At 59.9% G+C, this 137,765-nt stretch overlaps 4 protein-coding genes and 1 long non-coding RNA gene across 5 annotated transcripts in view; 2 read left to right on the forward strand and 3 right to left on the reverse strand.

The window, feature by feature from the left end:
- Positions 1-3,628: 3,628 nt before the first annotated feature.
- On the forward strand, positions 3,629-10,436 carry LDLRAD2 (low density lipoprotein receptor class A domain containing 2). Its single transcript, XM_079126404.1, has 4 exons — positions 3,629-3,813; positions 5,923-6,324; positions 7,215-7,346; positions 9,513-10,436. Exons 1-4 carry the CDS (start codon positions 3,732-3,734, stop codon positions 10,079-10,081), a joined length of 1,185 nt encoding a protein of 394 aa, XP_078982530.1. The 5' UTR covers positions 3,629-3,731; the 3' UTR covers positions 10,082-10,436.
- A 729-nt stretch (positions 10,437-11,165) lies between these two features.
- Positions 11,166-98,311, reverse strand: HSPG2 (heparan sulfate proteoglycan 2). The gene is given in 103 exon segments (XM_079128484.1): positions 11,166-11,331; positions 11,333-11,377; positions 11,380-11,474; positions 11,599-11,702; positions 12,043-12,126; positions 12,244-12,259; positions 12,262-12,294; positions 12,297-12,312; positions 12,438-12,516; positions 12,599-12,674; positions 13,970-14,026; positions 14,127-14,249; positions 14,335-14,506; positions 14,714-14,958; positions 15,206-15,435; positions 15,791-15,881; positions 16,346-16,454; positions 16,560-16,669; positions 16,758-16,857; positions 16,937-17,081; positions 17,420-17,531; positions 18,098-18,214; positions 18,293-18,440; positions 18,592-18,701; positions 19,340-19,376; positions 19,379-19,608; positions 19,884-19,981; positions 20,413-20,617; positions 22,020-22,280; positions 22,501-22,680; positions 22,838-23,033; positions 23,344-23,525; positions 23,708-23,842; positions 24,109-24,249; positions 24,343-24,484; positions 24,797-24,948; positions 25,455-25,596; positions 26,002-26,147; positions 27,232-27,379; positions 27,526-27,677; positions 28,472-28,610; positions 28,816-28,967; positions 29,093-29,228; positions 29,959-30,110; positions 30,210-30,348; positions 30,868-31,019; positions 31,175-31,310; positions 31,906-32,057; positions 32,148-32,283; positions 32,436-32,587; positions 32,984-33,119; positions 33,204-33,349; positions 34,025-34,175; positions 34,354-34,508; positions 34,580-34,715; positions 35,001-35,143; positions 35,221-35,373; positions 35,496-35,621; positions 36,527-36,707; positions 36,793-36,893; positions 38,433-38,543; positions 39,217-39,384; positions 39,537-39,595; positions 40,494-40,580; positions 40,692-40,819; positions 42,179-42,292; positions 42,787-43,017; positions 43,163-43,243; positions 43,451-43,543; positions 48,730-48,921; positions 49,233-49,373; positions 49,483-49,577; positions 49,804-49,853; positions 50,301-50,387; positions 50,690-50,817; positions 50,899-51,012; positions 51,121-51,232; positions 51,845-51,963; positions 52,073-52,252; positions 52,373-52,549; positions 52,645-52,785; positions 53,519-53,586; positions 53,697-53,755; positions 53,829-53,915; positions 54,072-54,199; positions 54,770-54,917; positions 55,010-55,206; positions 55,282-55,461; positions 55,916-56,079; positions 58,293-58,439; positions 58,515-58,666; positions 58,757-58,901; positions 58,991-59,122; positions 61,456-61,575; positions 61,650-61,904; positions 62,029-62,157; positions 62,507-62,557; positions 63,558-63,718; positions 63,966-64,024; positions 64,114-64,223; positions 68,172-68,216; positions 68,770-68,905; positions 98,177-98,311. Coding segments are annotated over 103 exon segments (13,215 nt in total). The 5' UTR covers positions 98,240-98,311; the 3' UTR covers positions 11,166-11,298.
- A 1,002-nt stretch (positions 98,312-99,313) lies between these two features.
- LOC306664553 (uncharacterized protein) lies at positions 99,314-113,292 on the reverse strand (the record flags this gene model as incomplete). Its single annotated transcript, XM_079145495.1, has 4 exons — positions 112,570-113,292; positions 110,137-111,061; positions 100,490-100,671; positions 99,314-99,360 (listed from the first exon to the last, which is right to left on the reverse strand). The coding sequence occupies exons 2-4, from the start codon at positions 110,991-110,993 to the stop codon at positions 99,314-99,316; spliced, it is 1,086 nt and encodes a 361-aa protein (XP_079001621.1). The 5' UTR covers positions 110,994-111,061; positions 112,570-113,292.
- An 18,154-nt stretch (positions 113,293-131,446) lies between these two features.
- Positions 131,447-137,765, reverse strand: part of LOC306648258 — a 9,070-nt gene continuing 2,751 nt past the window's right edge. The window contains exons 2-3 of the long non-coding RNA XR_013760339.1: positions 137,131-137,199; positions 131,447-131,582 (exon numbers count right to left, since the gene is read on the reverse strand). This is a non-coding gene — a long non-coding RNA (uncharacterized lncRNA). The remainder of the gene's footprint in view (positions 131,583-137,130; positions 137,200-137,765) is intronic.
- Positions 132,688-136,749, forward strand: LOC306653762 (proproteinase E-like; the record flags this gene model as incomplete). Its single annotated transcript, XM_079126714.1, has 7 exons — positions 132,688-132,730; positions 132,827-132,956; positions 133,090-133,224; positions 134,204-134,340; positions 134,623-134,765; positions 135,732-135,946; positions 136,743-136,749. The coding sequence occupies 7 exons, from the start codon at positions 132,688-132,690 to the stop codon at positions 136,747-136,749; spliced, it is 810 nt and encodes a 269-aa protein (XP_078982840.1).

The raw sequence follows: 137,765 nt of genomic DNA on the forward strand, positions 1-137,765 counted from the left end.
AGTGTCCTGATCTATCATCAACCATCACTGGCTATTAAGTACTAATGTAATTATTTGTTTCGTTAGCACGTGTTCAGTTGATTATTCCTTGACTTCTCTGCCCAGATGAGGGGGAGGCCCACCCTCCCTGGTCCCATAGCCCTGGTTCTTACAGTGCCAAACCGTACAGTTTTTTTTTTTTTTTTTCTTCTTCTTCTTTCTGTTTTGCAGTACAGGGGATTGAACCCGGGGCTTCCTGCATGCGAGGCAAGTGCTCTACCACTGAGCCACGTGCACAGCTGTGTGCTTCACAGAAGAACTGGGCAGAGGACACAGTATCCTCAATGCCCCAGCCATGCCCAAGACTTGCCGCCCTGTTTTACAGATACTAGGGGCACGGGGTGAGCGAGGGCAGCTGTTCTCTACAGTGACCTGGGATGCAGGGAAGGCAGAACCTGGGCTGCGGAGCCTGGAACCTGCAGGGTGCCCCACTCACCCTGCGATCTTCCACTGCCCCCTAGAGGGCATTTTTCTCTAGCACCAAGGATGCCAAAGTCCACAGAGACCGCCCGCCTCCTCTCCTGGGCTCAGTCTCCATTCCTCGCTTGGCTTTACACCCCCTCAATGTGCAGACCACCCCAAAACAGTATCCCCAGTCGACTCCTCCCTCCCCTGCAGCCCCAGACTCAGGACCCAATCCTGGCTCGCCCCTCTTCGACACTCCATTCCTGCCTGTCTGTTCCTCACTGGACTGTCTCGTAGGCACTCAGTCCCCAACTCACCCAAACCAAGACCATCCTGCCTCAGCCCTGCTGCCCGCACCCCGTCCCAGTTGTGCAGCTCCATCCCCCCGCTGCCTGGCGGGACCGGCGTGGTGTGCACACCTGTAACCCCAGCTACGTGGGAGGATGAGGCAGGAGGATTACAAGTTTGAGGCCAGCCTGGGGAACTTAGAGAGACCTTGTCCCAAAATGAAAAATGAGTAGGGCTGGGATGTGGCTCGGAGGTAGAGCACCCTGGGTTCCACCACCACAGTGCCTGAGTCTGACCACTTGTCACTGCCCAGTCCACACAGGGCCCTTCCAGGCTTCTTCTGTCCTGTGGCATCTGCCTTGCCTGGTTCACATTCGCTTTGCAGAAAAAGCCACGATTCTTACGGTGACCTCTGGGGCTCGGCGTAGGCTACCTGGTTCAGCTCTCCCCGTCCCCGCCTCGGCTCCACACTGCTGCCCTCGTGCCAGGTGAGCTCCTCCGCAGGGCCTCTGCACCTAGCTGTTCCCTCTGCCTGGAACGTTCTTCCTCCACGTAACTGCGGGGCTGGCTCCCTCGCGCTGTCCAGGCACTTGCTCACCCGCCTCTCTCCGCGAGGCTTTCTTTGGACACCCCATCAGGATGTCCACACCCCTCTGACATGTCAAGTCTGCCTACCTCACTTTGTCTTTCTCTGTTTAGTATTTATCACTATTTAACATATAATACATTTTGCTTATTTATTCCTCACTGGAATGGTAAGTTTTATAAGGTTAGAGATTTTCGTTTATTTTATTCCCTCAAGTTACTCCAAGGCCTAAAACAGAGGTTAGCAATATTTGAAAAATGAACTTACATGTTTTTTAAAAAATTTAATCTTCCCGACAACTCATTAAAATACTATAGTATTGTCCCCATTTTGTAGGTGAGAAAACTGATGCACAGAGATGTTGAGTCATTGGCCCCAAGATCATCTAGCTACTTTACAAACCTAGTTCATTATTATCACCTGTTCTCCCCCTCTCCCCCCCCCCCTCCCTCTCCCTCTCTCTCTCTCTCTCCCTCTACCTCCCCCCCTCCCCTCCCCCTCCCACCCTCCCTCCCCCCCCCTTCCTCTCTCTCTTTCTCTCTCTCTCTCTTTCTCTCCCCCTCCCTCCCTCTCTCTCTTTCCCCAGCACTAGAGATTGAACCCAAGGGTACTCTGTCACTGAGTCACATCCCCAACCCTTTTTATCTTTTATTTTGAGACTGGGTCTAGCTAAACTGCCGAGGCTGATCTTGATTTTGCAATCCTCCTGCCTCAGCCTCCAGAGTCACTGAGATTTCAGGCGTGCACCACCAGCCCAGCAGCTCTCTCATTATTTAAATAAGTCTCATAGGAGTACTGTTTTTCCAGATCATTGTGATAATTATGTATGATAAAGCATGTTCCAAACTTGTAGCCAATGCCTGGCATATCGTATCATTCAAGAAGTCAGTGAGACAAACATTATTACCCTATTTACATGTATGAAAATAATTAAAAAATAATTTAGGACTGGGAATATAGCTCAGTTGGTAGAGAGCATGCCTTGCATGCACAACGCCCTGGGTTCAATCCCCAGCACCAGAAAAACAAAACAAAAGAACATTTATCACTGTCAAAAAAAAAGTTAATGAAAAAAATAAAATAAATAAAAGTTAAAAAAAAAAAAAAGTCATGGGCCAGATGCAGGGGTGCATACCTGTAATTCTAGAGGCTCCAGAGGCTGAGGCAGGAGGATCATAAGATGGAGACCAGCCTCAGCAACTTAGTGAGACCCTGTCTCAAAATAAACAGGACTGGGCTGGGGCTATAACTTAGTGGCAGAGCGCTTGCCTAGCATGTGAGAGGCACTGGGTTCGATCCTCAGCACCACATAAAAATAAAGACATTCTGTTCATCTACAACTACAAAAATAAAAATAAACAGGGCTGGTGTTATGGTTCAGATATAAGGTGTCCCCTGAAAACTCACGTGTAGACAATGCAAGAAAGTTTAGAGGCGAAATAACTGAGTTAGGAGAGCCTTAACCTGATCAGTACATTAATCCACTCAAACGGATCCACTGGGCGGCAGCTGTGGCTGGAGGAGAGGTCCCTGGGGGCCTGCCCTGGGGTTTGTATTCTGACCCTGGTGAGCAGAGCCTCTGCCTCCTGTGGAGGCCCGGGCGGCCCCTCCGCCACCCCTTCCGCCATGATGCTCTGCTCCTCAGGCAGAGCAGGGGGCTGGTCCCCTGTGGACTGAGACCTCTGAAACCCTGAGGGCCAAGTACCCTCCTCCTCCAAAATCGCTCCGTCGGGGCTTTTGGTCACAGTGGCGAGAAGGCTGACTAAGACAACTGGGCTGTGGCCCGCGGTGGAGGCCCTCAGAACAGTCAGGACAACAGTGAGGATGGCAATGCTCCAGAGGAGCCGGGGACACTGCGGGAGGTGAGACGGCGCGACAGGGAGAACCGAACTGGGAAGTGGTCAGGGCAGGTGGTCTGAGGAGGTGACGGAGCGACCTGCAGACCAGCCGTGGACGAGGGAGGCCCGAGGCAGGAGCCCTGGTGAGCGACGGGGCGGCTCGGGCCAGGCTGTTCTGCACTTGCTGCTTCTCTGGACCTGAGAGGTGACACAGGCTTATCTAGCAAGGCCACAGCCCTCTCAGCCTGGGGTCCCCTTTCCGGAAGCCCCGTGACTAGGCCGGATCTGAGTTTCCTGGTTCCTGTCTGGCAAGGGGCGAGGGACATCCTCCCAGCCTCCTCTCCCCGGCTCCAGCTCTGGCCCCCAATCCCCATGGCAACCCCTAGACACAATCCTGCCCCACAGGAGTGGGGTCTGAAGGGGAGCAGAGATTGCAGTGCAGAGACCAGAGTCGCAGGGGGATGTGCTCCCTGTCCGGAGTCCTGCCAGCTTCCCACTAGCTGGCCAGGGCCACCCCTCATCTCCCCAAGGATCCCCAACGGAAGGGTCTTAGGGTCGCCCTCTGCTGGGCACAGATGGGGCCTTGTCGGCTGCAGCTGCCGGGAAGGCTGCTCCTGCTGGGGGCGGCCGCCCTGGCTGCGTCTGCTCTGGAGACAGGTGAGTGTAGGGCCCCGGCCAGGGCTCCCAGGAGACCGGTCACCACGGCCGGCAGTCAGCCCGATGGACGGGCCCCCCGAGTGGAAGGGGCTGGGAAACCCTGTGCCTGGTCTTGCTTGGTATCCCCAAGTGCACCCCAAATCCTTGCAGAAGGCTGGAGCTCCAAGTCACCTGGGGCAGGAGGGACAGTCCCAGGTCTGGAGAAGGAAAATGCGGTGGGCTTGGGCATCCGATGCCCTGTTGGCTCGCGGTTCTGCCCGGCTCCACTTCTGCCTCGGCCGCTCACTCGAGGTCTCAGGGACGGGCCGGTTCCATACCCAGCCCCCAAACAAGGCGAGACAAAACAAACTGGGCGACCGAGGCCCGCCTTGCCTCCTACGGACCGTCCCCGTGTGAGTGGGACGAGGCAGGCCGTGCCAGCTCCTCCTGCCTGGCGCATTTAGTGGCCCAATCCACTCACTCCTCCCTCTCTCTCCCTTCCTGGTAGGAGCCCAGGGCCTCCCACGTGCTCGGCCAGCACCGCTCCACTGAGCTAGACCCCGGGCGCCTTTAACATTTCCTTTCATTTTACTTATATCTTTCGGTTCTGGGCACTGAACCCAGGGCTGCTCTATCACTGAGCTGCATCCCCAGCCCTTTTTATTCTTCTATTTTGAGACAGGGTCTTGGTAAGCTGCCCCGGCTGGCCTCACACTGGCCATCCTCCTGCCTCAGCCTCCCCAGTCACTGGGCTTACAGGCTGTGCTGCCACCCTGGCCCCTGTTTCTTCACTCTTAAACTCCCCTCCTTCCCTGGCAGGCTCTGGCCTTGGTAGGTCTACACACATACCAGAGAGCGCTTCCACGCCCTGAGCCCCGTGAAAGATTTCTTCCATGAAGACCTCCGTCCTGGCTGGTCCCGAACGCCCACGGGGCTCGGGCCTTGCCCTGGGAAGCCCACCTCCTCCTCTATCTCTGCCTTTACAAAAACCATAGCTAGCTTGGGTGCTTACGCATGTTCTCATCTGACCCGCACAATTAGAGGAGGATGTTTGGGTCTGTAGGTAACGTATACCAAACTAGACGGAGCTGAAGCTGGCTGCGGCGGTGCGCGCCTGTGGTCTTGGCAATTAGGGAGGCTCATGCAGGAGGATCAAAAGTTCAAGATCAGCCTCAGCCACTTAGTGAGACCCTGTCTCAAAATGAAAAATAAAGAAGACTGGGGATGTAGCTTGGTGGTAAACCAACGCTGGGTTCAATCCCCAGTATTAAAGAAAAAAAAAAAAAAAAAAAAAAAAAAAAGGAAAAGGAAAAGGCTGTAGGTGATTCCAGAGGTGATTAAGTTAGCAGGTCAACTGTGTCAGTGTTTCCCTGGATTCTCACCACCTCGCCCTGTAAGATGACTGCTGCAGCTCCGGACATCACATCCTCAATCAACAGCTTTCAGAAGCACGAGGAAAAAGGAACTCCTCATCACTTAGTGCTCCCTCTTTTTTTATGGGGAGGAAAACCTAGGCAACCTAGGGTCTCCTAACAGAGCTTCCTTCAGTCTTTGTTCGGAACCGGGCTACATGCACATCCCCGAACCTGGCAAAAAAGATCAGGAGTACAAAACCTGGCTCCTTTAGCACCCTAATGCATCCGCCCCATCCTTGAATAAGATAGTAGAAACTGACACTGAACTAACTCTCATTAAGTGCAGGTACTGTCCTAAGCCCTGGCCAGTCCAGGTCCACAATCCTTTGGTTGCAATTCCAACATTCAAAAGGCATCCCCGGCCTGGCCCGGCAGGAGGCTGCTTCCTGTCTTTTCTTGCCCCACGGGGGTGAATGTGCACACAGGCCAGAGATCGTGCTTGATCTTGGAGCGCTGCCGCCTGCATTTGACTGCAACCTAGTAGAACATACACCGTATTTTCTCTCTGTATGTGGACAGTTCTGAAGCACCTCCTCGGGCCGTGGAATAAGGGACTGTGGGTTTGAACTCAGTTAAATGGTTCAATCCTCACTAAAATTCTGAGGCTGCTCAATCATCTCCATTTTCCTGATGAGGAAACTGAGGCTCAGAGAGCTGGGCGACTTGCCGGGTCACTGCGCGGGCCGCCTGACCCCGGGTTTGCGCTTTCCCGCAGCCGACCTGGTGGAGCCGTGCGGGCGGACCTGGCAGGGGGCCGCGCTGCGCCTGCGCTCCCACCCCGCCTCGCGCAGGGTCTACTTCGTGGCTCCCGACGCAGCAGCCCCGGGCGACAGGATCCGCTTCCAGTTCCACTTCTTCCTGGTCTACAGCCTGACCTCGGGGCGCCCGGGGCCCAGCGCCTCCGCCCCCGCGCCCGCAGACCCCTGCACGCCCGGCTCCTACCTGCAGTTCTACGACGGCCCGCCGGGCGCTCCCCGGCCCCTGGGAGCCCCTCTCTGCGGCCTGACCATTCCCTCCCCGGTGGCATCCTCAGGACCCTCCCTAGGCCTGCGCCTGGTCACCAGAGGCCGCCAGCCCCGCGTGGACTTCGTGGGCGAAGTCACCTCTTTCCGGCTGGGTGGGTGCAACTGAAGACGGGAGAGGGCCCAGCACATTGCTGTAGAGAACAGGGCCACCGTGGGGACACAGGGGACACAGAAGGGGGAGGGCGCTGGGCCCTGGCAGAGGGAGGGAGGCGGTGACCAGGTGGCAGGGTGGGGGTGTCACAGGGAGGGACATTCCAGACCCCAAAGCCCCATAAATCTGGCTACATGCCCAGGGCTGCCCCTGCTCTGGCAGCTGACCTGGTGGGGGACAGAGCACAGCAAAGCAGGTCTGTGTTCTGCAGATGGGGCAAGTGCTGCAGAGGACCCTGAATCAGAAGGCGGGGAGGAGTCCGGGTGAGGGGAGGCAAGCTTTCCAAGGAGGCTGGGAAGGCTGGTGGAGAAGGTTACACTCGAGTGATGCCCAGGGGAGAGCATTCCAGGAAGAGCAGTTGGCAAGCACAAGGCCATGAGCAGCATTTATTGGGTGTCCAGGTTCACTGGGATACTACACAGTGTGAGCACACACGTGCGTGCGCAGTGTTCATTTACGAGCACAACTTAGAGCCAGCTTAGACTTACTTATAAGCTGTGTGACCTCGGTCAGGTGACTTAACTCTCTGCACTTCCGTCTTATCTCTACATGGGGTCAACAGCAGTATGACTCCATGGGGTTGTTGTGGGGACTATTAAGCTGGGATGTTTAGAACCATGCTGGGCACAAAGTAGAAACACAGTGTCAGCTGCCACCACCATGGTCCTCATCCTCCTGACCTTCTGGCCCTTCCTCCCCTCTTCCTGTCTGCGAGCGCCCGATGGTGGCCCTCTGCTCATACCTCCCGCTCGCTCTCCCCACGGGTCACACACCCTGCTGTGTCACCAGCCGCACCCAGGACTCATCCAAGCCTTCCCCTCTCTACCCCAGCACCCTGCGGAGGCTACTTCCGCTGCCAGAATGGCAGATGCATCCCACCGGGCCTGGTGTGTGACCACTGGGGCATGGACAACTGTGGCGATGGCAGTGACCAGGGCTCCTGGCCACCAGCCAACTGCAGAGGTCAGTGAAGGGCGTGGCGGGGGGGGCAGGAGCTGGGGAGGCTGGAGGCAGGGGAGCATCGGGTGGGCTGAGGACAGGACGGCAGCAGGGGGAGGAGTCTGGACGGCAGCAGGGGGAGGAGTCTGGACGAAGAGCTGAAGGCCAGAGCAGGAGGCCTGGAGAGGATCCAGCCCAGCGCTTCCAAGTGACGCCCGTGGTGGAGCCGTCTTCAGTGGCACTGGCGCCAGGCCCAGGACAGCAAAAGGAGATGCTGTGTGATTGGACCCAGGAGCCTCGGTCTGAGGGTCCTGAGTTAATCACTCTCAAGACACTTTCAGAACCCCAAGGCCGTCTGACCCTCACATTTTGCAGGTGGAGAAACAGGTCTAGAAAGAAACCCGCTGAAGGTCACAAAGCCAGAGAAAACACAAGGAAGCCTTTTCTTTAGAGCTCCCAAGCTCATTCCTTGGTCTCCAGGCAGGTCTGGGCTTAACCCTTCCTTCTTTTTTTTTTGCACTAGGTATTGAACCCAGAAGTGCTTACGTACTGAGCCACATCCCCAGCCTTTTTTGTTGTTTAATTTGGAGACAAGGTCTCGCTAAATTGCTTAGGACTTTGCTAAGTTGCTGAGGCTGGCTTTGAACTCATGATCCTCCTAACTTAGCCTCCTGAGCTGCTGGGATTACAGGCATGCACCCTGGGCCCGGCCTCTACTTAACCACGTTATTTCCTGACCCCTTTATGTCAGGAATGGTAATCTGTGAACCACCTACAGATGAATGCATAAGTGAAATACAGATCCAGACAGTGGAATATTAATCTCCCTACAAAGGAACACAGTTCCGACCTGGGCTACAGCATGGATGAGCCTGATGCTAAGCGAGATAAGCCAGTTCCAAGAGGGCGAACATCGTATGTTCCACTTCTACGAGGAATCTAGAGAACTCAGATTCACAGACAGAAAGTAGAAAGAACAATCCAGAAAGTGTGATCGTGTGGGTTGTATGCACCTGTGGTGGGCCAGCCGTGGCTGTCAGGGTGGGGAGTCAGTGTTTAATGGGTAGTGAGTTTCAGTTTGGGAAGATGCAGGCATTTCTGGGGTAGGGAGTGATAGTCGCAAAATGTGAAAGTCGCTTAATGTCGCTGAACGGTGCACTTAAAATGGGCCAGGAGTGGTGAAGCACACCTGTAATTCAGCGGCTCAGGAGGCCGAGGCAGGAGAATTGCAAGCTCAAGGACAGCCTCAGCAACTAAGCAAGGCCCTAAGCAACGTTAGTGAGACTCTATCTCCAAATTAAACAACAACAAAAAAGGCTGGGGATGTGGCTCAGTGATTAAGCACCCCTGGGTTCAATCTCTAGTACCAAAATAAATAAATAAATAAATAAAAATAAAAAGAGGTTAAAATGGGAAATGTCACGTACACCTCCCCACAATAAAAAACAGCCCCCTGCTCCCAGCCAAGACGCCCTGTGCCTCGCCGGGCATACTTTCTCCTCGTAGCGTTGACCCCATTGATAAATGCTGATGTGTTTTTTTTTTTTTTGTACCAGGATTTAACCTGGGGGGCTTAACCACTGAGCCACATCCCCAGCCCTTTTTTTTATTTTGAGCCAGGGTCTCCCTAAGTTGCTTAAAGCCTCCCTAAGTTGCTGGGGCTGGCTGTGAACTTGTGATTCCCCTGCCTCAGCCTCTCAAGACTCTGGGGTCACGGGCGCGGGCCATCGCACCTGGCCTGTGACCTTGTTGTCTGGTTTGTTCACTCTCTGTCCCCAGTCCCTGGAGCAACATCTGGGCTATGGTGGCTGCCTGGTAGACCCTGTTCAAATGAGTGAAGAATCAGACGCTCCCTGCCTCCGGGTGTTTCTCTGTGAAATGGGGACGACAGACCCAGCCACTCAGAGTTGGCCTCAACTGGGGTGAAGCACCGTGGGGAAAGGGCCCAGAGCGTGGAGCTCAGCGCACCGGGAGCTCAGTACCCCTGCGCACGCTCCCCTCCTGAGCAGCTCGGGAGGGAGCCTGGGCGAGTTCAAGTCCTGTCCCTGCTTCCGCCTGTGTGACCTCACCCTCCATATCTGGAAAATGGAAGCACTCAGGGTGACCACCTGGGAGGGCTCACGAGGACTGGGCGGAACCGAGCCTGCCCAGAGGGCGGTCCCCATGCACTCGCGGTGATCCCCACTGCAGGCCCCTCTCCCACACCCGGATGGACCAGGAACACAAATGACACCTCCGAGCCCCTGACGTGCTCCCCGGCTCTCAGGTCTGCAGACCCCCTCCCCATCGCAGCCGAGAGGAGCCCCCCAGGAGGCGGGCACCCTGCCCAGCAGGATGCAGCTTTGGAAGGTAGAGGTGTTGGTGACAGGGCATCCCTACTCTCCACACCTGTTCCTGTCTGGGTGATGGGGACAGGGCTGTGGGCTCAGACCGTGGCTAAGCGGACTCCCTTCTCCCCGGCAGGCCCCTGGTTCCAGGGGATGGCACTGGCCTCCACGCTGCTGCTGGCCTCTGCTGGCCTCCTCGTGGGCCTCCTCTGGTGCTGCTGCTCCCTGGGCTGGCTGGCCTGGAAACCTGGTACCCATGGCCTCCGCCTGCAGTGCAGTGCACCCTGGAACATCTGCTACACGTATCCTGGCCAGGTTGCCCCCGGGGGGCTGCAGCAGAGAGGGCTGGCCTTCCAGGATCAGGAGGCCATCCCTAGAGAGGCCGTGGGGATCCCTGGAGGAGAGTGGGTTCTGGGGTCAGACACACTCTGAGCTCAGTCCTGGCTGGCTGGCTGACCTGGGCAGGTCACTTGTCCCTCTGAGACTCAGTCTACACCTCTGGAAAATAGTACAAGTCCTGCTGCCCAGGCTGTGAGGGTCACAGGAGGTAAAGCACACACAGGAACTGGTCCTGTGGCAGGGGGCTGGGGGAATGTGATGTGGTGCCTACGTTGTGGGGTCACGGGAGGACACAACCTCCGTGCCCAAGGCCACCTCGCTTCACTCCAGGGCTTCTGTGGCCAGCTCTGCGCCCCCTGGCACACACTCAGGTGTGGCTGAGTTGGGCCCTAGTCAAAGACACAGGAGACCCCTGGCGGGGGTAGCACCGTTTATTAAGAAAAATCAAGACAAAGACCACGGCAGGGTCCCTTGCAGGACCCTGAGGCCAGGTGTCCAATACCACAGTCTAGGGCCCGCTTGCCCTGCTGGGTCCTCGGCTCCCAGGTGGGCAGGGTGGTCACCTCCCCTCCTCTCCCTCCCAGTCAGGAGTCTTGATCCCCTGCCCAAGGCACTGGCTCTTCCTGACCAAAGGCTCCCCACGTCTCCTGGGCCTTCACCTCCAGACGGGCGGGGAGTGTGGCCTGGTGCAGCAGGAGGCCTCTCAGTGGGCCTCTGCCTTGGCGCTCCTGAGGGAGGCCCTGGCTGTGTGCTGGGGAGGGAGTGCGGGCCGGGGCTTGGTGGGAGGGAGGCTGCCGGGCAGGTGGCCCTGCTGGCCAGGCGAGGCGCAGGGGCTGGTGGGGTCGGGCCAACTGCCTGTTCCACAGGGGCACAGTGGGGCTTTCCCGCCTTCCTCTCTGAAGAGAGGAGTGGCCACGGCCACTGCAATGGCCCCTCTTTAGGCACCTGGTTCCAGGGTAAGCTGAGGTCTGCTCTCCGTAGAATGAGGAGTGGGCCGGGCGGCCCCAACGCAGGAAGCCCCATGTGGGCAGCAGAGTGCGGCAGTTCCACCCAGCCAGCGGGCTGACGCAAGTCCTGGTGGCCCTCAGAGGCGACCTGGTTCCCGCCCCACCTGCCCCCTCCAGCCCACGGCCTTGTCCACGTGTGAGGGGGTGGCATGCCCCCCTCCAGTCCAGCCCAGGGCGGTAGCAGCAAAGCGTGGCATTGCCTCAGTTTCTTACAAAAAATCCACCTTAATAATATTAATAATAATATACTCGACATTGTCGGGCGGGGGCGCTGCCCGGGAGTCCGTGTGGGGCCGCCGGAGCCTATGAGGGGCACGGCGTGTGTTTGGCCCCGGCCTTGGGCGCGGTGCTGCAGGTCCAGGGGCTGTGGGGGGCAGCGCGCCCAGGCCCGGCTGAGTGCAGCACCAGATTCTTGATACAGCCCGTGATGCCCGAGGAGAACCTGCCCCCGGTCAGCGCCGCCACGTCAGGGGCTCCGCCTGTGGGGAGCGGAGAATGGGGACCTGTTGGCTCCAGAAGCCAGAACCGAGCAGGCTCGGGGACTCCCGCACTGCAGGGGGTGGGTCCTTCCCCGCCGGGGAAGAAGCCCAGCGCAGGACTCACCGACGTAGACACTGCCCTTGGTGTTGACCGCCACGTTAGGGCCTGGGGACTGGCCGCTGACCAGCTCCTCGCCATCGACCTGGATGGAGCCTAGCCGGCCCTCTCTGCGGTGGATCTGGGTCAGGCCCCTCGCCCTGCATTCCCATCCTCCCTGCCCCCCACAGAAACTCGGCCTCCGAAACAGACTCCAGACAGACCAGCCCACACTCTGCTTCAGTCCCTCCTTCCCGGTGGGAGATGCGGCCCACAAAGCCAGCTCTGAGCCCTGTTCTAGGTCCTCCCGGTCCCCAGGGACCCCTGCCACCTGGAGCTTGCCCTGCCCGGGGAGCGTCCCCGGCTCTGGCTCCACCTTCTGTCCCCGGAGGTCAGGAGCCATCATGGGCATCCTGTCCCCAGGCAGGACCGAGGGCCCTTATCCCTCGTGCCCACTGGCCCATTCCTTACCGCAGTGCCGACACTCGGTGCCACTCGCCGTCGTTGATGGGGTCCTCGGAGACCAGGCGGGCCTCCCCGCTGCCCAGCTGGTAGCTGTGGGGGCAGGCGGAGGAGTTGTGAGCTGGGGCGGGACTGGAGGTGCGGCTCTAGGAGTGGCAGCTGCCCGCGGGAGGGGCGGGCAAGGGGAGGAAGGCAGGCGCCAGGACCCACCTGAAGACAAGGTGCCGTTCTGCAGCCCCAGGCTGATGAAGTCCTTGCCCGGCCGGCCTCTCCCGCGTCCTGCCAAGGAAGCACAAGGTCTCTGGGTCCCCAGCCTAGAATGCCGAGTCCCCTATGGCCGTGGCCTCCCGCTTCCTGTCTCCCCACTGCCCCGGCCACCAGGAGGCCAGCCCCTGCCCACTCACCACACCCTGCCAGAGCAGGAGGCCACTGGCTGTGCTGGTCCGAACCTCCAGCTCCACAGTCTCCGGGGCTTCAGGCAGGCTGGGGGGAAGGAGTGGGTGAGGGGACAGAAATCTCTCTGTCCTCCCCCTGAGGCCTGACTCTCCCAACCCATGCCTCTTACCTCCTGGAGAAGACTCGGCCGGGGAGGGAGAGGAAGCCACCATCGTGGAAGTAGGCTCCGTACTGCCCAGGGGCATCTGCGGGGGTGGGATGGGAGCGGGCGGTGAGGCCCCCCACTCCCATCGGTCCCCAGTGGCTCCCTGACCCCCAACTCCACCCAACTGCCAGGGCTCGGAACCTGCAGTCCCCACATCCCCAGACACCCGGATAGGCAGAGGGCCCATCGACACAGTTCAGGGGTCTGAGAACTTGGATGGGAAACTGCATCTGTTCTCACTTGCTTCTCCCTGACATTCAGCACTTCTTCAACCAGGGATGCAGGAGCAACCAAAGCAGCAGCAAGAGGGCCTGTGACTGTCACTAATATTTGCTTATCACCTTATAGTAGCCATTTTTTTTAGCTGCAGATGTTTTGAAATCTTGTTTCTGTTCATAACTGTTTTGAAAATGGCAGAAGCTCTTCAGACCACACGAGATCTTGTCACTGAATGTGCTAATAAAGAAGCGTGTGTGTCACAAATCTAAGAAACTGATAACTTTGTTTCAGTCTAGCCAGTTTCTTCCGAAATCCTGTGTATCTTATTTTATGCAGTTGGCCGTCCATGCCCTGTTTAACGGGGTCTGTCTGGCTTTGGCCTTCAAAGCCCTACGACTCCTGAAACCCTTAGTCCTCAGCAAACTGTGGCAGCTGATCCCCTCAGTCTCTGGCAACTGGCTGTTCAGAGTCCATGTGACCCTTGTCTTACAGTGGGACACCAGGCCCAGGGCAGGTAACATGCCGAGCAGTGGGAAGCCCACAACCTGGACCCTCCAGCTCCAGGGCCACCGCATCCACAACGCTACCAGGTCAGACCCACCCCGCAGGCCTGCAGACCACCATAGGCCTGGCAGCTGCAAGGGCGGATGCTCTGCAGCTCTCCACCAAGCAATCAGGATAACTGCTGAACCTGGGAGCCTCCTGCCTCAGCCTCCAGAGCCCCTGGGGTCACAGGCATGTGCCACCGCGCCGGCTTTGCGTCTGCTTTGCGTCTGCTTTTAATTAGATGATCCTTGAGATGAGGGTCCTGCTTACTCATCTTCTACGGGTCGCTCCCAGGGCAATGGGGGCACACGACTGATGTTTGCTTGGTTGCACGATCACAGAGGAGAAAACTTGAGCTCAGAGTGGTCCGAAGTCTTGCCTAAGGTCACCCTGCCAAAAATGAGTGGGGCAGGACCCTGGTCTGTGTGGCTACTCTATTCTACCAGTCTGTGCCCAGCGAGCCCTACAAGGGTCTGTTTGGCTTAGAGGTGGAATTGAGGATGTGGGTAACTGGAAGACTGGGGGTCGAAGGGACAATGGCTTCCCTGGATGGCCACAGCAAGGACATACCGTTACCCCCGCTGCCTTCGAGATGCCACTCGGATCCTGCTGCGTCATGTCCAGAGCCTGTGGGCAAGGGTGGGGTCCAGCTGGTGGGCACAGACACCTGGGCACTGTGTCCAGCCCCAGGGCCCCCGAGGGAGGTGGACAAAGCCAGGCCTGGTACCTTGTTGGCAGCGTGGGCCAGAGAAGCCAGGGAGACAGAGGCAGCGGGTGCCCTGGCAGGTGCCCCCGTGCAGACAGGGCTCGCGCAGCTGGCAGGGGTGCTCCTCGTGCTCGCAAAGGTCCCCTGCAGGCCAGGGCGGAGGTGGGTGGGCGGGCCAGGGCCGGGGTGCCGCCTGCGCCCGCGCCCCACACCCCAGCCTGCTCCTCACCCTTGAAGCCGTCTGGACACAAGCATTGGAACTCATACTCGCCGGCGGGCATGCACGTGGCGCCGCTGCGGCAGGGCTGGCGCTCACAGGGGGAGCTGTCGTAACACTGCCCAACACCCTGGCTGCCCAGGAAGCTGTAGGTGAGGTCCAGCCGCTTGCCATTCACTGACACCTGTGGGCACAGGGACGCTGAGAGACGAAAGGGATGCAGGAGGCCGGTGGACGGGCGCAGCAGAGGGCACCAGGAGCAGGTCCAGGCAGTGGTCCTCAGCAGGTCCTTCCAAGTGGGCGCTACTGTTCCCAACACATGGGGGAAACCCAGGCCGGGAAGCGTGGCCCTGCTGGCCCCCCGCCCTCCCACAGTCCTCGGGACACTCACCTCGCCCACGCAGCCTCGGAAGTGGGCGCTCACGTTGGCGGCCGGAGAGAGCGGCACGGAGGGCTCCACGCCGCCCAGGTAGAGGGGCGTATGCAGGTTGAGGCCCTGGCTCTTGCCCGGCGAGGAGCGCAGCACGGGGCGCCCCCCATTCACCCGCAGGCTGCCGTCCTTGTTGAGGCGCTCCGCGGACACGTGGTGCCAGCGGCCCAGGGCCAGAGGCTCCGTGCTTCGCAGGACGGCCAGCCCTGAGGAGAGTGCCAGGTGGGGTCGGGCGGGGGACCTGGTCCCCCCACAGACAGGGAACGTCTGGCCTCGGGCTTCCCACTGAGGGACGAGGGGCTGTGGACATCACACATGGACAACGTGCAGGAATGGGGGCATCGGGTGCTTTGGTGCCTGGATTTGCTCCTTAGCGCCTCCTCGGGCAGGAGAGCCAGCGGGCATAGGACGCGGTGCCCAGAGGCTCCCCTGCGTTTGGCACCAGGCACGTACCTGACCCCAGCTCGTAGCGGAACTCCAGGTGGCCGCCGACCAATGCCAGGGACACAAAGTCCTCCACAGGCGCGCTCTTCCCGCCGCTGAACAGCAAGAGCCCTTCGGGTGCCAGTGGCTTGAACTCCACATCCAGGCGCAGCTCGTGGTGCGTGTTGGTGAGGGCGGGCAGAGCCAGGTAGGAGCCGGCGCCCGACAGGGACGGGGTGGTCACGGTCACCCCTGCAGCAGTCACGGGTCAGCCCGGGGCAGTGGGGACAGCGGAGTCCCAGGTGAGACCCAGCCCCTCACACCCCAACCCAGAGGCTCAGGAACGTGTGGGCACAGCTGTTGATGCCCAGCGCCCTGGCCCTGGGCAGGGAGGTCAGACTGCAGTGACCTCTAAGAAGACAGCTGTCCTCTACCAGGGGGCCTCGGTAAGGGACTCGGGCCCGAGCATGAGGGAGCGTGGCTGAGCGCCGGAGAGCTTCTGGGGAGTGCCTCTGTCACCTGCAGGCTCCTCCTGGCCTCTGAGTCCCTTGCCCAGCCTCGTGGCCACCACTGAGACCGGAGGGTGTCGCCCTGATTCCACTCACCCTTCCTCACCACCTCACCCCTGAGCGACCCAGGTGGCAGCGGCAGGTGTAGCCTCGACCGTCCGGCCGGTTCACACAGGTGGCGTCCGGCCCACAGGCCTCTGGGGAGCGCAGGGGCCAGTGAGGACACGAGGCCTGAGCCCCGTCCTTTGCACCCTGCGGGACTCAGCTCCCGAGGGCCAGGTCAGCTGAGAGGCTGCCCAGGAAGTGAGGGAGTGGGATGGGGCCAGAAGAGACTTCACGTGGGGGACGGCCAGGGTGTGAAGGAGCGACCACGTGTCTCGGTGTGGACTGTACTTGACCACTCCCCCCCAAACTAAAGACTGCGTGGGTAACAGTGTGGGGTGACAGGCACCTGGGTAGTAAGATGGGGAGGTGGCAGGGACCCAGGGAACAGTGACAGGTTGGGGAGAACCTGGTGACCAGGAAGGCAGGAACCTGGTACTTGGATAAGAATGATGGGAGGCAGAAGCGCCCCGGCAGCTGGAGAGTGGCTGGACATGAAGGGGCAGCAGTGGTGGGGGCAAATGCCCAGGGCGACGGTGGCCGCGGGGTCAGGACGCACCTGGGTGGCAGTGCAGGGCCTGTGAATGCTCACAGCGGCTCCCGGTGAAGCCCGCCAGGCACACGCACACGTAGCTGCTGCTCTCCGAGTCACGGCACTGACCCCCGTTCTGAAAATCGGCCCCCGGGGGTCAGGCCGAGGACACCCCAGTCCTGTCCCCTTCCCCCCGTGACTCAGGGCTGCCAGAGGGGGCGTGGGTGTGGGCGTGGGCCACCTGGCAGGGCCGGTCCCGGCACGTGGGGCAGTGAGAGATGCCGTGCGCAGTGAGGTTGAGGTCGTGGAAGACGGTCTCCTCACCCTGGATGCGCAGCTCCCGGACACAGCCTGGCAGAGCAGGGTGCAGGTGAGCCAGGGGCAGGGGCGCCGGAGCCACGCCCGCCGCGCCCCCAGGGTTCCCGGGGCTCTGCCTCACCTACGAAACCGCTGCTCAGCCCTGCCTTGGGGATGGCGTTGTAGTCGGGGTACCCGCCCAGGTACAGCTCCTCGTTCAGGTCCAGACCCTGGAACTTGCCCTGGGAAGGTGGGGAAGTCAGGGACGGCAGACGGCTGGGCAGGGACAGGGGGCGGGCACGGGGACCAGTCGGGTCTCACCTGGGAGGTCCCGTTGACAGGAGCCAGGTTGCCCACGATCAGTGAGCCCTGGGTGAGGCTGCGCAGCAGGGTCACTGTGTGGAATTGGCCCAGGGCCAGTGGGGTGGGGTGGCGGATGCTGGCCATGCCAGAGCCTGCGTCGAACCTGCTCGGGGGCCAGCGCCAGGGGAGGAGAGAGTAGGCACAGGGTTCGTAAGGAGGGCTGCTCTAGGTCATGCCCTGTCCCCTGGCGCCTGCCCCGGGCCAGCTCGTCCCTGATCCTTCCCCCGGTCTTCTCTCCCTCTACCCACCCCTGGGAGCTGTTCCTGGGCAGCCCACGGGGCTCAGAGTGTTTCCTGGCTCCAGGACCTGCAGCCGGCACCTGGCTTCGCTGCTCTGGGTCTGTCTGAGATGGCCCTGCCTCTCTGCCGTGGCTTATGGGGACATACGTATGCCCGATCAAGGTCCTGTCTGCCCCGGGTAGAGGGGCGGTCAAGGTCTCACCGGAATTCAGGTCTTCCGCCCACAAGGCCGAAGGAGATGAAGTCGGGCTGCCTGCTGGCTAGGTTGGTGGGGCTCCCCGGGACCCGCTTCTGCCCGTTGTACAGCAGCATCCCTGCGCGGCACAGCCGTGTGAGGGGTCTCCGGGCAGCCACGGGTCCCGCCCTCCGCCTAGAACGACCCAAGCTCTGGTGCCTTTCTACCGGGCTGTGGCCCCTCCCCTTGGCACGCCTCACGTGGCCAGGGGCCTCTCACAGGTCGGGGGCCCTAAACTGAAGGCTGAGCCACTAGGCAGAAAGGACCTTGCTTAATGCACCCCATAGGCTGCACCTGAAGAGCAAGGGAGGCAGACTCACCCGAGTAGAGGAGGAGGCCTGGCCAGGGAGTCAGAGAGCCGTGAGAGGCGAGGGAGAGAGAGGAGGAATGGGTGAGAGATGCAGAGAGAGGAAGAGCAGACAGGACAGAGGGTTGGACTCTGAGGCGCCAAGGGCAGAGGGACCCTGGGAGGCCGGGATACCACGGAGGAGAGTGGCAAGGAGAAGAGGCAGAAAAGAGAGCCCCGAGTGGAGGCCTGCAGCCTGGGGGCTCCAGCACAGGGAGGGCTGAGGGCCCTGGGCCGGACTGGGGGCTGCCACGAGGTTCCCTCCCAGGCCAGCCCCAAGACCCACTCCTGCCGCTTACCATCGGCAGAGTCTGGCCGGAAGGTGATCTTGATCTCAAACTTCCTGTAGGCATCCTTGATGGTGGGCAGCGGCAGGAAGGAGTGGGGGGTCTGGGTGAAGTAGGGCACCACCCGCTCTGCCGGCAGAGAGTCCGTTAGATGCCCACCAGGGACTGGGTGGGGGGGGCACTGCCAACTCTGGGGGCGTGTCTAACCTGGGACCTGCAGGTGGGCAAAGGCTTTGACCTTGCCCTGCCGGTTGGTGGCGGTGCAGACGTACGTGCCCGCATCCTGGGGCCGGACGGAGGGCAGCATGAGCATGTTGTTCTCTAGGCGGCTGTCGGGAGGCAGGTGGCCGTCCAGCTGCAAACATCAGCACTGAGGATCCCGGCCTTGGCCCATGTCCGTCATGGGACCGGTCTCCCACCCTCGCTTGCCAGGAATGTGCGGGGGCCCCGGGACGCTAAGGTGGCTCAGACCTGGTCCTGTCCAGTGACACAGGCCCAGCATTTACCTTGCTCCAGGTGATGTCCGGAGTCGGGTAGCCGGAGGCCATGCAGGGGAAGACAGCTGCAGAGCCGGCAGGCACACGCACCTCTGGTGGTGTGGAGATCTGGGGCAAGGCTAGGGGGACGAGGCACAGGCCATCAGCAGGATGACAGCCACCATGGGTGCGCCCAGCCTGGGTCCTGCCCCATCTCTAACCATGCCATCCCTTGAGGGATGCGCCATGCCTGCTTTACAGATGAGGGGGTGTGGCTGCTGAGTCTTGGTTGCGGGGACAGGACCACTTGGCTCCACAGCCAAGACCTTTTCAACAGGCCCGGGAAGAAAACTGTGGAGCCCGGTGGGGACTCCAGGAAGGTTCTAGGGTGCTACGTAGGAGAGGGGCTCTGGGGGCAGTTACAGGCACGGCTTTCAGGAAAACAGCCCGTGCCTGCGTCTGCTGTCCTCCCTTTACCTTCCACGACACTTGCAGTGCGCGAGCCCGCCGTCTGTCAGGAGCGGCTGCAGCCCCCTGCCTCGGAGCTGGTGCTCCCGAGGGAGGACTGCAGATCCTTTCTCCTCCTGAGGCCACGGCGCGGCTGCTTCTGGGGGGCACCCACTTTACCCCTCTTGCCAACATTTGCGATGCAACCTGCCCCTTCATATGCCCACCAGCAAATCCTCAGGACCGCGGGAAGGAGATCGGCAGGCCAGGAGGAGATGGCGGTGCGAGGAGCCCTGGTCCGCGCCCGCCCCCACGTGCCTGCTGCCCTCACCCTGCACAAGCAGCAGCACGTGGGACTGGGTGGTTGCCTGGCCGCGTTGGTGGCGGCGCAGCGGTACTGTCCCGCATCAGCCAGCTCCACGTGCGCGATCCTGATGACGTTTCCACTCTGCACGATGCCAGGCCGCAGGTGTCCTCCAACTTTGCTCCATGTCACCTGAGGCTTGGGGTCACCCAGTGCCAGGCACTCAAACTCAACAGCATGGCCGACGACCACGGTCTGCACCGAGGTGCGGATGTTGATGAGCACGGAGGGCAGGGCTGGGGAGGAGGCGGCGAGGTTAGCTGGCTGGGGAGGCCACGGACCAACCTGGAGCTCGCCAGCCCGGCCTGGCCACCCTCCCTCTCAGCATGTTCATAACTCCACGAACGCTCCTGGTGGCTCTCTGCATGTGCGCATTACCATCCGCCGGTCCACGCTTTGCAGGCCTGAGCACCGCTCGCTATGCCTGCCCCGCAATCCAAACCACGACCCCCGCCGCAAGCAAGATTCCCACAATTCGCCTAGTCCTTCCACATGCAGGGGACTTCCCTACCTTGGACAACCAGCTGGGCACTGGCCTGGGCCTGTCCCCAAGGCCCATGGGCCTGGCAGATGTATGTCCCTTGGCAACTTTGGTCTAAGTTGTGGATTCTGTAAAGAAAAAGGAACGAGGGAGTCAGACCCACCGAGGGTGCTCTGGGATCAGAGTTTGGGGCTGACCCCGATCAGCAGCCAAGGCCGATGCCAGCCTCCCCCTGAGCATGGGAGGTGGCGGGTGGGGCACCACCCCATTGCAGACAGAGACCTTGTGATTTCAGGTTGGTGTCCATATCTGGTCCTAGATTGTTGCTGTCCTCCACTAACAACCCCACAGACACACGGGCCGCTGCCTACTGAAGGGCTCCCAAGTGCCAAGCGAGGGCTAGGTGCTTTCGAGGGCGCGTTTGTCTTCTACGACTCACCGTGTGGGAACACAGGCTCAGAAAGGTAAGGTGACTTGTGCAAGGACACTGCTTCGGGTCAAGGCCCAAGCTGAGCCTGGGGCTGGGGTGTCCGAGCCCCGTCCGGCCACCACCACTCACCGGAGCACCCCATCCTGCACGCTGTGGCCAGGAGGCAGCTGGCCCCCTTCCTTGAACCAACGGAGCTGGGTGCCCTGGTCGCTGGGCACGGCACAGTGGAACTCAACACTGGCCCCGATGCTCTTGGTCTCCAGCTGTGGGGTGACCTGCACGGTGGGCGTGGGTCCCGCCAGGACAGAGGTGGCAGGCTGAGAGCCTGAGGGCCCTGAAGAGACAGGTACAAGGGTGTGTGGGTCTTGCTCTGCTTGGGAGGCAGGCTCCTCTATGCTGCCCAGGCTGGTCTCGAACCCCGGGCACAGGAGATCCTCGGGCCTCAACTCCCCAGGAGCAGCAGGCCTGTGCCGCTGCACCTGGCTCCCGAGGTTCTGCATGTACATGCATGTCCTGTCCCTGACACCCCCTTAGGGACCCAGAAAACCTTCAGCCCACCATTCAGTGTCCTCCTGGTAGCCTCTCCGACCAGGGACCAGAGAACTTGCCATTGGCAGATTCGCTCACTGGCTCCCTATGAGTGATCTGATCCATATGCACAAGGGCCTGTGCCAGGCTGGGCTCTGCTTCCACGGTGCCCAGCCCAGGGCGGGGAGGGCAGCCCCAGACAGGAGCCAGAGGAGTCAGACATCTTTAGTTTTGGTACCAGCGACTGAACCCAGGAGCACTTAACCACTGAGCCACCTCCCCAGCCCTCTTTATTTTGATACAGGGTCTTGCTAAGTTGCTTAGCTCACTAAATTGCTGAGGCTGGCTTTGAACTCAAAATCCTCCTGTCTCAGCCTCCAGAGCCACTGGGATTATAGGTGTGGGCCACAGTGCCCGGCTAGGAGTCAGACATCTTAAGGAAGGATGGCAGAATGTTCTGGCTGCAGTTCAAAATAGGAGAATTGGGGACTTGGCTGTGGTGAAGAGCCCTGCGCATGCGACGGGCAGGTGTGGACACATCATCTCCATTTACTAAGTGCTCCAAGAGCCAAGGGCTTTACAGCCAGGTGTCCTTCTACCTCTGCCATGTGGAGGCATTTCCTGTCTACCTTACAGATGAGGAAACTGAGGCTCAGGGTTCAGTGACCAGAGAGAGGGCCTCACAGTCCAGAATGTCAACTAGTGGGCTACGTGCTTTGCTGCCTCCCGATTTTCAGGCCCAGGACCCCTTGCCTGGCTTTGTAGGAAGCCACAGAGTGAATGCAGGGTCCTTTAGCAACAGTGAAGCCCTGGGTAGGAGTGGGCCCGTCACTCATCCCTGTTGTCCCTGTCAAGCATTTTCCTCGGCCCTGTGGTGGCCAAACCCAGGGCAGTTGGGATGAGTGGGTCTGGGTCCTGCCCTGAGACCCTGGCATCTGGCAGGCAAGGCGGCTAGGTATCATGGGAACACGGCAGCTTCCTCTGCCAGTGCAAGGTCAGTGCCAGGAGAGGGAAATGGTGAGGAGGGTCGGTGGGCCGAGAACCGTGAGCTGGGAACTTTCTGGAGCAGGCAAGCCTACCTGGGCCCTGGAGGACGGGGAGGGCAGGGTGGACGGAACCGGTGGTGCAGTGCGGGGGGCCTCTGCACCCCAAGTGCCTGGAGGAAAGCTGGCCCCTGTCTGCCCACGCTGAGCCCGGCTGCTGCTTACCTTGGACAAGCACCTGGGCAAAGGCCTCCGCTGAGCCCACCTTGTTAGTGACCTGGCAGCGGTAGCGGCCAGAGTCCTCAGGGCCAGCGGGCTCCAAGTGCAGCAGCTGGTTTCCGGTGGCCACGCTGGCAGGGAGGCTGCCGCCCATGCGGCTCCACTGGAAGCGGAGTGGGGGCGAGCCGTGGGCCAGGCACTGCAGCCGCACCGGCTCCCCGGCCCGCACCGAGGCACGCTCGGGGACCACCGTGGCGTACGGGGGGCCTGGGTGGGGGACACAGAGGTCAGGGTGGCAACCGGGAACTGGATTCAGGGGACCAACCACCAGGGAGGCCAGAGGGCAGGGGATGGAGCGCCAGGGGACAGAAGGGACGTGGATGGCAGCAAGGGCAGTCTCTGGGGTCCTCGGGATGGGATGGGGTTCCCAGGGCTCGGTCCTCACACAACACACAGGGGAGCCCAGGGGAGGGGACAAGTGCCTTACTCTCCACGTGCAGCATGATGGTGGCCTCGGCGTGCCCCGCAGGGCTGGTGGCATTGCAGATGTACTGGCCCGAGTCCTGCTGGGCTACCCGGGGGATGATCAGCACGTCGCCCTCCAGCCGGTGCTGCCAGGGCAGTGGGGAGCGCAGCTTGGACCAGTGGATGGTGGGCGTGGGGCTGCCTGAGGGGTGGAGCAGGAGATGGCGTCGGTTCTGAGCTGGTAGAGGTGACCTGCCCCTCCACGGGCCACTAAGTGGGCACTTCCTGACCACGCCGTCAGCTTCAGATCCCACGTGTCTACTGGGAGGGACACTGTGCTGGACCAGCCCTGGCGGCACCTGTGGCTGAGCAGCGTAGTGTGGCCGTGTGCCCGGCTTCCAAGGTCAGCTCGGCCACTTCCACTTGGACCTGGGGGGCCCCCGGGGCTGCAGCGCCTGAGTCCACGATCACCTCCACGCGCTTCTGTGCTGTGCCCAGGGCGTTCTGGGCGAGGCATACGTAGGTGCCGGCGTCGGAGGGCTTCACCGATGCAATCTAGGGAAGCAAGGCGGCTGGCGACGGGGCCTGGACGCTGACTCCCTCCCTGCTCTCAGCTCCTCTGCCTGGCTGCTGAGGGCTCGCCCCTCCACGTTCCCCAGTCCATCCATCCATCCACCTGCCCGCTCTCCATCCTCCCTTCTTCTCTCTCCCTTCCACTCTCCTCCCTCCCGCCACCTCCCACCACCCACAGAGCCCTCCCTGCTCTCCTCTCCACCCACTCGCACCCACCAGCCCCTCCTCCAGTGTCTCTCTGGCCTAGGTCCCGGACGGGACCTCAGACCGAGAAGGAGCAGCCCTGACCCACCTTCAGCACCGCATGGCTGTCCAGCAGTCCGTGTGTCCGCGGCTCCAACTTGGCAGGAGTGCTGACCCGGGTCCAGCGGGCAGAGGAGCGGGGCTCCCCGGTGCTGATGCACTCCAGGATGACGTCCCTCCCCACCTTCGCCCGCACGGGTCCCTCGGGAAGCACGGACACCGTGGGTGGTCCTGCCCGGAGGAACGACAGTCGCTGACCCACAAGCAGGACTGGGCTAGCCGCATGCATGTCACAGCCCCTGGCAGGTCACAGCTGGGTGGGCCCCAGCCTCCCTCCCCTCTGATCTGGAAACCGGGCTCAGAGAGGGAGATGACCACAGGGAGGCAGAGCCCTGGGGCTGGTGCCCCCTCACCGTGCACACTGAGGTTCACCACGCTCTGGGCCACACCGTAGGCATTAGAGGCCATGCAGCGGTAGGCCCCGTGGTTGCTGGGCCGGGCGCTCACGATGGTGATGACAGAGCCGTTGGGGCTGATGTGGACATTGTCTGTGGGTTGTGTGGAGGGAGGACGGGTCACTGCTGCTGGCGTCCCTCCGACCCATGCCCCCAAACTCTCAGGCCTGAGTATGTGACAGAGTCACAGACGGCAGAAGATGAAAGTCCTTGGAGACTCCTGGGTCCGGCCCCCTCACCGGATAGATAGGTTTGTCCCTCACCGAGGGCCACACACGGACATGGTGTGGTTTTCTGCCCCAATCCTCATGCCCAGGGCCCTGGGGCCTGCCTGCAGCCCACCTGCCCTGGCCGCTCACCCTCCAGCTCTTGGTTCCGGGTTCTCCACTCCAGGCTGATGGGGGCTGCGCCCTCGTGGATGAGGCACTTGAAGCTGGCGTCCTGGCCCTGCTGCACGGTGCTACTGGGTGGGTCGATGGAGATGACAGGGCTCCTGAGACCTGAGGCCGAGGGAGCGAGGGTGGGGCTGCCGTGACCTGGAGCCGGGCTCTGGGGTCTCCTCCTCCCTTGCCCGCAGCATCCCCCACACTCACGGTAGGAAGACCCCGCACTGGGAATGACCGTGACCATGAAGGAGGCTTCCTGCTCAGGACCTGAACTGCCAGCCACCTGGCACACGTACTCGCCAGAGTCAGCAGGGGAGACGTGGTGGATCCGCAGCTGGGAGCCATGGGTCTGTGGGCAGGAGGGGACACCATCAGGCCATAGTACCTGAGGCAGGGGTGGCCAGCATGGGTCTCCCCAAGGGCCTCAGGAGCTCAGGGCTGCACGAAGCTTCATGCACAGAACCGCACGGTCCCAGGGCAGGAAACTGAGCCTCAAGGGATGATCAGCAGCAGGGCTGGGAGAAAAGTCCAGGCCCCTGGAGAATTCTTCCCCGACAGGTATTTTGTCCCCCTTGTTCCCAAGCAGGAGGTTTGCATGAGCTCTAGGTGCAGAAGGAAAATGCAAAGTGGACCTTCCTCCCCAGCCTGGCCCCCATCATACCTGGTGCCGGGCGGGCAGGCTGCCCCCGCGCTTGTGCCACGTGACCTGGGCGTGGGCCTGCCCGGGCACCACGCAGTTCAGATCCAGGGTCTGCCCTTCGGCCACATGTGAGGAGGCGGCTTCGATGTGGAGGGGCTGGGCCAGGCCTGGGGCTGGGGCACAGGAGGGGTGAGAGGCAGGCTCCCGTGGTAAAGGCCAGGCCTATGGTGGCGCACAAGGCCAGCTGGTCCCCCTGGAGGTGCTGAGGCTTGCGGGTGAGTGGCAGAGCTGAGCGACGCTGACCTAAGGTCTCCCTTCCCCGGGGACTGAGGAGCAGAGCCAGGGCTGCTCCCACTGTCCCACTGGAGAAGGGGCGGGGCTGGAGGACGGCCAGGGCCCAGGACACAGAGCCGTGTCAGAGCTTCGCCATGGTCACACCTGGGAACACTGGCTGGCTTCGTCTTCAGCCACAGAAACCCCATGCCCCAGGGTGCAGTGGGAGCCCTGAGGGGACCTGGGGGTGTGGCTTGGTGTAGAGCACTCGCCGGGCTGCGGGAGGCCTGGGTCTGACCCCCAGCAGCAACCACCCAAAGGAAGGCCTGTGGTGAGTTTGGGGGAGCAAAACCAGGAAGGGCCCGTGCCCATGCCCTACCATCACCCCCTGCTCCGCGTCACTCACCAGGGATAGGGCCTGGGCTGGAAGCCTCAATCGTGACCAGGACAGAAGCCTCCATGGTTCCCGAGCTGCCGGTCACTTGGCAGGAGTACTCCCCAGAGTCGGCAGGGGACACGTGGTTCAGCCTCAGCAGGGATCCGTGGACCTGGTCACGGTGGGGGGAGATGCACGGGGAGCTGGAGGTGGTGGCCACCTGATGCCACGCCCTCTGGTCCCCGTGTCCAGGGGCTGCCACGCAGCTATACAGCCTGCATCCTATTGGAAGTGACTCCCTTTGACATTAGTGTGGAACTGGGTTTCTGGGGACATTATTTCTGGCAGGAGGAAGTACATATCAAGAGTAGGTAGTGTCCTTTCCTCACCTGCACCAAGGTGCAGGGGCGGGGCGGTGGCTGGGTCCCTCCCAGTCTCCTCCCACCCCCCAACTTCAGCCATCTGTTACACTATCCCCCAAACCCCCATCGCTGAGCCATCTTTCCTTCAGGGTTGGATCTGGGAAGGACAGCTAGGGTGGAGAGGAGGGCGCATCCTGTTTTCCCAGGTTGCATACCTGGTGCCGGGCGGGCAGGCTGCCCCCACGCTTGTGCCACGTGACCTGGGCGTGGGCCTGTCCCGGCACAATGCAGTTCAGATCCAGGGTCTGCCCTTCAGCCACTCGGGAGGAGGAGGACTCGATGCGGATGGGTGGGGTGCGTCCTGGGACCGGGGTACAGCAAGGGGTCAGTGAGCTGGGACTCCTACCCTGTGCCCTCAGACCCTCCCCTGTGTAAACCAAAGGCCACCTACAGAGTGGATTTTCTACCTTTCCACTGCACTCAGGCCTGGAATACCTGGGCTAGCCTGGGGCTAGGCTAGCCTGGGGATAAAGGTACCTCTTCCTGGCCCCACTCCCAGCTCCCAGCACCACTAGGGTCGAGGCTCAGGGCCAGGAGACTCCGCATGGGTCACTAATATTTCCCAAACCCCAGCAGTGTGTAGTCAAGGACACAGACCTGGGGCCAGCCTGCCTGGGTCAAATCCCAGTTCAGGGAGTTATGCGATCTTTAGAAAGCTGCTTCACCTGTCTCACTTTCCCCACATATAAATGGAGAAAACGGTCACACCCACCCCAGAGGGCTATGGGAGGAAGGAATACGTCACTCCTGGTAAATACACCAGGTGCAGCAGAGGGCAGGTATTTTACTTCACAACGCAGGTCCTGCCACGAATTCTACCACCGTGTGGGCCCTGGGCTATTAATCACTGTACATTTTCCTTTCCACTGATTTGCTTTAAAACACCTTAATTTCTTAGCCCCATGATAGACACTCCTTTCCATGAAGTCATGACAGGTGTGATGTCTCCCGTTTTTTTTTCTAATGTACCACTAACATAAAACTGTTCACGGGGTCGCCCGTTGGAGTCACCCGGTGCTACCGCAGAGGCACAGATCCAGGCTTTAGGGACCTCCCTGGATGATTTATCACTAGATAGTAGAGGGCGAGAGCTCTACCACCCCCTTTACCACTGGGGACAGTGACATGTGAAAAGGCAAAGTCCCTTGAGAGACATCTCCAAGGGGGGACAGAGGAGCGGGAACTCAGGCCTACTGATGCTAGGCTCCAAAGTCTGTGCTCTCAGGTCTGTGACATGGACGGACCTCCCGTAGCCCCAGTCCTGGGACCGGGAGTGGGCAGGAGGCGGCAGCCTGGGAGCCACCGGCCTTGATCCGCCCCTTCGCTCCGCTGCCTGCTCTTCCCCTCCCTGACTCCGCCCTCTTCCACACTCCCAGCGCCCTCACCAGGGACATGGATGGAACTAGATTCAGAGGCCTCGATGGTGACCAGGGCCGAGGCCTCTTGGGTGCCAGAGCTGCCCAGGACGCGGCACACATACTCGCCCGAGTCAGCTGGGGACACCTGGTGCAGCCGGAGCCTGGAGCCATAGACCTGAGCAGGGGCAGGGCGGAGAGATGGACAAACAGTGCACGAGGCCAAAGTGGATCTTTGAAGGCTGGCAGCCAGGGTCCGGCCTCCAGGTCCGGTGCACGTGGCACCCCCAGGGACCCCCAGCCGATTTCCTGCCCAACCCATACCTGATGGTGAGTGGGCAAGCTGCCCCCACGCTTATGCCACGTGACCTGGGCATGGGCCTGCCCAGGGACCACGCAGTTCAGATCCAGGGTCTGCCCTTGGGTCACGTGTGAAGATGAAGACTCAATCCTGATGGGCCCAGCACCACTGGAGACTGGGGACACAGGAGCAGCAAGTTGGGGTTTGGCAGAGTCGGGTTTAGGAATGGGTGATGGGGTCCTTGGCCTTAAAAGCCCGTGTCCTGGGAGGGTGTGTCCTGGGAGGGTGGAGGTCAGACTCCAAGGCTCTCATGTGTGCCCGCCTGTGCCCGGCCCTATCAGTACCAACTCATTTAACCCTCACGGAGTCACACGCTTCTGTGATGATAGAAATGTCTTTTTATCTATATTAAAAGCAGCACTAGGGGTTGGGGATATAGCTCAGTTGGTAGAGTGCTTGCCTTGCAAGCACAAGGCCCTGGGTTCGATCCCCAGCACCGCAAAAAAAAAAAAGAGCGGCACTAGTCATACGTGGCTACTAAACACCTTGAAAGGTTAGAAAAACTTCTTTGCAGCTTCGGGGATTGAACCCAGAGCCTCAGGCATGCAGGCAGGCACCCCACCACTGGGCTACATCCCCAGCCTTTTTTCAAATTTTATTTTGAGACATGTCCTCATGAAGTTGCCCAGACCGGCCTTGAATTTGCAATCCTCCTGCCTCAGCCTCTCAAGTAGCTTGGATTACAGGTGTGCACCCCTGAGGTTGGAATGATCAATATTCCCATTTACCCGACCAGGAGACTGAGGCAGAGAGGGAAGAGTGGCTCGGTTCAGGAGTAACTCGCCTGGTGATCTGAGCTCCGCCACCTTTGCCTGACCACTACCCAGGTCTGAGGACTCTAACTCACAGGGGACACTGACGCCTGAGTCCCACTGTCTTTCCTGGGATGCGGGTTTTCATCAGACTCACCAGAAGGGTTGTTGGTGCCCGGGGTGACGGAGACCATGATGGAGGCCTCCTGGGCCTCGATGTTGTTGTTGGCTCGGCACACGTACTCGCCGGAGTCGGCCGCGGTCATGTGGTGCAAGCGCAGGCGGGAGCCGTGTGCCTGGGGCCCGGCGGGGGAGGAAGAGCTGAGGGGCCGGGAGGTCCCAGCTGGCTCCAGCCTCCCTTGGCAGACTCGTGGAGGCTGCCTCCTGTGCCCCAGGCCCAGAACACTGGAGGTCTAGGGCCTGAGAGAGGGCGCCCCTGGGCGGTCCCCATGGCGCCCACCGCAGGGGCGCAGGCTCCACCTCCCCGGCTCCCCTCTCTACCTGGTGTCTGGGGGGAAGGCTGCCCCCACGCCTGTACCACGTGATGGTAGCCTGGGTCTGCCCAGCAACCACGCAGTTCAGATCCAAGGTTTGCCCTTCCACCACGGCCGGGGACGAGGACTCAATCCTGATTGGTGGGGAGACACTGGGCACTGGGGACGAGGGGCGTGGACAACGCAAGGTCAGGCAAGGGGACGGAGCCTGAGGGCTCTGCCTGCCCCGCCCCACGTGCCTCCCCTGTGCCGCTGCTCCCGGGGGCCGCCCTCTACGCTCTCACCGTGTCCGGGGCCGCTGCCCTGGATGGTGACGACGAGCGAGGTCTCCTGGGAGCCAGCCCCGTTACTGACGTGGCACACGTACTCCCCGGAGTCTGCCGGAGTCACCTGGGGGATCCGCAGCCGGGAGCCCAGGATCTGGAGGGGCAGGCGTGCGTGGGCTCGGGCCTGCGGCCACCGCCCAACTCCGGAGCCCCTCCCCTGGCCTGGTGCGGCCACCCCCCGGCCTTCCCCGGCTCCTGAGATGGTGCGTGGCCCACCTCCGGGCCTGGGTGGACGGCGGCTCTAGTTTTTGTGCTGTTCCCACTCGTCACCTCTCCTGAAAGCCTGCCGAGCCCTGGAGCGAGTCGGAGCTGTCACACCCTGTCGTCACTCAGCACGTCCGCCTCCCTTTATTTTAATTTTTTTTTTTTTTTTTTTTTTTTTTTGTTAACAGAGATTGAACCCAGGGTCCCTTAACCACTGAACCACACCCCCACTATTTTTATTTATTTTTTTAAATTTTGAGACAGGGTCTGACTGAGGCTGGCCTCTAACTTGCAATCCTCCTGCTTTAGCCTCCCGAGTTACTGGCATTACAGGCATTTGCCACTGTGCCTGGCCTGCCTCCCTTTAGACCACGAGCAGACAGCTGTCTTTTTCCACTGGATCTATGGTGCCGGGTACAGGGCTTGGCCTGCAGTAGTCTCTCGGGATGGGTAGTGGGTAAGTGGACCCAGCTGAGTCAGTAGGACACCTCTGTGTCTCAGTGGACTACGCCGTCACAGAGCTCAGGGTTTGTTGAATGACTGGATGAGCACAGCTAGGTACTGAGAGCCCCCCGGCCCTCCCGCCGGAGCAGTGCCCTCCCTGCCTGCTGGTCCCTCACCTGGTGCCGGCTGGGCAAGCTGCCTCCACGTCTGTACCAGGTGATGGTGTGGGGTGCGTGGCTGGCCACCAGGCAGTTGAGATCCAGCACGTGCCCACTGGCCAGCGAGGTCGAGGAGGACTCGATGCGCACGGGGTACACCACGCCCTGGGCTGGGAGGACAGGGCCGAGGGCAGGGTGTGGGCGCTGCTGAGGAGGTGACAGGCCCCTAGCACGCCCCCACAGTTTGCCATGATCTCCAGGACACTCACGGTGGGAGGGGCCGGGGCGCTGCTGGATGGTGACAAGGACTGAGGCTTCCTGGGTGCCCGAGCCACTGACCACACGGCACACATACTCCCCCGAGTCAGCTGGGGTCACCTGGGGCAGCCGCAGCCGTGAGCCATGCACCTGAGAGGAGGGGCCGGTCAGAGGTGGTGGGCTCGGGCCGGGCTCCTGCCTCCTTCCCTGGACTCCTCGGGGCCCAGCCAGGGAGAAGCACCGTTGATAACCCTTCACGTCCCCTGCCCCAGAGTTGGGACAGGGTCTAACCTGCCACCTCACCCAGGCCAGAGACTGCAGACACTTGGCACCAGGGCAAAAGGGGAACAGCATTTGCTGACATGCTACAGGGCAGGTGAAGAAGCAGCATGAGCTCATTTGGCAAATGAGGACGTTAAAGATCAGAGGGATCAAGAGACTGGCCTAAGTCACACAGCAGGCAAGCAGCAGAGCAGTTCTGAACTAGAATATACCTGGATTAAAAAACTATGACCCTTTTCCTTTGCTGCAGTCCTGGGGATGGAACCCAGGGCCTCAAGCGTGCTAGGCAGGCGCTCTGCCCCGAGCCACACCCCGAGCTGAGCCTGTGGTCTTTATTCTGCAGTTAGGAGGGTGCTCCAGAACCCTCCTTTGCTCCCCACCTCCTACCTGGTGCCGGGCGGGCAGGCTGCCCCCGCGCTTGTGCCATGTGACCTGGGCGTGGGCCTGCCCTGTAACCAAGCAGTTCAGATCCAGGGTCTGCCCTTCAGCCACGTGGGAGGAAGAGGACTCGATGCGGATGGGCGGGGTGACCCCGAGTGCTGGCGACAGAGGACAGAGGGTCAGTCCCGGCAAGAGGTGGAGGAGATGGTGTGAGTGGGGTGGGGGCCACTGGTCTCATGGGAGTGTGGACCGAGCTGGCCTGATCCTGCACAGCGAGCCCCTGGTGGGCCTCGGCCTCCCCTAGTGCACTCACCAGGCACAGAGCCCACAGGCTCGATGGTGACCAGGACGGATGTCTCCAGGGGCACCGAGCCACCCACCACTCTGCACACATACTCGCCGGAGTCAGCAGGGGACACCTGGTGTAGCCTCAGCAGCGACCCGTGGGCCTGCGAGGAAGACAGGGTGAGGTCAGAGGGCGTCCTCGCTGCACCCTGCCATGCGCTGTGCCCAGTGGAGGGGACAGGGGTCTCGTCCCCATGGGTGGAGCATGGGCGGAGCCCTGGAGGACGGGGGCAGGCGGACACCACGCTGTGCTGAGGCCCGCGCTGCTGACTCCCAGGTCCAGGTGCGCCTGCGACGGCCACGCTGCAAACCCTGAGCAGACTCCTCTTTCCCGGAGAGGCGTCCTGTGGCGGGGGACCCTGAATGCTGGGACACAGCGTGACCACCGGTGGGTGCGTGCTGAAGCCATCGCTCGCAGCCCCTTCTACACTGGGCTGAGAGCTCGGCGATTTAAGCCGATTCTTACGGTGGGGGTCCTGGTCATTTTATAGACGCTAAAACTACCGCAGGAGAGCGGAGCACCCTGCCCAAGGTCACAGGCAGTAGGGGTGGAAGGGGACTCCGGCAGAGGTTGGCGGGGCCTCGGCTCTGGGTTCCAGCCACCGCTCCAGGTAGCCGGGCTAGGGGTCCAGGCGCCGCCCTGCCAGCACCCTGGGCTACCCTTGTCTTCTTGGCCCCTCCAGCCTCCTGCCACTTTACCTGGTGCCGGGCGGGCAGGCTGCCCCCCCGCTTGTGCCACGTGACCTGGGCGTGGGCCTGCCCGGGCACCACGCAGTTCAGATCCAGGGTCTGCCCTTCGGCCACTTGGGAGGAGGAGGGCTCGATGCGGATGGGCGGGGCACTGCCAGGGGCTGTGGGGAGATCACTGGTCACTGAGTCTCTCCCGCTGCCTGGGCCTCTCCCCGTTCTGCATCCCAGCCCAGCCTGGTGGCCCCACTCACGGTAGGCAAAGTTGGCCCCCGGGGTCCCGGTCACGGTGACCGTGATAGAGGCCTCCACGCCATCGCTGGCCCGGCAGACATACTCCCCGGCATCTCCTGGGGAGGCGTGGAAGATGTAGAGGCGGGAGCCGCGGACCTGGGCAGCAGTGTGCAGGAGGGTAAGAGGGGGGCTTCCCAGGGACCGGCAGAGACCCCTACCCTGGGCTAGGAACAGCCAGTCCCCAGGTCAGGGGTCAGGACCCCCGCCACCCACCACCCAGGCCCCTCTGACGTTCCAGGGCTGAGTACCTGGTGCCGGGCGGGGAGGCTGCCCCCACGTTTGTACCATGTGACCTGGGCGTGGGCCTGCCCGGGCACCACACAGTTGAGGTCCAGCGTCTGCCCCTCGGCCACTGTGGGGGATGAGGACTCGATCCTGACAGGCGGGAGAGGTCCCGGGGCTGTGGGGACAGGGGTGAGGGTAGCAGACGCTCCCCAGGAGAGGGCAGGGCCCATCCCGCCCGGACCTGCCTCTGCCTTGTGGTCTGAGGCCAGGCCCAGGTCTGGGGGGTTTGGTGGCCTGGGTGAAGTCAGCTCAGTGACAGAACGGCAGACATGGGCAAGGTTGAGCCTGGTGGAGGGGGTGGGGGCGGGGGCAACGAGGGCGGGAGCCGAGCTGGGAGAGGGCGGGGGGCCCAGCAGAGACCCGGCAGCGGGCGGCCCTGCCCCAGGGAAGCAGGGGCCCTCTGACCAGGAGTCTTCCGGGGCCGCCACGCCAGCTGACAGCAGGCGTCACCTGGACGTCACACGACGGCTCTCAGCCTCCTCTGGCTTCCAATGTCCTCAGAGTCACTCACCAGGGATGGAGCCGGAGGGCTCAATGGAGACAAGGACCGAGGACTCCAGGTGCTCAGAGCCCAGGACCACGTGGCACACGTACTCTCCCGAGTCCGCGGGGGACACTTGGTGCAGCCGCAGAAGCGAGCCGTGGGTCTGTGTGCCAACAGAGTGGGTTGGGAGGGGCCGTGCAGCCTGCCCGCCCACCCCTCCAGCAGGCTGCGCCCCAGGCTGTGGTACCTGGTGCCGGGCAGGGAGGCTGCCCCCACGCTTGCGCCATGTCACCTGGGCCTGCCCGGGCGCCATGCAGTTCAGATCCAGGGTCTGGCCTTCGGCCACTTGGGAGGAGGAGGACTCGATGCGGATGGGCGGGGTACTGCCGGGGGCTGGACACAGGGGCTGGTCAGAGGCCTCAGCCTGCAGCCCTGGGCAGAGGGCCTCGGGAGAAGACCAGGCCTCGCCTGGGAGGGCTGAGTGGGGCTTCTCTGGGGAGCGGCCTATGCTCTTGGCTCCTTCCCTCCCTGTCTCCAACTCGGGGCTCCAGGCCCAACTGCCTAGCTGTGACCTCTTTATGACGAGATGGGAAGGAGTCAGAGATCTGCACCACCCAGCTGCATGGAGATGCAGGCAACAGTCAAGGGTCTCTTCTCCAGAGTGTTCGCCATGTGATCTAAGCACTTTCCACTGACCCCGTCTCATCTAAGCCACACCACAAACTAGCAGGTAATCTAGAAATGGTGTCAAACCCATTTCACAGATGAGGAAACTGAGGTCCCCAAAGGTAAAAGAACCAGTTCAAAGCTGATAGACGAGTCAGAATTTGAACCCAGGTCAGCCTAACTCCCAACTCAGTGTCCTCCCTCATGCTCTGCTGTATGCTGACCTTCTGAAATGGTACCGTCCCTTGTGGTCCAGCCAAGCTGGCCCAGGCTTTTGGCCCCAACCCCTGCTCCCTGAGCAGGCAGTGGAGGGTCCGAGCCTGCCTGAAATGCCCCGTCATCCTCTCTGGAGCGGCGGGGAGCCCAGGGCTCGCCCCGGCCTAGCCGTACCCAGCTCCTCACCTGGGGCATGGTTGGGGCCCGAGTGGGCGCTGTGGAGGACGGAGACCATGGTGGAAGCCTCTTTGGAGCCCATCTCCGTCTCCACTCTGCAGACATACTCTCCAGAATCCGCTGGCGACACCTGGGGGATCCTCAGCCGGGAGCCGTGCACCTGGGCCAGGCGGGGACAAGGCAAAGAGAGACAAGGATGTGGTCGTGCTGGGCCTCGGGGGTTCGACCATCAAACTCTCAGGGGCTCTGCTCCGAGCCACCCACCCGGGAGCGAGGCGGGAGGGAGAGTCCAGCCGGAGCCCCTGCACCCTGGGAAGCCTGAGCGAGGGGCCTCCTACCTGGGCGTGGGGAGGCAGGCTGCCCCCTCGCTTGTACCACGTGATCTGCGTGTGGGCCAGCCCCGCCACCACACAGTGGAGGTCCAGCGCCTGTCCTTCGGTCACGGAGGGCGAGGAGGACTCAATCCTGACCGGCGGGGAGCTGGCGCCTGAGGCTGGAACCAGAGGCGGTAAGCGGACCTCGAGGACTCACGCGGCCCCCATCCCAGCCACGGAGGCCGCGCACCTGAGAGGACGACCACCTGAATGCGGGCCTGGGCACTGCCTGCGGGGCTGGTGGCCACGCAGAGGTAGAAGCCAGCGTCGGCAGGTGTGATGGCCGGGATGAGCAGCGTGGCGATGTCCGTGCGCTCGGACCTGGCCTGTCGCACAGCCAGGACTCAGCTACCCGAGGCCGCCCGGCCTGGGGAGCTGGGGCGCACGCAGCAGGGCACCTGGCCCGGGGCAGGCCTGGCCCAGTACCGAGGCCCAGTCAGGCACAAGGACAATGGAACCAGACAGCGAAAAGGGGGACGGCAGGGTGACTGCAGGGACCCAGGGTCTGAGGAGGGAGCGAAAGGAGTGGGGGAGGTGAGGGGCAGGCGCACAGAGGGGGGTGGGCAGCCCTGGGGCTCTGGTGGAGGCCGGGGAGGGCCAGGGCGCCTCACCTGCGGGGGGAGGCTGCCCCCTTCCTTCCTCCAGGTGATGGTGGCACTGGGTGCGCCTGCGGCCCTGCAGTACAGCCTGACCGTCCGGCCTTCGTGCACCTGGGTCCTCTCTGGGCTCACTTGGACCCTGGGCCCGCTGCCCCCTGCAGATGGGGCCCTGTGAGAACAGTGCCCTGGGCTGCCGGCGGCTCCCCAGCCACCCTCGGCCTGGCCCACTCACCGTGCACCTGCAGCATGGCCCTGGCCACGTGCTGCCCAGCGCTGCTGTGGGCTCGGCACAGGTACTGGGCCTGGTCCGAGGCCTCCACCGCCGGCAGGCGCAGGATGCCACCGTGGATCTGTGCCTTCTGAGGGAGCTGGCCGCCGGGGCCCCCTGGTGCAGAGGCGTGGAGTCAGTGCTCGCTGGGACGGCATGGCTCGGGCTGTCCGGGGCTGGTCCTGCCCCGCCCCCCGCAGGACAGCCAGGTCCTGACGCCACTGCCGTCACCGCCTCACCGAGCCACTCGAGGGTGGGCGTGGGGTTGCCCGTGGCACTGCAGCGGAACTCGGCCAGCTGCCCGGGCTGCACGGTGAGCTGCGGCGGGTGGATGGAGACCACAGGAGGGGACGAGGCGCCTGAGGCTGACCGGGGAGGAGAGAGACGACGCGGTCAGGGCGGCAGCGACGTCCAAGCCAGAGCCAGGGCCCGCCTGCCACTCTCCCCACTTCCGCACTGGCCCTGCATGGCCACTGGTCCACACAGTAGCCAGAGGGAGTTTTTAAAACACCAGTGGGAGCCTGGCACAGTGGTGGTGCACGCCTGTGATCCCGGTGACTCAGGAGGCCGGAGCAGGAGGATCACAAGTTCAAGGCCAGCCCGAGAAAGTTAGTGGGACCCTGTCTCAAAATAAAAAAAAGGACTGGGGGTGTAACTCAGTGGTAAAGAGCCCTTAGGTTCAATCCCCAGTACACACACACACACACACACACACACACACACACACACACATCTGTATGCATGTATCTATCTCAAGGGGACCTTGTTACTTGCTACTGGAGACCAGCTCATGGGTTCCCTATTGCTTTAAAATAAAATCCAATCTTCCTCTGCTCCTCTACATACTGCACACTCTCACCTGCCTGACCTGCAGGTTCCTCACCTGCCCCCCCTCCCGCAGCCCCAGCCAGGTAGGCCTCACTGTCCCTCAGTTCCACAAGCTCCTGCCTCAGGGCCTTTGCACATGCTGCCCCCCCCCCCCTCCACTGCTCTCTAACTGGCCCCACACCTTTCCCTTCAGGCCTCAGCTGAGTCTCTCTTCCCTGGCTGCCTCCTCCCAGGCACTTATCCTGACTGTCCATTTGCTCCCTTGCTACACATGCGCTCTCAGCTTGGACACACTTTCAGGAGGGTTGAGGTCCTTGCTTGTCCTTCGTCCTGTTTCTTTGGCAAGCCCTAGTCACTCAGAAATGACCCATCGCCTGAAAAACGACGCGCAGTCCTGTGGGCAGGGGTGCTGGGGAGGCGCTCGGCGCAGGGACGGGGCTACCCAGGACATGCAGCGTGGCGGTGCCCTGGTCCATGGCGAACATGTTGGAGCCCGTGCACACGTAGGTGCCCGCGTCGCTCAGCTGCACGTTGCGGATGGTCAGGATGCCGTTGAAATCCATGGCGCGGGAGGGCAGCTTTCCGTTGTGCAGGCGCGTCCACACCAGGGTGTAGGCGGGAGACTTGGGGGCGGGGCGGATGAGGGTCACGCGGAAGGTCCAGAGACCCCGGAAGACAGACCCCGACCCCTCTCCCTGCCCAGCCCACCTTGCTCTTGGCTGTGCAGATGAAGGTGACGTCCGCTCCGGGGCGCACGCTCTGGCTCCGCTGCTCCTCTACTGTCACCGTAATGGGCTTGCTGGGAGCCTCTGTGGGGACAGGAAGCCCTCGCTGAGCCGGGGTCTGGCCCGGTCCTCGTCCTGTGACCACTGTCCCCTGCTCTGGGAGTCACCTCCCCCCTTGTCCTGCTCAGAGCCTGCTCGGCGCCCTGGTGCCGGCCTCCCCCGCCCACGCCTCCCTGCTGGTCTGAGAGCTGAGCTCGGAGCCCAGGCCACAAACGACTCTTAACACCTGACACTTCACCGCAGCTGAGCATCTCCATCTGGTTCCAGTTCCATCCTCCCAAACAGCTACCGCACACCCTCGTCCCCGTCCTCCCCACCCACCCTCCACCGTCCCAGCTCAGGGCTTCTTGCCCATGCTGCTGACAAAACAAAAGGCCACCTTCCCAAATCCCCCAATCTACCCTCCCTCCTTCCTGGCCCCAGAGGGACAGGACCCTTCTGCCCACCCCACCCTGTGCCTCTAAGAGGCAGACCCCCCAAAGCCTTCCTGCCTCTCCCCTCCCTCCCCGCAGGATCATTCTGCTCTACAGACCAGCGTGTTCTGGAATTTTCCAGTTCTGGAAAGGCCTCCTTGACCCCGTGTTCCCTGCAGGGCTGCCGCCCGCTCCCGGCCTCCCTGCAGAGCCTCCTGCCCCTGCTGCCTCCCCACCGTCCTCCTGGCTCTGGCGTCCACCCTCTTCCACTGACAACCCGCCTTGTCAGAGGCCCAGCTCCAGGGCTGTCTCGCTGCCCTCTCACTTCCCGTGGCAGCTGGCCGGTGACCTGCCCTCCTGGAAGCCCTTTCCCCCACTTCCCGGGCTCCCTCCCGACCCTCTGGCTGCCCCTGAAGCCTTTCCTGTCCTTCCCCTGGGAGCGCCCTGGGGCTCTGTCCCCACCGGTCTTGCGGTCACCCTCCCTGGGGGACTTCATTTTGCACCATGGCTTTTTACACCATCCTGCTGCCCAAAGCCCCCAGACTCACCCCTGGCAAGGGCCTCTTTCCTCTTTCCTCACTTCAGACTCACGTGTAAAAACGCCTGGCTGACAACCCACTTAAGGGACTCCCCGACGCCCCGCGCTTAGTAAGTCCAAGAGAAACCCGGGCTCCCCCGACCTGCTGCTGGCATGGGCCGCTGTGCCCCCACCACTCCAGGCCTCTGGCCTCCCTCTGCCAGCGGCTGGAGCCCAGGGTGCATGCTCACGCGGCGGGACAGAAGCGCAGATGAGCGAGGCTCCGCGAGCTGGTGACAGGCGTTCCTCCTCACAGTCCCACCCCCGCCTGCACTCCTGCCTGCACTGCTGCTTCGGACGGACCGAATGGACGGGGGCCTCCTCATCTCAGCAAAGGGCCGCAGTTCTGGACTCCAGGCCTCTGGACTGGACTCCGGGCCTCGGGAGCATCCTCCCGCGCCTCCCAGGCACAGTCAAGCTGAGACTCCGTCTCTTAAGCAGATCTTGGGCCCAGCACCCCTTCCTGTCTCCACAGTCACTGTCCTTTGGATGGCCACCATCCCTTCCTGGTAGATAAAAGCACCCTCTGCCCCACCCAGGTCAGCCACGTGGGTCAGGGAAGAACGGACGCACCGGTGACCAGTAGCTCTGCCCGGCTGGAATTGGCGTGGTGGAGGTTCCGACAGGTGCAGATGTAGACGCCGGCGTCGGAGGGCTGCACGCTGGGGAAGTGAAGCTCAGAGCCTGCGGGGAGGTCAGGGTCAGCGTCAGGGTCAGGGTCAGCGTTAAGGTTAGGGTCGGGGTTGGGGTTAGGGTAAGGGTCAGGTTCAGGGTCAGGGTCAGGGTCAGGGTCAGCGTTAAGGTTAGGGTTGGAGAATTGGGGTTAGGGTTAGGGTTAGGGTTGGAGGTTTAGGGTTAGGGTCAGGGTCAGGGTCAGGGTCAGGGTTGGAGGGTTAGGGTTAGAGCCATGGTTAGGGTTAGAGTTGGGGTTAGGGTTAGGGTTAGGGTTGGAGGTTTAGGGTTAGGGTCAGGGTCAGGGTCAGGGTTGGAGGTTTAGGGTTAGGGTCAGGGTCAGGGTCAGGGTTGGAGGTTTAGGGTTAGGGTCAGGGTCAGGGTCAGGGTTGGAAGGTTAGGGTTAGGGTTAGGGTTAGAGTTAGGGTTAGCGTTGGAGGTTTAGGGTTAGGGTCAGGGTTGGAGGGTTAGGGTTAGAGCCACGGTTAGGGTTAGGGTTAGGGCTAGGGTCGGAGGGCTGCCCGCTGGGCAAGTGAAGCTCAGAGCCTGTGGGGAGGGCCACTTTTGAGTTTCACATCCCTCCCGACCCGCCCTGCAAGCAGGGGCAGTACCTGAGTGGGCAGGGGCAGGCCCGCCCTCCCCTCTCAACGGGGTGACTCAGGGGCTCAGATCCAGGGCCACGCACCTTGATGTCGCTGCTGGGTGCTGCTGGGCACAGGCCGCCCATCCTCGCGGGACCAGTAGAAGTAGTGGGGTGGGCTCCCGCTGACCTGGCACCGCAGGGAGTGAGGGCCACCCTGGGCCACTATGCTCCGAGCAGGGTGGACCTGGACCACCAGTGGGGCTTGATCTGCTGGGGTGGGCAGAGGAAGGAGGGCCGTTCCGGCAGGACGCCTGGCACGCAGCGTTCCCAGGCTTCTCTCTCCAGCCTCAGCCTGTGTCCCCCAGACTCCCTAGGTTCCCCGCCTTGCCCGCTGTCACCACCTGGGCTGTGGGCCCACTTACCCTGTGGCAGGCACCGGCCCCCTCGCACGTTGGGGTTCCCTGTGTAACCTGGGGCACACCTGTCAGGAGGAACAAGGACCTGCTGTCAAACCATAAGGGACCCTGGGCCTCGTGGTGAACTTGCGCAGCTGGAAGCTCAGCCGGCTGCTTAGTGGGGGTGAGGAGGCTCAGGGCTTTGGAGGGAACTGAAGGACCAAACAGTCCCCAGTCCAGGCCTGAGCTGAGAAAGGGGAGGGTAAGGGAGCATAACGGGGAGGGAAATGTTTATTAAGCAACTACTACGTGCCAGGCCCTAGGTGGAGAGTGAAGGTGACAAAGCCCTCGACTTTGCAGAACGAGGTAACTGCAAACGCCACGTAGAGGGTTGGCCTCAGGGTACAGGGCAGGAGGCTCCCCAGCGATGGGACTCTGAGCTGGATCTCCTCAGAGCAGGCTGCACTCTTCCTTCAGGGAACTGATCGCAGTGTGCACACCGTACGTTTGTACTGACTCTCTTCCTCTTCTAGGTGGCAGACTCCGTGAGGACCGAGATGGAATCTCTTTTGCTCCCACTCTATCAACACCTCTGCATAGTGCATGGCCCACAGGAGATGCTCAGTACACATTTGTCGAATGAGGGAATGAAGCTGAGTCTTGGAGGCTAAGAACTGGTCAGCCAGGAAAGGGAGGGCTCGGGGAAAACCGTCGCATGCAGAAGGAAGGCGTGCGCAAGAGCTGAACAGCAGGAGTTCAAACAGTCTGTCCAGCCGGCGTGCGGAGCTGGGTGTCAGAAGTGGGATGAGACTAAAGCGTGGTGGGTCCTAAGAGGTGTGGGCTTGTCCTGAGGGCAGTGCAAGTCTCAGAAGGGTCTGGGGCAGGGAAGGGACAGGGCTTTGGTGGACTTCAGGGCCACACCGCCTGGACTCTCACCTAGGAATCCGCCCTCTGCCCCCTCCCCTGTAACTCGTGTGGACTTACTGCTCGCAGTACTGTCCCGTGTAGCCGGGCTCGCAGGCCGTGCAGCGGTACCCGCCGGCCCCCAGACTCTCACAGGTGCGGGAGAACCTGGGGACGAGAGGCAGCGGTCAGGCCACTGGAAGCCCAGTCCCCATCCTGCATCCTGGGAGCCAAGGCAGGGTGGAGGGTGCTGGGCCTGGGCCTGGGAGGGGCACCCACGTGTTCTCTGGGTTGGTCAACGGGCAGGCGCAGGGCTGGCAGTCCTCGGGTGTCCCAGCCGTGGCATCTCCGTAGTAGCCAGGGGCACACAGCTCGCAGAACTCCCCGGCAGCGTTGTGCTGGCATTGCTGCAGGGCACGGGCGTGTCAGGCACCAGCCCCCAGGCGGGACTGCCCTGCGTCTCGCCTCTGCCATCCCTCCACCCAGAGATTCCAAGCCTGCGGACTTTTCTTACGCAGATGATCAGGCAAGGACACAGATTCCGTTAGAAGGATGGTCACTCAGCTTAGAGGGATTACGACCCCCCGAAGCAGCGAAACGTGGGACCTGGATCCGTTACAGAGTGTTCCCCCAAACAGCTATTGAAAAGGACGCTGTAGATTTCATTTCATATATTTTTCTACCTAAAAACCTAAAACCTCAAAGAAAGCACAGGTGTTCTCCTGGGTACTTGGGGATAGGACTTTGATAATACAGTCTCCGTCACAGAAACACGTGGGCTATACACTCCTCTGGAGAGAGCCGTGTCTGGTGGACGTTCCTTGATCTGTGTGTTTAGCTTGTGGCTCTTTATCAACCCACTGCCCCTGATCAGGTGCCCAGGAGGACCACATACCCACAACGTCCTGTAAGGCTGGTATTTTAAAAATCTTGCATTATGAAAAGATATTCAGGAACTAGTAAATGAAAAAATTTGATTGCTAAACATGTTTGTTTGCAAAATGAAAAGATGGATTAAAAAGCATGAATAGTTTATGATCCCAGTAGCTCTGGAGGCTGAGGTAGGAGGATGGCAAGTTCAAAGTCAGCCTCATCAACTTAGAGAGGCCCTGAGCAACTCAGTGAGACCCCCACCTCAAAATAAAAAAAACATAAAGGGCTGGGGCTGAGCCTCAGTGGCTAAGCACCCCTAGGGTCAATCCCTGGTCCCAAAAAAAGAAGAGTGTAACCATTCAGGGCTGGGGAAGCAGCTCAGTGGTAGACACTTGCCTAGTATGCGTGAGGCGCTGGCTTCAATCCCAGTACCACGCACGCTACAAAGTGTCCACATTTGCCCAGAAGGAGGAGCCAGCGAGCCCCTCCAGTGCTGACCCCGCTCCCCCCGCTGGTGGCTCGCAGGGGATTTTAACTCTCCAGGTTTTTCTCTGTGGGCTGGGCCGGGGGAGGCGCACAGGTGGAGCCCGTGCCCAGCAGGTGCGAAGAAAAACCCAAAACCAAAAACCCTGCCCTAAAAAAAACAACCAACTCTAGTCTGACGTCTACAGAGCTCCCGCGTCACCCTGGCGAGAAGAAACAGAAACAGTGAGACCCGAACCCTCTTTACAAAGAGGCATGTTCTGCCATAGCTCGGGCCCCCCAGCGACCTTGCCTGCCGACCCTGTGACCTTGTCCCTGGATCCAGGTCCACCTTACCAAATCCCACACGCCACCCCGGGATGGCCCAGGCCCAGCCAGCGGACCCTGCGCTGGCCTTGCTTGCGTCTCACCGAGCAGGCCCCAGTCTCCGGGTGGCACAGGTCCGAGTGGCCGTTGCACTCACAGAGCTCACAGTGGCCGAGGTACAGCCCGCTCCCAGTACGTGTGTAGCCGGGGGCGCAGTCCTGGGGACGGAGGAAGGTGGGTCTCCATCACCAACAGGATCCTACCGACCCAGACCTCCCTCCTGCCCCCTCCAGGGTCTTGGAGGGGACCCCTGGGCCCAGCCTCCACCCCCACGTCCCCTCTCAACAGCCCTGTGCCCCCGTCTTCACTCTCTTGCCACCCCAAAGCAGGGACAGTGTCTGCCCTGCCCTGCCTGGTATCCTTGCCCATCGCAGCATGGGGACACCTCCACCCTGGGGACTCTGTTCTGAATTTTCATATGGTGGGAAAGGTCTTTATTGAAGAACTTCACCCCAAAATGGAAAAAGCGGGTTCAAGAGCCCTAGATGGAGAACAGGCCGTGACGATCCCTGTGACGACGTTCATACGCGTTACAACGAGAGACGCCACGCACACAGCGCCAGGGATGCTGGTATACAGTGGAGACGAGTAAGCGCAGGTGAGGAAAGAGCGCTCTTCCCTGCCCTTTTCATGGCTGGACAGCCACACTCACCTGGCAGGACAAGCCGACGTAGCCTGGGGGACAGCGGCACTCCTCCACCTCCAGGGCCCGGGGTCCGCTGGGGGGCCCCGGCTGGGCGACCTCCAGGCTGACGGCGCTGATGCTGGCCGCCAGCGGCACCGAGGAGAACGTGGCCCGGACCAGGAGCTCGTCCAGGTCAGCCAGGGCCATCAGCAGGTGCTCACGGGTGGCTGGCTGCCCGTCGGGCCGGCGCCAAAACTCCTGGGGGGCAGCAAGAGAGGGTGAGGCGCCTGGCCCTGCACACCCCGCTTCCAGGCAGTGACCGGGGGCTGCGCGAGGAGCGGGCAGCGAGGGGCAGGGCAGCCTCAAGCGTGGGGAGGTGGGGGAGGCCAAGCAGCGCCCGCACCTCTCGGAAGACCACCTCGTAGCTCTTCCTCTCAGGGCCCTGCAGAGCTGGCTGGGAGGCCACCAGCATGATGTTGTTGCCCTGGAGGGACGAGGGTGGGTCAGGAGGGGAGCCGCTCCACTCTCCCAGGCTCAGGCACCGCCAGGCCCCGCAGTGCCGTCCGACCAGGCAGTGGGGGGCCTGGGCCTGACCCCCAGCCTGTGTCAGGCCAGCTGTGCGTCGGACTGAAGGACAGATGCCAGGAGGGTGCGTGGCTCCCACCCACCCACCATGGGGTCCAGCGCTCACCGTGATCTGGATGTCGGGGTCGGAGAGCGGGCTGCCCTGCGGGCCGGCCCTGTAGGAGAGGGTGTACCGCAGCTTCCCACCGTAGGCCGCCACCTGGGGAGGCAAGTCCACGTCCACAGGCTGGCTCCGCCCTCCCCAGAGTGTGCGTGGACCACACAGGCGAGGGCTGGCCTCTGGGGCCTGTTCACGGTGCTGTACTCGCCTCCCCAGAGGCCAGTGCGCAGCCTGTGCTTGCTGGGGAACAGGCCATCTGTCTGTCCCTCCCAGACTCACACCCGCAAAGACCCAGGGCAGCTTCTGCTTTTGGAGCCCTCCATTCCCCACGGCCTGCAGGTCCGGTCAGAAGCTTGAAGTCCCTTTTCATTTACAGGCATTCCCATAGAGGGGACAAGGCAATGGCAGTGACCACCATGGGAAGCTTCAAAGCCCAAAAGTCCTCAGTCATGGGTGGGCTGGGGCGGCCCTCGGAGGTCTCGCCTCCTGCACAGGTGAATTCCGTCTGCCCAGAATCCACTTTCCTCTTTCTGCAAACTACACCCTGGCTGCCTTCAAGGAATGACGCTTCCTCTACATGCAGGGGCCTGGCCCGACTCTCCCAGAGTGGAAGACGAGCCAGGCTTGGCCAGTCTCACAGCCCGCCACTCCCCGTGCCCATCCTGGGTGGACAAGGGAAACTGGCACTGCTCCTTCTGGACAGAGACTCCCTTCCCTAATCAGACAAGAAGTTGGGAAATGGCACCACCTGAGACAAAGCTTGGTGAGCCCTGGATCCAGCCATGCCTGATGCTAGACGTCCTTGACTCTGCCGTTTCCTGAGTCAATAGTCTTTGTTGTAGACAAGCCCCTGGACCTGGCTTTCTACGGCAGGACAGGAAGAGGGGCTTGCAGAGGGCAGCCAAGGCTCCAGCTCTGCCCCACTGGACGTCCTTTCTCTACTCAGTCACCAGGTGGGACTGTCAGCTCAATGCCACCCCAGGATGCCCACCCCACTGGTTCACTTGGGTGCTCATTCAGTTGGTGAGCACTTACCAACCAGCACTGACTACCTGCTAGGCCTGGGCCACCCAGGCCCTGGCTGCCCCCCACCAGCTCAGGGTGAGCTTAGGGATGCAGGAAATAGCCAAACAGCCACAGAAGCCCCTGGTCTCCTATTGACTTTGGATGCCAGCAAGATCACAGCCATGTATAGGACCAACTTTCTGGCAAGTTGTGGGCGCATGTGGCGCAGTGACTAAGGGTGAGGCGTCTGCAGCCTGAAAGACCCGGGCTCAAACTGCAGCTCTGCTGGCTGTACATCCCTGGGCAGGTCACTTAACCTCTCTGAGCCCCACTTTCCACATATGGAAACAGGAGTAAAAGCAATACTTAGAGGCATTGTGAGGATTAAGTAATTCAGGACACGGGAAAGGACTCACACCCCCGACAGCTCCCCTCGCCTCCCGCCACGCCCTGGCTTCTGCAGACCCCCTACGCCTGCGCCCCTTCCCTGGCGGGCTTGTGGGCGTCTCTGAATGCTGACTTATCCCATCTTATGCAGACGCTGAAGAGGCCCCTACGTGGTCTGGAACGAGGCAGAGGCAACGTTAATGCCAGCATTTGGGTGAAACCAAGGCCAAGGATGACAGTGACCATGGGGACAACAGGAATGACAGTCAGGCCAGGAGGGAGTCCTGGGAGGCCAGGCCCCTCGGCCGGCCCATGACACAGCTCGCAGTACCAGGGTCACATCCCCAGCCCTTTTTATTTTTATCTAGAGACAGTCTCACTGAGTGGCTTGGGGCCTCGCTAAGTTGCTGAGGCTGGCTTTGAACTTGCGATCCTCCTGCCTCAGCCTCTGGAGAGCTGCTGGGATGACAGGGGTGCCTGCCTGGCTGCAGCAAGTACTTAGTGCTTCTGGAATGTACCAAGAAGCAGGCCAGAGCCTGAGACACAGCGTCAGGGGAGCCTTAGCTGGGGCTGGGGAAGTCCCCAGGTGGACAGCCCGGGGGGCCTCGCTGCAGGCCTGTCTCTCCATCTGTACCGCAAAGGGCTTTAGTCAAGGGTCAGATCAAGGGGCAGATTAGGATTCTCTGACCCGCTGCCACCCTCCCGATTCCTCGTTACCTTGTCCCCTAGGAAGGCTCGGGGCAGCTGCCAATACCAGAGACTTCCAGGAAACAGAGAGAAGCCTTCGTAGGAGAGGGAGAACTAGGACAGAAGCGCAGGCGGTGAGAGCAGGGGCAGGAAGCAGAGCCCTGCGGGTGGCCCAGCCGCAGGGCAGGGGACAGAGCCCAGCCCGCCCCACAGCTGGGTTCCAGCCCTGTCCTCTGGGAACCACTTCTCGCTCTGGACCCAGGCACCCCGACTGCTCTCTCTGAGTGCGGCCTGGGTCAGCATCTCCCCAACTCTGATGTGTCCCTCTTGTGACCCCAAGATTTAAGTGCCACATAGGTAAACATTTAAAAATGTACTGGCTCTCCGCACACATATTTAAAATGTCCAGCCAGCAACAAGGCGGTGTGTATGATCAACTTAGAGGGAAATCTGAAGCAAAGGCCGGGCCGGGCAGTGGAGAAATTACGAGGCCAGATCCAAAATGGCTGGAGCCGGGGGCGGGGGTCTAGTGGGTGCCTTGCACATACCTGAGAGCTTGCTGGGGAAGACAGGGAAGCAGAGAAGGAGGAGGAGGAGGAGGAGGAGGAGGAGGAGGAGGAGGAGGAGGAGGAGGAGGAGGAGGAGGAGGAGGGAGGGTTGGATCGGGACGAGGAGGCTCGGGACCCAGGAGCTGCTGGCAGAGCCGCTGCAGGCTGGGGGCGAGGGGGGAGCTCCCCAGGAGGTGGGTAGGGGTGGGCGGCAAAGCTGGCAAGGAGCTGCCAGATCTCAGCATCCATCCGCCTCTGGGCCTCATCCACCTGGGACACCGGGCGAGGGGGACGGAGGAAAGGAGCAGAGGGACAGAAGGGACACCCGTGAGGCTCTGCCCAGGCTGCGCCCCCCCCCACAAGGGCCGGTGCCTGTGCTTGGACGGTACCCCCTGCCTCCTGCTCCTCAGGAGCCAGGCGGGGGTGTCCTGGGATGGGCCAGCTGACTACAGGCTGCCATCGTTGGGGATAAGCCCTCCAAAGGGTGCCCGGGAAGAGAGGGGCGGACAGCTCTGTCCAGCCAATGCCAGAAGTGCCGGAGGCAGTCCCGGTGGCCTCTGGGGTAGGGAAGCTGTTCCCTGGGGCTGCCTCTCCACGGGGGCCCAGGGCACCAGCCACGATATTCACGTGGCTGTGGAGTATTTCAGGAACTCAGGAATGGGGGACATCAGGCTGGGCCTGGATGGCATGGGGCAAACGGCCAGGGTCTCAGGCAAAGGCTCATTCCCGGGGCCCAGCCCCAGCCTGCCCCAGCCAGGCCCTGGTTACCTGCGGTGCCCGCTGGGCCTGGACCCTGCCCTCTAGGGGTCCCAAGATCCTCCCAGATGTCACAGCTGCCCGCCACTGCTCCTCTGAGAGGGACGTGCGGTTCTGATGGGTGGAGGTCACAGGCCAGCTCAGCCCCCTCAGGGTCCCAGAGCTGGAGCCAAGGGCAGGGTCCTCTCCCAGGGACATGGAGGCCAGAAGGGCCACACTGGCAGGGGAGAGAGGAGCATGCTCCCCTGCTGGGGCGGCACACGGGTTACTCCAGGTGCTATGGGCCATGTGCACCTGGCGGTGGTGTTAATGTTGCCTGGGGACAGTGCCGGGTAGCACTGGGGGTCAGATATGGCCACAAGGATTAGCATCAAGTTAGTTTCCCTGCCACCTCGGTCACTGTCCCAACTTAGAGAGCTGGCACCAGGGCCAGAGCACACATCCAGGGAGGCGGGACAGAGGCACATGCTCCCGGCAGCAGCGAGGGGCACAGGCATAGCAGTGTCCTGACCCAGGGGCCATCAGACGGCCCGAGCGCATGCAGACCCACCCTGCCTCAGGCAAGTCCACACGCAGGGCGAGGGCACCCAGGACACGCCATGCCCATCACACCAGCCTCACACCCTCACAGCAAGGCCTACCTGGTGAGCCCGGCGCATGCGCGCCAAGTCTGCCTCCCTCTGTGGGGCACCAGGAACCGCCAGGAGGGGAGACAGAGAAAGTCAGAGCTGCCATCAGGAGGCAGGGAGGCCAGGAGAGCAGAAACGGAGGACAGAGAGGGACCAGAGGTGGCCGGCTGTGCAGAAGGGCTGGGGAACCTGGCTCTGCTCATGGAACAGGGACAGGGTAGCCACAGAGCTTCCCCTCCTAAGGAAGGCTTCCCCAGAGTCCACCCTAGAGACCTGCCCCCACACCATCCCGCACCACTACTTCCCGTACCTGCTTCAGAGGGATAAAGACACTCATATCAGTTAAGCTAGTTTTTGTTTGTGTCTAGCACTGGGGATTGAGCCTGGGGGTGCTCTACCTCTGAGTTACATCCCCCATCCTTCTATATATTTGTGTGTATATATATATATTTTTTTTTTTTTTCTTTTTTTCTTTTTTGAGACTAGGTTGTTTAGGGCCTTGCTCAGTTGCTGAGGCTAACCTCAAACTTGTGACCCTCCCACCTCAGCCTCCCGAACTGCTGGGCTTACAGGTGCACATCCCCACACTGGCTAGCATAGTGCTTTAAGGGCGACCTCTGACCTGGGTCTAAATCCTGCCCTTGCCACCTAGTAGCTGTGGAACTTTACGAACACTCCCTAGCGTCTCTCGATTTTGTTTCCTCGATCAGGAAATGGGGCAGTGGTCCTAACTGGTCCACACAGCTGTGATCTACAAAACGTGAAGCTGCTTAGAACGATGCCTAGCACACAATAAGCCCTGGGTAGATACACCCTATAACACAATCACCACGCCAACACCAAGCACGGAGCCTGCAGTGTAGACTGTGAGTTCAGAGGGAGCAAATGAATGAACAGAAACCGTGTCCCATTTGTCCTTGTGTTTCACGGGCCTGGCCCAGAGCCTGTTTGCTGAGAACTGCATGAAAGCTCATCATCACCACAGCTGAACACATTATGCGCCAGGCACAGCCGCCAATCCCCCAGCCACCTGGACTTAAGGGTCATTAGGAGGTGTCCTGCCAGTACACAGCTGAGCTGAGGTGCAGACTGACGTCTACCGCACCCCAAGGCCACACACTGAGCCACGGTGTGGTGCCGTGGCAGACGCCGGCCCACCCTCCAAGACTCCTCCGGGGTGAACAGTGTCTGAGTCCCTCGGACCCAGGTGCTCGGCAGGGGCCTGGGTCAGAACTGGCGCTCGGGGAGGATCTGCAGCCCCCTTGTGTCCCACCTTGTCTCCCTGGTAGGCCTCTGGCAGCTGCCAGTAGAAGGACTCGTGGCCAAGGTGAGCAAAGTTGCCGAAGGAGAGCTGGGCGCCCTCGGGCACGGGTTCCACCGTGAAGCCTCCTGTCAGGCGGCTGTTCCGCTGGGGGTTCACCAGGGCAAAGCCTTGGAAGTCCCCAGGGGCAAAGCGGGTGTAGATCTGGCGGCAGAGGGAGGATCAGGGGTCAGTCGAGTACAGGGCGGGGATGCGGGGCCAGGGGATGGGGCCGGAGGGCCCAGGACAGGAAACAGGCCTGCCGAGATCAGGCTGGGGAGAAGTGGTGGGGAAGGGAGGTGCAGGGCTCGGCGCTGGCAGGGGCGGTGATGTGGGTGCCGGGAGGATGGGGGTCTGCTCACTGGGCTTGGTGCTGAGATGGGCACTGACGGGGGTCAGGGGCAGCTGGGACTTGGCTGCATGGGAGCGGCAGGAGGGGCGGCAGCTAGCCCCGCCCAGGGCTGGAGGGCTCTTACCTGGTGGCGCGTGTAGGTGGAGCTGGCGCACTGCTGGGTTACGCCCATGCAGAAGCAGGGCAGGCAGCCCTCGGGGTTGCTGGCGCTCAGGTGGAAGTGCTGCGGCCGGCAGCGGCTGCAGGTGGGGCCCTCCACCTGTGCCTGGGAGGGTGGTGGATGCAGGATGTGCGCTGGGAACTCGGGGTCTCCTGCACCCCACCCCACCAGGCCCGACCCTCGGGTGCCGCGGAGCACAGGGCTCTGCACTGACCTTGCACTGGCACTGACCAGCAGCGTCGCACTGGCTACTGACGCTGCCCTGCGGGTCACAGCCACAGCCTATCACCTCTGGTACCTGGCTGTCTCCTGAGGTGGAGGGGAGCCACAGCTGGAGCCCCCAGGCCCATCGAGCACTCCCAGCCCCACTGCTGAGCAGAGCAAGCAACGGCAAGGAGGGAGCCCCCGTTCCTCTCTGAGGAGGACGCTCTGCACAGCTCAGAAAGGTAAAGCCACTGACCAGGTCACCGGGGAACAAAGGACCTGCCCTAGCTCCCCCGGGAGAATGGGTAGCCAACCCTGCAATCCTACTCACTCTGGCAAGGCTGGCCCTGGCTGGGGTTGCCATAGTAACCTGGGGCGCACCTGCAAGAGAGAGGGAGCAGGATGCTGGAGGGCACAGAGTGTGGCGGGTGCCCGCATTCCGACTTCATGACCCCACGAGCCGGAAGAAACCATTTAGCCTAACTCACCCATTTTACAGAAGGGGAAACAGGCAAGAAAGGAGCAGGGATGTGCTCTAGGCCAGTGAGCTAGCGAGATGAGACCCGCACCCTAGGACCTGCGGCAACAGGTCTCCTGGGAGGACTGGCCTGGGAGGGGCAGGGGTGCGGGGCTGAGGGTGAGCTGCAGGCCAGCACAGCTGAGGGCTTGGAGGCTCTGCACACACGGCTGGAGGTGGAGGCCGGAGAGGCAGCTGACTGCCTCAGGGGCCCGTGTAAGGAAGAGCGGGAGGCCCCGGTGCCCCTGGACAGGAGGGCAGGGCCCACCTGAGGACTCCCACACACCTCCACCCTTCCCGGCCAGCCTCACCTCTCACAGTGGCGCCCACTGTGGCCGGGTGAGCACGCGTCACAGGTAGGGTGGCCATCTGTGTCCAGAAAGCAGGTGTGGGTGGCCCTAGGGTATGGGGAAGGGGCCAGTGAGGAAGGGTCCTCTCCCCAGGACCCTCCTGCAGGCCCAGGGAGAAGGGGGAGGCAGGGTGGGCCCGGCGTTGCAGGAGCACCGTTCCGCTCAGCCCTCCACGGGGCTGACGGGGAGCTGTCCCCGCCTCACAGATGAGGGAGTAGAGGCCCTGCACCAAGGTGCCCTCCTCGAGCCACAGGTGGAGGAGGCCGAGCAGGTTTGGCCGCTGCCCCAGCAGGGCCCGGAGCGGGAAGCGAGGCAGGGGTGGTGGCGGGAAGGGCAGGGGCTGCACGCACTGGCCGGCAGCAGGGGCTCCGTGGCAGGGGCACGGCTGGCAGTCCTGGGGGGTGCCCCGCTGGGCATCCCCGTAGTATCCTGGCTGGCACTGCTCGCACCGGGGGCCCACCGTGTGGTGCTGGCAGCCCTAGAGGGACAGAGCTCGGGTTAGGCTGGATCCCTGGAGGTCACAGATCCCCAGGGTGGGCAGAAAGGTGGGCGGACTCACCTGGCAGGCACCTGTCTCAGGCTCACAGACCTCCGAGTGGCCGTGGCAGCTGCAGCGTTCACAGGTGCCCAGGTAGAGGCCACTAGGCATGCGTGTGTAGCCTGTGTCACAGTCCTGGGGACAGGAAGATGGAGGGGGTAGGAGGCTGGGGAGACTTGGCGGGGTGGGGGGCAGGGAGATCACGGGTGGAGCTGCTGGACAGGTGCTGGGCCCGGAGCTCACCTGGCAGGACGGGCCCCGGTACCCGGGCGGGCAGGAACAGTGCTCCACCTCCAGCGCAGGGTCCTGGCCGGTGTCCTCAGGCACAGCCACGTCCATGCTGATGCCAGAGACCCTGAGCACCACAGGACCACCCGAGTGAGCACTGGCTCTGTGCCGGGAGGCACACTGGCCTCGTTGGTCCTCCCAAGGGCCGTCATGGTGCTGCGTGGCCCCGTCCTGCAGCTGGCTGGCGCCTCCATCCCCAGCAGCTGCCGGGGCCGTGGCTAATGGCTTGCACCTGCAACTTTCTCAAGGGACGACCTTTCCTTGCCCAGACGGGTTATGCCCCAGCTCTCTGGGTGACCAATGCCAGGCGGATGCAGAGGACCAAGCCCTCGGCCTCCAAGTGAGAGGCCTCCAAGTGAGAGGCCTCCGTGGGGCAACTGACTTGCCAGAGCGCCCGGGGGGGCCAAACTTGACCCAGGCCACGTCCCCGCCCGGTCCCTCCCCGCCTTGTGGGCTCCCCTTGGGAGTCGCAGGTACCCGGCCCCAGTCCCAGGCGCTGCTCAGGGAGCCTGACCAAAGCCACAGCCACAGGGAGGCAGTCGTCCTGCGCCATTTCACAGGGAGGAGACGAGGCACCAACAGGCCACGCGGCCGGAAGCGGAGGCCCGCCGGCTCGCGCAGGTCATGGCTTAGGTGACGGCCCCACCCCAGCCCCTGCCCCCCGCCCGGCCCCAGGCACCTGCTCTCAGTGGGCTGCTGGGTGTAGGACGCTTGGATCAGAAGGGCGTCAATGCCCGCCAGCGCCATCAGCAGGTGCTCCCGCGTGGCTGGCTGTCCGTCAGGCCGCTGCCAGGCTTGCTGTCAGGGAGGATGTCACGTCACCACTGACTTCCTGGGTGCCCACCCCTAGAGAGGCGGGGGTGCCCGTCCTGCCGCCCAGGAGGGGCTCCTGCAGGCGGAGGCTCACCTCCCGGAAGGGCACAGCGAAGGTGGTGGGCTGGCCGGGCGCGGGCGCCCGCGCGGGGCGGTGCTCCAGCACAATGCCGTTGCCCTGCAGCACCACCAGCGGCTGCCCGGGCAGGGGCGCTGAGCCCGGCTGGGGCCGATGGGTCACCACGAAGCGCAGCTCTCCCCCGTAGGAGGTCACCTGCGACACGGGTCAGCGGGGTCGAGCGTCACCACGCGGCCCCTCGCTCTTCTCCCAGGACACCGCGACCTCTGGCCTCTACGCCCTGACCGCTGCCTCGGGTGTTCCTTCCCCGCCCACCTTGTCCCCGCGGAAGCGCGAGGGGAGGCTCCAGAAGTAAGGCCCAGGCGGGAGGCTGTGGAAGGAGGAGAAGGCCAGTTCCCCGGGCGCAGGGGACAAGATGCCCTGGCTGGTGGTGTGGGTGCCCGCGGCGTCGGTCAGGCTGAAGTCGCTGGGCTGCTCCGAGGCCCCCAGAACCTGGGAGGGGAGAGGGGCCGCGGTGGGGCCGAGGCCTGGGACCAGCCTCCAATGGGCGCCCTGGGCCATGCTGCCTGGCCGCCTCCCGCAGCTACCTGGGCGCGCCTCCAGGAGGAGCTGGCGCACTGGCGGCTGACGCCCATGCAGAAGCACCGGAGGCAGCCGTCGGGGTTCCGGGCGCTCAGGTGAAAGGAGCCGTCGGCACACTCATTGCACAGGCGCCCCACCACGTTGTTCTGCAGGCACAGAGCTGGGAGCTGCAGGACAGCCCACGGAAGGGGCCGCCTGGAGCTTCCGGGTGAATCGGCCCACTCTAGATGAGACCGAAGCCCAGGGGAGCCATTGAAGGATGGTACACAGAGGTGTCACCGCCTCAACAGCACCTCCCAAGCTAGCAGGAGCTTATGCGACCGCTTCCCCTTTTCTCTTTGCCTGCCAGGGGGCTCCCAAATAAGACTCGATTTGAAATAAAGCAATCGGATTAAAACCATTGTTACAATGTACGGAGTGTTTCAGGCACCGGGCTGATTTCTCTTCCTAACCCCCGAGTGCCTCCAGAGGTAGGTACAGCCATCTCCAGCCCTCTCGTGAGAAAACTGAGGGGATGGGAAAGGACTTGCTCAAGGTCACTTGGCTTGCTCATCCACTCTGCCATTAAGCATCTGGGGTGCCTGACTCCAAGTTCCCCTCCCCTGACACTTGATTTTCCCACCTTAATGCAGTGACTCCCTTTCTCCAAGCCTCCCTCTCCTAAGGCTCAGCGTGAGGGCCGACTGGTGGCAAGGCCAGGGCTCAGTGCAGACAGGATGCCTGCGCCAAGGATGGCAGCACCTGGGCTCCAGTTCCGACCCCCAGGGGTGCTCCTGCTGAGGCCGGGCGCCAGGCCCATCCGTCCCCAGCTGGACCTCAGCAGGCCAAGCGCAGGGGAGGGTGGGGCGGCCGCCCAGAGCTGGCAGGCGGCAGGCGTACCTTGCAGCGGCAGGCTTCTCCGGGGGTCCCCACGCTGCCCCGCTCGTCGCAGCGCACGATCTCCTGGTCTGGGGACACGAGGCGGTGTTGGCAGGGCGGGCGGGGCTGGGGCAGGGTCAGGGCAGGCGGACCCCAGGGAGGCCATGGGGCTGGTGGGCGGAGGGGGTCCCCTACTCACTGGTGGGCCTGCACTTCCCGCCGGGCTGGATGGGGTTGCCCTCGTAGCCGGGGGCACACCTGGCGGGGAGAGGGCGTGAGCGGCCTGCTCCCGTCTGCGGCCTGTCCCCGCCCCGGGCCACAGCTCCCTCACCTCTCACAGCGGCGGCCGGTGTAGCCGGGGGCACATGCGTCGCACGTGGCTTGGCCATCCGTGTCCAGAAAGCAAGTGTCAGAGAACCTGCGGGGGTCAGGTGGGCGGTGCGTGGGGCAGGCTGGGAGCCCCACACCTCCCAGGGACACAGTGCAGGGCAGGCCGCCTCCCGCCCACTGGGCCTGGCCTGCAGCGACCGTTGCTCAGAAGGGTGCGTGGGAAGAGCGAGGCCCAGGGTCTGACCTGCGGGAGGCGTCAATGTACGGGCAGGGGCAGGGCCGGCAGGCAGTGGCCGTGGCCTTGGTGGCGTCCCCAAAGAAGCCAGGCTTGCACTTGTCACACTGGGGTCCTTCCGTGTTGTGCTGGCAATTCTAGGAGGAGGGCGGGGCAGCAGCTCAGGGTCTGCGGCAGAACTGGCGGGGCTGGGGTGGCCTCTGAGGCGGACAGGAAGCCCGTCACCTCACACGCAGCCAGTCTCACAGAGGTCCCAACGCCTACTTTACAAGGACGAACCCTCCACCCACTTGCACTCTGCACCCGCAGGCCAGGTCTGCCCCTGGGCCCCTGGTCCTTTGCCCTGACAGGTGCTCAAGGATTTGAAGATAGGAGTTCTGCCCAGCTCGAGCCTTCTCTTCTGTCAGCAATGACCATCTCAGTTCCTCCGCTATTCTTAAGAAATGAAGTATGACATCTAGATCCCTTTTCCTTGGGGATGCCCTTGTAAGGCCCATATTTCAAGGAATACTCTCTGGGATTAGTCTGACCAGGGTGGAAGAGAGTAAGAGCTTCACCTCCCATGTCTGGACACCATATCTTTGTTAATGCATCCAAGGGTCCTGACAGTTTGTCTAGCAGTGATACAGGCACAAGGGAGCCTCACACCCTGCCCTCGCCCCGCCCCCTTCCCTATCCAGTGTCCAGTGCCAGCCAGCACTACTCACCAGGCAGTGGCCGTACACGGGATCACAGGAGCTGGCATGGCCATTGCAGTTGCAGCCAGAGCAGGTGCCCAGGTAGGGCCCACCAGGCACCCGGGTGAAGTGGGCATCACAGCTCTCACAAGACAAGCCAGAATAGCCGATGGGGCATCTGTGGGCAGGTCAGAGGGGGCTGCAGAAGCTCTGAGGCCTGCGGCTCTCCCTCCCGTCAGGGTCCGCGGCCCCACCACGCCGGATCAGCACCTGCACTCCTCCACACTGTGGGCGCGGCCGTGGCTGGTGGCCTGGGCGACGGTGGTGTCCATGGAGACGTCGCTCAGCCCCACGCTGGCCATCCTGGCGTTGTACACCGTCTGCACCAGCACGGCCTCCAGGCTCTGCAGCACCTGCAGCATCTCCGCCCGCTGCACCGGCCGGCCCGACTCGTGCACCCAGTGTTCCTGGTGAGCGCAGCGGGGTCACAGGCCAGCGCCGCCGGGCGCCCCACCCCGGCCCTCAGCACAGGCGCCACTCACCTCGGAGAGCTGGACTTGGCGCTGGTTCAGGGCCCCGGGCTGGGTGGGTGTGTGGCCTCGGGACAGTAGGCGATACCCGGCGCCCACCAGGACCACGTCTGGCCGCTGCGCAGGCTCCAACGGGCCCCGCGCCAGCTCGTAGCGCACCTTGTAGCGCAGGGAGCCACCGTAGGAGTCCACCTGGCAGAGGCAGGCAGATCGGTGGGGTGATGTGGGCACCGGCTCCGTGAGCTGCCCGCCCAGCCCCGCTGCCCCCCAGCGGCCTCCCCGACGCTCCCCGAGGGCTGGGCGTGGAGCAGGGAGCCCGAGATGCAAGATGCCAGCTCCACCCCTGGGATGCTCGATCGTGTGCCCAGACAGGCGAGGTGGGCACACTCAAGCAGCCTGGGTACCGCATGGTCAGGGGAGGCTCCCTGGAGGAGGGATGCCAGCCCTCTCCCGAGGCCAAGTAAGAGTGGCGGGCAGAGATCCTGCCCTGTGGGACGAGCTGCTGCCCGGGGCTGTGCCAGGGCACGTGCCCCCTCCCCCCAGCGCTGCATCTGCCCCTGCCCGCCAGCCTTGGAGCAAGCCAAGCGGAGCGGGCTCCGAGGACAAGAGGGGCGCTCGGCCTCCCGGGGGAGGGCCGGCCCTTCACCTTGTTGCCCAGAAACTGCCCTGGCAGAGACCAGAAGGAGTCGTGGACCAGGAAGCGGCGCGACAGGTCCACCAGCTGGAACTCCTGCAGGGCGGCGTCGATCTGCAGCTGCGTGGAGGACAGGGGCGGCGAGCCGGGCTGGGCGGGCATCGTCACGTTCACGCCTGCAGGGTGAGGGCGGTGAGGGGGACCCCGGCCGCCAGGGGCAGCACGTGGAAGGGGGCAGGAAAGCTCAGCGGAAACCCGAGTTAGGAAAACCGGCCTTGCCCCCAAAGTTAAGAAAAAGCCAGAAGACGCTCCCCTTCCAGTCCTCGTCCTCCTGAAGGTTCGGAGCTGGGCTTTGCGAGCGTGCTCCGGGAGGGCCGGCGCTGCGGGGAGCTGGTTTGGGAACTGCGGGATCAGTGAAGGGTCGGGGGATTCTTTGCTGCAGGACCTCTCAGAGCTTTTCGCTTGGTAAGAGATCCACGGACTGTCAGGCCTGGAGCAGCCCAGCGGGGACAGCAGAGAGCCACGCGAGACCGAAGCCCGGCAGCCCAAGTTCTGGCTCCACTCCCTCCAAATGCATGAGTCTGGGCAGCGACCTCAGTTTCCCTATCTGTAAGATGGCGCCAACAGCGGCCCATCCCTTAGCATTATTATGAAGATAAAAGGAGCAAACTGATTTGAAATGCTTAAAAACAGGGTGCACCACAGAGGTGCTCAAAAAATGGCAAGCCTAATGATGGCTGGTGCCACACACGTTGCCGTAGCTCCTCGGGAGGCTGAGGCGGGAGGATAGCAAATTTGAGTCCAGCCTCAGCAACTTAGCGAGATTTTATTTCAAAATAAAAAATAAAAGGGCTGGGGATGTTCCCCACCGGATGGTGCAGCTCTAGCTGATGGGAGCTCATTACCCCCCAGGGCCATCCCTCCCGGCCCGGGACAGTTTTGACTCTTAGAAAGTTCTTCCTTACACTGAATCCACACCCGTCGGTGGAAAGCATCAACCCTAGTCCTTGCAACCACAGAGGAGTCCGGTCCCTCGAGCAGAATGACCACACGGTCCAGGCCCCATCAGCCAGGTCTTCCTCCTCCTCCCACTGTGATGCTCCCAGGGCCCCTCGACCTGGTCAACATCCCCACAGGCACCTGCTGGGCCTGGAATCCTCGCCGGCCCTGACCATCCACATTCCAGACAGATGACCCTGGTTTCCTTCTCTGCCTGTAAACAGCGTGACCCAGGAAGCCCATTGCCTCCCAGCCCCCAGCCTCCCAGCCTCCCAGCCTCCAGGAGCCTGCTGTAAACAGCCCTGACCATGCAAACGTGACTGGCACTCACTGGTGACTGGCGCTCACTGGTGGCCTGGGTCAAGCCGTGGGGCCACCGGAATGCTCAGCAAGTGGGGCCGTTGGTGTCCTAGACCTACTGGAGGCCACCAGGGCGGCTCCACACAACCCTGAGGTCCCCGACTTAAGGAGTGTGCCAGGCAAGATTGGTTAGGGTCTCCCAGTACCAGGAGCGAACCCCTAGACCCACGTGCAATCCTCCAAGCTGCAGGAAGGGAATGAAGCTCCGGCAGGAGGCTATGTTACATCAGGGGGCAAATGACACCACTGGGACCCGACCAGGTCAGTGTGATGTCTGGGTGTCCTCTTAGCTGCCTGGCCATCCTGCCCCTCCACTTCTGGCCTTTATACACAGGGGGAAAAGGCCCTGGGGGAGCCGACGGTCACACAGGCAGTGAGCAGGGCGGCCCAGAGCTGGGAAGTCGCCAAAGTCTGGGTCTCTTACTCTGGGGACCCCTGGCCCCTCCCAGTCTCAGAACAAGGATGTCAAGAACGGAGATGACAGAATTACCAAGTATCTACTGCCACTCACCACGGTCCAAGCACTGTCCTGAGGGACCTTTGTCACCCTCAGGTCCTTAGGAAAACCTGGGAGGCGTGACTAAAGCACCTTATTTTATTTATACCTTGATTATGTATCTACTTATTTTGAGACAAGTTCTCAACGAGTTGCCCAGGCTGGTCTCCAACTTGCAATCCTCCTGCCTCCGTCTCCCGAGTAGCTGGGATTACCATGCTCACACTCCCATTTTGTAGAGGGACAAACTGAGACACCAGCGAGCCAGGACCAAGGGCGCACGGCAGCCCGATGAGCAGCAGGAGCCCGGCCCCAGCACGTCTCCTCCGTGACTGGAAGCGGGCAAGTGTCAGGGGACGTGGCTTCTCCTCAGTGTCTGCTTTTCCCCAAGCGCTTTCCTTACAGGGCTCAGCATTTGGTCAGCAGCCTTGTGTCCGCGCCTGCCCGCTGGTCCTAGTCTGACGCGCCCTGTCCTCCCACGTGTCCTCCCCGTGTCCGCCTCCCACGTCCCACAGCACCCACCCACACACGCACCCTTGAAGTCGTTGGGCTGGTCGAAACGCAACTGGATCTGGTCCCAGAACCGGCGGCTGCTCTGGCACACGCTGGTGACCCCGAAGCAGAAGCAAGGCAGGCAGGAGGCGCTGGGCTCCAGGTAGAAGTGTCCGTCCGGGCAAGGGCCTGCGCGGCAGGGGCGGGATGAGGGGGCCGGATGGGTGGCGGACGCGACCCCACCCACGCCGGGCAGCGGCGCACCTCGCTGGGGGAGGAGCTCCAGGACCCCGTCGGGGATGCCGAACACCATGCCGCGCGCGTTCATGGCCTCGCAGGTGTAGGCGCCCTGGTCCGCCTCCTTCACGTCACGGATGGTCAGCGTGCCACGGCCACCCTCGGTGGTCATGGTCACCCTGAGGACCCAAGACAGCAGAGGGTCAGGCCGGGGCACTGGCGGGACCACCCCTGTACCCCCGCCACCCCGCCCTGGGCCCAGGTGGCACCTGGGATGAGCGGGGATGTGGCCCCAGTTGAGTCTCCAGTTGATGATGGGGGTGGGGACACCGGTGGCCACGCAGGTGAAGGTCACCGTCTGGCCCCGGGAAGCCTGGATCGACTCCTGGGGAGGGGTCACCACCTGGGGAGGCACTGGAGAGACGGGGCAGGAGTGAGGGGTCTGAGGGGCGAGCCGGGCAGGGAGGGTCCCCAGGAGCCTGGTGGGGGAGGGGCCAGCTCACTGCAGCCAAACTCGTCGCTGCGGTCGGGACAGTCGCTCTCCTGGTCGCAGTGGAAACTGGCGGGGATGCACGTGCTGGTGGAGACGCAGCGGAACTGCGTGGGCCCGCACACCTCCTCCGGATGCTTGGCAGCTGGGGACAAAGCAGGGCTGTGGGCGCCGGGGCGCTGCCCAGAGGGGGCACCCTGTCCCACTACCTGAACGCCCTCCTGGCCACCTTCCTCAGCAGTCCCCAGGGTCACCCTCCTCTCTCACCCTGGTGAGCTGCCCTCACCAGGCCCGGCCTCTGCTGCCACCACAAGGCCCAGTGCCCGTCCCGTCCAGCAGGACACATTCAGTCTGCCCCCTGCTTTCCCAAAACGGACCTCCGCCCTGCAGGTCAGAGCCCGGCGCTGTCCTCAGGCTGCTGTGGCCTGGAGCCTGGTCCCAGCCGGGTGATGTGGCGGTGTGGGACCTTTAAGAGGCGGGGCCTTGTGGGGTGCCCCTGGGGGGGACTGTGGGAGCCCAGTCTCTTCTGTCTCCTGTTCCTCCCACACACACTCCTACACTGCCACTTGCTAGGAGGTGATACAGGGGGCGGGTGGGGGAGGTCCTCCCCAAAGCCTGTATGATGCCGTTTGGACTCTCAGCCTTCCAGACTGTGAGTGAAATAAACCTCTTTTCTTTATCAAGTTATCCTGCCTCAGGTATTTTCACAATAGTAATGAAATACAGACTAACACCCAGACCTCATCTATTCAGCCACCCTCAGAGTGACAGAAGTGCCATCTTGAATGGACAAGACCCCGAAAGGGGCTGATACCTGCAAACACAGGTAACCCATACTGCTCCCTCTACTGAACCATTGCGGCAAGGAACCTGCCACAGCTGGGCCCTCTTGCAGGCTGTCTGTACCCCCACTGACTGGCGCAGGGGAGGCCCCTGACCCAAGGCAGACACCCATCAACTGGCCAGAGGCCTGGGGTTGGCCTGGTCCCAGGCCTGGGCCCCTGTGAGGAATCTCCAGTAGAGGAGACCAAGGCTCTTCCAGGGGGGTGGAGCCTGAGGCAGGGAGGGAGAAGGGGGCGGAGCCTGAGGCAGGGAGGGAGAGGGCCCAGAACAGGAGCAGGCGCTGTTCTTCACAGCGGAGGAGCAGGAGCCGCCGGCACCTCAGGGGCTTCTACCCCAGCACACTGAACCCGAGGCCCTTCGGGCCACACCCTCTCTGTTCTGGGCCTTATCAGCACTGGTCCTGTCCTGGCCGCTCCCAAGAGGCCTGGAGGAGGGTTTCTCAACCAGGGCTACCGCTCTCTCGGGGGGCGGGTGCAAGCAGAGGGGGCACCCCAGGACCAGTGTCATCAGACTCGGCCAGCCTGCACATGCCACCCCTCCCCAGGGACTGCTCTGGACAAGGGACGATGACGGAAGGCAAGGAGAGGCTGGACCAGCCGAGAGCAGAAACGTCATCGTGCACCCAGAAGATGATCCTCCAGGTCAGTGAGGCCACACTCCATGGGACACGACACAGGGCCACCTGATGTGGCGTCTGACTCTCCAGCCTCCCCACCCATTTAACTGCCATGATATCAACAGCGTCCAAAGCACTGGCAAGATGAATAGGTGACGGATAGGTGGCTGGAGGAGAGACGTGTGGTAGAGAAGAAGGGATGACGGACAGATGGACAGAGAGCTGGGGAGATGGAGACAGGACGGACGGACAGACGGAGGGAGGGATGGGAGGGTGCTGGGAAGACGGGTAAGTAGCTGGGGGAAGCCCTGGGTGGACAGATAGCAGGCTGGACGACTGGACGAGTGGGTGGGAAGAGGGTTGGACGGATGACCAGGTGGCCAGAGAGCTGGATGAGGGAGGGACAAATAGCCGAACCAGCTTCAGAAGAACACACTCCAGGCCTGTCCTGTGGTCTGACTGTCCACATTCATGTGTGAGAAACTTCATCCCAAACCCACAGTGTTGGAGGCGGGACCCTGAGGGGTGACTGGGTCCCAAGGGCCCTGCACTCATGCCTGGGTGACTGCCACCATTGCAGGAGGGAGCTGCACTTCAGGATGGCCGTGCCCTCTCTCCCTCTTCTCACCGGCAGCAGCAGGAAGGCCCTCACCAGCTTGGTCCCTCAGTCCTGGGTTTCCCAGCTGAGTCCCATAAACTGCTATTGGTTATAACGCACCCAGTCTCAGGTGATCTGTTACAGCCACAGAGAGCGGACAAAGCCGGCCCAGAGGGAAAGGCTTCCACGCACACATCCGTCAAGGTTCCTGTCATCCAGGGGACCTGGCCTGTCAGCTCTCCGTCCCTCATCTGTCCCCCAGGCAGACACAGCAGCAAAGAGACTCAAGGTCACAGAGGCTCAAGGGAGGCTCGGCAGGAGTCCTTGCGGCCCGACGCCCGCCCGGGGCCTTGCCATGCCATCAGGCGGGTGGCACACGGCCCGAGCAGGGCGCACAGGAGCCTTGGGGGCGGACACTCACGGCAGTCGGCCTCGTCGGTGCGGTCCTCACAGTCGAAGTCCCCATCGCAGCGCCACAGCTTGAGGGCGCAGTGCCCATTCCCGCAGGCAAACTCGTTGGGCTCGCAGGGTGGGGGGGTTCCTGCATGCAGCGGCGGGTTCAGCGGCAGCCCCATGCCCCGCGCCCCCACCGGCCCCCACCCCGCCCGTGCTCACCGCAGTCCAGCTCGTCACTGCCATCCGGGCAGTCCTCCTGCCCGTCACAGAGGTGGTCTTGGGGGATGCAGTGCCCACTGTGGCACGTGGCCTCTTGGGGCCCGCAGGGCCCAGGCCTGCCCGGGCTGGGCAGCAGAGGCTGGGGAGTATGGGCATCGGGTGGCCGCCGCGTGGTGGCTGCCTCTGGCCAGGGCGGCAGAGGTGTCGTCTCCACCACCGAGGGAGGCAGGGAGCCCAGCTCCGGGACGGGCTCCTCTGTGGACAGGGCAGAGGATGGTTCCTCCCGCTGCCCCACATTCCTCAGACCCTCCCGATGCCCCTCATGTCCACTCCCTGCCACACCTGGCTCCGGCCGTCACCCACCTAGACAGCCACTCACCACAATCGAGCTCATCGGACATGTCCCTGCAGTCGGGCCGCTGATCACAACGGTACTCCAGGGCCACACACTCATTGTGGCTGTGGCAGGCGAACTCTGTCTCGGTGCAGACCCTGGGGAGCTGGGGCACTGTGGGGGAGAGGGGGTCAGGGCGCAGGCAGGAGCTGCGGGCCACCAGGCGGCACGGGCACCAGAGCAGGGAGTGGCAGACACGGCGGGCACGAGGAGCGCCTGGTGGGCACACCCATAGCACACGCAGGCACAGGACATGTGGCGGTGGCCTCGCCCACCCCTGCAGACCCACACACACCAACGTGCTACATGCAGGCAGCCACCACACCACACGCGAGCAGGCCACAGCCTGGCCAGAGGGGCAGCCCGCAGGCTCTGCCCAGCCATCTGGCCTTCGTCCTTCTCTCCCTCCATCCATTGTATTCTCTAGGTGTCCCCTTGGACCTCAGCCAGCTCACACTCTCACCTGGTGTCACTGCAACCCCCACAGCGGCCAGCGGGGGTGGGGGGGTCTGTGCTGGAAAGGAAGGTGCGGTCAGCAGCCATCCCACCTGGGCCTGGTGCCGAGGGCCCAGCCAGCCCATCCCACCACCTCTGGCCAGGAGGACGTTGCAAGGTGAGTGACGAGAGCGGGTCCGCCACCTTTAGGCCTGGGACGGGGCGGCCAACAAAGCAAGCTTGGTCTGGGGATGCGCTAATCGAGGCTTTATGTGGGTGACAGGTCACTACTCTCCTGGCTGGGCTAAACCATGGAGGGACGGGTTGTTCTGTTCTGGGTTCCACTGAGTCAGAGGGGGTGGCGTGTCAGTGCCTTTCTGGAGAGGGATGGAGACAGGCCCGAGAATCACAGCCTGAGAGGAACCAAGCAGAACTCGCACAGAGAAGAAAAGACGGGGATCAAAACGGGAGAGAGAGCGCATGAGAGCAGCCTGGGCCCACCCTGAGCACGAGGCCAGGCTCCAGCCTCAGCACATGTGAGACTTGGCCAGTTTCCTGCCGTCTCCCAGCCTCGGGTCTCTTCCTATTCCCCGGTCACAGGTTAGGGACACAGGGTTTGGTTTCCGTTCTCGCCTCTCCACTGTCTGCCTGTGTGAATGTGGACAAGCCGCTTCCTTCCTGGGCCTCAGCTTCCTCATCCCCCAAAACTGAGGACACTGTTTCACGGGAATTGCGAAGCAGCCCGGACACAAGGGCAGCGCACGCCCTCGGTGCTTGGAAACACCTGTGGCTTCTTGTCCAGCGCGGCCTGTCCTGCGTGCGGTTTTGGTGGTGTGGCCAGTGAACAGGGGTCTACGTGGAGAGCAGCGATCGGCCTGACGCGTGCGTGTTGAGGACGCAGCGTTCCGCCCCAGCCGACACTGCACAGGACCCACGGGGCAGGCTCAGGAGGTAGTGAACGCTGTTCCTAGTGGGGCACAAGCCCAACCCAGGAAAGCCCACAGCAGAGACACCAGAAGGGGACTCACTCAAGTCTAAGAAACCAGAGTAGGTGACCCCAAGTCCCGGAGCAGGCTCACCTGTGCCCAGGCGTCGGAACTGGAATCCCTGGGGGGAGGTGATATAGGAGTCGATGGAGCCCCGGGAGATGACCCTGTGCAGCACTTCCTGAATCTGAGTCCCGTCCACATTGCCCTCTGAGCCCACATCCAGTTCCACGAAGACCCAGCCGTCCAGCTCCCTGGGGGTGGAGGGGCATGAGCAGGGGGAAACACCTGTGTCCTAGGCTTCTCTGTTCAGGTCCCGCCAGGCCCAGGCCCCACCCAGTACAGCCCAAAGCAGGGCCATTTAGAGTCCAAATGACCCTCCTTCAATTCCCGGCTCTTCACCCACAGCAGTTCTCCCATCAGGCCTCTCGTGCCAGGCTCCCCGGCCGCCTTCCCAGCCCCAGGTGCCCCAGGCCCTCAGCAGCCCGGGACCCTTCTCACTTGATGAACACCACGCTGACAACCTGGTCCCCTGGGATCTTCAGGTACTCCGACTCCAGCTGGGGAGCACACAGCACCATCAGCCGCGGTGCTTCCCCGCGCCCTGTCCTGCCCCCCTCCCCTGGGGCCCTCTGACCCTCCATCTTGCCTTGTCCACCACAGCCTCGGACACCTCCCGAAACTCCCTGGAGCCTGCGTCCTCCAGCCGAGGGCTGTACTCGATGGAGTGCGTGAAGTTTACCAGGGCCCGGAAATAAACTGGAGAAGGGAGAGGTGCCAAGGTGAGGGCCTGGCCTGGCACGTGGTGGCCCAGGAGGCCCCCAGGGGCTGACGGAGGCCTGTGTGTGGCCCCGCTCTCCCCTGGAACACAGGTGCGGCGGCCCAGGGCCTGCCCAAGGCTCATGGCAGAGGTCCCAACCTGACATGGAGGCTTCAACTAACAGGGAAACAGGCTCCTCCAGAAACCAAGTGATGACGCAGAAGGGACCCCAGGGGCTCAGGAAGGCTGGACAAGGCGGGTGGCTTGCAGGAGGCCTGCCCAACACGAGTCCCGTGTGTGACGGGGATGTGTGTCCCCAGCCTGGCGGGTTCTGCTCGTCTCTTGGACGTGGCTCAGCCATGGCCTCCTCCGGGAAGTCTGCCGAGCTGCCTGGGCTGGGCCAGAGACCTCTGCCTCCCCAGCGCAGCACCTTCCCCGCGTCGCGCAGACCCCGCTGGGTTACACACGGACAGTACCAATGGTGGCACTTTTGCTTTGTTTTGTTTTTTTGAGACAAAGTCTCTTGCTTTGTTGCCCAGGCTGGCCTTGAACTCCAGCTCCTCCTGCTGGGGCTTCCTGAACAGCCAGGGTTTCAGGCACCATCCACTGTGCCTGGCCACACTGTCGCTCTGAGCCAGCCACCTCTCAGGCACTGACCCATCTCTGGTTTCTGTTCCAGTGAAGTAGGGACGTCCGCTGCATCTGCCACTCTGGGTGCTGCACACCCCATGCCCCTGTGCTCACACACAGCCTCTGCCACAGAGCAGTTGCCTGGGACCCAGAAACCGAGGCCACATTCTCTCTACCACTGACGCTCCATGAGGGAACCCTGGCTCGACATGGCCCTGAGCTCCGGCACCTGCAGAGTGCGAGGACCCAGCAGGTGCTTCTAAGAGGCGGCTGAAAAGGTCACCTCACCCTGGTGCGAACGCCTGCGCACCATTGTTTCTTCAGTACGAGCTACACGTTAGACACTTTGTAGTCATAGTCATTATGCTCTTGAGTTCAGACGTGTTACAAATACAAAATAAATTCAGTGGCAAATGGGTCACACACACAGACTAGGACACGGTAAATGCTGGCTAACTAATGGCTGACTCAATTCACACCCTCAGCCCGTGGTATACACAGACTGATGTATGTGTACACACACACACGCACACACACACACTGGTGTATGTGTACACACATGTGCACAATCATTTCTTGAGCACCTACTATGTACAAAATGTTTGTATGCATTAAATCTCACAGTGCTTGTCAGTCAAGGCATACATTATAAAAGCCAAGCAGCTGTGAGTCACAGAAGACCCTTCAATCTGCACAAAGGGCTCAGAACCAGCCTGGCACGGAGTGGGTGCATCACATGGAGGCCGTGCAGCTCAGGGGCGCCCCTGACAGCCCTGTGACCTCCGGCAAGGGGTCCACCCTCTGAGCTCCCAGCCCCCACCTGGCCCGTGAGGGTAGGAGCAGTGCTGGGGAGGCCGCTTGAGGTCAGCGGGAGATGAGCACCATGCGGGTGCCCACATTAAGCTGTCTTTAGAACAAACCCAAGACGTGGATCCAAGAAAGACATCCACTCCCAGAAGGAGTCTGCATTAGGCCTACTGTGCGCTGGGCAGCAACCGGGCAGGAGAGGCAGCAGTGAGCTCCAGAGGGACACTCTGCCTGTGGGGAGCACGTTCCAGCAGGGAGAGAAAGGAAACCACACAGGAGCAGGGGTAGGCGGACTGCGGGAGCAGACAGGCGGCGCGGAGGCCCCTGGGTGCCTCAGGCCCAGAGGCATGAGGCCTCAGAGCCAGGACGCTCTCCCTCTGCTGCTCAGGCTGAGGGCCCCAGGCTGGGTCAGCTGCGCAGGTACAGGAGGGGACTTCGGCCTGGAGTCAGGACACTCACGAAGGCCCACTCAGAGCCACAGGGCCAGCAGGGCTGGGCTCTTGGGTGCTGGGCGGGTGGGGCTCTGTGGGCCAGACTGTGGGGGCCGTGAGCTCAGCCACAGAGGCCTGTTGTGAGCCAGCACAGAGGCCCATTGAGAGTCCCCCACCCAGCCCCTGGCCTCAGCCCACAGCCCAGCGCGGGCGAGGAGGCCGGGCCTCTGCCTAGGAATGCGTTGCTCCCAGGGGAGGGGGCCAGAGCTCCACAAAGCCCCTTTCTCCGAGGGCCTGGGAAGGGCACCGACCCGCCAGCCTGACCCCATCCCTCCCTTCTCCCAGACCAGGGCCAGGGCAGGGCAGGACCTGGGTCTCCCAGCCCGGCTGCCACCCTGCTACTGGGGTCTGAGCATTAGGGCAGAAGGGGAGGCCTGCTGGGTTCAGGAAGCAGGTGCTGGAGCTAGGGGCCGGAGGCCGCCTGGGGGCCAGGAGGCTCTGGGTGCCGGCCCTGGCCAGCCCTCCCCTTCCTGGCCTCCTTCCCACCCTACCTGAGGCAGGAGAGGGGAGGAGAGCGCCCTGCGCTGCGGTGCAGTAGGTCACCCACCCACCCAGCCAGCCCTGAGCAGGCCACCCCGCCAATCCCCAGCAGAGCTCCCCGGGCACCCTGGCTGGGTCTCCAGCCTGGCTCTCCCTGGTCCCTCGGGGGAGCCCAGGGTCAGCCAGTCCTGAGGTGGATACGAGCCTCCTGAGCAACTCATGGGAGAAAGGAGAGCAGAGGAGGACGAGGAGGGAGGACGGGGAGGGAGGACGGGAAGGGAGGACGGGGAGGGAGGCAGAGGGACAGTGGCTTCCCATCTGCCCGGGCCTGGCCGCTGGTGGAGACGAGACCCCTTATCAGGCTCCAAGACCATCACGCCAGCACAGCGGTGGCCCTGCGCCTGCAGAGGGGTGACAGAGAGGGAGGTGAGAGGAGGGAGGGCCGTGGGAGATGGACAGACCTGGAGAGAGAGGGACGGGAGTGCAGAGGAGGGGAGCCCAGGACACAGGCCAGGGTAGGACAGACGGAGTGGGACAGACAGAGGAGCTCAGCGGACGGGAAGAAACGGGGAGGCAGGTGGGAGGGGTCCCGGGGAGGGGGGCGGCGGGCAGGGCCATCCCAGCGCCTGCATCCCAAGGTCAGGCTTGAGCCAGGGCCCACAGAGCCAGGACAGCTCTCCCTGAAGAGCACAGACCAGCCTGCAGTGGCCACGCTGAGACCCTGGGCATTGGGAGTCACACCTGCTGCCCCCGGGGTTCACCCTGGAGGGTGACGGCCCCGCCTCTTGCCGCAGGTCAGTCCACTCACAAGGAAAGCTCAGGTCCCAGTCTTGCCCCCAACCCTGGCCAGCTGCTGTTCCCTGTTCCCCCAACTCTGGCCTCTTCTGTCCTCACAGCTGCTTCTTAGGAAAGAGGTGGACTGGCAAGGGCCACTCAGAGAGGGCAGAGCTGCCCCCGTGGGCAGCCTACAGGAGGGGCTGCAGGCATCTGTGAACGGCGGGGCGCATCAGAGGGGGCCTCGGCTGGCCTGGCAGGAGGCAGGGATGCCCTGGTATCCACCCCCATGGCCCGTCCCTGGGCTCGCCTGACACTCCCTTCCCAGGTCGCAGCAGGCTCCTGGGTCCTGTACCGACCTATACTTGAGGCAGAGGCCAGCCCAGGTTCGGGAGGTCACGGTCAGGACAGGCCAGCTGGGACCAGCCCTCCTGCCCGGACCAGCCCTCCTGCCCGGACCAGCCCACCTGCATGAGCCTGTGAGCCAGCTGGGGAAGTGACCTACTCCCGGGAAAGCCCAGGCCGCTTAAGAGGCCTTGTAGCTGGTTGGGTCTCAGCCTCCATCAAAACCTGGTGTTTGGTGCTGCTGCTCCCGGTGCCCGAACACAGCCTGCTACCCTGAACTCGTAGGGACTGCAGGCCAGGGTGCGCCCAGGGAGGCCTCGGGCCCTCGACCCAGGAGGGCAGTACTCCGCTCAGGAGACCCGCTCTGGAGCTTCAGGGAGGGGCACACTGGGGACCTACAGGATGCCCCCAGCCACTTACCCATCTGGAAGTCCCCGCTGCCCAGATCCCCACTGCCCAGGCCATCTATGAAGGAAAGAGAGACATACTCAGCAACGAGGACATCTGCACAGTCACCGAGCACTGCAGCTGTCAGGCACACTGTGGGCCCGGCACATGGCAGCCCAGGGCCATGGGAACGGCAGGGCTGCTCTCCTCCACACGTCCAGGAGAGCTGGCCCGTAGCAGTCAGCTTAGAGGGCTCCATCAGAGGGTGTGGACCAAGGGCCCAAACTCCAGGGACTCAGGGATCTGTCTGATGGCTGGGGCGGAGGGGTCGGTTGAGACTGGCCTCCAGGGAGGTCAGGAGGAGGCGGGGCAGAGGCCGTGCGATCGCCCGCACCGTGCCCTGCCAGTGCTGTCCTGGTGGTACTGATGCTCCCAGGCTGCAGAGGGGAGTCGTGACCGGCCCAGGGTCACTGAGGTTGTGAGTGGAGGATTCTGGGGTCCAGGGCTCAGGATGCACCTGACCTATCTCTTGAGGCCCTGCCTGGGTGGACTTCACGGGGACTCCGGAAGGGCCAGAGGAAAAATCAGGACCCCACCCGGCCGTCCCCTTCCCAGCCAGTGCCCCTGGTACCTCCAGACACGTCATCAGCCAGCAGGTCCTCGTCGTCAGACAGGTATGAGTAGCTCCAGCCAGCCCTGCCCACGGTGACAGACTCCGTGTCCTCAGGCAGAGAGAGGCCATCATAGGCCCTGAGCCCGCGGGTCACCTGGAGAGAGGACAGAGCCCACTGAGTCCTATCTTCCAGCTGCTGCCGAGTCCTGGGGCCTTCCCCTCACCTCAGGGAGGACCCGGAGGCCACCCCGTAGCCACCCAGCAGTAAAATGGGACTTCGTGTGGCTAAGGGGGCCAGGCTGGGGCGAGCCACTGCTTCTGACTCGGCTTCCCCAAACCCCATTGGCCTCTGGAGGCCTCAGGACCCAACGCTGCAGATTTTGCAAGACGATAAAAAGATCACTTAGGTAGCGATGGCTCCGTTTTCTGTGGAGAAGGCAAGGGACCACCGGGATATGACTGAGTGGAGGGAGGACACCAGCAGTTATGGGGTGACTTGGTCCAGCAAGGACAGGGGCCACGGGCAAGCGGAAGCGTAGCCGGTCAGCAGAGAGGACAGCAAGTCAAGGGTGAGTGGGCCCAGGTTGCTCCTCCAACAGCAGCTCCTCCCCGACCCCATGGGCCACCTCCCTCTGCCGCCTCGACTGGTCCAAACTTCCAGGCTGCAGGGAGTGGCCGCTGCCCGAAGAGTGAGCTCCGGCACCTTCAGCCACAGACAGGCTCCTCCACGCCTGGGCTGGGGCCTGGCAGTGGTGTCAACTCCCTGTGACCTCAGGGTAACGCTGAGCCCAGCACAAGCTCTGCCCGGCTCCTGTCCTGTGGGCAGCGTGAGGCCCTGCCCCGCCGCAGGAGCAGAAGGCCCTGGCAATCCCACGTCCTCCCGGGTGTGGGCAGTGAAGGCCGCTTTCCCCTTAGATGCTTCCAAGGTTTTCCAGGTAACTTAGAGGAAGAAAAACCCAGGGGAGCCCAAGGTCACAGGAGACCACAAGCAAAAACAGGCCCGGAATCTCTGTGGCCCCTTCACCCATGTCCAGATGTCCTGGTGTGAGGGCCTCAGCCCTGCCTGGACTGGCTGGCTGAGCATTTGTGAAAACCAAACCCACCGGCCAGACAAGAGGTGAAGCCCAAGCAGGACACTGGAGCCAGTGACACCCCCTTCGTCCACCCCACCTGCCCCGTCCCCATGTCCACACGGTCCACGTCCCCACCAACCGCCTTCGGCCTGCTGGAACGTCCCTCCTTCCCTTGTCTACAGCCCCTCCTCAGGGCTCGGCAGTCAGAGGCAGGAACACCAGCCCGTGTACAGGAGCCTCTGGGGACGTCTCATGCGGAGATGGGGGTCAGCAGTTGCCTGGGCCCAGGGCAAGGCTGGGGTGGCAGGGAGGGGCATGAGGAAGCCTTTGGGTGCCGGGCCCCACCTGTGCCCACCCCGTCCTCACTACAACCTGTGCCAGTAAAGCAGGTGCCTCCGTGGGTCACTGCTGCCCAATGGGGAGGAGGCAGGGACTGTCCTGACTCATCCTCGTCCCCTCCCCTGTCTGCATCCCACCGGGAGGGAAGCCCTGGAAGGCAGGGGCTGTGACAGGTCCATCTCCACCTTCTCAGCACCAAGCTCAAGACCCGGATGCAAAAAATAAAACTGAATCAATAGAGTTGACCAAAGCTGGGCACAGTGGCACACACCGGTAATCCCAGCTACCTGGGAGGCTGAAGCAGGAGGATAGCAAGTTCCAGGCCAGCCTGGGACCCCATCTCAAAATAAAACCTAACAGGCTGGGGCTCAGAGGTAGAGCACCTGCAGGGCCCAGAACCTCAGAGGATGGAGGGACCTCAGCACCTGCCAGGTCCAGCCTCTTCCCAAGGTTTGCTCTGGAGGAGCTGCCCACCCCAGGGGGTCTATCTGCAGCCCCTTCCTAGGCCCAGAGCCCCCTGGGGACAGGGGCCGGGTGCCACTTAGTGGCTTGGTGTTCAGAGGCCTGGGGTGAGACTGGTCCTGCCACACCCTACTGTCCTCATAGCCTGCCACCCCTTGCCCATGGTCCACGGGTACCAGCACCTCCTGTTCCTCCTCTTCTCCCCACCACACAAGTGCCTGTCCCTCGGGGTGGTGGCCCAAGGCCTCCTGCACCACGTCCATGGGTCTTTAGAGCCTCCGGAGCTGGTGGAAACAACTGATCCTGGGCCTGTCTCAGGTTCTCCTTCCAGGTCGGACACAGAGTCTAGGGGACTCTGGCTGCCACAGGGTAAAACAAGACCGAGGTTCAGTTTCCTCTCCTGGCTAGGAGTTGAGGGCAATGTTTCCCCTGGCTGGGTCTTAAACAGGCCCAGATTGACCAGAGGGGAGTGTGAGGCTAGGGCTGGTGCAAGGGCACTGACTTTGGGCACAGGAGGTTTGAGCACACAGGCTTGGGGTCTTCCCTCCCGAAGACTCTTTGTGTTCCTGCAGAAACCAAGCACCGGGCATAGCGATTCATAGCACTGCCTAGACACTGCTGTCTGGAAAGGAAAACCTCAATAGTGAGCAAGGTCCGGCGTTTTTTCCCAGGGAGAGAGCAGCCGGTGGCGGGGGGGTTGCGTGGGGGGGAGGCAGTGTGCTTGGAACCAGACAGGAAATAGCAAAGTGAGATTCAACATGGAAAAAATGCCAGGAACATACATCTGCAGCAGGAGAGGAAAGAGGACCCAGAGCGTGCCAGGGCCTGGACAGGAGTCTCCCCCAGTCCCGAGGACCAGGCTGTGGACCCTTCCAGATGCCAGCTGAACTTGATGCAGACCCCTCGCAGGTCAGAGGATTCAGGTCAGCTCAGGGCCCACAGCAAGGGACAAGTCCACCAGAGCAGAGACATCACTGTTAAAAGCTGAAGATCAAAAGGTCCCAGCAGCTGCATTTCGCATCTGGAAGGAGATGGAGCCAGATGGGAATGAGGCTGCTGGAAGAGCTCAGAGAGGAGCCTGAGACTTGACCATAGAAGGGACTTGGCTCCAGACCTGGGAAGAGGGGTCCACGTGGGGAAAAGCGAGAGCTAGCACTCACTGAGCACCCTCAACGCTCGAGGCGCTCGGCCTGGACTGCAGGCGGCGCGAGGAGAAAGCAGGGCCCCCTGCTGGAGGCCGCGAGGGCAAGAGCTGGGTTTGAACCCAGGGGTCTGGCTCTGGTCAGCCTTGCACTGGGCTCACAGGAAGTCCTCTCCCTGAGCCCCTGGGCTCACTGCACCGCAATGCACGGGCCATCTCCTCAGCCTGAGTCGTCTGAAATGACGAGGACCCTCTGAGGTTGCCAGCCAGCAGCCAAGAATGGTCAGTCCCCGCTCACCGAGGGAGCTGAGGCCCAGGGAGAAGCACCCTGACCAGATCCCAGGGGGACCAGCTCTCCACCCCCAGGCCCTCCACTCCCAGGGAGGGAGGTGGGCTGGGCTGCCCTGGGGCCGAGCCAAGGGCACAGCCAGGAAGCCAGAGTAGGCCAGGTCCTGCCCAACCTGACCAGCTCCAGGGATGCTCGACTGGCAGCAGCCTGGGCCCGGGCAGCACGTGCCTCAGGTCCCAAGAAGGGCCATCAGTGGCTCCAAGGTCAGAGGCAGAAATAGAACCCAGGCTTCCTGCCCTCCAGCCCGCCTCCGGCCATGAGGGAGCCCAGCTTCCTCCCAGAGGAACCCGGTACTTCAGGCGGGCGTTTTGGAGCCGGATGGCCGGCCGAGAGGAGGGGTCTGGAGGGAGACCTGGGCCAGAGGGGAAGGAACCAAGCTGAGGGGATTTTCCAGTCCCTGCAGTGCCTGGGGGGAGGAGGTGGCTGACTCAAGCCGGCCAAGGCCAGAAGTTTGTTGTAACGTACTGGGAACAATTGCTTGGGGCAGGGATAGCCAAGGGTAGCCCCCGCGGCAGGCATCCTCCCACCCAGGGACTCCTGGGGGCCTGCTCTCTCACGTTGACTGTCCAGGCCCTCCTGGTCAGGATGAGGGTGCACATGGAGGGATCTCAGGTTCAAGTCCTGCAGAGGCTCAAGAGGACCAGAGACAGAGGCTGGACTCCGCTCTGGCCTGGGTGGGCAGGCCGAGGGAGCCCCGCTGGCTAGGACGGCTCCTGGCACTATGGTCAGGGGGCAGAGGCGGCGTAGGTGTGGGGCAGGGAGGCCCAGGCCTGGGGCTCCCAAGGGGGTTTCTAACGTGGACTTCTAAAAGATGAGTTTTCAGGTTCCGCTAGAATGGAAGTTGGTGGCAGATAGCAGCAGAGGGAAGAGACGACGGCAGCAGGGTTTCCTACGAGCCAGGCCTGTCTCACACGCAGGTCCCGTGGACCATCTCGATTCACCCTCACGGCACCCCCGGGCAGGGCTGGCACTACAGGGACACTGTCCCCCGTCTGCAAGGAGCAAAATCCAAACAGCTCTGAAACCCAGATGCACTGTTGGCTTTTTTTGATTTTGTGGGGCTGGGAGGGAACCTCGGGCCTCGGGCACGCTGGGCAGGTGCCCCACTGCTGAGCTGCACCCCAGGCCACATTGCTGTCCTGTTTCTAATGTTTCTAGAAAACTCTTTGGACACAGAGTTCTGACCAGAACGGCATGAGGCTCTGACAGCATGGAGCAGGAGGGGCTGTTTCCCGGCAGCCATATCTGTGTTTGGTCATGGGGTCTCCACAGGCTGCACTGGGGACGTCACACGTCAGCTGGCACGGGCCCCTGGCATCTCTCTCTCCATGAGCGTCCTGGATTCCAGAACGTGGCTGCACCCAGGGTTTCAGGTAAGAGACTGCGTTGCTTACTTCCACTTTAGGTTGAGGAAACCGGGACTCAGAGAGGGTCAACTGTGGCGTGAGACCGCGTGTGAGGCCCGTGCACCTCCTACACAGTAAGTGCTCAGTAAATGCTCGAATTAGCCCCAAACGGGGTGCGGGCAGGGATGAGGGGAGATGCGCGTGGGCTCAGGCCTGGGCGCACCTGGTACAGGATGAAGTGGGGGCGGGGCCTCAGGCTGGCTGGGGGGCGACAGAGCTGGGCTCCAGGCCCCAGTTGTCTGCCTGCTGCGGGGCTGGCTCGGGGCACCCCCAGGGGTGGGGGTTTGGCCTTCGTCAGAAACATTCCTCACATGCCTCGGGCTGGCTGCCCGCAGCCGCCTCCTCCTGGCCTCGGTCTGAGCCCCCACCGCCCCCGCAGCTGGGCAGGGAGGTCTGAGCACCCCACAGTCCCCAGGGTGCTGCAGCTGCCCAGGGCAAGGCTCCAGGCATCTGGGCTGGAGTGAGCTCACCTCATGGCCATCCAGAGCCGGTGGGGGTGGGGACAAACCCGGCCTGCCGCCCACCTGCCTCCTTCCCCCTGTGGTCAGGACCCAAGGCCCCCAAGTGTCCAGGGAGGGACACAGACCAGACACCCCACCAGGATGCAGGTCTTCAGTGGCCCTCAGACAAGGGCTTCCTCCCCTGCTCCACCCGGACGCAAGGTCAAGGTGCTCGGCCCCACCCCCAGGCTGCCGGGTCCTGTCCACTGCAGGCAGCAGACGGCGGAGGGTAAGGAATCTGTCAGGGCAGCACTTTGCTGTGCGAACTGCCAGCAGCAGGCGGGCCCAACACAAAGGCCCCAAGGCCTTTAATCCCCTGGCAGTCTGAGGGGGCGCCGGCCGGAAAGGAGGTGGCCACGGCCTCCTCGGGCAAGCCTATGCACCCGTGCCACTCAGGGGGCCGGCCAGCTTCTCACACTTGGGCCCCCAAGGCAGCAGGACCGTTGCCAGCCAACCAGGAAGAATACTGGTTCCCAGAATAAGGGCCAACACTCTAGGGCCACTGCTGGCCGTGCTGAGCTCAGTCTTGAAAAGGCTCATGTCACTCAAATCCACAAAAGTTATCTTACAGATGAGGCTGCCACCTTTATCTAGGCTCAGAGAGGTAAGGCCACCAGCCCGAGGCCACACAGCTAAAGCAGCGAGGTGAGACCAGGACTCGGGCTCATAGCCCTGCACTCTGCCAGCTCAGGGGCACAGCTGCCAGCAGGCCCTCGCTTCTGCCCTCTGCTCTCGGAAAGCCTGCACAAGGCCTGGGGCCTAAAGGCTGCATTCCAGCCAGGAACCTAAAGGAGCACCAAGCTGCTGAGGAGGGTCCGGGCCTTGCCGAGCCCCAGGGAGCAGGAAGGAGGGCCGGAGGTTCTCGCTCTGCCCTGAACGCCCCTGTGGCTCTGCACAGGTCCCCGATCCCCTTCGCTTTAAGCCAAGGTCACCGTGAGCCCTGGGGAGGCAGTCACACCAGCCCCCTCTGTGGAAGCGCCCAGAGCCAGCCAGGCTGAAGCACTCTGCACCCAGTACAGAGGCGCACAGTGGGTCCTCGGATCTGTGACTCACTGACGGACCCATGAATGACCCTGAGGCAGGAATGAGCCCACTGGACAGAAGAAAGACGAGCTCAGAAAGAGGAAGCGGGGACGCGTCCCGAGCACACAGCTAGGCAGGGCGGGACACCTCCAGGCCTGGGCTCTCCATTGACAAAACCGCTGCCACGACCTGACGGTGCCTGAGTCAGGCCTCGTGACACAGGGAGGGAGGAGCTGGCACAGGGTCCCTGAGTCCACCCGACACCCTCGTCTTAATCCCTCCATCCGCGGGCCTTACTCAGCCTTAGTGGGCGAAGCTCCCCGCAGGACACACGGCTCTTTTCAGAGGCAAGGAGGACAAGGGCGACTTCCTTGAGAAGCATGGCCAGTGAACCCCGAGACTGCCCGGCCTTCCCCAGGTGGCCTTGCGGGCCCCTTCAGCATAGGTGCAGTGGGCACCCCAACAGGTCTGCTACTGACCAAGCACAGGCCCAGCAAGAACCCCAGATCTCTGGGACTCGGGCACGGGGGCAGTGAGGCAGGGAGGGCCAGCCCCACGCCCAGTCAGACGCCTGGATTCCAGGCCACCCCGGCCACTTTCTAACTGGGCAGCTTCGCTTCCCTACCCGCTAAGAGAGTTCATCAGTCACACCCGCCATTGAATCATAAGGTTCCACTCAAGTCATTCTGACCTCTATTTACTGAGCACCTACTATGTGCTGGGTCCTGGGATAAAATGATGAAGCAGACAAACAGGCATTCCTGTGTTCGGGGGCAGCGGGTCACATGCCACTAACTCACACGGTGACAACACTGAGGGAGGGTTCTGAAGAGGGAGGATGGGGGCCGGGAGAGGGCACGGGAGCACCACTCGGGGAGAGAGGCTGGGTAAGGCCTCCTCCCAGAGCAGGTGAGACGCTGAGGCCCAAAGGCAGTTTTGCTTGAGCGAGGTGCAGAAGGCAGTGGGGTGCGAGCCAGGTGAGGGGAGGGCACACACAGGGGCCCCTGGGGGGGCAGGAGGAGCACCCAGTGGGGCACCGAAGGTGACAAGAATCCAGGCAGCAGCCCGCGTGGGCTTTTCCACTGACGAGCGCCGTGCCCAGCTGTGTGGTTGACCTCTTGCCAGGTGCGATGGCCAAGTCTCCCAGCCCTTCAAGTCCCTGCCTCTCCTTGGCCTCCCAGACACCCCAAGAACAAGCCTCCCTGGCATCTGAACGAGCTGCCAGTCAGCTTCCAGGGAAGGTGCAGAAGGTCACCAGGAAGTGCCCTGCCTGGTTCCCAGAACAAGGGCCAACACTCTAGGGCCACTGCTGGCCCTGCTGAGCTCAGTCTTGAAAAGGCTCATGTCACTCAAATCCACAAACTTCAGGAGGCAGACAGTGGTGGCAGCCCTGTCTTACAGAGAAGGACGCCCGGCTCAGAGAGGTAACACCACCAGCCCGTGGCCACACAGCTAAAGCTAAAGCTAAAGCACAGCAGGGCCAGGGTGGCCGAGGCACCAGGGGTGGAGCAGTCTCCGGGCTGGGCTGCCAACGAAAGATCCCTGGGGGTCCCACAGCAGCCGCCAAGCACCGTGGGTGCCACCACATCACGGCACTCACTGGTCACCTCCTCTCTGTACGAGCTCGATTCTCAAGTTCTCTGGCTCCCCGTGGCCCCGCTGCCATGGGGCCAGCATGTCCATGGGCTTCAAGGACACTCCAGCCTGGCTGGGGCCTTCCCGTGCACACAGCTTCCTGAATGAAGCCTCCACGGGGGACTGGGGTTTGATTTGTGAATCAAAAAATGATTCACAAATTTTTGTTGAAATGAGACACCACGAGCAACAAGGCCACTTCCTGAGCCTGTTGGGTTAGGCCTTCCTGCTGCCCTTAGCTCTCCAGTGCGTGAGAAGCAAAGTCCTTACTGTGACCAACCAGGTTTTACATGATCTCTCCTTGACACACACACACGCATGCACACCAACCTCTTTTGCTTATCCTCCCTATTCCCTTGCTTCTGGCCACACTTATCTCAATAGTACTCAAGGGGCTGGGGAGATAGCTCAGTTGGTAGAGTGCTTGCCTTACAAGCACAAGGTCCTGGGTTCGATCCCCAGCACCGCAAAAAAAAGTACTCAAGCTCAGTAGGCCCCTTCCTACCTCAGGACCTTTGCATTTGCTGGGCCTCTGCCTAGGTCACTGCCCCCAGCCGCTCCTTCTCTTCCTCCAGTTTCTGCTCACCTTTCAGAAACCCAGCAAGACCACACGGAGGCCCGGAACCTCCGAGAGTTTGCTCCCCTCCCCTCACCGCCTGCTCTGCTCTGTCTGTCCCACCTCGAGGTTCTCTCTGTGATCATGTTCCGCTGTTTACTGTCTCCCCCAGCAGGAAGTAACTTCCGAAGGCAGGGGCTTTGTCCATGCTGCTTACTGCTATCTCCCTCCTCTATGTGAGAGATGCTCAGTAATATCTGCTGAATTAATGAGCGGACGGGGTTTATGATGAACGAGGACTCAGAGGCTCGGAGAGCTGACTGCCGGCAGTCGGTGGCGAGACCCCAGTTCCAGACTCTGTACTCCCAGGTCCCTCCTCCTGCCACCTTTTTGGCCACTGATGCCTGGGCTTTCCTGCTGGAAGTCCATCTCTGACAAGAGGTCATGTGGTCTCTAGAGGGTCTCCTGGGCCGAGGCAGGGCCCCGGGGTGAGCAGGGCCACCTTCGGCTCCAGGGCCTTGCGTAAGACAGCCAGGCAGCGGCTCCGGCCGCCGGCTCAGCACTCGCTCCCAGGGGCCTTGGCAACAGGAAAAAACAGGCTGGAAGGGTTGTGGCAAGGACCCAGTGCTCCTGCCTGGGGCTTCCCTCACCGGCTTCCTGGAGGAGGCAGGGCAGGAGGGCTGAGGACGCACACAGGGGCGTCCGGGTGGCAACTTGGGACGTGCGGGACTGGGAAGGGGCTCCTGGCTCAGCCCACTCTCTTGGGCTTGTCCCTTCCCTTCCCTGAGCCTCAGACTCATCTGTGGCTGGTGATAAAGGAGACCTAGACCACAGGCGTCCCGTCTGTCCTAGCGGCCCGGTCACTCTGGAGAGGATGAGGGGAAAGTGCGGAGACAGGTAGGGTTTGGGCCCCCTCCCCCAAATACTCATTTCCGTCCAGACCAATCCATCCTTCCCTGTTTTATTTTCTGACCTTCTACATGGTAGGTCTGCTCAGTCCCCGGGGAGCCGTGAGCCATGAGCAAGCCACCTCACCTTCTATGCCTCTGTTTCCTCGCCTGTAAAATGGGCACCATGGCTTAGAACACAGCATCCTCCACAGTGGCTCCTGCATCTGGGGCTTCGACCAACCAGACGGAAAATACTCAGAAAAAACTGCACCTGTGCTGAGCCCCTCCTTCCTTGATCTCCTTCCCCACGCGACATGCAGCCCAACCACAGTTCACACGGTGTCCACTGGGGATCAGGCCTTAAAGCACCCAGAGATGGTTCAGAGATGGTGTGCCTGGGATAAGCCATTCCTCCTAAGGGACTCGCGCGGCCTCAGGGGGTGGTATCTACAGGGAGGGGTTCCTAGAACCAATCCCCAGTGACACCCAGGGACAACTGTAAAAAATATCCACCTGACAGGGTTGTTGTGAAGATCAAACTAAAACGTGGGCTGACACGCCAGTGCGCAGGAAATGCTCTGGGTTGGCTAGGATTTTTTTTTTTTTTTGGTGGTCCTGGGGAGGCAACCCAGGGCCTCGTGGGTGCTAGGCAAGTGCTCTGCCACCAAGTCACGCCAGGCCCTTGCTTATTATTATCATTTTCATTGGAATAAAGCTTCTCTGCTTAGTCAATCTGAAAGCTATGGTGCCTTAAAAGTTCCTCGGGCTGACGTCTGAGCATCCCAAAACCTTGAAACGTCAAGGTTCTAAAATTCTAGGCTGTGACTCCCACCAGCCAAAGGACCCCGGCTAGAGCTGGGGACGTGCTGGGCGGCAGAGCGCTTGCCTGGCATGCACACGGCCCTGGTCTTGAGCCCCAGCACTGCCAAGGGGTAAAAAAAGAGGCTGGCTAAAGGAGGAAGTGACCAAGTCAGAATGACAGGGAGCCAGAGGAGCCAGACTGCAGGACAGCGCCAGCAAAGGTTCTTATCAACGTCATTACTCAGCTTCACCCTCCTCCGCCCGTTCCAGAAAGATTCCAGGCAGCTCACAGGATGCACACACAGGAGCAGAGATTAACTAAATGCAGGCAAGAGTCCCCCGGGAGCCGACTGGGCGGAGAGCAGGTGTTCACGAAGCCCGGGGACCTGGGAGAGGGACAGCTCCATAGGCTGGGAGCTTTCCAGCGGCCAGTGGGAAGAAGGAAACCTAACCTGTCCTCAGATGCCATGTTCCTTTGCTTAGAAGCACACAGCTGCTCCAAGGGAAACCGGGCCTGTCCCGGGGCGAGGCTGGCCTGGCCCTCCTCTGCCGGGCTAGTGAGGCTGAGGCCAGGGGCAGAGACAGTGCTCAAGGCTCCGACCCTGGGAGGCTGGAGTCCAGGGAGAGCCTGCCGCCTCACCCCAGCATCCTCGGCCTGGGCGGGATTACCCATGTCTTCCCAAGCCGAAACACAACCAGTGCCCAAAATAGCCAGAGCAGGGGCCGGTGCCAGGAGGCCCCAGGCAGGGCGGGCGAGGCCTGTCCACGGGAGGGCCCAGTGGCCAATGCACACACACCCAGTGCACAGAGGGGCACCGTCTCGGGCACTCGGCCCTCCCTGGAGTCCCCACCCCCAGCTCTGCTGGGCGCACGTTGCTCACGCAGGGCAGATCCCGCTGCCCCTCTGCCTTCAGGCAGGCCAGCCTCCTGCAGGAGCCAGAGGAAAAGACTTCACAGAACCTCCCCAACAGGGGAAGGGCCGAGACCCACGCTCCCCGCTAGGCCACCCTCCCGCAGGGCCTGCTGTGGCTCCCTCAGCCCCAGGCCAGGACAATAGGGGCTATTCTGGGCGCGTGGGTATTTAAAGCTCTGGCTGGGCCTGGTCCCTGGGGAACAGGAGGCCTTGCCCTCTGCGAGACCTTCCTGAAATTGTGGCCCCGCAGACTGTGGCGGCTGCATCCCCGGCTGCTCCCAGCCTCTCAGGCAGGCCCTGCAGGATTCGGCACAGTGGCCCCTCCTCCAGGAAGCCCGCAGGCCCTCCCCGGGTCCAGCAGCATCCTCAAACCCTCAGGAGAGCTGGCTACTGGTCCCCACGCCGGCACCGGTCTCGCCTGGGTCCCAGGGTCCTCATCCGCAGCAGCGCGTGTGGAGCACCCCAGGGTGCCAGGCGCGTCCGAGGCGTCCGCGGTGGAGAGGTGGCTGCCCCTCGCGCTACGTGGGCACGAGACGCATTCTGTCTTTTGTCACTTCTCTTTTTTCCAGCACCTGGCACACAGTTGGTGCCAAATAAATATTTACTGACCGATTTAAGCACTTATGCAATGTGTCCGGAACCCCCGTGGAAACGCCCAGAGCTCCGGGCACTCAGTGGCTGACTCTCTAATGATAATGCTGCCCGCTGTCCCTATGAGCACCAGGGACACGTCAAACCTCTTGCCGCATGTCGATCATCTCACTGAACCCGCCCAACACGCCCAACAGGCAGGTACCGTTATCATCTCACGAGCCAGAAAACGGAAGTTCCGTTCCACATGAGGAGCTTGCTGGAGGGTCCTAAACTACCCAAAGCTCAAGGCGGGAGTCAGACTCAGGAACCCAGAAGCTTCCATCATCCTGTATCAAACCTTGAAGAAAACCAGGGCTAACACTGAGCTGGGAGCCAGGAGCCTGAGTTTAGCTGGGCGACTCTAAGCAAGTCACTTGACCTCTCTGAATCGGTTTTCTCTTTTGTAAAAACATGGCATTCATTCCGGGTCCTTCAGATCTTTAACAGGATCAAAGGAGCTAAAGGATGTGACCACGTCCCCCCCAAGAGCCCCAACTCCTCGCCAAGGGCAGAGGCCGGGAAGGATGGTGGGAAGAAGCGCAGGGAGGAGGGTACCCAGAGCCAGCTCTGGAATGAAGCTCCACAGCTGCTGACAAAGCTGGTGACAGATCTGGGCCTGGCCCAAGCAGGGGGAGAGGGGCAGCTGCAAGTCCCTCTGGCCCTTCTCAGGCACCCTGCCCTGCAGACGGCTGCTGGGGCCTCGGGGCTAAGGGCCCCCAGCGGGCAGGGGCAGGGGTGTGGGGTGCTGGCTGGATCCTCTCCACCCTCCTGCTGCCACCACCCAAGCACTCGAGCCCCAGGACGCAGCCTTGCGCCTATGCCACAGCCCTTCACCCAGTTCCCTGCGAGCCTGGGCAGGGCGGAGGGCTGGCGCGGAGGTCTCGCTAGAGCGGGACCTCGGGGACAGCAGCAGGAGGGGAGGGACGGCAGGGCTGAGGTCCCAGGAGAGCCTGTGGCTGTGACCCTGCCTGCCCGGCCACTCTCAGCTCCCAGGGCTCGGGCCGTGGGCTCCCTCCTCGGAACTCTCTGACACCCATATGTTCCGAAGCAGAACTCCGGAGTCCCCAAGCCCAGGGGCTCTGGGCTGCTTCCTGGTGTCAGGCAGCCTGGGAGATGTAGTTTGGATGTCGAAGTTCTCACACTTCTGGCGCTCGTTCCTTCTTTTTGGGGGAAGACTACTATCTGTTAGTGAATTGAAGTCATCCTGGGAAGCATGTGTTGGCCATATGCCAGTCCAACGGCGTGAAGCTGGGCAGCTTCTAGCTGTGTAGACTTGGGCAAGTCACTGGACCTCGCTGAGCCTCTATTTTCCTCGATAGGGATAAAATGAGCAAGGCTGCTTGCTATGGAGACTGAACAGAAGACCTACGGGCGTGCTGCCTGGTACTTAGTAGGGCCAAGTGTCACCTCTTCCCCTCCTTCCTCTCCCCGGCTCATCACCAAGACAGTGAGCTCGCCGGAACCCCCGGGGAAAACGATTCCTGCTCTGCCCCGTCCCTGGCTCGGTAAGGTGCCCGTGGAAGCGTCCATCGCACTCCGAGATCCTGGCTCCTGGGCTGCAAGAGGCAACCTGCACCAGCAGGCTCCCCATCAGAAGGGGAAAGAGGCCCAGAGAGGGGATCAAGGGCGCCAAGGGAGACCAGCCAGAGGTGGAGGGCCTGGGTTCAAATCCTGCCTCTGGCTGGCATGTAGCTCAGCGGTAAGGCGCTCGCCTGGCGTGCGGGAAAGTCCTGCCTCTCACACTGCTGTCTGCCGGCGGCTTTCCGCTTGAGCTCCGTCCCTGCCTCCACTCCCATGGTGACAGGATGAGGCATCCCATGCGCTGAATGTTCAGAACGCCGTGAGGACGTGGCGGCTGCCCCAAGAAGACAGGAAGCGGAGACCTCAGCAAGTCAGTGGAGAAGGCGGGTCACCTCCTTCCCTCCTTGGGACAGGCACTCTCCAGGCCGGGAGGAGAGGGCTCTGGGAGGGCGGCCGGAGTCCAGGCCTTTGCCGGGGCTACTCAGGGCCTGAGACCCCATCTCAGGCTCTGGGATGGACGGGTGGCCCACCAGCCTGTCCTCCAACCCCAGACAGACAGGTGCAGCCTGGCAGGGGGCAGCAAGAGCTGGCGAGTGGCAGGTGCCCGTCCTTGGCAGGGAGAACACCACATGCCAGGGACTCGGGTTACCGGAAATGGTAAATCTCCCTGCTGCCCGTCACCTCGGACCAGGAATGTCTGCTGCTCCAGGGAACATACTGTTCACCTGCCCCAGACAGCCCGGGACAGCCAGGGACCTGGGACTACCCTCTGCTGCCCATCCTGCCCTGGGGGCCACTGGTGGGCCCTGGGTCTCCAGGTCCAGGGCCCCTGCGATTCTGGGGCAGCAAGGGACCAACCACAGAAGAGAAGTCTGGGGGCCAGGAGGCTGAGGGCCACCTTGAAATCTGACCCTGGGCCCTGCCACGTGCACACCAGCTTGGTGGAGGCTCTGCCCTTGTAAGCCCACCGTGGGAGGCAGCACTGGACCAGCCAGGGGCAGCCTGGCTCTGTCATGGCCCACGCGTGGCGCTGGGGCCCCTGCAGCTCCTCCCAGCCCCCATCTCTGCTCAGAGGTAACAACAGGCCCTGACGGGACACCGTGTCACTAAGCAGCCTCTGGCAAGGAGAAGGGGGACAGCAGGGTCCTCGCATTCGTGTCTGAGCCAGGTGACCCTCAATCAAGCACCAAGATGCACTTGTCACTGGTGAATGTAGAAAAGGAGACGCCCAGTTGGAGAGGGGCGCTGCCCGGGTGGGTGGGCGAGGGATGGAGGTGTCTAGAGGCACGAAGGAAGGGGGACAGGTCTGGCGTGTGTGGAGGAGGCCACTCCAGCACTCAGGCACGGGGACAGCAGCTGTGAAAGGCATCCCCACTGCCCCGAGAGCTGGGCGTCAGCAGCCTGGTCCCTGGTGAGACAGGCTTGCCCGAGGCCACGACCAGGCCTGTGCGGGGCCAGGACCCAACACTGCTCCACTGCCAAGTGTCCAGGGACCACTGTCCTCGGAGCTCCCCCGGGGAGGGCTGAAGGGGAGAAAAGCCGAGTGTCCAGGGACCACTGTCCTCGGAGCTCCCTCGGGAGGGCTGAAGGGGAGAGAAGCACACAGGCTCAAGACCAGTTCTCATTCCTCCACGGCTGGCCAGTGACCATTCTTGCTGGGCCTGGATGTGCTCACCCCTCCTGGACCAGAGTCCTGTTCCATCTGCCAGGCAGGGGTGAGGCCAAAAGAAGGGGAGAGAAGACTTGGTGCTAGACAGAGACCTGGGCTCCTCTGGCATCTTAGTTGAGAAGCTCCTCCTCAGCCAGGCAGGAACGCCGGGTGCAGATCCTACCCACCTGAACCGCCCAGGGCGGCCCACCCTCTTCCCCGAGTCTGCACCTGCCTGTGTCTTCCTGGGCCTTGTCCCCACTCAGTACCCACGGCTCGGCCAAAGCCAGGGTAGCCGTGTCACACTTGGGGTTCAGCTGGCAGATGTGCCCCTCCACCCCAGGACTGGGTCCAGGAACAGATCCCTATGACCCAGCAGGCAGAGGCCCACGAGCAGCCTTTGTTACCAGGATGCCAGAGCGGGCCAGCCCTCGCGGGCACCCAGCCAGCCCCTGAGGATCAGCCAAGTGCAAACAGCACGCTTGGCGCCCAGATACAGGCGCGTTGGAGCGGGCAGGCTGCCCGCTGCCCCGTCACAACAAACCATCATCTCTGCCCTGCCCGGGGGCCCCGGCAGCCGGCACCCCTGCTGGAGCTGGGAGCTGGGGACGCCAGGGAGGCCTCTCTCCCTCCCGACCAGGAACAGGCAGTGGGACTCTTGGAGGCTGGACAGGGACAGTGCACGTGCAGCAGTGGGGCAGGGAGACATGCAGGGAAGGGTGGGAGAGGAAGGGGGACTGGAGGGAGCCAGGCCATGGATATGTTGACATTTGTGGGTGACATCAGGCAGGGGAGACTGAGAGAACTCCCAGGCAGCCGTGCAGAAGGCAGGTGGGCAGAGCTGTCTGCCTCCATTGAGGCCCAGGAGACTCCAGCTGGACGGAGACCAGTAAGAAGGCACTGCTGGGGGGCACATGGCCCTTGACACACGACAGCACTGCCCAACAGAACTTTCTGCCGAGACAGAAACGTTCGTCTCTGCGCTGCATAAAAAGAAGCCATTAGCCATGTGACCACTGAGGACTTACAATGTGAGGAGCGAATTTTAATTTAAAAATATTTTATTTAATCTTATTTCATTACACTCCATATTTAAACAGTCCCCTGTGACCAGCAGCTGCTATTCTGGACCATGTCGGTTATGCCATCCCTGATCCTCAGGCCCGGCCTGCAGGTGTGGCTGTCTCCAGCGACACAGGAGGAGGCAGGCCAGACCGAGGCCACAGGCAGTTCAGCCAAAGAGGCCGCTGGCACCGCCTGGCCCCCGAACTGCACTCCCCACCCGGGTCATTGTCAACGCTGGAAAAGAATAACGGAAACGGTACGTGTGTGGTGATAAGGCCGCCCCGTTAATCAAGACATCAAGCCTCTTTGCTTTTGGCTGAAGTCCGTCCGCTACCGCAGTTATCACATGCTGACCAGAGGCCCTGATGGCCATTCATAAAGGTCTTGGACTTCTTTTCTGTCACAAACAACGGACAGAATGATGACGGAATCATCCCAGCTGGCTGGGAAGCCAAGTTGTTGCCAACCCTGGCGATCTTCAGGGGCAAGGATGCCGGGCTGGGCCCACCGCACCCTGTCACCCGGACCCCAGGCAGGCCTGAGACTCGGACAACACCTGCGCAGGGGACGTGGGGCTCATCGGCCGCCTCTGGGCCTTCACGCACGCCGTTCCCTCCTCTGGACACTGTTCCTCCACTCCTGCTCAGTCTACTCCCCCTCCCGCACGGCCACCTCCTGAGACCCCCACCAAGACACCTTCCACAGGCTGGTGGCCTTAATTCCCACCACAGAGCACTAGAGGTTCAGTCCCAAACACAGTCACGCAGGTCGATGTCTCTCCTCTCCCACAGGAACCAAAGTTCCTTGGGGACCATCTCCAGGTGGCTTCTAGTCACCTTTTTAATATCTACATCTCCCCTTGAGATGCTTCCCGACGCCCAGCAGCTCATGGATCATAAGCAAGCAGTTACTAAATTAAACTGAATCATAATCCTGGCTTACGAGTTTGGGGACTCAGTTTCTAATGGCTCCACTCGAGACCCCCAGGATCCCAGTAGGCAGGTCCCTCCCTGCCGCGGATCTCCGTTTGCACCTCTGTGGAAGAGGGACAATGAAAGCACCTGCCTTCTGGGGACATTGTTGGTTCTTACTGTACTTATTTAACAGACACGTAGCAGATCCTAAGTGACCTTCCTGACAGCCCACAAGACAGGCAGCACTGCGACCATATCACCATCCGAGTTGATGGAGGACGTCACGACTAACCAGATAAGAGAGAGGCTGGGAGTCAGCAGCTCAGGACGGTGTGCGGGCTTGTGCGAGGTACCGGATCTATTGTAGCGGGTTATGGTCTCCCTGTGTCAAGGGCCTGCAGACCCGGGGCAAAGTCAGGGCACTTCCCGGGCGGGACACATAGTAGCTATTTCTCAAATATGTGCTGCTACATCAACTCAGTTCCAGGTTCACCAGCCACCTGAGCCAGGCCAGGGACACTGCTCCTCCTCCTACCCCGCAGGCCCCCACAGCAGAGGACCCCTCTCCTCGCCCGTCACCCTCGGGCAGGGAAGTAGGATGACTCTGGGCCGGGGTGACTGTCCAGCTCTGCTGGGCCTGAGAATGGAGGAGGGGGCCGATGGAGCCGCTAGTGCAGCCGGTACCTGCCAGGGCCTGCGACACCCCATAGCTGGGAACCCCTGCCCGGCGGGAGGAGGGGGAGGGGAAGCGTGTGACCACCCTCACAGGGTCGGGAGGATGAGCGGGATGCCTCGGCCCAGGGGTGACTTCCAGGACGAAATGAGACGGCAGAGGCCGCAACCCGCTGGGAACCCGCTGGCACTCAGCTTGGGAGCCCCCAGGTGAGGCTCGGGCCGCTGGTCCTTGGGCCACCTGGAGTTCTGGCTGCACCCGCCACGCTGTGGCTTCTGAGGCTTCTGTGGTTTCGCCGTAAGGATCCCCTCAAGGGGACAGGAACAGCCTTTAGCGGCCACTGCAGTGAGGTCCGGGGGCCTGTCCCAAGCCCAGAAGACCAGCAAGGGGCAGAAGCCAAGGCTGCTGTCCACTCATCCCATGCCTCACGCCACCCCCAAGTGCCCCCCAGCTGGAGCAGCAGCCACCGAGAACTGGGGACACAGACCAGCCCTGCCTGGGCCAGGCGCCCCACCAAGACAGCCAGAAAGCAGCTGGGCCCCCCCACTGCCCAGCAGCGGGTCCAGAGCCTTCTCTCCATCGCCTTATAAAGCGCCGAGCTGCTCTTCTCCAAGTTGCAGCTCACTCTAGGGGACCGAAGGGCCGGCCTATCCTGCTGCCGCCCGCCCGCCCACCGGCCCGGGCTTCACACATTCCTCTGGAGCGACATTACCTAATTTAACCATTGCCCGCTCTCCGGGGCTCTGGAAATAGCAGCCGCCGGGGAGAAATGCCCTAATGCTGCCGAAATAAACAGTCCTCCCCGCCCTGGCCCGGCCAGCCTCGGACCGACCGGGAGGAACCAGCCCCGAGGCCCAGGGACAGTGGTGGGGCTGGGGCGAGACCCTTCCAGCGGCTCGCATGTCCTCCTCACGCACCTCCCTGGGCTCTGCCCCCAAATCCTCCAGCTCAGGCCCCTGGGCCACTGTAGCCCTGCTTACCCAAGACTAGATTCAGCTTTCGTTTTCTCCCAGGAGCTAAAAGTGTAACAGTAATGTAATAATTGCTGTCACTCTCCAGGTATTAATTATGGGCTAAATACTTCCTCCGTGAGCTGGCACCCGCCAGGTGGGGATTAGCCTCCCCTGCTCTCTGATAAGGAAACAGGTGCTCAGGAGGGCAGAGTGACTTGCCCAAGGTCACACAGCCCAGAAGGGCAGAGTTGGGGTGGGAAGCTAAGCCCCGCAGCCCCAAAGCCCTAACCGTGACACGACCTTCCCCCTGGGGCTCACAGAGGGAACCAGCCTGGAGAGGTGACAGCCGGGGGACCTGGGGCTGGAGGGGGCCTGCCACCCGGCATGCTGGTCTAGAGACAGCTCACAGGCTGAGGCCAACCACAGGGCCCTATTCTTACCTCACCTTGATCCCGGGGCCCTGTGTCAGTCCCCAGGGCCCCAGGAGAAGTTGCCTGTCAATCTGTGACCCCAGCCCCGCTGCCCCAGCCCATGTGCTGCACGGCAGGGCCGCCACTAAAGTCAGGGAACACCCAGGCTGCTTTCCCCAGGCTGCTGTAACACCTGGGTGCAACCAGAGGTTAGGAGCCAGCCAGAGCCCAGGGTAATCATTAGCCAGGGCGGAGCCAGGGTAGACAGCAGCCCCGGGGCCAGCTCCTCCCCACCCTGTGCAGTCTGGGGCCACTCTCCGGCCACACAGCTGGGCTGGGGAGCTAGAGAGGGAGGACTGTCGCCCAGGAGGGCCAGCTGCCCTAGCAGGAACCTGGAGGGCATTATTGTGCGGCCCTCCTCTCCAACCTCCTGGCTGCAATGAAGATCTCGTGGAGAAGGGCCGAGCTTGAGGCCTTCAGGAGCAGGGGGACGGCAAACAAAACTGAGGTCCCTAAGCTGCCAAGGATAGGTACCAGGGGCAGTCTCCAAGAAAGAACAAGAAAATCACAAAGTAATAGTTCCCGTTATTTGTAAAATGCCTCTTCTGGCTATAGTGTATTTATGTGATCTCGACTCTTCGCCAAAAGTCATTCCTACTTGATAGATGAAGCTCAGAGAGGTTAACCCACCAGACGAAGGTCACACAGCACTAAGTGATAGAGCTATAATAGGACTCAGCACTGTGCTTCCTTGCCATGACACTGCAAAGCACAACCTGTAGAATAAACGGATGCGGGCTAAAGTCACAAAAAGGAGACTGTATGAAGCCTTTCCGTTCCCTAGCCAGAATCCTGGTTTTTCTTCAACCAAAAACGTCCTGGGCTCAGAAACCCTGGTGGGGAGAGGACTGGGCAGGGACCTGAGGGGGTGTGTTAGAGAGGGTGTCCCCCACAGTCTTTGATGCCATCACAAGGTGGCTCCTGGGGCTGCTAGCACCTGTCAGGGCAGAAGTAGGCCTTCTGGGAGACCCAGGGGCAGCCGGGGAGGCGGAGCCCTCGGAGAGCTTCCGGAGGAAGGCGGGGCCTGGGGCTCCCTCCCCAGGGGGCGCCCCCCCCCCTCCACCCAGAGAATTCCCCTCACTGCTCAGGTGAAACCGAGGTGAGGCCCAGGCAGGCTGAGCGCTTTGATCTTATCACACATTCCTGCCCCAGCCAGCAGTCCCTTCCCCTCTCCCCTGCCCCCACCAGCCAGGTGGGAACCAGGCCACTTAACACTTTCCTTTCCTGGCCTCAAGGCAAATCCAGGCTGCAGGTGACCTGCACTCGCAGCCCTCACTGTGTCCCTCCCTTCCTCTCCTATCCTGGGGGTCTTGTCCTCTGCCCTAGCAGCCCCCAGCCCCTCTCTTCCCACCAGCTCACTGCCAGGAAAAGAGGGGAGCGGACTATGCAGGGATCAGAATAATAAACTGGAGCTCCAGCCTCTGCTCCATCCCTGCCCCACCTCTCACCACCTGAGCTCCCTCAGCCCTGGTTGGTGTGTGGAGCCCACCCCCAGCGGGCAGGGCGCTGGCGCCCCGTGAATGTTTGCTGAATGAGTGAGTGAGTGAGTGAGTGAAGGGTCCCATTTCCCATCTGGGGGAGACTGAGGCCAAGGAAGACCACGCATTGCCCTGGATCATCCGAGTCTGAGAACCTGTGGCTCATGGTGTGGAGCTCACTGGCTAAAGGGACAGTGGCAAAGCCCCTGGCTGCTCGCTCAGCACCGCGGGGCAGAGAGGGGGACCCCACATGGGCAGATCACTGAAGGAGACACATGCGAGGTCAAAGCAGGCTTCGAAGAGGTCTGTGGGCACAGGCTCATCTGTCCCAGGTCTTGGCACTGGTGGGCCAGAGGCATCAGTAGAGTGTGTGGCCCGGGGTTACGGTATAGCCTCAAGGGGGCTGTGCCAGGCCCCACAGAACGGACCACCACCAACTCCGGGGAACTTGAAGTTCCTTTCCTCTGATGAGGCCAAAAGAACAAGAAATGGCCCGTTTTTTGAGTAGGAAAATCAAGGCCCAGGAAAGAGGGCTGGTAGCTGACTGGTGTCTGTCCAAGCGGAGGCCCAGGCCTTGACCTCTTGCCTCCTGGGCTGCCAGGTCCAGGGTGGGGGAGCTGGATGGATGTCACCTCAGCTATCTTGGGGACTTCCTCTCATTCTTTCCCCAGCTTAACGACTCCAGCAGCAGGGGAGAGCCTCCCCGCTGTACAGCCCTGGCTCCGGGGGAGGTGGGGGGGACTTCCTCCCTGGCCAGCGAGTCCTCCTGGGCCCTGGGCCGTAGGCCTGCTTCCTCCAGAAAGCCTCTCCAGACACCTCACGCCCAGCGGATGGGGGGCTCTCCGCCTTCCCTGCCGGTCTGCCTGCCTGGACTGAGTCCTGCTGGGCGCCTCTCCCGCCTGACCCACGGCCTCTGCAGCACAGGGACCTGCCTCATTGCTCAGCTCTGGGACCTGAGGCAGTCGCTGCTCTCTGAGCCATGTCTCACCTGGAACTGGAGTGTGGTCCCAGCCACCAAGGTGACTGATAAACAAATAAAACAGACGCCACCAGTCAGCACGGAGAGGTCCTCGGCGAACAAGCAAATAAATGAAGGGACAGAGAGAGAGATGGACACATCGCCCACCTCTCACTGCACAGGCTGTTCAAGGGACAGCTTGGGACTTGTGCATGGATTCTTCAGATCCCAGCTGGGCGTGTGCCTGAGCCTTGTATGTTGCCCAAGGCCCCAGGACTGAGTGGGGCCCCGGCTGGCTCCAAGCAGGCCCCAGGCAGCAAAAAACCCCTGCGCTCCCGACAGGACACAACCCAAGGGCCTCGAGGGCTTGGGACTGACCCAGACGGACCAGCTCCTGGGGGTCTCAGTCCCAGGAGAGCCCAGCCCATCTCCCTGAGTTCAGACCGAAGCCGGGGTGCAAAAAGCACCCCGGTCTGAGAGGCATGAGCTGGCAAAGCCTGGGTGGAGGGTGGGGGTCTGCTGGGACCCTTTGCCAAGGGCGGCCCAAGTTCACCTCCTCCGACAGCCTGTCCTCCTAGACGCCCCCTCTAGAACCAACAGCCAAACTCCTGGGAGAAAGAACAACTCTGGAGTTGGACAGTGGGCTCCCCTCCCGGGAGGGCCACAGCCCCGATGGATGACAGGCTAGCCATCGTCCCTCTTGGTGCCTCAGTATCCCTCTCTGCAAAACGGGGTGATAACATGAACCTCGGAGCATGGCTGTGAAGACCGAGATGACACTCAGGGGGAGGAGCCCCGAGCCAGGCTGGCCCGAGAGAGGAGGCAGTTTCAATGAAGAGAAGGCACCAGCGCTCACTGATCATGGCCCACGACCCGGGTGACTGAGGTCACCGGGGAGGAGACCTTGCGTGTCCCAGGGCAGAGGGGACTGTCCTGTCCTCAGGAAACTCCCAGGTCCCTCTTCCTCCCACACCCCCCAAGGGTCACCGGAAGACAAAAGGCAAGACAGGGAGAAGAGCTGTCCAAGTGACAGAGGCCACCGAGGCCGGGATTTATGAGGCCGGGATTTGGATCCATCCAGCCCGTGAGCCATCCAAGAAGAGGCATGATCCCAGTTCCCAACTATGTGAAAACTGGAGCCACCAAACAAGGAGAGGGTGAGTCAGCTGGGCCGGGGGAGGCTGGGCCGGGAGTGGGGGCGGGAGCGCAGGGGGGGGCAGGGGCCCGAGGTGGGCTGGGAAGGGGCCAGAGGCAGCTGGGAATTCCCAGCCCCACCCCAGGAGAAGCATCTGTGGGGTCACCCGAGGCCACCCTGAAGTCCTCCCCTTGCCCAGCCCAGCTGCCTCCCCTTCCCACCGACTGGGGCTGGACGAAGATGGAGAACCATTGCCAAGGGTTAAAGACGAGGCACCTGGATGCGCCGTGATGGCCGGAGCCCCAGGCACAGAGCGGTGGCAAGGCTGCCTGGCCCTCGGTGGCCTGTCCCCCGGGGCCTGCAGTTTCTGAGAGCCACACAGCCCACCAACCCTGGCAAAGGAGGACCAGCTTCCAGCTTGCCCAGAGGTCCCTGCCGCCTCCAGCGAGGGCTGAGGGAGGGCAGGGCTGAGCGGCCCCACGGTGCCCCCTCCACTGCGCCCCTCGAGTGGCAGGAACATCCTTTCTGCACCCAGGGGAGCCACTTGGCCATGCCCCCGCTGCTCAGGGCCCACCAACTGCACACATCTGGAGGGGACAGTACGCCTGCAGGCTCCGGCCTTTCCCAGGCCACACCCTGGGGTGTGCCCCCCTCCGTCCCCCTCCAGGAAGGAGCCATCAGGGTGGAGGGGTGGACTCTGTCCTGCAGCTGTGGCCTCAGTGGGGGAAGGGGGCAGTGACAGAGAGAGGCAGTTGTATCCGGGACTCTGAGCCTGTGAAAGGGAGGCAGGAGGAGGGTGCGATCCCTTCACGTGGCCATTCATTCACAAGGCCGGGGCAGGGCTGGGTCCACAGGGAAGGAAGGTGTGCCTGCCGGCTCTGGAAACCCTGAGTCAAGCAGCAGGCTGGCCCTGCCCTCCACAGGAGCAAGACCAGCACAGCAGCCCCCGGCGACGGCACACCTACCACATTCCAGGCGTATCCAAGAAATAGGTACTGGGACACCTATTTCACAACTGCTCGGAGGCTCAGAAAGGTAAAGCGACTTGCTCAAAGTCACACAGCCAGCCAGGACAGAGCCAAGGACTGAAGGCGCCCCTTTCCCTCCACTGCCATGCTCGGGGAAGTGCCTTCAAGTCCAGCGAGGACATAGAAGAGTGAAAGAGGGCAGAGGGGACATCTCAGTTCGCCCACATCCCCGGGCCAGAAGGCAGCAGCAGCTGGGAAGGCGCTTCCCTGAGCCCAGGGCAGAGGAACCCCCTCCCCACTCTCCGCCAGGAGCAGCTGAACTCCTGGAGGTCACTGACCTCCTCACTGGACAATTGGTCATCACTGCTTAGCACTGGGCAAATGACAATTCACAGAACCACCCTGCCCTCAGGGAGCTTCCCACTAAACGCGCAAATACGTAAGCCAGGGCCACCCACCCAGCTTGACCTGCCTTCAGAACACACTCAGGGGTCCTCACCCCACCCCCACCTCCAGGGCTCGGCCGCAAGCCCCAGCCATCTCCGGCCTGGCTCAGGGCCTCCTTGCCTTTGCCCCTGACCCTCCACACAGCAACCAGAGAGAATGAACACCAGAGGCCTCAACAACATCTCATCTCACTGGGAGGCAAATCCCTGGTCCTTCCCCAGGCCCGGCTGTGCCAATCTCCCCTGTGGACATTGTATGCTCCCCCCTCTCATACTGTCCACGTCAAAGAGGCCTCCCTGCTTCTCCACAAAAGCCAAGCACGCTCCCACCCCAGGGCCTTTGCACTGGCTGTTCACTTTGCCTGGAATGCCCTTTCCTAAATACCCTGGGCTCCCACCCTCACCTCCTTCAGATCTCTACTGGGGCTTTTCCTGACCCTCCCACCCCACCCCACCTCCTTCCAAGCACTTATGGCCACCTGGCTACTGTCTGTCTTCTTGCCCTAGCCACAATGACGGGGACTCTGACTCTGGTTCCCTGCCATAAACTCAACGTCTAGAACAGGGTCAGATGCATAGAAGATTCTCCACAAATGCTTGTTAAGTGAATTCTAAGCCTAACACACTCCTACAGGGGACCATGCTTACAGGACATCTCATTACATACGTCGCTGGTGCCTGCATTCAGCCCGCACGGCAAGTGGGGTGCCAGACACCCCCCAAAACCAGAGACCAGGTGCCCTCCTCCGCGCCCCAGTGAAATGCTCTGGTAGGGAGCTGAGAGCTGGTCCCAAGGACACCTGGGAAGGCCGCGGACACCCAGGGATGCCGAGGACCCCGCGGCCCTGGCACAGGAGCCACGTGCTGGGGGTAGAATTCTGGTGTGGCTGCGACTTGAAGGCCCTGCTGTCCCAGGCCTCAAAGGGCCACCTTGTTCTCGGGGCTTTCATGACGGTGGCCCTGCACAGCCACCTCCGGAGGCCCAAGCCACACCCCTCTCAAGGCGGCTATTGACATGGCCCCCGACGCCAACCGGCCGGGCAGCGGGGCTGGCGGCTCCCCGCGAAGCGAGTTCCACACATACTTCTGGGTTTCCGTCAGCCTGCTCTGGGCACGGGGCAGCCAGCCCCAGCCAGGCCCTGGGAGGAGGAGGGGGTGGCAGGGCCAAAGGGACCAAGGCTGGGCCCGGGCAGCCTTCCAGAGGGCCAGGACCCTCGGGAAGCTGCTGGGGAGCTGGGACACTGCCCCCTCCCCTACCAGCAGGACGCCCCAAGGCTGGCACTGAACTGGGGAGGGGGCCACAGGCCAGTGGCCCCACAGGTCCAGCCTCGCCACCGCTCCACATCCCGGGCAGCCCCTCCCGCTCTCCCTCCTGAGACTCACCCAAAGCCAGGCAGTCCCGAAGCCTCAAGGTCCACCCAGACCCTCCTGCACCCAGGAAGCAGCTGGGGAACCAGCCAGGGCTCCCAGCCGAGTCCCCTGAGGGTGGCTTCCCGCCGGCAGCAGGAGGGGGCAAAGGTCCCCGCATCCCGCATGACCAGCCCGCTGAGGCCTGAAAGCCCCGGGACTGACTCGACGTTCCTCAGTATCTGGTGAGGAAATTAACCAGAGACCTCCAGTGACCACCCAGAGTCCCGCTTGCACCTCCCGCCACCACAGACAGCCCCAGAAGGCCCATGGACACGGGGGCACAGCCCTCCCAAGCCACCGTCTTGGCCATTCCTTTTCTGAACTAGCCCTTGTGCTACCTGGGGCCAGAGTTCCTGGTTGTATCAATATCAGTGACCAGTTTTAGCCCCATCTCCTGACTGTGGCTACCAGCCGATGGGGACAGCAGGCAGGGGCCAGAGAACTTCACCCGCCGCCTGAACTTGACTCCTGCCAGCTACGGAGGCACATGCACGCAATTCCAGCTAGGCGGGGAGGCTGAGGCAGGAGAACGGCAAGTTCAAGGCCAGCCTTGGCAACTTAGCAAGACCCCATCTCAAAATAGAAAGGGCTGGAGCTCAGTGGTAGGATTCGCCCCGGAGCGAACTCCCAATACTGTAAAAAGAAAAATATATTTCCCGGCGTGTGTGCTGCACAAGTCACCGGCACCTTCTCTAACCTCTGTGCCTCCCCTTCCTCTGCAGAGAGACTGGGGACCACACTAGTAGCTGTGGTTTCCGACGCTGGACAAGTATGTTTACTGAGCACCTACTACCTGTCAGGTGCTAAAGATGCGATGGTGAATGAAAACAGGTAAGGCCCTGCGGACAGAGGAGACAAGAAGTGAACAAGTGTGTGTCGATACAGGAGAAAAACAGAGGAGTAGGGCGGGGAGGTAGCTCAGTGGCAGAGCACACAATTAGCATGTGGGTTTGCTCCCTGGTACCAAAAAAAAGAAAAAGTATTGAATAGAGTAGCCGGAACCTGAAGGAAGCGGGCAGGTCATGAGGATTCAGGGACAGCGGTTCCAGGCAGAGGAACGGCAGATGCAAAGGCACTGAGGTAGGAGTGTGCTTAGCATGTTCAAGAAACAAGGACTGGTGCAGCTGGCCAGAGCAAGAGGGGGACGCTGGCCAGTGTGGGATCCAAGACAGAGAGGCCAGACCTCTCTCCCAGGCCTTGTGGGCTGGATGAAGTCAGGGGCTTGGATCTGATTCTCGGCAACGAGAAGGTGGGAAGCAGGGGGTGACAGAGGTAATAGGATTCGCCCACAAACTTAGCGTCCGATAGACAGAAGTGAGAACCGTCCACAGCTCTTGTCCTCATCTGGCCTGGGGCCCCAAGACCCCCACCCTGTCTCTGTGTTCACAAGTCTTCCAAGCCTGAACCCAGTCACCTTCTGCCACCCTCCTTCACCATCTCGCAGGCAGGGCCCCAGGCCCACAGATCTCAACTTGCCTGAGCTCAGCCTGAGAACAGGCCTGGGCCCAGCCAGGCGGGGCCAGAGCTCCTCAGACAGGGCGCTCAGCCGGAGAGCTGAGGGTGGGGGTCATCTCTGCAGTGGACCTGCAGCCCTCCCTCCGGAATCCCCTGGGGCCCTTTCCTATCCAGTCCTTATGCAAGTCTGGAGCAAGGGTCGGGCGTGGGGGGACAGGCCAGCCAGCTGTGTGGAGGTCCTGCCAGGAAGGGGAGGCTCCCCCACCCCCACCCGCTTCAGCCAGCCGCCTCCCTGCAAGGAAATCCAGCTGAGGCAGGAAGCAGGTATCTCAGTTCACTTCCCTCCTCAGCCTGGAAAACACCCCATCACCACGGAGCCCCCAAGTCTCCTGTCTCCTGCAGGGCTGGCCCCAAGAAAGGAAGGCCAAGGCCCTCAAAGGAAGAAGAGGGTCGGGAGGCAGGGCAGGCCCTGAGCCGCCCAGGCCCAGCCCCCACCCCAGCACCCTCTCCACTCCTCAGAACCGAAATTACTCCCACACGTAATCACAGACCACCTCTCCTGCGGTCCTGGCTCCCCGCAGCCCAGCTTGCCCTGCTGTGTCCTGCCCTCCCCGCTCGCTCCTGCCTTGTGACTGCAAACCCAAGGGCAGACGAGATCTAGGGCAGCGGGCGAGAAGAAGCCCAAGGCTTGCTGGGACACCTGGCGAGGAACCTGCTCTCATTGAAGACCCCAGCAGACTTCTCACTCCCATTTTACAGATGTGAAGACTAAGGCTCAGAGAGCGAGGATCTCGCTGCAGATCACGCAGCTAGCCAACAACAGGGCTGGGGTCCGAACCTGGCCTGAGACCCCTGAGGCCAACCTCCTTCCAGCCCCACCATCAGCCTGGGTGGGACAGTGAAGACCTCTACGTGCTGCTGCGGAGGCCTCACAACACCAGGCCCCATAACTCCTGCCTGTTTCCAGGTCCCAATTATGGCCCACAGACAGGGAGGCACAGACAGGGCCCATCCTGGCTCACTCACCCAGCCCCCTACCACGTGCCTGTGCGAGGACACAGTAGGTGCCTGGCGAATATCTGCCCTGTGAATGAACCCCTGTGCTCCCAGTGACTGTCATGGCACATTGCTCAATGAAGATCTGTTGAATGAACAAGTGAATGAGACGATCGATGGGCTGCCCGGGATTTCTGTGGAATTCCTCAGGCGCACAGCAAACAGCTCCACCCACCATTCCTGCCATTACAACCCATGCATGGAGGAGCCCCTCGCAGGGGCAGAGCTGGGGGAAGGTCCGGAAGGGCTGTGGGCTGGGAGGACCCCGCGGGTCTCGACGGGTGCCCTGCAAGGTAAAGGCAGTGCTGGGAGCTGCAAGTCCAGGTCAACCAGGCAGCACCCGCTGGATGGGGAAAGCCAGAGGAGAGGTGCTGGGCAGGTGGGCAGAAGCGGTGCAAGGTAAGGTCTGGGAAGGGGGTTAACAAGTGACTCAGGAGGGCAGAGGTGAGGGAGCCCACACGGCAAGGACAGGGAATCAGTCACTGGGCAAACACTGGCCGGCTTGGAAAAGTCACTCTCTTGGCTCTGAGAACAGGGGGCAGGGATAGGGACTGTCTAGGAGCACCTCAGAGAGGGTGGGGGTGGCTTTGTGGCTCACCACAGCAGGCCCAGATGCGCCCCCACCCACATCTGCCACCAGCTCCCTGCCACTGACCCCGCCCAGCCCTCCTTGAGTTCACTCAGGTCCTCAGGCCTCTCCTGGCCAAGTGCCTTCTAGGCCTCAGGATTCCTGACTGAACCTGAGGATTTTCTGTTCCTCCATGGGGACCCATCCTAGCCTACAGCAGGGGCTGGGCTGTCCGGGCAGGCCACCCTGGACCTTGGGTACCTGGGAAGGGGCAAGCGAGGAAACTCAGATGCAGTGGGGACCTGCCCCCAACAGGCCCTGCTCCAGGCAGCCAAAGCCATTCCACCCCTGTGGACAACCACCCTGCGGTTACACATTTTGAGGCCAGGCATTTTGCTTTCTTTATCCAAGCAGGGCTGGCCTCAGAGAGGTTAACAGCTCACTTGAGGTCACACAGTTACTCAGTGAAGGGCAGGGATTGAGCCAGCTCCTTATGGAGTCAGCCTTAGAACTCCAGGGTCCCGGGTTCCACACAAGCCTTAGATTTGTTCCAAAAGTTCTTTACTTGTGCCTGCCTGGTTACAAGCTTCCCACGGGGACAGGCAGCGTGGTAAAGTTTCAGCAAGGACTGACAGGGTCCCCATCACCAAGCGTCCCTCTGCCAAGTTGGCGCAGAAAGGGGCACCCTCATCCTGCCAAGTTCCCACCCCGCTGGAAGTTTCTTCTCCTGGTCCCCAGGAATGGCAGGCCGGGCCATGCCCAGCGTGACTCTGAACCTCGGCAACGTGGCCGCGCAACCCAGGACTTCCACGCGGGCCGACCCCGCCCCCGGCCCCACGCGGGGTCCCCCGGGCAGCCCCACGCCGCGGGAAGGCGCCGATCCCTGGCGGCCCGGAGTCCAAGGCGGGCGCTGCGGTCCCGGGCCGGGGTCCCGGCCGCGCAGCCCCGAGCGCCCCGCCAAGTTGGCCCCCGCCCCGCACACTCACCGCAAGCAGCCGCCCGTGCAGCAGCAGCGCCAGCAGCAGCACGCCCGCCGCCCGCCGCCCCATGGCCCGGCCTCGCTCGCTGGCTCGCTCGGCGCCGCCCGCAGCCGCCGCTCGCTGTCCTGCGAGTGCTCGGGACAGCGCGCCCGCTCCCGCCGTCCCGCCCCGCCCTTCGCCCCGCCTCCGGCCGGTCGCCCCGCCCCCGAGGCGCCAGGCCCCGCCCCCGACAGGCCCCGCCCCCGGCCGCGGGCTGGGCTCGCCCGAGCGGGCCGCGCAGCCGGCTGGGCCTTTGTCTGCGCCCCCAGCCGCCCGCGGCCCCGCCGGCTCCCGGCCAAACGCGGCCTGGAGTGTGGGATGGGACCGCGCCGGGGCCTCCGCCGACCGCCCGGCTCCCAGGCCGCTCCCCGCGGCCGCACGCGGGCGGCGCTCCAGGACCCCGGCGTCGGCTTCCCACGCTCACAGCACGCCGCTTTCACACCCGCGCCGCACGCTCACGCCCACTCGGACTCACGACACTCGCTCGGCATTCCAGCACCCACACGCTCGTGCGCACCCCGCGTGCGAGCCCGTCGACGCTGCTGCGCCCAGCGGTCACACACCAACGACCCTCCCGGGTGGCCCTGCAAGCTTTCCCCGCACCGCTGCTGGTGCTGCTGCACACACGACCTTCACACAACCGCTTGCACTCACGTTCTCGCTTTCACGCGGACTCACGTGCACCCCTACACCCCACGAAGCACGTGGACGTGTTTGCACACACAGATTCCTCTCCACTCACATTTCACACTCAGGCCCATGTCACTTGTCGCATGCTTACCAGCCTGTATTTTTTGCGCTTTCTCACAATCTAAACACTGCAGTGACTCGCAGCGGGCACTTAATACTGAACTGAATCGCCCTCCTATCCTCGCACCACTTTTTCCCCCCGGAATCACTCATAGACCGAGTTTGAGTCACATAAATCACAGCCCAGTGCCAGAGACACACCAGCTCACACCCCAGGGCCCAGACACAGACGACCCTGCCAAAGCCCCAATCGCAGATGCTCAGGCTGTAAATCACCGCCGGTGGGTGATCCACCTCTGACGCAGCCCCACAGACAGCCACACCGCCAGCCAGGGGGCCTCTCCACTGCCTGATTCAGGCCCCCTCTGTCTGAAACTTTCCAGGCAGCTCCAGAGTGATGCCTAAAGAGAAAACTGGTGTGGGGGTTGGGGTGGGTGTGGCTTTCAGGAAAAACCTTTTGAGTAATGATAGAGGGAGGAGAATAAAAACTGAAGTTTCCATTGTTTCCTATGAGTTGCTAGGTTCCACAGACTCCTGGCAGGGTTTGCAGCCAGGACTGAGGTGCACTGTGGACAGAAGGAAATGCCCAGCTAGGTGGGTGGCACCAGGCTGGCTCCGGAAGGCGTGTTCCCTGTGATAGGAACTTACAGGCTCCCAGGGAATTCTGGGGACGTCTGTCAATACACTTGGGGGGTTGATAAAATGGTGGCATCCTGACACCCATCCCAAATAGATGCCCCATCTTTCAAAAAAGGGGGCTCTTCTCTGCTCTGTGGGCACATTTCTGGGAGATCAACTTAGAGCTGTGAGGAGCAGAAACCACATCCAGAGTGTTTGGTCAATTCCCTGGCCCTGGCCCAGACTCAGAAGAGCACCGAATAAGGTCTGCCTCTGCTCCAGACCAGAAGATGAGACAGGCAGAGAAGGAATGCCTGGCCTTGGAATGCCTAGTTGGACGGAGAGGGCAGAGTGGGACACAGCCCCCGGCCTCCTGTTGTCCGCAGCCTGATGGAGCCTCCTGCCCCACCATCCACCTACACAGTCCTGAGCTCATCACTCCGCCTCCAAGTCAGTTTCCTCGTGCAGAAAGTGAGAATAAGACCGAGTTCTTATGGGGTGTGGTAGTGCACCCCTATCATCCCAGTGGCTTAGGAGGCTGAGACAGGAGAATCGCGAGTTCAGAGCCAGCCTCAGCAAAAGTGAGTCGCTAAGCAACTCAGTGAGACCCTGCCTCTTAATGAAATACAAAATAGGGCTGGGATGTGGCTCAGTGGCCAAGTGCCCCTGAGTTTGGTACAGGGGTACCAAAATTTTAAAAAAAAGATCAATTTCTTATTAGTCAGTCTTAGAATACGTGTGTTATAAGGCTTCAGATGAATTCACTTTTCATTTTAAAAGTTTTAGGCACGTGGCAAGCACTCAGTAGACAGTATCCATACTTATTCCCCTCTCTAGGTGTCGGCCAATCTGGTGAGCGGCAGTGCTGCCCTCGGGGGCTCCAGGCTGGTGGCGGTAGAGTGGCCTCTACACCTGATGTGCTGCTCCCAGCCTGGAGGTGAGGTGCAGCCCCCGCCAAGGATCTCCAGTCGGATGGGGGCGCACAGCCCTGGTTCCTTGGGAACTCCCCAGCCAAGGCGGAAGGCTTCAAAACACCGCTGACTTCAGAGTTGGCAGGTAGCCAACCTGGTGGCAGGATTTTTCCAAGGCTTTGCCTGTGCGAGGAGGGTCAGCATCCGTAACAAATCCCATTTCATGAGCTGCCTCCGTGTCTGTTCCCTACTTCGGGCCCTTTAAGTCCCAGAGATTTGGCTTCTTGCATGACTCGCTCATGAGCAAAGGGAAGGGGGAAACAAGCAACCCTTTGTAGACCTTTGTGCAAGCCCAGCCCAGAGCTGAAAGTCATACTTCCTACGAGTGTGGGGAAAGAGGTGGCGAAGCTGACCAGGGTCTGGAAGGAGCTGGGCTGACGCCGGGCACAGAAAATATGGCCCGTCTGGCCTGCCGGTCGTCGGAGAAGCCCCGCCCACCAGAGGATCCCTCTTCCACCTATTTGTCCTGCATCCTCTCCTTCCCACTAAGGGATCTGACGGGCTCTGTTTTATTTTGCAGTCTTCGGCATCTTTAGTAAATGCTCTCGAGTTGCTCTGTCTCGGGCCTGACGGTCTCCGTGTATGGCTTAGAAGGCAGCCGGAAAGAGCCTCCAAAGCACATTTATAACCACGACTGCTTGTGCTTAAAGCTCAGGGTGTTTGTCGCACTCTTGGGGACAGAAGCAAGAAGTCCCACACAAGGTTCCTTAGGCAAGGAGGGACCACAAGAGTTTGGATAGGCAGGAAGAGCCAAACCACCTGTCTTAGGAACTGGGGCCTTTGGGAACCAGCAGCCAGAGTTTGTGGCTCACCTGTCTGCCACTCCAAAATTCACAGGTCCCAGCTTCTCCTTGCTTTCATTCCTACTCCAAATCTTTTCTCTGCCTCAGGGCTGCTCACTCATCTTACTCACATTCCTTTGTTTATTCATTCAAGGCTTCAGGGGACAGTTGGGCAGGTTGTTCAGGGAACAAAGGTCTACATCCAAAAGGGTAAATAGGAGCGGTGCTATGCCTGCCATGAGGCTGTTCTTCCCAGAGAGGGTGCCCTTTCGATAATATGAGCAAAGGCACTGTGTGGGCTACCTTGGCCCTATACTCTTTAGATAATGAGAGTAAACAGCTCCGGCCAGGCCCTGTGGTGCACACCTGTAATCACAGCTCAGACCAACCTGAGCAACTTAGTGAGGCCCTAAACAACCTAGCAAATCCCTGTCTCAAAATAAGAAATGAAGAGGGCTGGAGATGTCGCTCAGTGGTAAAGCACCCCAGGATTCAATCCCCAGTACCCAAAACAAAGTAGGCAACCCCCATGCAAAAGGGTTTCTGGGTCTGTGTGCGGAAAACAGAGGCTGGCACGGTAAGGCTATGCCTTCGGGTTTGTCAGGGAACCAGACTGATGTGAAAAAGAGTTTAGAATGGGGGAGAGGAAACAAGGAGATGGTGCTGGAGGAGAGGAGGAAAGGGATGGGGGACTCCATCTTAAGGAGGCAGTGAATGCCCCCCATGGGAGGGATTGACCAGGCCTGGCCCCGCCCATTTCTCCAGCTCCTCCTTCCCCCCACTTGGGCTTCCCACCTGTGGTCCCTTCTCTTAAAGGGCTTTTCCCACTGACACCTTCCTCCCTTTTCTATCCTCCTGTAGGATTCAGTTCAGTTGCTGAGGTTGGCCTTAAACTTTGTGTGTGTGTGTGTGTGTGTGTGTGGTGCTGGGGATTTGAACCCAGGGCCTTGTGCTTGCGAGGCGAGCACTCTACCAACTGAACTATATCCCCAGCCCATGGCCTTAAACTTTTGATCCTCCTGCCTTAGCCTCCCTAGTCGCCGGGATCACAGGCATGTGCTACCATGCCCAACCTCTTTCTCAATGTTGACAATTTGATAACCTGCAAGACGATTACTGCTACAAGGCCTACGCAAGGCAGAGGGCATGCCTGTCTCATGCCCAATTGTATCCCCTGGGAAGAGCACAGTGCCAGGCACAGAGTTGGCACTTGGGTAATTTTTACAAGTTGGTTCAAGCCTGGCATGTGACTTCCCCCTTCCATTTTGCACTTGAGGCAGAGATAAGCCCCCTTACTGTGCCGTCCACGCTGGATTGCATTTGATCCCCACCACGGTCCTGGGGGATAAGCAAGTGTGTTCTATTGTCCCCTTTCCCAGATGAGGGCCCCGAGGCCCGGAGGATGAGGGGGCCCCTGGGGGCCGTGCAGTCGGTAAGAGGTAGTACCAGGGTTCCCACCCGATTCTAGAACCCACATTCTCAAGCCCACCCCATATGTTGACCTTGGTGTCCCCGCCCTGCTCGGGCAGCAGTGTGACGCTTCTGAACACAGCCCTAGACCTGGCCCCTTCCTGTTGTCCCAACACCAATCGCTGGGCTCCTATCCTGGGTCCCAGGGTTCCGGCCCTGCACCTCGCGGGTTCCCTGCCCTCTGAAACGCTCCTTGGAGGGGGTCTCTGGTCCAAGGAGTTTGGGAACCCATACTTCATCCACCTCAAGGGACCCAGTACACGGAAGGGTCTGATCAGTGAAATCGCACGTTCGTCTCTTCCTTGCTTCGCCGAGGCCAGACCCCCAGGACTCTGGTGTCCTGTGACACACTTGGCGGACGCTGCCCTGGAGCCTGGCTCCTGAGCTGACCATAAATGGTCCTTATAATTTGAATTTGTCACCAGGGCGCCCCTGCCCCCCACAGGCTGGAGTTCTGTGGCCTCCACACACGGGCTTGTGTCCCTCCCAGGAACCCGGAGGACCTGGGGCGGCCTTCCCTCCTCCGTCCTCCACTAGACGTGCGTGCGCTTGAGCTCACTGTGTATGGAGGGGATACGTGTGATTCCACAGCTCGCTTTGCTCACTCACCGGGGTTTTCATAACCGCGGCTCAGTGGGTCAAGACCACGGCTACGGAAGGATGGGTCACGGGGCTGGGAGTGGGGCTCGGTGGTAAAGTGCTTGTCTGGCATGTGGGAGGCCCTGGGTTCAAATCCCCCAGCACCAAAAAAAAAAAAGATGGACTTGTGACCAGTGCTAGTCCCTAAGCTGTGTGTCACCAGTCTCAGCGTGTCCATCAGCCGGTCAGCTGCGTCCCTGAGCGTGCCATTCAGCCCGGCCGACACGGTCCTTCCCCAGCAAGGCTTGCTTGCCATTGGAAGCAGTGTGGGGTGTGAGCTCGGTTGTGGTGGTGCCAGCTGGTGACCGGCTACTGGAGTCACGCTCACGCTGCCCTTGCACATCGTCTTTCTAACAACTATTGGATGCAATGTCCTTGACACGCCGCCCATCAGTGACCCTCTCCTGCCGAGGGACGTTGGGCTGTTTCCAGGCCTTTGTTATCCACCAGCCAGTGCTTTGCTGGGAACAGCTCAGCCCGTGTTTATTTTTGTAGCTCCCTCAGTTTTTGAGGCCGCGGAGGTGGAGAGGCCTCTGCAGGGACGCGGGTGGCAGAGAGAGGCCTCCCCGCTGGCCTCTTGACCCCCCGGCCCCTGTTCCTTCCTCCGGCCGGTCTGCCCTTCCCCGGGCCGACTTTCCGTCTCCCGTGATTTTCTTTACTAGCCCGGGAGGCCCTGCGCGGTTCCTGCCTGTTGTCTTTGGGAGGCCAGAGAAATCCTTTTGGAATGTCCTGTGCCTTCTCCCTGAGTTCCCGGCTTTGTTCCATTGTTCACCAGAAATTCCTGCCCCATCGGGAGGGGCCTAGGAGCCAGAGGAGCAGATCTAAAAATGGTGGGCCCAGCTCAGGCCCAGCACACGCCCAGGCGCTTTGCTTGGGTGCAGATTTCCACACAAAAGGCGGCAGCGTGGATGCAGGCTGGGGTGGAGCGGGCTGCCCACTCTGAGGTCTCTCTCTGCTTTCCACGTCGAGTAAGCAGGACGTACCCATTTCAGAGATAAAATGGGGTGAGGGATGGGGTGGGCTGAGGCTCAGAGGGAAGGTTGGGGTGGGGTGAGGGTCAGGAGTAGGACCAGTGTGTCTCTTGCACACACCTTGGTGGTTAAAAGAGCTGGCTGGGTGTGGTGATGGTGCTCACCTGTAATCCCAGCTGCTCAGGAGGCTGAGGCAGGAGGATGAGAACTTCGAGGTCCAGCCTCAGCAACTTATCGAGGCCCTGTCTCAAAATAAAAATAAATTAATAAACAAATAAATAAATAAAGGGGCCTGGGGATGTAGCATGTGTGGCCCTGGGTTCCATCTCCAGTTCTGCAAAAAAGATAAATTTGTTTTCTAGAATCTTAGAAGAGTGAGATCAAATTACTTGTTTGGAAAGGGCCTAAGGGTTTTTTTGTTTGTTTGTTTGTTTGGTTTTTTTTTTTAATACAAAAAGGAATTTCAGGGACTGAGTTTGTAGCTCAGTGGTAGAGCACTTGCCTAGCATGTGTGAGGCACTGGGTTCAATTCTCAGCACCGCATAAAAATAATAAAATAAAGGTATTGTGTCTGTCTACAACTAAACAGATATTTTGTAAAAAGGAATTTCAGTATGATGCTCCAAATCAAATGATACTAAATGGCAGTTGGGTCAGGCAATTGAGCCATGGGTGACCTTGGAGTGCCTTTTCCAGTTCACCTGCCCTGCTGAGAACACCTGTATTGAGGAACAGTCCAAACCTAGTGGAGCACCACCCTTGTTTTGTCTAATTTATTGGTTATTTTGGATTAAGATTTACCCCTTAAAATGGGCAGACACTTCACAGAAGATATACAGGTGATCAACAAATACATGAAAAAGTGCTCATCATCCCTAGTAATTAGAGAAATGCAAATTAAAACCACCCTAAGATTTCATCTAACTCCAATTAGAATGGCTATTACTAAGAACACCAGCAATAATAAGTGTTGGCGTGGATGTGGGGGAAAAGGCACACTCATACATTGCTGGTGGAGTTGCAAATTGGTGCAACCACTCTGGAAAGCAGTATGGAGATTCCTCAGAAAACTGGAATGGACCCACCATTTGACCCAGCTATCCCACTCCTCGGTTTATACCCAAAGGCCTTAAAATCAGCATACTACAGCGATGCAGCCACATCAATGTTCATAGCAGTTCAATCCACGATAGCTAGATTGTGGCACCAATCTAGATGCCCTTCAGTTGACAAATGGATAAAGAAACTGTGGTATATATACACAATGGAATATTACTCAGCCATAAAGAAGAATAAAACTGGCATTTGCTGGTAAATGGATGAAGTTGGAAAATATCATGCTAAGTGAAATAGGCCAAGCCCAAAAAACCAAAGGCCCAATGTTTTCTCTGATAAGTGCATGACAATATATAATGAGGGGGGTAATGGGGGAAAGAGAACGAAGGAACTTTGGATGATGTAGAGGAAAATGGGGTGAGAGGGGGTGGGGGATAGAAAGATAGTAGAATGAAATAGTATTACCCTATGTATATGTATGATTACATGAATGGTGTGAATCTACATTGTGTACAACCATAGAAATGAAGAGTTGTACCCCATTTGTGTACAATGAATCAAAACGTGTCTGTAAAAATAAAAAAGATTAAAAAAAAAACAATGATTTACCCCTTAACATTTACTCATTCAATAAAAGTTAAGAAAGAAACTGCACTTCAGATGGAATGGGCATTGACTGAGGGTCAGAGGCCTGGCTGGGGTCCTAGCTCCGCCACTTGCCGACGACAGGGTTTTGGGCAAGACACCTTCTCCCAGAGCCTCAGTTTCCCCCTTCACCAATGGGCTGCCAAGACAGCCTGGCAGGGTGGAGGGGGTTGAAAGCCTACGTTTCAGGCCTTGGCAGTAAGCAGGGCACAGTGTGAGTGCCTCTGCAGGTGCCAAGGACTTTCCCTGGCCACCTCCAGCCCAAACACCTGGGCCACCTCTGTACACAAGGGACCCACAGAGCGGCCTGCCCATTGTTTGCGGCCAGCATGCTGCATCCTGTTTACACAGTCTCTGCTTGGCTTGAATGAGGAGCTTCCTTCTCTGACTTGGGCTCAGCAACTTGTGGAAGGGATCTGTGAACCCTGAGTATCCACCCAGGTAGCAGTTCGGACCAAGGGCAGAGGCTCTGTTGTCCCCACAGAGCACAGTCTGATCCCAACCAGTGCGTGAATCTCATCTGAGCACCTACTGTGTACCAGGTCCTAGAATGACCTCTACTCTACACTGAGCTCTCCCCTGTGCATCTGTGAGCACCTACTAGTTTCCAGATGTTGATCTGGGAGGGAGGAGGGGCAGGAAAGGGAGGAACTGCGGAGTGAAATGGACGAAATCATGCCGCATGCGTCTATGAACATGCCCCAGCGGATTCCGCCTTTATGTATATCTACAAAGCACCCATTTAAAAAAATAATAAATAAGTGGAAAGGAGACCAGGAGAAGAGAGGAAGGGGACCGGTGGGAGGGAAGAGGGGAGGGAGAAAGGAAATGCTGAATGCTGAATGCTGAAGCGCAGCACAGTATATTCCATGCATGTCTAATTATGTCAAAATGGACCCCACGGTAATATATAACTCAATGCATGAACAAAAGCATGTAAAACAAAGGAAATTTCCTGTGATCTTGTGATTGAGCACCCACTATGCATATGCAGTTCTCTATAATGACAATACTGACCATATTTATTATGTTTTTAAATGAATTAATTTTTGGTACTAGTGATTGAACCCAGGGGTGCTTAGCCACTGAGCCACATCCCCAGCCCTTTTTTATATTTTATTTAGAGACAGGATCTCACTGAGTTGCTAAGTGCCTCATTAAGTTCCTGAGGCTGGTCTTGAACTCATGATCCTCCTTCCTAGGCCTCCCAAGCCCCTGATATTTACAGAAGGGCACCACTGCGTGCAGCCTGACCATGTTTTTTAGAGCCACTGTGATGTGTGCACGATCTTTCTTTGTAATCATGGATACCTGACCTCTCTGTGCCTGTTTCCTCATCTGTGAAACGGGGACAATGGTTGTGAGGACTGAATGAGTGAATATATACAAGGCACTGAACACAATGCCTGGGACACAGCGAAGAGTTTAGTAAGTGAGGTATCCTTAACATCTTTAGCTTTGGCGCATTCACTGCATGAAATACCGTGACCATCCTCAGGTCAACAGCAGCTGGCGTTACTGGGCACCTATTGGACACAAGGCCCTCAGCCAAGATTAATATAAGAAATGACACCTCTCGAAAGCCACAAGGGAGCTAGATGCTGGGTCTCTGGCTCTAGAACAGTGCCCCGGGTGAGGGTCTTAACACTCTGGGGGAAACTGGACCACTTTGGAAGTGATTATTTTTGCAGGAGAGTCAGGGAGAGTTGGCATTCGTGCCTCGGAGCCAAGCAAATGGAGACCCGGAACAGGAAGCAGACAGTTTGAGCAACCAGATGAAGGGCTTCAGAATCAGGACACTAATGAACTGTCTCAAAAGCTGGACCAAATAGATTTTTCTTTATTTGGGGGTGGGGGAAGGCAAAGGGTGTATTGGGGATTGAACCCAAGAACACTACCACGGAGCCACATTCCCAGTCCTCCTTATTTTTTAGTTTGAGACAGGCTCTCAATAAGTTGCCCAAGGCAGCCTTGAGCTGGAGATCCTCCTGCCTCATTCTCCCAAGTTGCTGGGATCACAGGTGTGCGCCACCGTCCTCAGTTCAAAGTGGAGCCTAACAATCCACATGGATGTTCGCCTTGGCAGTGGGACTAGGGGGCTCACTCAGACTAAGCTGTAGCCTTCTCCTTGGGAGAAAAGGGAAGCAAGAGACAGAGGAAGGAGTATGCTCCGGGCTGAGCTTTGGCCCACGGAAGATCTGCCTTGCCCTCCAGAGATGGTGCAGAGGAGAAGGTGAAGTCAATGGACCCCCTTGCCTCCTCCTGCCCTGGGGGGATACTCAGGTCTGTCACCTCCTTGGTCATAGGGGCTAGGCCACAGCAGGCCTCTGCCTTCAAGCACCAAAGAACCCTGTGGGCCTCCAGGTTCTGCATTATCTCAAGGCCATTCCACACTGAGCTGCTCTTGGCCTTCACGTTGCCAAGGAGACAGAAGAGAGCCAACAGTAGGGACGGGGCCTGAAGTTCATAAGCACACAGAAGTGAATCCCGAGGCCAGAAACAGACCGGGGCAAACTGGAAAGAGCTTGGGAGCCTGGGTTCTTGGGCGAGGCCACTCTCAATCTCAGCTTGGGGTTCTCCAGGCCTGACCTGAGAAACATCAGAGTCCAGGGGCCCTTCGAGATGCTCAGAGCTACTGCATCGCGTTCTGTAGGGACAGGAAGTGGAGAGGGAACCACAGGGCCAGGGTTTCAGGGCAGACCGCAGGAAGCTGCGCCGGAATCCTCATTTCCAGAGTCCCTCAGCCGGCAGAACTGGGCAGCTGGGGACCTTGTGGCCCTGGTTTCCCAACTCCTGAGTTAGTCAGGTCTCTGAATTCTCAGTGGTCCAGGAAAGAGAGCAAGAAACCCAAAGAAGTGAGCAAAAGGGACCACCCTCCTGACCTTCCAGACTCAGACAGAATCACTCTCTCCAGAGTTCCCGGGCGCCCACCCACAGCCACCCCCGGTTCCTCCAGCACCTCTCGCACTAGCGATCAGAAAGTTCTTCTCTGTGTCTGTCCATGGCCCTGGTCACCAAAATCATATCTTTAAAAGAATAAATATGCATAAAGTGCCTAGAACAGTTCCTACCACATGACAGGGGCTCTAGGAGCGTTTATCATTCTTACTGTTATATCTACATTTCTGCTCACGTGGGACAGTGCTAAAGTCAGCCATCCTGACAAGAAGGCAGCATGACTAGGAATTGGGAACGAACAGTTATCTGTTTATTTATGTGGGGAAACTGAGGCTAAGGGAGGCTCGGAACCTGCCTTCCGTACAAAGTGCTTCAAACAATGCCTGGCATACAGTAAAGACCTTAATACGTAGGGTATCATTAAGTGAGTAGCTTTGGCGCACTCACTGAGGGTGTAACTACCCTTAGGACAACAGCAGCTAGCATTACTGGGCACCTATTGGACACGAGGCCTTCGGTTAACATAAAAAATGATCCTTATTGAAAGCCAGAAGGGAACCAGATGCTGGCGACCTCAAGAGCAGTGCCCCAGGTGAGGGTCTTACACTCTAACTGGGGGAAATTGGAGCTGCAAGCTCAGCCCTCAGAGCATGATAACCTTCTAAAATTTGTTGCTAACATAAAATCAGATCCCCAAACCAGGTGTGCGGTGCACACCTGTGATCCCAGCTACTTGGGAGGCCGAGAAAGGAGAGTCCCTTAAACCCAAGAGTTTGTGGTCAGCGTGGACAACCCAGCAAGACACTGTCTCAAAAATAAATAAAATTAAAATAAAAATCACATTCTAGCTTCTCTCGCGAAGGTAGCAGCCCATTTTAGAGCCAGGGATAGCCCAGGCGGTCCTCGCCCACTGAACACTAGTCTCTGCCTCTCCCTGCCATTACCCCAGCCCGCTCGCTTTTACTTGACTGACCCAAGAGACCACTGTTGAGTTCTGAGCCCCAATCTAAATGGTCATTTCCCCCAACAGAACCTTGGAAGGAGCATTTTGCCACAGACAATTTATTCTCCACCATCGCAGCCTGATGGACACGTGTGTGCCCATTGCAGGCCGGTGTCGACCTTACCACCAGTTGGAGGGTTTGGAGACGGGCTCGGGGGCATTCCAGCCGGAGCGGATGGCTTCCCAGAACTTGGGCAGACGATCTAAGGAGAAGAGCCCATTGCCAAACAGGGGCAGCTCAGGCAGCTTTATGCCTGGCCTCTGCCGCATGGAAGTGAAGTTCTGGCCGTGATGCTGGTGCTGGCAGCTCTGGGTGGTGGAGCCGGCCAGGCACTGCAGCTCGCCGGCGCCCCTGGTGGATGAGACCACGCAGGTGGTGTTGTTGGAGCTGTCTGGGGCAAGCGGGCTGCTGCCGGGGGTGGAGTAACTGCGGGGTGCGGTGCGTTCCAGGTGGTCCAGGTAGAGGGAGTTGGCAGCTCGTTCGAGGTAGTTGGCAGCAAGCCGGGGCAGGCTCAGCGTTTTGGGGCAGTTGTTGTAGAAGGCGCTGGTGGACCGGTCCAGGTAGTTGATGCCTTTGATGAGCTGGTCCAGGAAGCTGGGGCTGGAGGGGCCCAAAGGCCGGTCTGAGCAGAGCAAGCAGCTGGGGCTGTTATAAGAGGGCTGATAAGAGGACTTCCTGGCCACCTTGGAGCCTTTCACCAAGTGACTTGTCTCTACGAACTTGGAGTTGTAGGGCCGGCCCATGCAGACCCTCCCCTTGGGAAGTCTGGGGGAGGTGACGCTGAGGGACGGCTCCGAGTGGCTGCTGCAGGAGCTGAAGTCCGAGCCGCTGGGGTTGCGGGCACGCGAGCCCTTGAGGTTGTTGACGTCGCTGGGGCCGGAGCACTGGGTCCAGCCCGAAGCTCGAGGCGGGAGGGACACGTTGTGGGCATGGTTTGAACGGCCGTAGGTGTTGGATCTGCTCTCTGGGAGTCCGGACATCGCCTTGGCTGGGGGGGGTCAAACCCGTGACTGAGCTGTGGCTGCACGTGGAGGCTGCTCACCTGGACCTGGAGAGGGAGAGAGTTGGGCTGGCTCACCTGGCTCCCTGCGCCTCCCTCCAGCCTTCTCGCTAGGGGTCCCTCTGTCCCCAGAGTCCAGCACTGCCCTGCTCGCTCTCCCTCTCCTCCTCACGGGCCCCGGGGATTTTTCAAACTCTAAAACCAGAAAGCAAGAGAGAAGGGCAAGGGACGGGGGGAAGGCAAGGTCCTCAGAGAGACGAGACCAGAGGGCCTCCTAGAAGAAGCAGAGGCAGTATTTTCTCTCTTCTTTAGCTCTCGGCCACGTGCTGAAATTTCTATCCATCTTTGAAGCAGAAACTTCAGGTCACCACAAAGGCCAAGGACAGAACCTCTAATGGTGAGGTTGCAGGCAGAGACGGGCCTTAGGTGCTACCAAACGGCTAACTGTCGACAGCGCAATGCACCCTGATACTGGGAAAACCGTGTCTTGGCCTCGACGCGGTTCTGCACCCACAGAGATCTCTGTGTGCCCAGCCTTTTGCCCTGTGCCCTACGTGGATCAACTCATTCCCACTACACATCAGGAGACGGTATTCTGGTTCCAGTTGACAGATGGGAGAAACTGAAGCTCAGAGAGGTAATGTGACTAGCCTGAGATCACACAGCTTGTAAGGGTCAGGGTAGCATCTTGGGGATGTCTGATGACCCCCCCAACAGACAATGGCACGTTGCCAGGGTGACCTGGGTCTCCCCGACGATCTGTTAAGGGTGAGTTTTCACCACACCTACTCTGCCGGCCTGCACGGGAGGCCTGGTGGGGAGAAGCCAGGGGGACCGGGGTGCTAGCCAACCCTGTAACTAAGTTGGTCCTGACTATAGGAAACTCAGATGGGGTTGAGGGTCCAGTGGAGTGGGTCTGCGGATGGGGCTGGGCTTGTGAGGGCAGAGCCGGCCAAGCCATTGGGTCTCCTCACTCTCTGACAATCTAGGATTTCCTCACCTGACCTGAGAGGGAGGGGCATTGGGTTCCTACTCTTTCTGGTTCCAAAGTAGGCACTTCACAGAGACTAAGACCTGGCTAGCCAAAGAGATGCCCAGTCCATTTCACCTCACTCCTTCCCCCGGGCCCAGCCTGGGCCTCACAAGGGCAGTGTAGTCCCTCTTGTTCCCATTGTCCCTCGGCTCCTCAGTACGAATCCCCACCCCCCACCCCCGCCAGGAGGAGAGCTCTGACTCCTCTTGCCCAGGACTGCCCACTGGGGCCAAGGGTCCATGCTTGTTGGAGTCCCCCCTGTTCAGAAGGCAGCTGGCTGCCCCTCTCCCAGCCCTCAGCAGCTGCCCTTGTCCTTTGAGTCTGTAATGGGTGGAATGTCCAGACTCAGGCCTCTTCCCTGCCTGGTCCAGCCCCACCCCATCAGCTCCTTTAAAAACATGAGGGAGGACTGAGGGCTGACTCCTGCAGAACCCTGCCCTTCCCCGCTGGCTGGTCGAGCCCCATCTGTCACCAGGGCCCGCTCCCCTCTCACTTTGTCTCTGAGGAGGTAGATGACATAGACCTCCTCTGGCTTCCCACTGAGGACACCCTCATGCTGCCACTCCAGACTGCTGGCCATGTCATAGAATCATGGAATCCTAGAGCGGGGTGGGGCCTCCAGGGGTCATCCTGGCCAGGCCCCTGCCGAAGGGCCAAGAGCCACTTTAAGCCTGCCAGGACAGATGGGTCCTATTTTTGCAACGAGGCTGGGGTGGCTGTTTTCCAGGGTTCCTTGTTGTTTTTCTCATCTTTAATTGTGCTGGGAGCCAGAAAGTTTTATGCTCACTCAAATATAACTCCTGCCTGCTGCAGTCAGCACCAACTTCTGCCCTTTTCTCATTGGGTTGGCAAACATTTATCAAGTGTCCCTCAAGTGCTGTCCCTCTGGGTGACCCATTTAAGGGCATAAATGCAACCTCCTTTCTCCCTTCTCGCCTCTCCCCATGTAGCCTACAATCCCATGTTGAACACCTACTATGTGACAGGTTCCAGTGAGATCCTAAGGACTTCTTTTTTTGTTTTTGTTTTTGTACTAGGCATTGAACCCAGGGGCACTTAACCACTGAGCTACATCCCTAGTCCCTTTTTTGTTTTATTTTGAGACAGGATCTCTCTAAGTTGCTCAGAGCCTCGCTAAATTCCTGAGGCTGGCTTTGAACTGGTGATCCTTCTCCCTCAGCCTCCAGAGCCACTGGGAATACAGATGTGAGCCACCACACCCAGCCCATGACTCTTCAGAGAGCAAATCTCACTGATCCTTTGGGAATCCTGCACCCCTTTTTCACCCAGGATATTTGTGTTGAACGAATGAACGAGATTATCCTTTGAGGTCTCAGGGTATTTGCCAGAAAAAGCTTCTATTATATTCTTCCCCGAATACAGTTGAAAATAGAGTTTTGAGTTAAGGATGTAGCTCAGTGGTACCGTGAGTGCTTTGTGTGCATGACACCCTGGGTTAGATCCCTAGCACAGCAAGAAGGAAAGGAAGAAAGATAGTCTTATTATGAATTCTCAGGCTTACTGAAAACTCACAAGACAATGAACTCCATACGCTTTTCATCCACATCTGTAAATTATTAACACTTTTGCCACATTTATCATTCCATCCACACACAGACCCTTATCATTTTTGAGAGTTAGTTGTAGACAACAGAATCTCCCCACCAGCCTTTGGTACTGGAGATTGAACCCGGGGCCACTTTACCACTGAGCTACATCCCCCAGCCTTTTTTATTTTTTATTTTGAGACAGGATCTCGCTCTGTTGCTGAGACTGTCCTCGAACTTGAGATCCTCCTGCCTCAGCCTCCTGATAGCCGGGACTGTCAGCATGTGCCACCACGCCCAGCTGACAACAGCATCTTTTACCCCTGATGACTTCAGCGTGGTTCTCCCATGTGCCTGGAGAACCAGGACATTTCTAACATAGGCACACCATCACCATCAAATCCGGGATATTTAACGTGGATTCAGCTCTATTATCCCACATATCGTCCACGTTCAGATCCCAACCCTTGCCTGCTACCCTTTTCCAATCCAGGATCCAACTCGGGATTGGTCTTCACGTCTCTGGTCTCCCTCCATCGGGAAGAGTTTCTCAGGCCCTTCTTTCTTTGGACGTTTTGAAGAGTGAAGAGTACATGCCAGTGTTTTGGAGAATATTTTCCATGAGTGTTTATCTGATATGTCTTAATGACCAGATTCAGGATTACAAAGCACCTTAGTGTAGGATCCCCCCGGGCATAATGGCGTCAGTGCAGAGGCACTAAGGGTGAAGGGCCTCTGGGCTGGCTGAGTTACAGGGAGCAGAGAGGGAGGGATATGAGGGGCTCCCCGCCAAGCAGAGGGAGAGCAACTTGGGGGAACTCAGTGAACAGGGAGATGGTGTCCACAGTCCACACGTGGGACCTGAGCCAGGCCTGGTTCAGCTCTGGGCTGAGGACTGGGCCGGCAGGCGGGCAGCCAGCTAGAGGGCTTGGCTTCTGGGCTGTTTGTCCTGACGGTACCCAGGCATCGAGATCACTAGCCATTTCTGGCCTGGGCACTAAGAGCTGCTGGAAATAGCTCGAGGACAATTATTTCTGGAGGAATGTGCTATTTCTCTATCTTCCCAGAAAGCCAGACTGAGTCCCTTTGAGATGGGAAAGTCCCTCTCGGATCTCCTCGCTCCAAGGGACCTGCAGGCCTGCTGGGGGCACAGAGTCTTTCAGAGGCAGAAGGGCAAAGTCTAAAAGCACCCTTCCCTGGTGGGCAGAGGGTTGACTCTGTCCTTAGATCCCAACTCCAGGTTGGTCCTGTTGAGGTCTAGCTGACTCAGCCTGGGTACATACGACGAGTTAAAACTGAGGAAGCCATCTGCCCAGGCTCATCCCCAAGAAACCGGTGCTGACGGAGCACCGAGTATGTGCTAGAACCTGGCCCTTCTTATCTACATCCTCATTTCTGTGATTTATTTAGTCATAATACCAAAGACCAGTTTGAGGTTTTGTGAATGTAAGGCTTGGACAGATGTGCTTTCCCTGCCCACCTCACTGAACCGTCTTTCCATACGACGAAATTCAGACCCATCGCAGACTTTTCCTGAGGATTTTACAACTTACTTGATAAGCTTAAACCCTCTTGTTGAATCACAGTTTTTGACACTCAGACCAACCGGACAGAAACAGTCCACTCTCAAGCTGCCTTTCATCCTGCAGAGGGGAAAGAGCCCAGGCTTTGGAGTCAGAGGTACCTCATTTGAATCCATATTTGGGCTCAGCTGCTTGCTCACTGTGAGCCTCTCTTCTCAATTGTAAAATGGAGACAATAGCATCAAATGCATAAGTGTGTGGTGAGAATAAAATGAATTAACTTTCATAAAGAACCTAGTACAGTGACTGGAACACAATAGATATAGCGGACCACACCCTCTAAAAAACAGACACTGTCAGTCATTTCTAATCCTCCTAGCACCCCTAAGAGGTCAGTGTCGTTTTCCTGATGAGGTCAGAGGAGGCTCAGAAAGAGCTCACCCAGCAACCCAGAATTAGCCCTGTCTTCTGGCTCCAGAGATATGGGTTTAAGCACTGAGCTAGGGAGGGAGGGTCATCCTTCTCACCCAGCGAGGGCTCAGTGAATGGCCCTGTGAATGGAGCTGCACGGGAGAGGCGCACGGGATGAGGCGGGCAGCTATCACCTCACAGTGCACTGAACCCCCTTCCACCACCCCTGGCCAGACTCAGCGGCCTCCTACTCCTTAGAACTGCAGGGATGGGTGCCAAGCTCTCGGGATGTCCTGGGTGGGTATGGTGCCCCACTCCCCAGGATCTCCAGGCACGGCCCCACCTTTGCCCCACCTGGACCACCTACGACTCTGGCTTCTTAGCCAACCAGCTTCAGAGGCTGTCCAGCCCCCGCCCCACCCGCTCTCTCCCTTCCCACTCCCCCTCTGCCGGCCCTACAACCTCTTCCTCCCCACCAAGACCGCAGGGGCCCCTTGCCAGTCCCCTAGCACAAAGTCGTCAAGGGCATGTCATCCCTCCCGGTTCCCCAGAGTGGGGGTCCTGGAGAGCAGGCCCCTCTCCAGAGACTTCAGGACCCTGCCCCATTAGCACTTGGGGCTCATCAAGCCCTTACCTGCCACTCAGAAGTCTCCCCCTCCCCAGAGCCTGAGATGAGGGGAGGAGCATCTCCTGGCGCCTTCGGCCACAGGGTCCTCTGGAAGCATCATGTGGAAGCCACCCCAGCTCAACCGCCAGACACCCAGCTCAGTCCGGGCACAGCTGGAGTCGAGAGCCATGAAAATGTTGGCTCCCCTGCTCTGTCTGAAAGGGCATCTGTGCCCAGCCTCAGGCAGCAACTGGCACTGCGACTCACCTGAGCCCTCCCTGGCACTGAGCCAGCCTGCCTGCAGCGCTGAAAATCTCCCCTGGGCCAATGTCTGACCCTCGCCACCTGCAGCTTCCCCCCACCAGAGCTGTGAGCCACACCCCCGCACCCCCAGAACTCTCCGGAATAAAGACCCTCTGCTCACCCGCTGCGGAGAACGGTGCTTCCCCAAGCCCTTGGTTGTCAAGAACAAGCCAGGGCAGATCTGCACTCAGGAGCACTGGGCAGGTGTGGTTTGGCAGGAGCCCCAGCCAGCAAGAACTGCCCCTGGCCAAGCTACCCTGGTCTTTTGAGGTAGAGCCACCAACCTGGGAGGGCACAGGGCTCCCCTGTTCAGAAATTCCCTCGAAGGGCACATAGAAGGATGGTCATGCTGTGTCTGCACAGCCTTCTTGAGAGCAGACAGGCCCACAGGAGGTGCGACAGCAAGCGACTGGCCTGTGCCGTGCCCGGGGGTAGGCAGCCCTGCTTCTCCAAACCTCGAGCCCTGCTGGGTAAGAGGGGCGGGAGGAGAGTGCTCAGGGGACGTTGCTGGCTTGATGACTCCGTGCTCTGCTGGGGTCGGCTGCACTCAATTGTTGGATATTCTGGAATTTAGTAACTGGCGATTTAACCATTGGTTTGAAATCAGCCACAGCAGGAGCATTTACAGCCAGGAATGGCATATGTGACAAATTGGGACTCCTTTGGTTTGAGACCTGGTTTGCCAGCACGCTGCCGAAGCCACAGGATCCTGGCCAAACATCGACTTCTTTGAACCCCGTTTCCTCATCCATAAAACCGTGCATGCTAATTGTCGCAGGTGCAGCGCTGGGTCTGGGCTTCGCGTGCGTTGACTTGTGTACTCCTGGTTGCCAGCTCCGTGCACAGTGCTCGGAGCCTCTCCCGTTTTTTGCAGGTAAGAAACTAAAGGGCAGAGAAACTCGCCTAAAGCATCAGAACAGAACCCAAGTTCCCAGCCCAGGCACTTTGGCTCAGTTCTGCCCTCCGCACTCCCCCGGCCGCCTCCGTGACACCATCTCAGTGGCCACCTACTAAGCACTTCCAGCGTGGAGATACTGTGCTTGAGCTTTCAGCCTTTAACAGGGGCTCACCCAAACCCTCCGGCCTTCTGGGATCAGGCTTTCCTTTAATTATTTAATTAACCAATTAATTGTATTCTTTTGTGGTACTGGGGATGCCACCGAAGGGCCCTTCATCACTGAGTCACATCCTTTTTATTTTTTGAGACAGGCTCTTGCTAAGTTGCGGAGGCCGACTCTGAACTTGTGCTCCTCCTGCCTCAGCCTCCGGAGTCACTAGGATCACAGGCATGCGCCCCTGAACCCCCTGAGCCTTTTCTTTAATAGATATTACAACTGGAATCTCGATCTGGGGGGGGCGGGCACGGAGAATGCTGAGCCTTCCCCGGTGTGTCAGAGGACGCCCAGGGGACTGTCGTGGCCTCTTGTCAACCTCACTCCGAATCCCTGCTTCCAGCCCATTCTCAGCCCCTGCGGCTGCCCCTGTCTGAGAATGTCATCTTCTCTCGGCAAAGCGGCACCCCTGCCCAAGTGTGCCCACTACGCCCTCCCTGTGCACGTCCCCCATCGCAGACGGACGGCTATTTGACAGACTCGATGAGAGTCCAAGGAAACAGCACAGAGCGTGGAAAACAACCGACACCAAACCCATGACATTCACTCCGCTCTTTGTGCCTCCTGGCCTCCTCTGTCCTCAGACCCAGGCCTCCACCATGCAGGTCCCGGGAGACCCTTCTCCCACCCCCACAGCCTCCCACCCTCAGGCCTCTGAGCCCGAAGAGTTACCATTTTCTGGATGTTGACAAAGGCTCACGTTTCCCGTTCTTTATTGTACCCAGAAAAGTGGTGCCCGACTCCCTGATTCTGACCTGGGCGGAAAGGCTTTCCTTCCATAAGAAGCAGTTGGGCGGAAAGAGGAGCCACCCCCAAGGAGGTGCAGAAGTGGCAGCTGATGTCCTTCCTGGATGACTGGATCCTTTCAGTCACTTTGTGAGGTAGAACCTTTTGTTTTTCCAGAGAGGCACTGAGCTCCGAGGTTCTGCTTCATACCCGTTGTGGTACAGCTGGAGGATCTTGGGCACATTATACCTTGAGCCTCAAATACCTCCTCTACAACCTGAGGATAATTGGAATACCTGCCCACAAGGCTGGCCCCTGTGAGGCTCTCGATTAAATACTTCCACACTGGCTCTTGTGGCCCTAGTTCTAGAGAGAGAGACTGAGGTCTAGGCCAATTCTGCTATTGACATGAGAGGTGAGCTGGGCCTCAGTTTACCCAACTGGAAAAGGAGAAGAAGGAACAAAAATGGCCTCGAAGGCCCATTCCAGGTCTGTCATACTCTAGAAGGGCTCCCAGGAATCTTTGGGCTGTACTCTATGCTCCCTTCTAGACCTTGTCCCATGAACAAGTGGTTGTGGTTTTTTCGGTCCTGGGGACTGAACCCAGGGGTGCTCTACCACTGAACCACATCCCAGCCCTTTTTATTTTTTATTGTGAGACTCACTAAGTTGCTTAGGGCCTCACTAAGTTGCTGAGGCTGACTTTGAACTTGTGATCCTCCTGCCTCAGCCTCCGGAGCCACTGGGATTACAGGTGTCCCCTCTGAGCCTGGCTCCTTGTTCATCTTGTAATGAGTTGGTAAACAGAAGAATTTTCCTTGAGTCCTGGCAGCCCCTCCTCTGAGGAGGAGGTTGTGAGAACCTCCCATTCACAGCTGGTTGGTTGGTACTGGGCAAGAGGTGCCCCCCAGGACTTGTGACCAGTGTTTGATGTGGGGGCAGTCTTGTGGGACTGAGCCTGAGTCCTCTGACCTTTGAGATCTATGCTAAAATCAGGTAGATAGTGGCAGAAACGAATCGAACTGTTGGACACCGAGTTGGTATTGAGGAATTGGAGAATTGGTTGGTGTCACAATATACCTCACAACTTCCTTTGAAAGACGCTTCTGCCCACCAAGAAACTTGTCCCAGAAACAGGGACAGCAGCTGGCTCAAGCTGGGAAGGAAGACCCTAGCAACCACTGCGAGGATCGGTGGGGCTTCCCAAGGGGTGTGGAACTGCTCTGTGAACTTTTCTGTACACTTGAAATCTTTCACAGTGGATAGAGAAAGGGGGGGCGGGTGGAGAGGGAAAGAGGAAGGGAGGGAGAGAGGGGGAGGGGAAAGGAAGGAAGGAAGGAAGGAAGGAAGGAAAGAAGGAAGGAGAGGCACGGTTGGATGCAGTAGAAGAAGACTGGCTGAGTCTAGAATTCTGGTTTCTATTTTCAGTCATGCCCTTGACCCACCCAATGACCTTGAGCAAGTCACAGTCCTTCTCTAGCAGTCCTTCCAGTGCTAATTTTGTACTGGCTAGTGTCTTAGTCAATTTTCTGCCACTGTAACAAAGTACCACAGACTGGCTAATTTGAGAAAGAACAGAGATTTATTTCTTAGCCTTCTGGAGATGGGAAGTCCAAGATCAAGGTGCTTGCCTCTGGGGAGCGCCTTCCTGCTGCATCATGACACGGCGGGAGGCATCGCAGGCTGCCAGGGCCAGTGTGCGAGCTTGGGACTCTCTTCCTCTTCTTACAAAGCCACTAATGCCATCATGGGGACATCTGATCCTAATTACTTCCCAAAGGCCCTACCTCCTAATATCATCAACATACAAATTTGGAGATGAAGCTTCCAACACATGAACTTTTTAGGGACGCATTCAAACTATAGCAGAGTTTTAATCTTCCTCAATCCTCACGGGTAGTAAGCATCTGTGAGCTCCTGCTTCTCTACATGTCTAATCCCCACCCCCGGCCACACAGCCCCTGGAGGGTAGGGGCTGTCTCCTCACCCTGGTCTACCCTATGCACAACGCAGGACCTGGCACTTAGCAGGTTGAGCGAAGGAAGGAAAAAAAAGAAGGATACAATGCCCGGCACAGTGGCACACACCTGTAATCCCAGTGACTAGGGAGGTTGAGGCAGGAGGATCACAAGTTGGAGGCCACCCTCAGCAATTTAGTAAGACTGTCTCAAAGTAAAAAATAAGAAAAGGTCTGAGGATATAGCTCAATGGTAAAGCACCCCTGGGTTCAATCCCCAGAAGGAAGAAAGAAAGAGAGCGGGTGGGTGGGGGGAGCAGGTGGGAAGAAAGGAAGGAAGGAAGGGAAGGAGGGAAGGATTGAACCCAGCAGTACCTAACCACTGAGCCACATCCCCAGCCTGTTTTTTGCATTTTTTATTTTGAGAGAGGGTCTCACTAAGATGCTCAGGGTCTCACTAAGATGCTAAGGCTGGTTTGAATTTCCGATCCTCCTGTCTCAGCTGCTGAGCCTCTGGGATTACAGGTGTGTGCCACCGCGCCCAGCTCCCCTGGAAGCTATCTGTGGTTTAGGCACCCAGGTCAGGAAGCCTGGGGTCTCCTTGGGACTGGGGCTCACTCTATACACTTCTTCCTGCCTGGACCCCCCCGGATGCCCTAGGCCTAAGATGTGATACAGGAGCAGAAGGAAGCTGAACTGGAGGCCTGGAGGCTCAAGGGCCTCCATTTCCTACAACAGAGGCCCTATCCAAGCCCAGCTCACCGTGAGGAGAGCCAGGTCATACACCTGAAGACAGGAAGCCTTCCTTGACCTGAGCCCAAGTCCCTACCAGGCTGGGCAGAGTCCTGCACCCAGAGGACCAAACTTGCCTTCCTGGCCCAGTTTAACAGAGCTCAACTGCTCTGCCCTGCCACCCAGTCACCTTCACCCCTGAAACCACCACTAGCAGCTCAACCAGTGCCACGCAGCCTTCTTGGCAGGGCAACTGGGGCCAGGAGACCTGGGATCTGCTCCTACCTCTGCATCTCAAAGGCCAGGTAAGTGGTACTCCCCGCCTCCCTCAGACCTGACGGCTACATCCTACGTCATGCTTAGGGTCACTGTAAGGAAATAAAATAGAGAGGGTCTCATATCAAGTCCCTTCCTTTTCCATAGTCAAGGACTCAGAGCAAGTTAAGTTTCCAGCTGGAGCCTGCAGCCCTCCCAGCTCCGTTCTCCCGCTTCTTGGTCGACAACATCTGATCGCTCCATTCTCTGCTGGCATGTGTATCCCACACCCACCTGCTGCTACACCCAGCGTAGCTCTGATTTGCGTGTATTCAAGCGTTACCTATATCATGGCACAATACTGGATACGTTCGTCTATAATTTGCTTTTCTGCTCCCTGAACTGCTTTGGCGATCTGGCCGTGCCGACACGTGTAGCTTTGGTTCAATCATTTGTACAGGATAGTATTGCATTTTACGAATATACCTTAAATCATCCATTCTCCTGTTATTCACTCAGTTGTGTCCAGTTATTTATTTGTTTATTTATTTATTTATTTTTGCTGTGCTGGGGATCGAACCCAGGGTCTTGTGCATGCGAGGCAAGCACTCTCCCAACTGAGCTATCTCCCCAGCCCGTTATGTTTTATTAAACAACATTGAAATAAAAATTTTTGTATATGTCAAAACCTGTTTTAGGTAAAGATGGGTTCTATCAGGAGCTCACATTCACTGATCAGTGTTGGTCTTTTATTTCAGTCCTGGGGATTGAACCCAGCACCTCAACGCATGCTAGGCAAACACTCTCTCACTGAGCTGCATCTCTAGCCCTTTTAAATTTTTTGTTTTGATAAAATAAAATTTTTAAAAAATTGCTGAGGCTGGCCTTGAACTTGAGATCCTCCTGCCTCAGCCTCCTTAGTTGCTGAGGTTTATAGGCCTGCGCCACCTTGCCCAGCTCACTGTTCACTTTGATGACAGTAGGTTCTCTACCTGAATCGGGGCAAACGACTTGTCAGGGGGACAGATTGAGGTTGGGGCTCTCTGGGGGGTACGAGCTGTCATTTGCCACTCTGTTCGGAGTGTCCCTTGGGCTAAGGCTCATGCTAAGTGCTTCATCTGCTCAGATTCTCAAAAGAGCCTGTGAAGGAGCTACTGTTGTTACTTCAGCTGAGGAAACTGAGGCAGAGGTGTCTTGGCAAAGCCACAGAACAGCGACTGGGCTGAGATTCAGACAGACTCTGGGCGTCTGATTCCACTGCCCACATTTTTAGCAGAGCAGAGGGGCCCTGAGCTATGGGAGGATGATCCTCCCTGCAGGAGGCCCCAGTACCAGGCCGCCTAGGAAGATGGGGGGCCCTGAGGGGGGCAGCAGCAGGAGGCCTCAGGAGGAGGAGACCCTGTGGCCTCCCACCCCACCCACCCACCCCAGGCTCCTCCCTGCCTAGGACTTAATTTCTCTTTTCCTCAGCTGTCCCTGGCTGTCTGCTGTTCTTCCCTCTGTCTAATTTTTCTCTTTTTACCTTCCTTGTCTTGGGCCAGCTCTCTTCTTTCCAGTCCCCACTCCTGACGCATCTATTCACGCAGGCAGCCATCCCTCGCCACCTCTGTGGATCCATGCATCCATCCCACCTGAACTGAGCACCAACTCAGGTCCCAGGGCCACGGAGCCTGAGACAGGCCCCAGAACCGGGGCTGAGGGCAACTGTCCAGCTGAATTCAACCCCTGTAGGAGCCCCAGCATTCGGCCCTCTCCCCAGACACACCCAGAGACAAACACCCTTACGTAAACTTACTAGAACAATCTGGGAGGCAGTCGTGGCTCTTGGGCACCCCCTGGTGCTCCCTGGGATATGACACCCGGGCTGGAGAGTGCGGCGGGCTCCCCTGCCCTCTTCCCAGCAATTTTTATTTGTTTATTTGGTGCCGGGGATGGAACCCCGGGCCTGGCACAGGCTAGGCTGCCCCTGCAGCCCTCAGCAATTCCATTTTTAAGGGTTTCTAACAGTGGGGTTCTAGTGAGAAATATTTAATATCCAAATTTCGCCCAAACCAAATGCCAGAGTAAGAGGAGAGAGAGAGAGAGAGAGAGAGAGAGAGAGAGAGAGAGAGAGGTGTTTGGGGAGAGTGTGGGGGCTCTACAGAGCCTGCGCACATATGTGTGCTCCTGTGTGTGCGCACAGGGGGTGCTGGGTGCCAATTCTGAGTGTGTGCTTGCACACCAGCTCTGGGCACCATGCGGGGGTGTGCGGGTGATCCTTCCCCGTGTGCACTGGGTGTCCTCTGAGTGCACGTGGAGGTCGGGAGCGCAGCTGCCTTCTAGTTAGGGCGGTGGCCCAGGTTCCCTAGTGGGAAGGGCGCCAGGTGGCCATGATGCACCTGCCTGGCTTTCTTCCCATCCCCGTGCTGCTTCTTCCCCCCATGCATGCTCAGGGGAGGGCCACCTGTTAAATAGGCCGTCTGCACCCCACTTCTGTCTTAGAGTCTGTTCTTGGGATAAGAAGCAGGCAGCCCAAGGGGAGATGACCACACGCTGAGGCCATTGGACTGCAAAGATGGCACTCGCCTGGGTCCACGGTGACATCACTGTGCTGCTGAATTAACCAACCACTGACTGACACCCCTGCCTTCCGGTGAGGTGAGAAAACCCTGAGCATCTAAGGCTGTCTTAATGGGAACTTGTAACTTGTGGCTGAAAACTTTCTAAGAATCCAGCACTCTACGGGGCGTGTTCCAGGTCAAAGGCAGGCCAGCCGCCAGGCGTGGCCTTGTCACGGAGGATTCGGCCCGCTGCTGAGTGTGTGTGCGTGTGTACGTGTGGGTACCCTGTGTGCATTGACGCCTGTTGTGTGCAGGGCCCCGTGAAGTGGCTGTGATAGTCTGAAATGTCACCCAAAGTCTCACGTGTTCAGAGGTGGGGGGATTTTGGCTAGTGATTGGATCATGGGGGCTCTGATGCCATCAGTGGACTGGTTGGAAGAAGGAGGTCACTGGGGGTGTCTCCCCCATTTCCCAGCTGCCCTGAGCTGAGCAGCTTTCCTCCACCACGGACGCTCCACCACCACGGACAGGAGGCTGGCCTCACTGCACCTGGGTGGGCAGGAGCCGATGGAATTGCCGGGCCCCTGTGTCCGCAGGCTTCTGGTGGGAGCGTGGCAGGTAGAAGGAAAAGAGAAACCAGGTGTTTCCCTACACCTCCTACAAGGCTCCACAGGACAGGCCTGGGCTGGGCCCAGCTCCTGCTGGTGACCCTGTCTCCCGGCCTCCAGCTCCCAGCATCTCTTCTTTCTGGTCCTGCCATCCTGGGGGGTGGCAGTGGCTGATCCCTGGGTTCCCTGGCCTTCTCAGCACTTCCCTCTCTTGGTAGCCAGTTCCCTGGACTGAACAACCTCTCTTTCAAACACTCTCTTCTTTGGTGACCTGCCTGGCTCAGGCGGCCCTCTTACTTCCAGCCTGGGGAGGAGGCCGGTGGTTTGTGTCAGGCAGAGCCAAGAGAAGTGCAGAGAACTTCAGCCTGAGCCCTGGTATCCTCACTTCTGACCCCCAGCCCTCACCCCAAAGTCCAATCCTGTGAGACTATAAATGTCTTAATTATGAAATTGTCACTTACACCTGAAAACATGTGTACTTTGTAGCAGAGACTTTAACTGCCTCTGCTGTCCGTTCTCCCTTCCTCCACGCTGAGAGGATTTTCACAGTGCGCAAGACTGTGTGTAGGGAAAGCCATGCCTCCCTGCCTCCCAGGTAGACCCATGAGGCCAGGGGCTGACTTCTGGGGAGGCCGAAGAGATGTATGCAAATTCCAGGTGGAGTGCTTGAAGATAACGCCTGCTGCTTAGCAAGGCGGCACTTGCCTGTCATCCCTGGAGAATTGTAACTTTGAGGCCAGCCTGGGTAATTTAGTGAGACTCTGACTCAAAATAAAAAATAAAAGGACTGAGATGTAGCTCAGGGGTAAAGTGCTCCTGAGTTCAATCCCCAATACTGAAAATAAAAAAAGATGAAGCTGGCCCTCTCCCTTTCTGTCTGAAATGCGGGGCGATCAGAGCCACCGCTCGCTGTATCGCTAGGGCTGCCCTAACAAAGTGGCCAGGCGCGGAGGCACACTGCTGTGATCCCAGCAGCCCAGGAGGCTGAGGCAGGAGGATTGTGAGTTCAAAGCCAGTCTCAGCAAAAATGAGGTGCTAAGCAACTCAGTGAGACCCTGACTCTAAGTGAAATACCAAAATGGGGCCGGGGGCGGGGGGTGGCTCAGTGGTCCAGTGCCCCTGAGTGCAATCCCTGGTAACTGACTCCCGCAAAAGTACCATAAACTTGGTAGCTGAAACAGCAGGCTTCATTCTCTCACCATTTTAGAGTCCAGAAATCTGAAATCGAGATGTCAGCAGGTTGATCCCTTCCCAGGGCTGTGAGGGAAGAAACGGTTCTAGGCTTCTCCTTTTGGCTTGTCAATGCCGTCTTCCCTCTCCCTGAGTCTCTCTGTGTCCCAATTTCCCTTTTTTGTAAAGGCATCAGTCATATGGGATGAGGGCCAACCCCTAAGGACTTTGTCTTAATTAATTACATTGGCGATGACCCTATTTCCATGAGTACCTGAGTACCTGGGTGCTGTGGTTTGGATATCAAATGGCCCTGAAAGGCCCAGGTGCTCATGGCAGGGAGGTGGGAGGTGGTGGAACCAGTAAGAAGTGGCGCTAGGAAAGGTCCTCAGGTCACTGGGGGTGTGCTGAAGAAGGGGATTATGGGATACCAAAGGTCTCCTGCTCTTCTCCTTTGCTCCTGCTGAGGGTGAGGGGTTCTGCTCCTCCATGTGCTCCACCATGATGAGCCGCCTCGCCACAGGCCCAAAGCAACAGGACCAACCAACCACAGAGTGAAACCTCTAAAACACAATAAACCTTTTCTCTCTATAAGGTGATTATCTCAGGCATTTATTATAGTAAAACAAAGCTAACTAACACAAAGGGATTAGGCTTCGATGTGGGAATTCTGGGGGAACATGACCTGACCTGTGATACACGCCTAGGGAGGGAGGAGCCTGAGACAGAGCAGATAATGCCACAGAGCAGAGGCGCAGAACTGGCATAGGCTTTGACATCAGAGGGCAGTAAACGTCTCTCTTCTGTGTTATTCAGGACCTCAGTTACACTCACCCGAACCCTCCTCATAGACAGAGTCTTGAAGGGAACGTATGTCAACCCCAAGGGGTAACTGAGGAATATTTAGTAGAAGCAGGGACAGGGTTGCATAAATTAACAAGGCCAGCGAAGTGTCTGGAGGCTGGTGACAGTGAGGACCCATCCCACCCCCAGGCCTGAAGGGGCAAACAGAAGAAGCAGTTAATGGAGCCCAGAGATAGCGGCAACGGGGAGAAGAGAAGGCCGCAGGCCACCGGTGAGGGCCTCTGGGGCACACAAGCAGGAGCCGAGGAACAAACTCCCACCTGCTCTCTCCTTCCAGCCTCCCGTCTCCTGCTGGCACCTCTCGTGGACCACACCAAGGCCAGAGCACACAGGGGCCCCCGCCAGCAGGGCACTGAGCAGCAGGGCACCCCTAATCCCCGCGTATCCCTAGGCTCCGTGAGGCACCTCTGCAGAAGCACAGGGTCTCCCTGGTGGCAGGAAGTGTGCCTGGATTCTAGAAGGTGCCCCGCAAATATTTGTCCAATGCGTACTTGCCAGGAGGGCGGTGGAAGAGAGGCAGGGGAAGGTCAGGCCCTGGCGCCTCTGGTCCCTCCCCACATGGCAGCAGGAGGGCTTCTCCCACCCCACCCTGTCGCCCCCGGAAGCCATGGCACCTGCCGTGGGAAAGAGGCTGTGCCCATTGCCCAACACCCCCCTCGGTTCCAGGTGAGGCAGCACCTTCCTTGAGACAAGAGCCACCTGTGCCTGCCCCAGCCCTGGGTCTCCTCAGGGTCTCTTTGTGCCGCAGATGGGGCACCGCCCGACCCTGGGCCTCCTTCTCCTCCCCGGGGCTGGGCTGTCCATCGGAGAGGGACGGGGCTGGTAGCCGAGGAACTTCAGGGTAGTGTGGCTCCAGAGGGGCCTGGGCCGAGGCCACGGTGTGTCATTCACAGTTCACACTGCCACACGAAAGGCTCAGAAAAGTCCCCTAGGAAGGAATCATTCAAACTGTGACCTCGTATTTCCCAGTCTTCTCAGATTGTTGACGCTCTGTTGAACGCCCCCGGGTTGTGTTCAGAGAGATGACGCCACAGCAGCGAACCAGCACATGCACCCCTGCTCTGTGGGGCTCTGCGCTGGTGGGTCTGTCCATCCAGAAACTCTCTTCACATCCTCTAGACGCCGCTCTTCAGGGCCACCATCCAAGAGCTGCTACTAAGCTTTTCCAGGACACAGAGCCGGTGGCCTCCAGTTGTGTCCTGTATGAATGTCAGGGTCAACTGCACTTTCAGAGTAGGAAGGGGATGGCAATTAGAGTCCTTCAGTCACGCATGCCTGTAATCTCAGCCCCTCAGGAGGCTGAGGTAGGAGGATCGCAAAGTTGAGGCCAGGCTCAGCAACTTAGTGAGGCCTTTAAGCAACTTAGTGAGACCTTATCTTAAAATAAAAAGTGAGAAAGGGCTGGGGATGTGGCTCAGAAGTAGAGTGCCCCTGGGTTCAATCCCTGGGACTGCAAAACAAACAGAGTCCTTTCAGCTTTGTGGATGCTCTTGTTGCCTCCTCCTTTGGTAAGTGCTGTTGAATACCTACTATGTGCCAAGCTCCCTTCTAGGCACTGAGAATTTGAAGACGAATAAAGATGTGGTCCCGGTGCATCTTCCGTCTGAATGGGAACCAGACACAACGGGCCACCCTCCAGGATAGTCTCCCAGCCCCCCAGACCGGCCTCCTACTTCCTCACACTCTCCACTGGGCCTCCCCTTCCACGTCCCACTCCGGAACTGGCTCGCATTGCTTTCTGCCGAGGCCCGCGGGATGGAACCCCTCCTGCTGCCGGCTGGGCGCAGGTCCTCCAGGGCTTTACTCAGTCATCTCCCGGGCCAGAACCTCCCACCCTCCCCCAGGGTTAATCAGCAGTGCGGTAACAGGGTCTGTCCACATGCCTTAAGGATGAGACCCACCTGGAAGGGGTGGTGATGGACAGCTGACCTCAGAAGGCCATCTCTCTTGGGACCAAGCAGAGGCCAGGTGGCCGCCTGTCTTTCTGTGGAGCCTTCGGTGTGGCAAGGACTTGCTCAAGGCCACCTGGATAAGGGCTGAGGAGGCTTCTTGTTTGAAGTCGGGGGAGGGCTTGAGCCCTCCCCTGTGCCCTTGGGAGAGTCTCTGCTAGGCCAAGCAGTGACAAACCAGGGGACCGTGAGCAAGTCCTAGCTTTTCTCTGGAGTGATGTCCCCTCTCTGATAGCGAGGTCGCGCTAGGTGGTGTTTTAGGCCCTGTCAGGGTCGGGCCCTTGGTGGTGGCATCTGGGAGGTCCGACCTGCCTCTCTGTGCAGCTCCTGGACACTCCCTCTACCCTCCTGGCTGGGGGTCTGGGGAAAGGCTCTGAGCATCAACGCTGGGCAAACAAACGTGCCCAGGCCCACGGGGACAGGGGTGAGGGAGGACAGGACAGGGCTGTGTGTCACAGTGTGAGCCCAGCTACTGCAGTGGTGGATGTCACTGTGGTGTGACTGGAGGGGGTCCACTCCTTGAAGAGATCCTGCCTAGCCAGGCGCCTCACCTGCCACGGTTAGAGGTCCTCTTAACGCAGCTAAGCCTTGCCCTCCCCCTGTCTTCCAAAACACAGGTGCCCCGAGGAAGCCGTGCACCATCCCAGGGAGCTGAGGGGTACAGGAGGGCTTCTCGGCAGTCAGAGAGGCCGGCTGGCCAGCTTTGTTGAGCAAACATTCTATGCAGCTCTCCCACACGTCAGGCTCCGGGCCGGGAGGCTGCTTCTAATAACCGACAGCCTTTTCTACAAATTGAGGTCCATGTGCCCTGGGGTGGAACAGCTGGGTCCCGTGTGACTTCTACTTGAGGAGCTGCCTCTTGGTGGACAGGATCTCCCTGCTCTCTCCACGTGGATTTGGAAGCTCCAGCCACACCGGCTCCTTCTTCTTGAACAAACCAAGCCCGTTCCTGCCTCCAGACCTGCCCTTGCTGTGCCCTCCACCCAGACTGCTTTGCCAGCAGGACTTCCCATGACTGGCTTACACGTATCCTTCAGGACTCAATCCGATACCCACCCCCAGCCCAAATGTCACTTTCCCCGATTCCCAGCCCAGCTACAGATGTTTTCCTTCGCAGCACCCATTACCACAGCTGGAAACAGGCTGCGCTCATTTATGATTCACCGTGGCCCCCCGCCCCCACTAGACTTGAGCTCATGGTCTAGGGCAGGCTGGATTTATATAGAGAAAGTGCCCAATAAAATAATTTTTTTTTTCTATAAGGAATGGAGGATTTAACCTGAGGACGCTCTACCACCAAGCTACTTCCCAGTTTTTTGTTTTTTTTTTCCTTTTTTGGGGGGGTCCTGGGGATCGAACCCAGGGCCTTGTGCTTGCGAGGCAAGCACTCTACCGACTGAGCTATCTCCCCAGCCCCCCAGTCCTTTTTAATTTGAGATAATCTTTGGTTAAGTTGCTGAGGCTGGCCTCGAACCTGGAATCCTCCTGCCCCAAGCCTCTAGAGTGGCTGAGATTACCAGGGGTGCTCTACTGTGCCTGGCAACAAAGTTATTTTAGTTGAGGTGGATATATTAATTCCATGTTAGAGACCAGGAATCGGAACTCCGAGAGGTTGAACCGAGTGCTCGAGGTCACCGAGTCTGGACGTGACAGAGCGGGATCTGATGGCCAGGTCTGCCCACTCCACTGCCTCTTCCTTTCCTGGAAGAAGCTGACTGTTCCCATGTGACCCTTTTCCTTACTCCCTGGTTATCAGTTGGCTCTTCAATGCCACCTGTGCGGTCACATGTTGGAGGGAACCCTGGGCCCTTCTATTGGCTGTTGGTCCTCAATCTGCCGTGGGAAGAGCTGTGGCCTTGGCCGTGGGAAACTTGGTATTCTACCACCTGTTCTGGGGCCATGTTGGCCCCTCTGCTGCCCCTTCCGCCTGCCTTCTGCCTTATATTAGAGCCCCTGGCTCCGTGACTCTTCCCTATCTCAAAACTCACCATGCTCCTGCTGCTGAGTTCCCTGATACTGGTGGCCCTCGGTAAGACCCCACCTGTACCTGTGTCTCCGAGTTGCGCTGGCCTGGAAGCCCTTGAACTCTGCATCCGCCCTGGGTCCAGTGACACTCCACCTCTGGTTCCACAGGAGGGAGTCTCGGTGGACCCAGGACATGGCTGTGGGGCCTTCAGCAGGGTGCTGGATCGGGGGAATGGAGGGGAGCTGTATCTGGTCAGCTGAAACCCCACGCACCCAAAGGCCGTGGGAGTCCTTGAACGTCCTGTGGTTGACAGTGTGGACCCTGTGCTTGGGTGGCTTGGGTTGGAATTTCCACTCCTGTGCCGAACACGCCAACTCTCTGCTCCCTCTCCTTCCACCCAGCTTACATCCTGTGGCGTGGCCTCTTGGGTCTCTCTGCCATATTACAGTCCAGCTCAGGGCCACTTCCTCTACGCAGCCTCCCTTGACTGACCATAATGCTAACGGATAACGTCTACTGAGGGCTTACTCCACGCCAGGCAGAATGCTCAGGGCTTTTTCTTAGATGACCTCATATCATTCCCATGACAGTCCCATGGGGACAGTACAGTTATTCCCATTTTATGGATGGGGAAACTGACCCTCAGAGAAGTAAAGTAGCTCATCCTCAAACAAGTGACCTAGCTGCACTTTGAACCCAGGCAGTCTTCCCTCAAAGCTTCCTCTCTCTGTGACGATAGCTATCACTCTGAAGGGCTCGCTGGGTGCCAGGCACCATTCAATCCTCCCTCTGAAGGGGGCCTACACTCTGGGGACGCAGGGAGCCTGCTCTAGTCCAGATGCTTGTTCAAATGTGGCTACTGAGGTCCAGAGAGGGAGAGGGGCTTGTATGGAGTCACACAGCCAACCTGTGGCACACAGACGCCTGGGACCCTGAACTCCTCTTTCCCTTTGGGGACCCTCTGGAGGACTGACACATCTCCTCTCCACTCTAGCCTCAGTTTGTGGCCGACCTTCCTACAGGTCCACCGGCCGTGTTGTCAACGGTGAGGACGCGGTTCCTTACAGCTGGCCCTGGCAGGTAAGAACAATGGCAGCCAGGCTTGTCCCCACTGTGGGCTCTGGACTCCAGCCTCTGGTCACATAGCATCCTGTCCGGGCTGCTCTGCTTCCTTTCCAGTAGTCTGCTTCAGCTTCCAAACCCTTGGACAATCCGCTTCTCATGGAGGTTTTGCCCTTTGGAACATCTTGCTGGGCCCTTTGCCATCTAAAAGTAGAATCCGGGGTGAGAGTGATGTTTAAGGATGTGGCACACCAGTGGTGGAATTTCAGGCACTGTGTTTAGGGAGGGAGATTTGGGGGGACTCATTCCTAGATTCCTTGAATCCTACAACAGGATTATATGATCTGGGAGCAACAAAAAGATGAGAGCTTTCCAGAGGCCAGTGGAAGGACGCCCACAGGGTTGGAGCCACTGTGCTGTCGACCACAGTAGAAACCAGCCACAAGTGGCTATTTAAATTTATTTCAAATTAAATAATGTAAAAAATTCAGTTCTTCAGTGCTAACCACATTTCAAACACTCATTAGCCACAGGAAACTAGTGACTGCCATATTGGACTGCAAAGACAACAGGACCTAGTGGCTGCCATATTGGAGACCAAAGATAACAGGACATGGTGGCTGCCATATTGGGGCCCAGGACATGGAGGCTGCCATATTGGGGCCCAGGACATGGAGGCTGCCATATTGGGGCCCAGGACATGGTGGCTGCCATATTGGGGCCCAGGACATGGTGGCTGCCATATTGGAGACCAGGACATGGTGGCTGCCATATTGGACAGCAAAGACAGAACATTTCTGTTATCACAGAAAGTCCAACTGAATAGGGTCAGCAAGCTTGTTCTGTGAAGGACCACACTGTCAATATTGTAGGCCTTATAGGCCTTATGGTGTCTGTATCAGTGACTTAACTCTGCCATCGTAGCACGAGAGCAGCCACAGACAACACATAAATGAATGAGTGTGAGTTTGTTCTAGTAAATCTTGGTGTACAAAAACAGACCAGGAGCCTGGTTTGACCCACAGATGATCGCTTGCCAACCCTTGGTCTGGAGGGAATTTCTAAAATCAGGAATGTGTAGGGAATGAGAAGTGAGACAAAGGACTCAGGGTGAGCTGTGCTTCAGCAGACCCCAGGGGCCTTGAGAGATCTGAGGGTCAGAAGAGTGGGAGCGGGTGGTGATAGAACAGAGGGCCTTGGGGAACTCTTGAGATCCAGAAGGTTTGGGGATGCCTTAGAGATCAGAGAATGTTGGGGTTCCCAGAGAAGTCACAGAGCCTGAGGTCATAAAGTTTAGTAAAATCAGAATATGATCCCAGAGGGAAAGCGAGAGGGCCACCTGGAGCAGTTGCGTAGGGTACGCACTGCACATTTCTTTCTGTGTGGACAGCGCCCTCTAGAGTTGTATGCATTCAAACTATGAAGTCATGGCTGGTGCCCCAGCCCAGACCACTCAAGCTCTCTCCTCTGCGGCCACCAGGTCTCCCTGCAGTATGAGAAGGACGGGGACTTCTACCACACCTGTGGCGGCAGCCTCATTGCCCCTGACTGGGTTCTGACCGCAGCCCACTGCATCTCGTGAGTTCACTTGCCCCTGTCCCTCCCCAGTCGCTGCCCCTGTGTGAGGCTCAGGTAGCCTGGGACAGTGGGTGAGTGTGGGAGCAGAGGGAGGTGGGCCGCGGGCCTCGACTGACCCCGCCTCCGCCGGCAGGAGCTCCCGGACCTACCAGGTGGTGCTGGGCGAGTATGACCGGGCTGAGAAGGAGGGCCCGGAGCAGGTGATCCCGGTCAACCGCGACGGCCTGTTCGTGCATTCAGGTTGGAACTCCAACTGTGTGGCCTGTGGGTGAGTGACCCAGGCTGGACCCAGGCTGGACCCGGGGCTCTTCCACCTGTCCCTCCATGACCCAAGGTGGAGCCGAGGAGCCCCCAGGGAGAGCGGGTCTGCCAGCAGCGAGGCCCAGGCCCCATGTGGAGGCCGGAGCCCTTGAGGACTGACACCACACCTCTCCCTACAGAGGGGACAGCAGCGCCCAGGGAGGAACAGGAGCTCGCCAGAACCGAGGGCTCCTCTGGCACACTTGCCCCAAGTCCAAGGCTTGGGTCCCCAGAACTGTGGCAAAGGGAGGGGCGCTGGACTGAGAGTCGGGCTCCGGCACCCGCCCTGAGCAGCCGGGGCACATCGCTGTCCTCTGGGCAGCAGTTTTGCCACTTGTCCGAGGGCATCCATGGAGCAGAGTTCCGGGGGCTGGAAAGGCCCAGGAGCCCACCCTGAGCGCAGCTTTCTCTGGTGGGAGAGCCGGAGGTGATGCAGAGCCCCTGAAGGTGCAGCGTAGGAGCGAGGGGCCACGAGGGTGAGACCCCAGCCCACCCTGGTAGGGCTCTCGGGGTGACAGAGACGACGAATCAGACCCTAGAGAAATGGCCTGAGTGACAAGCAGGCAGGTGAAGGTGGAGGACGGCATTTCTCAAAGTGCTGTCCTGGGGCAGCAGTGGCCATGGCCCTTGGGAGCCTTGCATTCTTAGTCCTCTCAGCCCAGACCCACCGCCTTGGAGACACTGGCTGGGACCCAGCAACCTGTGTTTCCCCAGCCTTCCAGGCAATTCCCCTGTAGCTAAAGTGCGAGAGCCATCGGGGAACAGGCCCAGGACCACCAAGAAGGCCGAGGCCAGCATGGCTGAAGGGGCTCTGGGGGCTTCTCTGGACGGCTCGGCAGGTTTAATGGCAGGGCAGCAGTGGGGGCCTGGGGCGGAAAATGCCGGCAGTGGAGGTGGGAGCTGACCCCTGACCCCGGCTCCGGATGACTCCCCCCACCGCTCCCCAGCAATGACATCGCCCTGGTGAAGCTCTCACACAGCGCCCAGCTGGGGGACACCGTCCAGCTCGCCAGGCTCCCGCCAGCAGGCGACATCCTGCCCAACGAGACGCCTTGCTACATCAGCGGCTGGGGCCGCCTCTACAGTATGTGCTGACCCCTCTAGCCAGCCCCAGGACGGTGGCAGAAGGGCAAGGGTGGGGGGCCGAAGGCCACACGAGGACTGGTCCTTGCACCTTGCTCCCATCCCTTCCAGCTGCAGCCTTGTCCCCCATCCTCCCAAATAGGAATGTGTTCGGTCAAACATTTTGGGGTGTCTGCTGGGGGCCCCATTAGATGGGAAGAGCCGTGTGCCTTGCACGCCCCCCACTGTCGGGCTCCTAGCCCCGCCTCCCGGGTCTCCCCCTCAGGCCTCTCTGTCCCCGCAGCCAACGGGCCTCTCCCAGACAAGCTGCAGCAGGCACTGCTGCCCGTGGTGGACTATGAACACTGCTCCCAGTGGGACTGGTGGGGCTTCTCGGTGAAGAAGACCATGGTGTGCGCTGGTGGGGACATCCGCTCTGGCTGCAACGTGAGTCCGCTCCCGCCTGTCCGTGCTGCTGTGGGCTGGGCCGCACCCTGAGGTTCTCTGCCACCTTCCTGAAGGTGGACGAGGTGCCTTGCCCTCTTGCTCCATCCTGCCCTCAGGACAGAGCTGGACCTGGGAGTCAGGAGCCCGTGATCCTCGTGCCAGCTCAAGTGACCTGGGGTCACTGTTTCCCCATCAACATAGCCAGGGTTCCTGGCACAGTAACCTCCAAAGTCCTATCAACTCAGGTTCTGAAATTACAACTAAATGCTAAGAATATTCTCTTTGTGCTGGGCAGACCTGTGGTGCACACCTGTAATCCCAGCTGCTTGGGAGGCTGAGAGAGGGAGGATCTGGAGTTCAAAGTCAGCCTTAGCCACTTAGGGAGGCCCTAAGTAACTTAGCGTGACCCTGTGTCAAAACAAAAAAATAAAAATGGCTGGGGAGGTGGCTCAGTGGTAAAGCACCCTGGGTTTAATCCTTGGTCCCAATATTAATGATTAGTTGCTGATAATGGGAACTTCCATTTTCTTGAGTACTTCATCTCTACGAGGTTTTGTGCTAAGATCCTATATCATCTTATTCAATCCACACAAAATTGTATAAGGCAGATATTATTTTTTCCCATCACAAAGAAGCAAAATGGGCTGGGCATGGTGGCGCATACCTGTAATTCCAGCGGCTGGGGAGGCTGAGGCAGGAGGATCATGAATTCAAAGCCAGCCTCAGCAACTTAACGAGACCCTATGAAATTCAGTGAGATCCTGCCTCAAAATGAAACATTAAAAGTGCTGGGGATGTGGTTCAGTGGTTAAGGGCCCCTGGGTCCAATCCTGGTACCAAAACGAACAAAAAATAAGCAAACCGAAGCCCAGAGAATTCAACTCATGGGAGGGTTCCTCAAAAGCTCCAAAGTTCAGAACCAATTCCTTAAGCCCAGATGCAGCTCAGCCCTCCCTGATGTTCCAGGGTGACTCTGGAGGACCCCTCAACTGCCCTGCGGAAGATGGCTCCTGGCAGGTGCATGGTGTGACCAGCTTCGTCTCTTCCTATGGCTGCAACACCCTCAAGAAGCCCACCGTGTTCACACGTGTCTCGGCCTTCAATGCCTGGATCGAGGGGGTGAGGAGGCGAAGGGGCCAGGAGGGCCTGGACGGAAGCCACAGAGCCTGGAGGGGGCCAAGGCCTGTGGGGACACTCCAAAGGGTTTTGGGGATCTTTCCTGCTATAATGGGGCCCCAAGAACCTCCACGTTTTCTGGGGAGTTTGAACAGCTTCTGCACTTAATTCAGGAGTGTTTGCGGAGTCTTCTCGGGACCAGGTCCTTTCTCGTCATGGGGGATAGAGAGCTATGCCCCACAAACGGCCGCCAGAAGGGGGGCAGATGAGAAAATAGACAAGAATGGTGGAGGCAAGGCTGGGTGCCGAGGCCGAGGCCTGCAGTCCCAGCATCTGGGAAGGCTGAGGCCAGAGGGTCGCAAGTTCAAGACCAGCCTCAGCAACTTAGTGAGAACTTGTCTCAAAATAAATAATAAAAAGGGGTGGGGATGTGGCTCAGTGCCCCTGGGTACAACCCCAAATACCAAATAAATAAAAATAAAATAAAGAAGGTGGAGAGAGCCGTGACAGGGGACACTCCAGGCCCCGGTGAGAGCACAGATCTCCTGGGGACAGGAGGTCAGAGAGGGTCAGTATCGTTCATGATAACAGGAACAGACCAGGTGAAGGCGCGCCAGGCACAGTGGGAGGCGCACCTGAGCCCAGAGTTGAGTCAGAACCCCTGGTAAGGACTGCTATTGCTCCTACTAGAGAGATGAGGAAACTGGGGCTCAGAGAGGTCAGGTTGCTCGTTCAGGGTCACACAAACCAGTGGTGAGTGGCAGGGCCGGGAGTTAGCCTAGTTCCATCTGGTTCCGGAATCTGTCCTCCTAATCAGACGACTTTGTCTCCTGTTCCCCCACCGCCCCCCCTTTTTTCCAGATCATAGCTAACAACTAGAACCAAGGCCCAGCCGGCTGTGTCCGCCTCCCGCCCTTCACAAAGAATAAAGATCTCAGAAAGGCTCGAGTCTGTCTTCCTTCATCGCCTTATCTTTTCCCCTCTGACTCTTTTCAAAAATCTTAGAGGGACACCAGCTCCAAGCCTCTCAGATGAAGATGAGAAAACATGAGGCCCTCAGAGAAGAGAGGCGTTGCTACGGGGTGCCTGCCGTCCTGGTGTCTAGGGGTTTCCTAGGACACAGGACTTTCGGTGCAGAAAGCCCCCGGAAAACTGGGACAAGTCATTCACTCTCGTATACAGTCACACACAAATCAGTGGCTTTTAATAAAGGTGTTAAAAATAGAATAAAATCTGCAGGAAAACTGACCTTGCCAGCCTCTTGGAAGGCTTGTGGTAGGGAGGGAAGGAGCACGCGTTTTCTGCTTCTATTCTTAGGCTGGAGAAGGAGAAGGAGAAGGGGGGCCATGGTTGCTCATTCATTCAACAAACATTCTTTCCTTGTTCCAGGGGGTGGCTCACAGGGGGAAGAGGATATGGTTCCTATGCTGATGTGGCTCATGATTTAAGGAGAAATGAATGTATCAGAGTCATCCATTAAACATCTACTAGCGGGCTGGGGATATAGCTCAGTTGGTAGAGTGCTTGCCTTGCAAGCACAAGGCCCTGTGTTCAATCCCCAACACCACAAAACAAAAACAAAAAACCAAAAAACATTTACTAGCTACCTGCCTGTAGCAGGTCGAGGGCTGGGAATAGAGGTAAGTCAACCACCCTCACAGACAGTCTAGCTACACAGGGAAGGAGGCACACACACAGGGGCACTGGGGTGGTTTGCCAAGCTCTTGCTCCCTCTGTGGGTATTTGGTGGCTGCTGGTCAACCTGGTCCCAGAGTGAGCTGCTGTGGAGCAGAAATGCCACCAAACTCCTGTTGAACATGTAGCACAACCAAGAAATAAATTCTGTTGACATAAGCCACTAAGCCTGGGGGTATTGTTTGTTAA

This window comes from Sciurus vulgaris (assembly GCF_902686455.1).
Source record: "Sciurus vulgaris genome assembly, chromosome: 1".
In the NCBI taxonomy this organism is placed as follows: Eukaryota; Metazoa; Chordata; class Mammalia; order Rodentia; family Sciuridae; genus Sciurus; species Sciurus vulgaris.

Excerpts from the sequence above, each read along its gene's own strand:
- LDLRAD2 (XM_079126404.1), top strand. The coding sequence starts at position 3,732 with ATGGGGCCTTGTCGGCTGCAGCTGCCGGGAAGGCTGCTCCTGCTGGGG. Across the intron at positions 6,325-7,214 it reads AGTCACCTCTTTCCGGCTGG|CACCCTGCGGAGGCTACTTC; the intron begins GTGGGTGCAACT and ends TCTCTACCCCAG. Across the intron at positions 7,347-9,512 it reads GCCACCAGCCAACTGCAGAG|GCCCCTCTCCCACACCCGGA; the intron begins GTCAGTGAAGGG and ends TCCCCACTGCAG.